We start from the raw sequence: 144179 nt of genomic DNA, 5'->3' as shown, positions 1-144179 counted from the left end.
AGGCCTTCCAATGAATATTCAGGACTAATATCCTTTAGGATGGACTGGTTGGATCTCCTTGCAGTCCAAGGGAGTCTCAAGAATCTTCTCCAATTACACAGTTCAAAAGCATCAATTCTTTGGCACTCAGCTTTCTTCACAGTCCAACTCTTACATCCATACATGACCACTGGAAAAACCATAGCTTTGACTAGACAGACCTTTGTCTTCAGTGTAATATCTCTGCTTTCTAATGTGCTGTCTAGGTTGGTCAGAACTTTTCTTCCAAGGGGTAAGTGTCTTTTAATTTCTTAGCTGCGGTCACTATCTTTGGATATTTTAGAGCCCCCCAAAATAAAGTCTGTCACTGTTACCACTGTTTCCCCATCTATTTGCCATGAAGTGATGGGACCAGATGCCATGATCTTCGTTTTCTGAATGTTGAGATTTAAGCCAACTTTTTCACTCTCCTCTTTCACTTTCCTCAAGAAGCTTTTTAGTTCTTCTTCACTTTCTGCCATAAGGGTGGTGTCATCTGCATATCTGAGGTTATTGGTATTTCTCCTGGCAATCTTGATTCCAGCTTGTGTTTCTTCTAGCCCAGTGAAGAAGGCTGAGTGCTGAAGACTTGATGCTTTTGAACTGTGGTGTTGGAGAAGACTCTTGAGAGTCCCTTGGATTGCAAGGAGATCCAACCAGTCCATTCTAAAGGAGATCAGCCGTGGGATTTCTTTGGAAGGAATGATGCTAAAGCTGAAACTCCAGTACTTTGGCCACCTCATGCGAAGAGTTGACTCATTGGAAAAGACTCTGATGCTGGGAGGGATTGGGGGCAGGAGGAAAAGGGACGACAGAGGATGAGATGGCTGGATGGCATCATCGACTAGATGGACGTGAGTTTGAGTGAACTCCGTGAGTTGGTGATTGACAGGGAGGCCTGGCATGCTGCGATTCATGGGGTCGCAAAGAGTCGGACACGACTGAGTGACTGAACTGAACTGAACTCTGCATACAAGTTAAATAAGCATGGTGACAACATATAGCCTTGATGTACTTCTTTTCCTATTTGGAACCAGTCTGTTGTTCCATGTCCAGTTCTAACTGTTGCTTTCTGACCTGCATACAGATTTCTCAAGAGGCAGATCAGATGGTCTGGTATTCCCATCTCTTTCAGAATTTTTCACAGTTTATTGTGAGTCAAAGGCTTTGGCATAGTCAACAAAGCAGAAATAGATGTTTTTCTGGAATTCTCTTGGTTTTTCAATGATCCAGCGAATGTTGGCAATTTGATCTCTGGTTCCTCTGCCTTTTCTAAAACGAGCTTGAAAATCTGGAAGTTCAGGGTTCACATACTGTTGAAGCCTGGCTTGGAGAATATTGAGCATTACTTTGCTAGTGTATGAGATGAGTGCAATTGTGCAGTAGTTCGAACATTCTTTGGCATTGCCTTTCTTTGGGATTGGAATGAAAACTGACCTTTTCCAGTCCTGTGGCCATTGCTGAGTTTCCCAAACTTGCTGGCATATTGAGTGCAATACTTTTACAGCATCATCTTTCAGGATTTGAAATAGCTCAACTGGAATTCCATTACCTCCACCAGCTTTGTTCATAGTGATACTTCCTAAGGCCCACTTGACTTCACATTCCAGGATATCTGGCTCTAGGTGAGTGATCATACCATTATGATTATCTGGGTCATGAAGATCTTTTTCGTATAGTTCTTCTGTGTATTCTTGCCACCTCTTCTTAATATCTTCTACTTCTGTTAAGTCCGTACCATTTCTTTTCTTTATTGAGCCCATCTTTGCATGAAATGGTCCCTTGGTATCTCTATCTTGAAGAGATCTCGTCTTCCTCATTCTATCGTTTGCCTCTATTTCTTTGCCCTGATCACTGAGGAAGGCTTTCTTGTTTTTCCTTGTCATTCTTTGAAACTCTGCATTCAAATGGATGTATCTTTCCTTTTCTCCATTGCTTTTTACTTCTCTTCTTTTCACAGCTATTTGTAAGTCCTCCTCAGTCAGCCATTTTGCTTTTTTGCATTTCTTTTTCTTAGGGATGATCTTGATTCCTGTCTCCTGTACAATGTCACGAACATCCGTCCATATTTCTTCAGGCACTCTATCAGATCTAATCCTTTGAATCTATTTCTCACTTCCACTGTATAGTCGTAAGGGATTTGATTTAGGTCATACCTGAATGGCCCAGTGGTTTTCCCTACTTTCTTCAATTTAAGCCTGAACTGGCGATAATAATCAGCTATACCCCAATCCCATCACTTCATGGGAAATAGATGGGGAAACAGTGGAAACAGTGTCAGACTTTATTTTTTGGGACTCCAAAATCACTGCAGATGGTGACTGCAGCCATGAAATTAAAAGACACTTACTCCTTGGAAGGAAAGTTATGACCAATCTAGATAGCATATTCAAAAGCAGAGACATTACTTTGCCAACAAAGGTCCGTCTAGTCAAGGCTATGGTGTTTCCAGTGGTCATGTATGGATGTGAGAGTTGGACTGTGAAGAAGGCTGAGCGCTGAAGAATTGATGCTTTTGAACTGTGTTATTGGAGAAGACTCTTGAGAGTCCCTTGGACTGCAAAAAGATCCAACCAGTCCATTCTGAAGGAGATCAGCCCTGGGATTTCTTTGGAAGGAATGATGCTAAAGCTGAAACTCCAGTACATTGGAAAAGATTCTGATGCTGGGAGGGATTAGGAGCAGGAGGAGAAGGGGACGACAGAGGATGAGATGGCTGGATGGCATCACTGACTCAATGGACATGAGTCTGAGTGAACTCTGGGAGTTGGTGATTGACAGGGAGGCCTGGCATACTGCAATTCATGGGGTCACAAAGAGTCGGACACGACTGAGCAACTGAACTGAACTGAACTGTTTAATTTTTAAAATTCTGCAATCTGCAATTTGGGAGCCCTCTAATACATTACATTTATTTGTTGTTTTCAAAATTCTCTTAGTCCTTTTTGTAAAGGCATTTGTACATTTTCAATTAGATTGTAATTTCTTGAAGGGAGGTACTCATTTAACTTTTGTGTAACAGCTTCACAATTCAATTGAACCAACATAATTGAAAGCCTCAAAACATACTGTACACTAATATCCAGTATATACTGACCATCTTGACATCTATGTAACTAAAGAAAAATGAAAGTAATGATAACTAAAAAGAAGCATTTAAATGAAATATCCAGTTATAATAGGTCTCCAACTTGTTATTTATGAGACCCGTTACCATTGTTAGTACCATTCAATCAAATGAAAAAAATTGGCTATATACTATATGCCAGGCCAGGCATTTTGCTAGGTGTTTAAATTAGACATTTGATTAATATAAAATTCTTCTCCCAAAGAGTTCATGATGTACAAAGAATATGTATCTTCATGAGATAGGATTGAATTATAATTATTAAGTATTAAGGTGTTTTTGTCTCACAACATTCTCATGAAGTAGTTAAGAGTCTGCACTTCCATTGCACGGGGCATAGATTCCATCCCTTGTGGGGGAACTTAAGAACCTGTAAGCTGTGTGATATGTAAAAAAAAATTTTTGCATGGAAGATGCAATAATAATAATAATAACAAAACAGTATCATTAAAATGCCTTCACAGTATGTTTACCTGGAAAACCAATGTCTTTGAATGAGGGATTATTGAGAAGATGAAAGTCAGAGTTAGTACACTTGTTGAGTTGCTATCAATTAATTATGTATTATTCCCCCAAAATGTCACCTTACCAAGGACAACCTTTTCCCCAAGAAGATAATTCTTAGTAGAGAAGAAAAAAATGTTTCTATTTTCCTGTCATGGTAGAAGAAGAATTTGCAAAGCAAGATCAGAAGAAGAAATAAAATACATCTGTAAGTGACTTTCAGGAAACAAAATTATAATAAAATATCAAGACTGCTTGGGTATATTAATAATAAGTTCTCAAGCCATTTCCTAAGTGAAGTTATATATTATTTGTTCTTTCTCATTATGAATGCCGAGCCACTCAGCAACAATATCATCTATGAATAACAGTATCATGGTTACTATTTTCATATTAAAGCTATGTACAATGTAGTTAGTAAATACATAAAGAATTCAATGGAAATTGAAGATTCAAGAATTATATCCTTTTTTCACTTTTCTCCCCAGAGGATGGAGAATCCACAGAATTTTAAAGTTTTACTCAACGTATGCCCATATGTGTAATTATGGCCGATTTGCATTGTTGTATGGCAGAAACAACACGACATTGTAAACATTTAAAAATGTTTATTGAAATAAAAATGGGGAAAAAAAAGAATATGACATTGAAAGAAATTGACCATGTATTTTCTTGTTCTTTACATAGCTAGCACTTAGCAAATAGTTAACATGTTGTATATATTCTAGAAACGTTTAATTGATGAGTGAATAAAAAATTATAAGTATCAGTTACTCTTAATGTCACACTAGAATTTTCAAAAATCCTATCTTTTACTCTATACAAATTTATATTTGGTTAGATTATATTAATCAGTATATCTAATAATGCCTGGCAGAGGGAGGGAAAAAAACCTACTTATGAATAAAAATCAGCTTTATTCAGTGGACAGAATCCATTACACCCTGTACATCCCCTGATTTTAAGACTTCTTAATATCAAGGTACCATTAGTATTACTGCAACTCCTTTTTAAAAGTTGTTAACTTATTCACAGGGAGCAGAATGAATAAGTGAGTTCATAAGAAAAGCAAAAAACGAGAACAGTTAAACCAGATAAAAAATTCATTGAACCTAAGAAAACGAAAAATCTTCTTATCTACCCTCAGTTAAAGTGGATATCTTATTTCCCATTTTGATTCAACTGCATCTACATGTTTATTTAGGAGTATCTTCCTCTTTACATCACCAAGGATAGATTTGAAGCAAAACAATTTTAATCAAATTCACATGCAGATTATATGGGTTCTAACCAATTCCTCTTATCATAATTGACCAGAACTCTGATACTGTCATGCTTTATAGAGTTTTAGAATAATTTTCTTTGATGCACATTTCATATCATTAGAAATGATATGGCCTGTTTTAAAAATATTTTATAAAATCAATTCTCTCTCCTGTCTTACTAACTCTTGAGAGTATTGGATAGTAAAATGTTTAAAAGATATGTATTTCCATCTTTTGGGCTTCAAAATTTCCTTTATATTGGAAATTGGAAAAAAAAAATATTATTAAATTTCACATGTGTTACAAAGTAGTTATATCCCAAACCTTTTCAAAACTAATTCAAAGTATACATCATCTGCAGTTATCTTTCAAAATGCCTTATTATAAATAGTATAGTCAAAATTAACAAAAGCGGTTAAATTCAAAATACAGGGAATTTTACAGTAAAACTGCAAATGCCTATCATGTTTTAAGTTTGCACATTATCTTTAAAAATTTCAGATGTATCATACATTCATAAAGCATGTAAAAATAAGTCAATCTAGAGAATAAAAGTAACAATAGAATGAACACTGAGAAGGCCATTAACCTAAAACATAAACATCATTAGTGTTTTAGAAGCTCTTTTCTGATCCCTCCCAGGTTGAAAATCTTTCTCTCACCCATCCCAAGAACTGCTATCCTGACATCTCTGCTAAATATTCCCTTGCTTTTCCTTACAGTTTATATCACCCATCCCTAAGCAATTTCCTGTTTCTTGTTTAGTTTTGAAAACCCTGAACCTAGATGTATACAAAAAAGGCTGTATTGCCTCTGTTACATATACCTTCCAAGGAAAATAGAAACTGTACAGGGATTGTATGATATGATCTTGCTTCAGCTTCACTGAGAGTGTAAATGAGCCCTTTTTAAAGAAGTCAGTGACCAAGGCCATAAGCAAATAGGTAAAACATCTGTTGGAACAGTAAGGTAGGTTAACTTGAAAGATACAGAGACGATGCAACGTGGACAAACTTACAAAAGATCATTACTTAATAATATATTAATATGGCCAAACATAACAGAAATGTTTATGTTTGCATATATATGTATATTTATCTGAAGAATGTAAAAACATATATATATATATATATATACTATATTACATATATTGCATACATGCATTGGGGAATGACTAGATCCTGAAACTAAGCCCTCATGAATGGGAGTAATGCCCTTATAAAAGAGGTCCCAGAGGGATTCCATGCCCTTGTCCCCACAAGAGGTTACAGTGAAAAAACAGTTGTCTATGAGAAAGTGGGCCCTCACCAGACACCAAATTCGTCAGCACCATGGTCTTGGACATCCTAGCTTCCAGAATAGTGAGAAATAAATTTGTTTCTTATAAGCCACTCGGTCTGTAATATTTTATTATACCACAAATGGGCTAAGGCAATTATATAATTTATTTATTTTAGAAAATTAGAAAGAGCCTCTGAAATTGAAAAGTATGATAGTAAAAATGAAAAACACAATAGAGAAGTTGGAGAAATCTTCCAGAAAATAGAGCAAAAACATTAATAAATGTGCACTAGGAGACAAAATATAAGAAAATTAGAATACAAGTTTAGGAGATACCACATCCAAATAGTAAGCATTGTATTAATTCTAAGAGCAAGAACAGAGAAAAAGGAGAGAGTGTCATGAATTAATTCAGGAACATGACCTAAAAAGAAAGACACACAATACCTTCTGTGCATCCATAGATATAAATAGAGTCACATCAAAGTACATCATCATAAAATTCCAGAATATTTGAGACAAAAATAGTTAAAACAATCAGTTAAGTTCAGTCGCTCAGTCGTGTCTGACTCTTTGCGACCCCATGAACCACAGCAGACCAGGCCTCCCTGTCCATCACCAATTCCCAGAGTTTAACCAAACTCATGTCCATTGAGTCGGTGATGCATCTAACCATCTCATCCTCTGTTGTCCCCTTCTCCTCCTGCCCTCAATATTTCCCAATATCAGTGTCTTTTCAAATGAGTCAGCTCTTCGCATCAGGTGGCCAAGGTATTGGAGTTTCAGCTTCAACATCAGTCCTTCCAATGAACACCCAGGACTGATCTCCTTTAGGATGGACTGGTTGGATCTCCTTGCAGTCCAAGGGACTCTCAAGAGTCTTCTCCAACACCATGGTTCAAAAGCATCAATTCTTCAGTGCTCAGCTTTCTTTATAGTCCAACTCTCACATCCATACATGACCACTGGAAAAACCATAGCCTTGACTAGATGGACCTTTGTTGACAAAGTAATGTCTCTGTTTTTTAATATGCTGTCTAGGTTGGTCATAAGTTTCCTTCCAAGGAGTAAGCGTCTTTTAATTCCATGGCTGCAATCACCATCTGCAGTGATTTTGGAGCCCAGAAAAATAAAGTCTGACACTGTTTCCACTGTTATTCCATCTATCTGCCATGAAGTAATGGGACCAGATGCCATGTTCCTCGTTTTCTGAATGTTGAGCTTTAAGCCAACTTTTTCACTCTCCTCTTTCACTTTCATCAAGAGGCTCTTTAGTTCTTCTTCACTTTCTGCCATTAGGGTGGTGTCATCTGCATATCTGAGGTTATTGATATTTCTCCTGGCAATCTTGATTCCAGCTTGTGCTTCATCCAGCCCAGCGTTTCTCATGATGTACTCTGCATATAAGGTAAATAAGCAGGGTGACAATATACAGTCTTGACGTACTCCTTTTCCCATTTGGAACAAGTCTGTTGTTCCATGTCCAGTTCTAACTGTTGCTTCCTGACCTGCCTATAGGTTTCTCAAGAGGCAGGTCAGGGGGTCTGGTATTCCCATCTCTTTCAGAATTTTCCACAGTTTACTGTGATCCATACAGTCAAAGGCTCTGGTATAGTCAATAAAGCAGAAATAGATGTTTTTCTGGAACTCTCTTCTTTTTTCCATGATCCAGCGGATGTTGGCAATTTGATCTCTGGTTCCTCTGCCTTGTCTAAAACCAGCTTGAACATCTAGAAGTTCATGGTTCATGTGTTGCTGAAGCCTGGTTTGGAGAGTTTTGAGCATTACTTTGCTAGCATGTGAGATGAGTACAATTGTGTGGTAGTTTGAACATTCTTTGGCATTGCCTTTCTTTGGGATTGGACTTTTCTAGTCCTGTGGCCACTGCTGAATTTTCCAAATTTGCTGGCGATTGAGTTCAGCACTTTCACAGCATTATCTTTTAGGATTTCAAATAGCTCAACTGGAATTCCATTACCTCCACTTAGCTTTGTTTGTAGTGATACTTCCTAAAGCCTACTTGACTTCACATTCCAGGATGTCTGGCTCTAGGTGAGTGATCACACCATCATGATTACATGGGTCATGAAGATCTTTTTTGTATAGTTCTGTGTATTCTTGCCATCTCTTCTTAATATCTTCTGCTTCTATTAGGTCTATACCATTTTTTTTCTTTATTGAGCCCATCTTTGCATGAAATGTTCCCTTGGTATGTCTAATTTTCTTGAAGAGATCTCTAGTCTTTCCCATTGAATTCTTTTCCTCTATTTCTTTGCATTGATCACTGAGGAAGGCTTTCTTATCTCTCCTTGCTATTCTTTGGAACTCTGCATTCAAACGGGTATATCTTTCCTTTTTTCCTTTGCGTTTAGCTTCTCTTCTTTTCACAGCTATTTGTAAGGCCTCCTCAGACAGGTATTTTGCTTTTTTGCATTTCTATTTCTTGGGGATGGTCTTTATCCTTGTCTCCTGTACTGTATCACAAACCTTGGTCCATAGTTCATCAGGCAATCTGTCTATCACATCTAGTCCCTTAAATCTATTTCTCACTTCCACTGTATAATCATAAGGAATTTGATTTAGGTCATACCTGAAGGGTCTAGTGATTTTCCCCACTTTCTTCAATTTAAGTCTGAATTGGGCAATAAGGAGTTCATGATCTGAGTCACAGTCAGCTCCCGGTCTTATTTTTGCTGACTGTATAGAGCTTCTCCATTTTTGGCTGCAAAGAATATAATCAATCTGATTTTGGTGTTGACCATCTCGTGATGTCCATGTATAGAGTCTTCTCTTGTGTTGTTGGAAGAGGGTGTTTGCTATGACCAGGGCGTTCTCTTGGCAAATTCTATTAGCCTTTGCCCTACTTCATTCTGTATCCAAGGTCAAATTTGCCTGTTACTCCAGGTATTTCTTGACTTCCTACTTTTGCATTCCAGTCCCCTATAATGAAAAGGACATCTTTTTTGGGTGTTAGTTCTAAAAGGTCTTGTAGGTCTTCATAGAACCATTCAACTTCAGCTTCTTTGGTGTTACTGGTCTGGGCATAGACTTGGATTACTATGATATTGAATGGTTTGCCTTGGAAATGAACAGAAATCGTTCTGTCGTTTTTGAGATTGCATCCAAGTACTGCATTTTGGACTGTTGTTGACCATGATGGCTACTCCATTTCGTCTAAGGGACTCCTGCCCACAGTAGTAGATATAATGGTTGTCTGAGTTAAATTCACCCATTCCAGTCCATCTTAGTTCACTGATTCCTAGAATGTCAACATTCACTCTTGCCATCTCCTGTTTGGTCACATCCAATTTGCCCTGATTCATGGACCTAACATTTCGGGTTCCTATGCAATATTGCTCTTACAGCATCAGACCTTGCTTCTGTCACCAGTCGTATCCACAGCTGGGTATTGTTCTTGCTTTGGCTCCATCCCTTCATTCTTTCTGGAGTTATTCCTCCACCGATCTCCAGTAGCATATTGGGACCGAGCGACCTGGGGAGTTCCTCTTTCAGTGTCCTTCTTTTTGCCTTTTCATGCTCTTCATGGGGTTCTCAAGGCAAGAATACTGAAGTGGTTTGCCATTCCCTTCTCCAGTTAAAAAAAAGACCCCACACAAAAGATAGGGGCTTAGGGTTTCTTTAGATTTTTCAGTAGCAGCATTGGAAACAAATAGATACTTGAGCAATGCACTTCAAATGTCTGAAAGCAAATGATTTCCAGTTTAGAAATTTATAGCCAGCCAAACTGTCATCAGCTATGATGTAGAATAAAAATACTTTAAAACATAGAAATATTTACTTCCTTGCATCCTTTCTGAGGAAGCAATTGAGGTAAACAAGGAACACTAATACAGAAGAGAGGTGAAATGAATCTCCAGGATGTTGATGAAGGGAGATCTCAGGATGATAGCTGTGTATCTGGTCAAGAGTATAACCAGTCTAGTTTAGAGAAGGTAAAAGCATCTCTGGGAGAGACTTTGGAATTGAATTGCTGATAAGTAGTCAGAATATTAAATTAAAAAAATTAAACTCTAGGAAAAGTATAAAGTCATCCTTAAATCCTCGTTATCTTGTGTCTCAGCTCTGAATATATGAGTAGATAAATAGATAATTGATATAAGCTAAATTTCAACAAGATTAAATGGAAGGAAAAACAACAGAAAGGATGCATGTTGTAGGTGAGGCAGGAAAAAGAAGAGACCCAAGGCCTCCTCTTCAACAGAGAGAAGTCAAAAGATAATGCCCACATATGATTTAGAAATATAAAAGATAGCAAAATAATAAGCTAAAAAATTAAAAGCAGTTGTCCACAGGAAAGGGGAAATGATTATAGGTGGAAGTGGAGCACAGCAGTTTTCTAAAATTCCTTGAGAACTAATTGATTCTTCAAATTAGATAAAATCTTGGAAAAGAAAAGTTTAAGAGGAGATATCTGGGCTTCCTTGGAGGTCCAGTGGTTAAGAATCTGCCTACCAACGCAAGGCACATGGTTTTTATCCCTGATCCGGGAAGATTTCACATGCTGCAGGGCAACTAAGCTCATGTGCCACAACTGCTGAAGCCCATGCACCCTAGAGCCCATGCTCCTCCACAAAAGAAGCCACAGCAATGAGAAGCCTGTGCACCACAATGAAGGGTAGCCCCCACTCACCACAACTAGAGAAAGCCTGAGAGCAGCAACAAAGACCAGCACAGCCAAAAATAAAATTAATCAATTTTTTAAAAAGAGAGGCTATATAATTTTTAAAAAGAAAGAGAGGGTATCCTATGTGTTCTGAGGAGAGTCCAGGACTGAAAGTCTGAGGTCTGGTAGCACCAGTGGTGATTAAGAAAAGTGGAAGAATGTTCAGAAGGTCAATAGACAAGATATGGTTCTCAAGTTTAGATTCCTATTTTAACCTCAAGTTATCACATCATTTTTCTACTCATAAGCTGACTTCCATCACCATCTTCTTTAGGCAACTCTTATCATCTAACTCTTATGCACATTCCACCTTAATTAGCTTGCTAATACTACTAAGATGTTGTAATACAGCAGTTAAGGGCATAAACTTTAGAATCAGAAAGACTGATTTTAAAGTCTAACTGGATCCTTCATTTTGTTAGACGGTTTTAATTAACATCTCTGAGCTGTAGTTTTCTGTTTTTTTAAAATGAAAAATAATAATTGCCACCTCTAAGGGCTAATGAGAGGATTGAATGAAGCAATATACATAAAGGTGCTGAGTATAGTGTCTGGCATGTAATGAGTACGCAGCCATTATTAATAAACTCGAGAAGAGTATTACTGTTAGAATCAATATTTTAAATATGAAACTCAATTATTTGAAATCATCATGGGCACTTTGTACTTCTAAAAAATTGCTCAGTATCTGATTCATTGTCAGATCATAGAATCAATTCACCGGATCATTATTAACATTTTTAAAACTGTAAAACAAAGTAATAAGGAATAGACTAAAGTACTTTGTACTAAGGATTTATTTAAATGTTAAGAAGCTTTAGCCTGTGTTGATGGGAGGAAAGCACACTGTTAGAAGGTAGTTGTGTTTTTCTTCTTTAATAGTTATGGGAAAATAGGTTAAAGTTGATACAAATAATTGCATGTGTTTCTCAAAGTCTTTGCTACAATACTAAGCTACAATGAAAGTCTAAGGTCAAGTCCATGTTTACAACAAGCTAACTTCTAGTTTTCAGAACTTCCAAAGCCGAAAAAGAAACTTTTTGGAGTCCATAGCATCCTAGCTCATCTTTTATGCCTAAGAATAAAATTCTGCAGTATTAAAAACAAATTTAGTCTCTAAAACTATCTTTGATGAAATTTCGTATTTTAAAAGAATTTGGAAATTCTGTGGCAGCCTAGTGTTAAAGACTCTGTGCTTTCACTGCAAGAGGTACGAGTTCAACCACTGGTTGTGGAAATAAGATCCCACAGCCCATGCAATGCCTCCAAATATACTTTTTTTTTTTTTTAAATAAGAAAGAAAGAAAGCTATGTGCCAAAGAATTGATGTTTTTGAACTCTGGTGTTGGAGAAGACTCTTGAGAGTCCCTTGGACTGCAAGGAGATCAAACCAGTCAATCCTAAAGGAAATAATCCTAAATATTCTCTGGAAGGACTGATGTTGAAGATGAAACTCCAATACTTTGGCCACCTGATGCAAAGAACTGACTCGTTGAAAAAGACCCTGACTCTGGGAAAGACTGAAGGCAGGAGGATAAGTGGACGACAGAGGATGAGATGGTTGGATGGCATCACCTACACAATGGACATGAGTTTGAGCAAGCTCTGGGAGTTGGCAATGGACAGGGAAGCCTGGCGTGCTGCAGCCCATGGGATCAGAAAGAGTTGGATACGACTGAGCAGCTGAACTGAACTGAAATAAATAAAATGATAAGATATATTTTTACCACCCAGACCTCAATTTTTAAGTGCAATTCCCTAATAAAAGGAGCCAGGGTTCCTTGGAGAAATAGCTGATTCTACCACCACTGGAAAGCATAAAGTGAAGCTAGAACAACTGTGCAAGAAAGTACATTTTGCTCAAACATTGATGAGCCATACTAAAAGAACTCACAAGCCCACTTGAAGAGGTTGTCATTGGCTAAATCTGGGGACAAACAATGAATCAAAAAACATTTTTGAAAAATATTGTTATTCTTAGACAGGGCTATAGAAAAATATAAAATGAATGTGGAACATCATATAGTAATACATTTTGATGAAACTGTGTGCTAGTTTCTGAGCTTCTAGTCTTGTGCGAGCCACATCTTTGTTTATTCTACCTTTAATAGGTTCCCATTGTCCTTCATATAAAATTTAAAGCCCTTGGTTGTTTGCTTGGGATCTCTAGCAAAGTTCATGTCTTGCCACATCTTCCCTGTACTCTGTGCTCCAGTCATTCTGCCCTTGGGGCCTTCACACAATCTTTTTTTCTCTGACTAGTATATTGTCCCCTTTACTACTGTCTTCTTTCTACCTGATTAAATCTGGAATCAACTTTTTTGGGTTTCAGCACAGCAGTACTCCCTCAGAGAGGTGAATTGACATCACAATAAAATTGGGCCTGCATGGAGAGTTCTCTTGCCTTCTGGTCCGATATGCTTTCACAGTTTACTTATAGAATGTAAAGTGAAAGTTAAAGTCACTCGTTGTGTCCGACTCCTTGCAACCCCATGAACTGTAGCCTGCCAGGCTCCTCTGTCCATGGAATCCTCCAGGCCAGAATACTGGAGTGGGTAGCCAGTTCCCTTCTCCAGAGGATCTTCGCAACCCAGGAATCGAACCCAGGTCTCCCACACTGCAGGTGAATTCTTTACCATGTGAGCCACCAGGGAATGAATCTAACTGCAATTAAATGCAGAGAAAAAAGCAACATTCCAATCACCCTAACAAACTTTTTTCATTTGTTTAAGCTCATTTTATTCGTATCTATTTGTGCATGTTTTACATAGTTGTAATCACTGTGCAGATTGACTTTTACATCCTACTTTAGTTTTTATTCATATCTTGTTAAGCATTTTCCATGTTGTTACATAGATTAGGTATTTATTGTTATTATTTCTGTTGCATGGCCTATGTGTGCGCTTGCTCAGTCTTGTCCCACTCTGCAACCTTATGGACTGTAGCCCACCAGGCTCTGGTGTCCACGGGATTTCCCGATTAAGAATACCGGAGTGGGTTGCCATTTCCTTCTCCAAGGGATCTTCCCAGATTCAGGGATCAAACCTGTGTATCCTGCATTGCAGGTGGATTCTTTACTGCTTCAGCCACCGGGGAAGCCCTGTCCTATCGAATGCATTCATTCATATTTAGAGCCCACCCATAATATTTTGATTACTAAGCCTGCTAATGTGCAGAAGAAGAAATAAATCATTGCTGTAGGGGAATATATGTCTAGTTTATATTAGTCAGACACTTCATTTCCTATTGTATTGATATTATTATTAAATACTTGCTGCTGCTTAGTCGCTCAGTTGTGTCTGATTCTTTGTGACCCCATGGACTGTAACCCACCAGAGTCCTCTGTCCATGGGATATTTTTGGCAAGAATACCAGAAAGGGTTGCCATTTTCCTTCTCCAGGGGATCTTCCTGACCCAGGGGTTGAACCCTCGTCTCCTGTGTCTCCTGCATTGCATTGTTTAGTCTATATTAATAGGATAATATATTCTCCTGTGGTCTATAGCCTCTTTTCCCAAATAGTCCCATTGATAAATTACATTTATTCTTATTAAAATTTGTCTTAAAAACCTTACCTAGGAAATCTCATCAGCTTTCCTTAAATGCTAAATATTCACTGGAGTCTCCTGAAACTTAATTTCTACTGTAGACTTCTACTAAAATCTTCACTGAATATTTGAAGACCCCTCCAAAGCAATTATTTCTCCAACAGAACTTCTTATCTCCCTCAGGGATCTTCCCTTATGTTTTAAATTAATGGCATAATTATGTATCCAATTATCTAAGTAAGTTTATCCTGAGTTTCTGCTCATTGCTCATCAGGTCTAGCCACTAGTTTCCATTTCTTCAACATTTTAAATATCTCAGTTCTATCTCTTTTTCTCCACTTTCATTGACTTAGTTCAGGCTCTACTTATCTCTCCTCTATGCTTGCAATAGACTTAACTGGTTTCTGCCTTCTGTACTATGATTTTTAAATCTTCCTCTTTACTGATAAAAATTCTCTTTCTAAAACCCAAAGGTGATCAGGTGATGTCCCTACTTCTAAACTTGCAATGGTTTGTTGATTATCTGACACCATCACAATCATTTGTTGAGTACGTGGTATATATTAGACCTAGCACTGGGCATATACTATCAATAATTGTTTAAACCATAAAAAATAAAAATGACAGCAGTCAATACTGTTTACTATGTGCTTGGTTTTCTTGCACATGAATGAATGGATAAATGAATGAATGAATAAATGAGAGAAATAGTCTGGAGAGAGGTTGGCTTGTAAAAACTGCTTCACAGATTCTGAGAGTCACCACTAGGTTCTGCTCTCTTTACTTTGTAGTAGGCAGAATTCGGAGAAGGCAATAGCACCCCACTCCAGTACTCTTGCCTGGAAAATCCATGGACAGAGCAGCCTGGTAGGCTGCAGTCCATGGGGTCACTAAGAGTCGGGAACGACTGAGCAACTTCCCTTTCACTTTTCACTTTCATGCATTGGAGAAGGAAATGGCAACCCACTCCAGTGTTCTTGCCTGGAGAATCCCAGAGACGGGGAAGCCTGGTGGGCTGCTGTCTCTGGGGTCACACAGAGTCGGACATGACTGAAGCGACTTAGCAGCAGCAGCAGCAACTAATTGCATAGGATGTCCCATTTCTAGTTAGCCAGTCTGCAACTTCTCCACACTAACAGCCTCCATTCAAGGAATACCTGAAACCTTTCCTTTTTTCCACTACAAAGTTTTCCCCACTCCTTTGCCTGCTTTGAGTTTCTGCCAAAATGCAAGTGATAGTGGCTAACTCCTCTTTATAGCAAGTTCTGCATAAATAGCCTTTGCTAGTTTTAATTTGGTTGATCTTTATTTCCATACTACTGTTCCTCATTGGAGAAGGAAATGGCAACCCACTCCAGTATTCTTGCCTGGAGAGTCCCAGGGACGGAGGAACCTGCTGGGCTGCCATCTATGGGGTCGCACAGAGTCGGACACGACTGAGTGACTTAGCAGCAACACTGCTCCTCATAATCAAATATTTCCTTCAACATGACTCAAATATAACTCTTCCAATAGGACTACCTTCCCCTGACCCTTTCACAGTGGCCTCATCCTCATTTCTTATTTTCCTCCTAGTGTATTAGACATGACAGAGATATGCTCCTTACTCCCCAATGTCATTTCGAGGACCTTTAACTGCCACTCTCATCCCACGTTTTATCTGAGGTTCAGATAATCCATTTAGGTTATCTTATTTCCACTTGCACTTTGGTTACTGGCTTCCATAACCTATTCCTGTCTTTACTGTGTAGCCTGGGGCATATTTACATTCTCTGACCCTGAGTTGTCCAGTAAGGAAGCCAGTATTCATGTATGGCTATTAAGCACTTGAAATATAGCAACCAAATTGAGATGTGTTGCAAGTGTAAAATACACAATAAATTTAAAAGATGGCAAAAGATAAGAAGAATGTTAAATTCTCAATAATTTTTATACCATGTATTGACATTTTTTAATTTACTTTTGAAATTGGGATAAATAATATATTCTTAAAATAATTTCATTTATTTCTTTTTACTTTTTAAAAATGTGGCTACTAGAAGATTTTAAATTATATATGTGCATATTATCTTTCTATGGTCATTGGTCCTTTTTCTTGTGTATCATAAAACTGAGATCCCCACTTTCTTGCTTTTCTTCCTTCTTTGATCTCTATAACTCTGAGTCACTAAAATTCTTTTCCAGTCCTTGTTTACTATTCTTTTGTCCCTTTCACTGGCTTCTCTTCTTCATACTTTAAAGTTCCATCCATGTGCTTTGCTTGTGTTTCTTTATTCCTTCTCTTGAGATGTTTCATCCATTTAATGCTGCAGCAGCAGCAGGCAAAATTAGGAGCTTCCCAGGTGGTGCTAGCAGTAAAGAATCTGCCTGCCAATGCAGGAGATGCAACAGACATGGGTTCAATCTCTGGATTGGGAAGATCCCCTGGAGAAGGAAATGACAACCCACTTCAGTATTCTTGCCTGGGAAATCCCAAGGATAGAGGAGCCTGGCAGGCCACAGTCCATAGGGTCAAAAAAGAGTCAGACACGACTGAGCATACACACACACACACACACACACACACACACACACACACACACACACACAGGCACACAGGCAGAATTCTAAGATGGCCTTCATAATTCTTGTTCCCTGGTTGTCCATGTTTTTGTGTGGGTTGAACCAATAACTTACTGCTAACCAATAGAATATGGCAAAGGTAAAGTTTTGAAGATGCAGTTAAGGTTTTGAAGAAATTGACGTCAAAATTAATAAAAAAAAGATTATCCTGGGTGGGCCTAACCTAATCAGGTGAGCCCTTTAAAAGGGAGTCTAAAGGTCAGAGACTATAATGGTTAATTTTATCTGTCAAGTTGGCTAAGCTATTGTGCCCAGTTGTTTAATCAAACACAAGTATAGATGTGACTATGAAAGTATTTTAAAGATGCATTGCTATTGTTCAGTCTCTAAATTTTGTCCAAGTCTTTGCAACCCCAGGGACTTCCCTGGTGGCTCAGATGGTAAAGCGTCTGCCTACAATGCAGGAGACCCAGGTTCAATCCCTGGGTTGGGAATATCTCCTGGAGAAGGAAACGGCAACCCACTCCAGTATTCCTGCCTGGAAAATCCCAAGGATGGAGGAGCCTGGTAGGCTATAGTCCATGGGGTAGAAAAGAGCTGGACATGAGTGAGCAACTTCACTTTCACTTTTGCAACCCAATGGACCTGATTTATTCATTTAAAGTATGATTGACATTTAAATGCTGATAGATTTTTTTAGTAAAACAGGTTACTCTCTCAGATGTTTTTTCCAACACCAACAATTCTCCAATTCTAAGTGAGTAGAGACTGCATGTCCTGCAAATTTAACTCAATTCTGACACTACCTGGAGATAGCATCAGATCCCATAGGTTAAAGACTCAGTTCCACAAGTCTGCCCTCACTTCAGATGCCAGTCTCCAAGTCTAGGTTGTCAGCTGTGCTTCAGATCAGCCTGTAAATTGGAGATTCCAACAGCCTCTTCCTCAAGTTTTATTAATTCACTAGAGCAGCTCACAGAAACATTTACTTATGTTTACCAATTTGCGAAACCTGTATTCAGGTCAAGAAGCAACAGTTAGAACCAGACATGGAACAATGAACTGGTTCAAAATTGGGAAAGGTGTACATCAAGGCTGTATATTGTCACCCTGCTTATTTAACTTATGTGCAGAGTAAATCATGTGAGATGCCAGACTGTATGAAGCACAAACTGAAATCAAGATTGTCTGGAGAAATATTAATAACCTCAGATATGCAGATGACACCACCCTAATGGCAGAAAGTGAAGAGGAACTAAAGAGTCTCTTGATGAAGGTCAAAGAAAAGAGTGAAAAGGCTGGCTTAAAACTCAACCTTCAAAAACAAAGATCATGGCATCTGGTCCCATCACTTCATGGCAAATAGCTGGGGAAACAATGGAAACAGTGAGAGACTTTATTTTCTTGGGTTCCAAAATCACTGCAGATGGTGACTGCAGCCATGAAATTAAAAGACACTTGCTCCTTGGAAGAAAAGCTATGACCAATCTAGACAGTATATTAGAAAGCAGAGACATTACTTTGTCAACAAAGGTCCGTCTAGTCAAGGCTATGGTTTTTCCAGTGGTCATGTATGGATGTGAGAGTTGGACCATAAAGAAGGCTGAGCACTGAAGAATGGATGCTTTTGAACTGTGGTGTTGGAGAAGACTCTTGAGAGTCCCTTGGACTGCAAGGAGATCAAACCAGTCAATCCTAAAGGAACTCAATCCTTAATATTCATTGGAAGGACTGATGCTAAAGCCAAAGCCCCGATACTTTGGCCACCTGATGCAAAAAGCTGACTCATCAGAAAAGACCCCGATTCTGGGTAAGACTGAAGGCAGGAGGAAAAGGGGATGACAAAGGACGAGATGGTTGGATGGCATCACAAACTCACCGGGAGATGGTGAAGGACAGGGAGGGAAGCCTGGCGTGCTGCATTCCATGATGTTACAAAGAGTCAGACATGACTGAGTGACTGAACTACAACCAGTTTCTTATGAAGTATATTACAGATGAATAGCCACATGAAGAGGTAAAAAGTTCTTAGGGAACTAAGATGCTCCACTCTTCCAGCAGGTGGGATGTGTTCACCAACCAGGATAATCATCAAATGCCCTTGTTCAAGAGTTTTTAAACAGCTTTAATTTCCAGCCTCCCTCTCTGTCCTTTCTCCTTCCCAGAGTTTGAGCTGGGGCTGAAAACCCTAACCTTATGTTATTGTTCCTTGGTCTTTCTGGAAACCAGCCCTATCCTGAGGCTATCTAGGAGCGCCAGGTAAAAATCACCTCATTAGCATATTAGTTCAGTTCACTTCAGTCCCTCAGTCCCGTCGGACTCTTTTCGACCCCAAGAATCGCAGCACGCCAGGCCTCCCTGTCCATCACCAACTCCTGGAGTTCACTCAAACTCACATCCATTGAGTCGGTGATGCCATCCAGCCATCTCATCCTCTGTCGTCCCCTCTTCCTCCTGCCCCCAATCCCTCCCAGTATCAAAATCTTTTCCAATGAGTCAACTCATCGCATGAGGTGGCCAAAGTACTGGAGTTTCAGCTTTAGCATCATTTCTTCCAAAGAAATCCCAGGGCTGATCTCCTTCAGAATGGACTGGTTGGATCTCCTTGCAGTCCAAGGGACTCTCAAGAGTCTTCTCCAACACCACAGTTCAAAAGCATCAATTCTTCAGCGCTCAGCTTTCTTCACAGTCCAACTCTCACATCCATACACGACCACTGGAAAAACCATAGCCTTGACTAGACGGACCTTTGTTGGCAAAGTAATGTCTCTGCTTTTCAATATGCTATCTAGGTTGGTGTTGGTGATGGACAGAGAGGCATGGCGTGCTGCGATTCATGGGGTCGCAGGAGTCAGACACAACTGAGCAACTGAACTGAACTGATATTGGTCATAACTTTCCTTGCGAGGAGTAAGCGTCTTTTAATTTCATGGCTTCAGTCACCATCTGCAGTGATTTTGGAGCCTGGAAAAATAAAGCCTGACACTGTTTCCACTGTTTCCCCATCTATTTGCCATGAAGTGATGGGACCAGATGCCATGATCTAAGTTTTCTGAATGTTGAGCTTTAAGCCAACTTTGTCACTCTCCTCTTTCACTTTCATCAAGAGGCTTTTTAGTTCCCCTTCACTTTCTGCCATAAGGGTGGTGTCATCTGCATATCTGAGGTTATTGATATTTCTCCTGGCAATCTTGATTCCAGCTTGTGCTTCTTCCAGCCCAGCGTTTCTCATGATGTACTCTGCATAGAAGTTAAATAAGCAGGGTGACAATATACAGGCTTGACGTACTCCTTTTCCTATTTGGAACCAGTCTGTTGTTCCATGTCCAGTTCTAACTGTTGCTTCCTGACCTGCATATAGGTTTCTCAAGAGGCACGTCAGGTGGTCTGGTATTTCCATCTCTTTCAGAATTTTCCACAGTTTATTGTGATCCACAGAGTCAAAGGCTTTGGCATAGTCAATAAAGCAGAAGTAGATGTTTTTCTGGAACTCTCTTGCTTTTTCCATGATCCAGTGGATGTTGGCAATTTGATCTCTGGTTCCTCTGCCTTTTCTAAAACCAGCTTGACCATCTGGAAGTTCACAGTTCACATATTGCTGAAGCCTGGCTTGGAGAATTTTGAGCATTTATTTACTAGCATGTGAGATGAGTGCAATTGTGGGGTAGTTTGAGCATTCTTTGCCATTGTTTTTCTTTGGGATTTAAATGAAAACTGACCACAGTCCTGTGGCCACTGCTGTGTTTTCCAAATTTGCTGGCATATTGAATGCAGCCCTTTCACAGCATCATCTTTCAGGATTTGAAATAGCTCACCTGGAATTCCATCATCCACTAGCTTTGTTCGTAGTGATGCTTTCTAAGGCCCACTTGACTTCACATTCCAGGATGTCTGGCTCTAGGTGAGAGATCACACCATTGTGACTATCTTTGTCATGAAGATCTTTTTTGGACAGTTCTTCTGTGTATTCTTGCCACTTCTTCTTAATATCTTCTGCTTCTGTTAGGTCCACACCATTTCTGCCCTTTTTTGAGCCCATCTTTGCATGAAATGTTCCCTTGGTATCTCTAATTTTCTTGAAGAGATCTCTAGTTTTCCCATTCTGTTGTTTTCCTCTATTTCTTTGCATTGATTGCTGAGGAAGGCTTTCTTATCTCTTCTTGCTATTCTTTGGAACTCTGCATTCAGATGCTTATATCTTTCCTTTTCTCCTTTGCTTTTCACTTCTCTTCTTTTCATTTGTAAGGCCTCCCCAGACAGCCATTTTGCTTTTTTGAATTTTTTTTCCATGGGGATGATCTTTACCCCTGTCTCCTGTACAATGTCACGAACCTCATTCCATAGTTCATCAGGCACTCTATCAGATCTAGTCCCTTCAATCTATTTCTCACTTCCACTGTATAATCATAAGGGATTTAATTTAGGTCATACTTGAAAGGTCTAGTGGTTTTCCCTACTTTTTTTCAAATTTAAGTCTGAATTAAATTGAAATTAAGTCTCCTCATCACCGCCCCCCTGAACTAAATCTCACCACCGCCTCTCCTGACCTTGAATTCCACGTTCAAGGTCAGGAGGGGCAGCAGTGAGGAGATACCCCTCATCCAAGGTGAGCAGTGGCTGCACTTTGCTGGAGCAGCCGTGAAGAGATACCCCACGTCCAAGTTAAGAGAAACCCAAGTAAGACAGTAGGTGTTGCAAGAGGGCATCAGAGGGCAGACACACTGAAACCATAATCACAGAAAACTAGTCAATCTAACCACACTAGGACCACAGCCTCGTCTAACTCAATGAAACTAAGCCATGCCCGGGGGCCACCCAAGACGGGCGGGTCATGGTGGAGAATCTGACAGAATGTGGTCCACTGGAGAAGGGAATGGAAAACCACTTAAGTATTCTTGCCTTGAGAACCCCATGAACAGTATGAAAAGGCAAAATGATAGGATACTGAAAGAGGAACTCCCCAGGTCAGTAGGTGCCCAATATGCTACTGGAGATCAGTGGAGAAATAACTCCAGAAAGAATGAAGGGATGGAGCCAAAGCAAAAACAATACCCAGTTGTGGATGTGACTGGAGACAGAAGCAAGATCCGATGCTGTAAGAAGCAATATTGCATAGGAACCTGGAAAGTCAGGTCCATGAATTAGGGCAAATTGGAAGTGGTCAAACAGGAGATGGCAAGAGTGAACGTCGACATTCTAGGAATCAGCGAACTAAATGGACTGGAATGGGTGAATTTAACTCCGATGACCATTATATCTACTACTGCGGGCAGGAATCCCTTAGAAGAAATGAGGTAGCCATCATGGTCAACAAAAGAGTCCAAAATGCAGTACTTGGATGCAATCTCAAAAAGGACAGAATGATCTCTGTTCGTTTCCAAGGCAAACCATTCAATATCACGGTAATCCAAGTCTATGCCCCAACCCGTAACGCTGAAGAAACTGAAGTTGAACGGTTCTATAAAGACCTACAAGACCTTTTAGAACTAACACCCAAAAAAGATGTCCTTTTCATTATAGGGGACTGGAATGCAAAAGTAGGAAATCAAGAAACACCTGGAGTAACAGGCAAATTTGGCCTTGGAATATGGAATGAAGCAGGGCAAAGGCTAATAGGGTTTTGCCAAGAGAACACAGTGGTCATAGCAAACACCCTCTTCCAACAACACAAGAGAAGACTCTGCACATGGACATCACCAGATGGTCAACACCGAAACCAGACTGATTATATTCTTTGCAGCCAAAGATGGAGAAGCTCTATACAGTCAGCAAAAACAAGACCAGGAGCTGACTGTGGTTCAGATAATGAGCTCCTTATTGCCAAATTCATTAGCATATACTCTGGTGTTAAGTCTTCTTTTGAATAACCAAAGACATTTTCCCACCCCTCAAGCTGGAAGTCTTGACAGTAGTTGATGTGGTAGTCTTGAGTCAGAGGGCAGTCTGGATACAAATTCCTTCCTTTTGGGGAACCCTCAGTCTTTTAAGGCTTCAGTGATGGAGAAGATCTACGCACAGGAGGGAAGGTGTGGTAGAATACATAATCTGACGGGAGAAAAAATGCTGCTTTAAAACTCTAAATCTGTGGTAATTTGTTTTTTATGAAGCAAGAGAAAAATAATACAAATTTGAAATACCTTACCATACCCAAGTAAGGATCTTGGTGATTGATATTTTGATCATTTTTTTGTGGGGGAGGATGTTACTTTATTTTAAAAATAACAATTTAAAAAAATTACAAAAGGTAGTATATGCACATAAAAGTAAAACATAAGAAACCAATTCTCCCCTCTCCCACAAACACACTATTCTGCAGCTTATTTCTCTTAACAATATATGTAAAAGAGCTTTTCATCTTTGCAAATATAGACGTACTCTTTTCCTCAAAACTTTCCAAGCATTCTTGGTTCATAGCATTCTCAGTAACTCAGTGCTCACTACACTGCCTAAATAAATACCTAATGATTCTGTTATTAAGTAGTAAGATGTCAAAACTTAGGAAGCATTTACGTCATAACAATTCAATACATAGGTGGAAAATAAAGTGTAAACTAATAGAAAAAATACTTTAACCTCACTCTTGAATAATCCAATTTCTTGCTAATGGGATATGCATCCACAGTGGTCACTACACACCTCTCCTGGAATCACAGTGGACATCACCACCCTCATTTCCTGTTCTATATTTATTTTTGCTTTATTGTTACAGGAATTGCTAAAAACTCATGTTTGAAAGATATAGAATCACCAAATGGAATGTAGCATAACTTAATATTGAAATTAAACTACCTTGGGATAGCAGTGTGCACAAAGTCCAACAGGTGTTAAACATTACTATGCTTATCCAAAAATGTAACGTATATTCAGGCACTTCTGTGAATTCACTGTCATGTCCTGGTGTCTGTTGTTGGCACAATTTGGGAACTGTAACTCTATCCCATTCCTTTTAACGGGCACATATTAATCAATTTTATGGATAAAGTTGTTTTAATTACTACTCTTTAATTCCAAAGAAAGGCAATGCCAAAGAATGCTCAAACTACCCCACAATTGCACTCATCTCAGAGGCTAGTAAAGTAATGCTCAAAATTCTACAAGCCAGGCTTCAGCAATACATGAATCGTGAACTTCCTGATGTTCAAGCTGGTTTTAGAAAAGGCAGAGGAACCAGAGATCAGATTGCCAACATCCACTGGATCATGGAAAAAGCAAGAGAGTTCCAGAAAAACATCTATTTCTGCTTTATTGACTATGCCAAAGCCTTTGACTGTGTGGATCACAATAAACTGTGGAAAATTCTGAAAGAGATAGGAATTCCAGACCACCTGACGTGCCTCTTGAGAAACCTATATGCAGGTCAGGAAGCAACAGTTAGAACTGGACATGGAACAACAGACTGGTTCCAAATAGGAAAAGGAGTACGTCAAGCCTGTATGTTGTCACCCTGCTTATTTAACTTCTATGCAGAGTACATCATGAGAAACACTGGGCTGGATGAAGCACAAGCTGGAATCAAGATTGCCAGGAGAAATATCAATAACCTCAGATATGCAGATGACACCACCCTTATGGCAGAAAGTGAAGGGGAACTAAAAAGCCTCTTGATGAAAGTGAAAGTGGAGAGTGACAAAGTTGGCTTAAAGCTCAACATTCAGAAAACTTAGATCATGGCATCTGGTCCCATCACTTCATGGCAAATAGATGGGGAAACAGTGGAAACAGTGTCAGACTTTATTTTTCTGGGCTCCAAAATCACTGTAGATGGTGACTGCAGCCATGAAATTAAAAGACGCTTACTCCTTGGAAGGAAAGTTATGACCAACCTAGACAGCATATTGAAAAGCAGAGACATTACTTTGTCAACAAAGGTCCATCTAGTCAAGGCTATGGTTTTTCCTGTGGTCGTGTATGGATGAGAGAGTTGGACTATAAAGAAAGCTGAGCGCCCAAGAATTGATGCTTTTGAACTGTGGTGTTGGAGAAGACTCTTGAGAGTCCCTTGGACTGCAAGGAGATCCAACCAGTCCATCCTAAAGTAAATCAGTCCTGAATATTCATTGGAAGGACTGATGCTGAAGCTGAAACTCCAATCCTTTGGCCACCTGATGTGAAGAGCTGACTCATTTGAAAAGACCCTGATCCTGGGACAGAATGAGGGCAGGAGGAGAAGGGGATGACAGAGCGTGAGATGGTTGGATGGCATCACGGGCTCAATGGACATGGGTTTGGGTGGACTCCAGTAGTTGGTGATGGGCAGGGAGGCCTGGTGTGCTGTGATTGATGGGGTTGCAAAAAGTTGGACACAACTGAGCGACTGAACTGAACTGATACATGTTTGTATATGTTCTGTGCTATGCTTTGCCACTCAGTTGTGTCTGACTCTGTAACACCATGGACCTGAGCCTGCCAGGCTCCTCTGTCCATGGGGAGTCTCCAGGCAAGAATACTGGAGTGGGTTGCCATGTTCTCCTCCAGGGGATCTTCCCAACCCAGGGATCGAACCCAAGTCTCCTATATAAATATACACACATATATATACATATATATACATATATATATATATATATATATATATATATATATAGTGGTAAAGAACCCATCTGCCAATGCAGGAGACATGATTTTGGACAGAGGAGCCTCCTGGGGTACAGTACATGGGGTCGCAAAAGAGTTGAACACGACTTATGGACTAAACAGAGCCACTGGGGAAGACCAAAGGATGCCATGCAGGGCCAAAAGTGGTAATTAACCAAGTTTTATGAGTAACCTGAGGTCCATTAAAAATGATGGAGAACTTTTATTCATCTTCAGTGTTTTTAACATTATATTTTATTTTTACCGTGGTTAATTTAAACCTTTCATTAGTGATAAAGAGCTAGGTCATAACTCCTTGAAAGGGGAGTAAATAGGATGAGAGAATATAGTATCAATGTCCTCATTGTGAGATATGACACTTGGTGGTTGATCATTGTATTGTATCAGTTTTTTTATTGTGTAACAAATTACCCTACAACTGAGCAACTGAAAACAGCAGTAAATGTTTGTTATGCATCACATTTTCTATGGGGCAGGAATCTAGAGAGAATTAATGGGCAGTTTTGGTTTAGGGTCTTTTGTGAGGTTGCAGTCAAGATGTCAGGTAGGATTGCAGATATGTGAACGCTTGGGCTAGAGAATCTGCCTCCATGAGTTACTCAGAGGACTAGAAAGTTCATGCTGGTCGTTGGCAGGGAGACCACGGTTTCTTTATACATGGACCTCTCCTCAGGACTGTGAGTCCCTACTGTCATGCTGTGAGTGTCCTTACAGCATGACAGCTGAGTTCCCCAAGAGCAATCAATACAAGAGAAAGGGAGGCAGAAAGCTCAATGTACGTATAATTAAGAGTCAGAGGTCATACACTGTCAGCCTGTCAACTATTTTATTGGGTACAGAGGCCAGGCGTGACTTAATATGGGAGGAGACTGCAAGGCTACAAGTACTAGGAACCAGGAATCCTTGGGTGCCATCTTGGAGGCTGGCTACCATATGTACCATCTTTAAAACATGGAAAAATTAAGTGAAGGAAGGACAGGCATAGTAGATAAAGTATAAATATGGGATTGACATGAAGCAAGTAAGCTGATAATCTTTGTGTATAATGTTGTGATCTGCTGCAAAAAAGACGTAACATCTTAGTTTTATGAAAAATAAGCCTATAGATAGACCTTAGTAATATTCTAGGATATTGTTTTCAGGGTTTTTTTAAATTTTACACATTGACTTTATTATTATTAGTGACTTAATTAGGGGATCAGTAAACAAAGGTACGCATGAATGGAAAGATGCAAAGTTTGAACCAATGCATATCTGAGATGTGTGTGAATAAATGATTTGGTTAAATCCTGTACCTCTGAGGTCAGAGACCTAGTTAATGCCTATACAACAGAAGTTAATGCTCAGGATTTTGTTCTCAGGCTATTAATATTCATATGTCTGGATGGTATTACTATAAGTGAATTAATGAATGAGTAAGTATATCTATATGGAAGACAAGGAAAGGCATACATGGTCCAATTATGAGTGTTTAATATATTTTTGCTATTAATACATTTCTAAAGTGCTCAGTTCCAATGTAAATCTATTTGGATAAATAGCATACAGAGATAAGTACCTGGAAATCAATGTTCTGCCTTATTTGAGGAGTGCTGACTGCTTATTGAAAAGAAGAAGATATGATCTAATTGGTTATGTCTGGGAGTAATGACAGAGAAGGCAATGGCACCCCACTCCAGTACTCTTGCCTTGAAAATCCCATGGACGGAGGAGCCTGGTAGGCTGCAGTCCAGGGGATTGCGAAGAGTCGGACACGACTGAGCGACTTCACTTCACTATGGACTAAACAACACAACAGTGCATTTGTTGTTGTTCAGTCGCTAAGTTGTGTCTGACTTTTTGCAACCTCATGGACTGCAGCACGCCAGGCTTCCCTGTCCTGCACTAGCTCTTGGAGTTTGCTCAAATTCACGTCTATTGAGCCAATGATGCCATCCAACTATATCATCCTGTATCTCTCCCTTTTCCTCCTGCCCTCAATCTTTTCCAGCATTGGGGTCCTTTCCCAATGAGTTAGCTCTTTGCATCAGGTGGCCATATAGTGGAACTTCACCTTCAGTCCTTCCAAAGAATATTAAGAGTTGATTTCCTTTAGGATTGCCTGGTTTGATCTCCTTGCAGTCCAAGGGATTTTCAAGGGTCTTCTCCAGCACCATCACCATATATATACACATACACACATGAGCACATTCATTAGGAGAAGGCAATGGCACCCCACTCCAGTACTCTTGCCTGGGAAGTCCCATGGACAGAGGAGCCCGGTAGGCTGTAGTCCATGGGGTTGCTAGGAGTCAGACACGACTGAGTGACTTCACTTTCACTTTTCACTTTCATGCATTGGAGAAGGAAATGGCAACCCACTCCAGTGTTCTTGCCTGGAGAATCCCAGGGACGGGGGAGCTTGGTGGGCTGCCCTCTATGGGGTCATACAGAGTCAGACATGACTGAATCGACTTAGCAGCAGCAGCATGCTTGCTGTTTTCAGAGAAGGCAATGGCAACCCACTCCAGTACTCTTGCCTGGAAAGTCCCGTTGATGGAGGAGCCCGGTGGGCTTCAGTCCATGGGGTCGCTGAGTTGGGCATGACTGAGTGACTTCACTTTCACTTTTCACTTTCATGCATTGGAGAGGGAAATGGCAACCTACTCCGGTGTTCTTGCCTGGAGAATCCCAGGGACGGTGGACCCTGGTGGGCTGCCGTCTATGGGGTCACACAGAGTCGGACACGACTGATGTGACTCAGCAGCAGCAGCATGCTTGCTGTTTTATGACTTTTCCTTTGTAAAAAATTTTTAAAAATTTTACTTATTTCCCGGTTTTATTTAGATGTAATTCTTTTCCTTTTAATAATGATTGTCTTTTCAAAATGATGAATATAGATCTATATCAAAATTTTAAAGCTTGTGTACTATTCCACTATGAACATAACATGCCGACAACAAACAAGAGTTATGATATGAGTTTTGGAAATGGAAAGAGGTGTGACTTAAATTCCAGTTCTGCTAATTCAGATCTTATGTGATCTTAGATATATGACTGGTTGCTATAAATCTCTGTTGTTTAATGAAAGTCATAGTTCTATCTATTAATAGCAGGAGTTAGTGGAGATGGGTTGGGGGTGTCCAAACTCAAAATGTTTTTAGCATCCAAGGCCTGAAGAGGAACAATCTTTATTCTTCAAAATTAAAATAACTTGACTTTAGTCCAGATGGAACTTTTATAGCCCTACCCAAAGTGACTGACATTCAGGAACAAATGTGAAGGCCAAGGAAAGAAGAAGGAAGAAAAAAGGAAGAAAGTAGATTAGTGGTTGCTTAGGGTTTTGGGGATTGGGGTTGAAGGAAGAAACAGAACAGGCTCTGTCTGAAAGCAGGACTCCATCTTGGGCCAGACTGTGGACTTTGAGCTATATGCCCAGTACCTATGGAAATGACATACCAACTGGAAAACCAGGCCCCCACAGGGAAGAGCCCCAGGGCTCTCCATGCCTAAAAGAATACCCTAATTATATGTGTAACCAAATAGAATCATACATTCTATTATGCTCACTGGGGTATGACCACAAGCCTATTGATAATTGTCCACTCTTAACTAACTACCTAGGCTTAAGGCATATGAATCATGGGTTAACTTTGATTGTATCTTTCTTTTTCCTTTGTTCAGACTAGTTTCAGGGAACCTCATACATTTAGGGTATATAAGGCTTTCACAAAGACTGGTCGGGGTCCTTGGCTTAGAGGAGACTCTGGCTTGGGCCTGCAGGTGTAATAAACCGCACTCCACTATCTGCATTGTCCAAGTGAGTTTGTTTATCGGAACACGTGGCTACAACAGGGTGCAATGGGGAATGTCAACAGATACGAGGGTTTTGGGGGGGGATGGTGAAAATGTTCTAAAATTGATTGTGGTTGATGATTACACAATTATGTAAATGTACTAAAAACTGAATTGTACATTTAATTGTACACCTTAAATGGATGAATTTTATGGTATGTGATTTATACTTCAATAAAGCTGTGGGGGGGAAAGGAAACTAGGATATTTTAATTCTGAAGGATCATAGCAAAATGATTATAAAAAGTGTCATACACACATGAAGCCCTTAATAAATGGTGGCTGTTACTCATTGATGTATTAGTGTGCTTGTGTTTTCCTCACAATGATGAACATTTTAAAAAGAACATTCCATCCATAGCAATATGGAGCACTTAGAAATGTCCATAAATTTGGAATTTTATGTGCATTTTAAAGGACTCCCTTGCTCACAAAGGCCAGGGCTAGGCCCGTGGGCTTTTCCTTAAGAGGGTAGTGTGCCAGCAAAGCATCCTTTTCTAGGGTTTTCCTGTCAAAACGGTAATACAACACACAGAAAAGAATACTTCCAGTACTATTTCCAAAGGCCTTGCTTTCGGAAAAAGTTTCAGTATTGTTAAATATTCAAAGTATCTCCATTATAACACTTAACGGTATTGCTGTAGGTTCTGGTAGAAAGTACAGTGAAGTCGCTCAGTCGTGTCCGACTCTTTGCGACCCCATGGACTGTAGCCTACCAGGCTTCTCTGTCCATGGGATTTTCTGGTAGAAAAGCCATACGAATTGGTTCTGCTTTGATCCTGTGTGTGGAAGTTCCCACGCACTGCAGTAGGGGAAAAACGTGCTCTACAGCTCTATTGTTTTCATGATTACTTCTAACAATGGTATTACCTCCCGGGTTATGAATACATCTAAGTTGAACTGGAAATACTTAGTTTAACTTTTTAAACAGCAGAATTCATGATGGACAAGAGAAGCCTGGCGTGCTGCAGTCCACGGGGTCGTAAAGAGTCGGATTGAATGAACTGAAAGTGGTTAACAGGTGGGGAGAGGGCTGGACTGAACTGTGTGAGGAGGTGTGTAACTGAGGAATTGGGAGTCAGGAGGAAGCCACCAATATAAAAAAAAATTTTTTTTTTTTTAAGAAAGCGAGGCTACAGAATTTACAGCACATAGTATGTACACTTTTAGGTTCCCTCTTTCCCCTAAAGTTTGTGCTAGTGTGCAACTGAAGCCACCAGAGTCGCTTTTCACCAGATAAGGAAGCTACTCCAGGGCTTCCAGCACCTCAAGGAAGTTTCAGGGCAAGGCGCCCAGCCTGGCGGAACGCAGATGCGTGGGGCAAGCTGTGCGGGGCAGTTCACTCCCGGGCAGCAGGAGGCCCCGACTGGCTGGGGCGGGCAAGCACCCGGCACTTAGGGGCGGAGACGTAGGGCGGGTCACCAAAGGTCGGGCGATTGTGTCGGGAGGCGAACGGGGCGTTGGCGACGGCGGGCGGAGCTGGGGGGTAGTGATGTAAGGAACGGAGGGATCCCACTGGGAGAGCCGGGGCGGCACGGTGAGACCCTAGGGGTGTGGGGCGGGGATCCCAGTCCCGCCCTGTTTTCCCCGCCCCTCCCCCCGCCTCCTTCACGCCCCTCCCCCCTCCTCCCCTCTGGTTGGAAAGTTTCTAGAATCTCTTCCCAGCGGCCTTTGCGGTTCCAACATGGCGGAGCTGACGGTGGAGGTTCGCGGCTCCAACGGGGCTTTCTACAAGGTACCGAGCCTTTTGCTGCTTTGTTGGCTTTTCTGGGGGCTCGGGTCGGTTTGGGGGAGGGTTGGTGGTTCAACATAGTGGGGTTTGGGGTCGAAAAAGGCGGCCAGGACAAAGCGTGAGGCCACTGGGTTCATCGCTTCTCCCCCCTCCACCCGCGGTTTAACGGTCTCGGGGGCCCGGGCTCCGTTATGTTTTGAAACAACACGTCGGACATCTCTTGCGTATTCCTACTTATGAACCTTTTTCTTGGATGCTAGTGTGGCCGTTCGCGGGCCGGTGAGGAGAAGCCGAGTGGCCGCAGGGAGCTTCCTGGGAGCAGGCCCGAGCGCCGAGAGGTGGGGGGAGTCGTGAAAAGGAGGTGGTGGGATTGTGTGGTCACAGCCACTCCCCCGCCCCTCGGACTGGGCCGAGCGAGAGCGCCTCGGCCCGCGGCGACGACCCCTCCCCACCCCCTTGGGGGGTGCCTTGCGGAATCTTAGGAATTCACCTTTGTACTAGGGTTTTGGGCTAATAAACTTAAGTGTCTGAATAGAGAGCGAGTGCAGGATTGAAGACGAGGATCGAAGAGAAAACTAGAAAACCTTGAAATGTGGCGGGTAGAAATATTTTATTTTTTTTGCCTGGGAATTTGGGCGGCGCCTTAGCCCCTCTATTACGGAAGAAAAGGCGAGAGTTCTAGGCTTTAAGATTTAAAATGTGAGAGGGATTACGAAGACACAGGTGGGGAGGTAACTAGTTTGTCTTTCAGTTATCCAGTGTTTTTGGAGGGTGTTGATTCACTCCCTCCCTCCCCCCCACCCCAACACACACACACACGTTTTTTGTTTTTCTTCGGGAAGAAGGAGGTGCATTATTGTGGGATCGAGTCTGGAAAACGGAAGAGGAATTCGAGAGTAGAGAAATTTATTAGGGGCTTCCAGTGTAGGGGTCACATAGTTGAAAATGAAATCCTTACAAGTTTAGTCTTGCCATTATAACAGTCCCTTCTCCCGATTCTCCCTTTCTCCCAAAGTAATGCCGCGATGTTACAAGATCAATACAAAATTCTTCCCAGCTGTTGTCTGTCAGTCAATCTCACTAAGCCAGCATCTCAAATGTTTGAGAGTCCTGGCTATTTTTATGAAGGGCCTTCTCCTAATACAGGAGTAGTATTGTGAGTACGCAGAATGTATTCTGAGTTTAGTTTCAGCGTACCTCGTATCTTGCACGGAATTTTCTCTTACTTGGTGGTCGTAATTCCTATTTTTAGTGTTTTCCGTTTCTAGTTTTCTAATTAGCTGTGTGAAATTGGTTTAGCTGTCACGTGGTTATAGCATAGTGGAGAATCACTCACTGTTGGCGTCTAAAGGATCTCTTTAAGCTTTTTACAAGTTTAAATCTCCTTAGGTGGTTAACATAAAGTGAAAACAGTGACTAGTGGAAAGGAGTCCTAATTGGTGAGTAGTTCCATTATCAGTCTAGGTTTACAACTTTTTGTCATACAAAAGCCCTGAGTAAAATTTGAGTAGGTACTTCATTAGCCTGTTGTAATGGTTGCCTTCTTTGAAAGACTGCGGATAACAGTTGTGGCACACTGCAGAAAGGGTGGGCTTATCATACTTTACTGTCAAGGGTAGATGAGGTTCATCAGTTTTGCATTATTCTCACCATTTGGGTGTTGAATTTCTGTGTAGTGGAGATACGCATTTTTTCCTGGCATATCGAAACACAGGAAAGATTGTTTTGCTTTAACAAATTATTTTCAGCATGTCGATAATAGATGATACAACACCATTTCTTTTTATGCAAGTATATTTTATGTTCATCTGCTAAACGTTTACATTTTAAAAAAATTTAAAAGGTTCAATAATGTCGACAGTTTGCAAGTTTTAGTAAAGATTGTTTACCATCTTACGTTGGTTTTGCATAGTTTTAGTTTTTTATTTTTATTTTTTTGCTTTGGTCTTTGTTTTGGAACTCTAGTTTATCGATGATACCTATCCATACTCTACAAAATCTGCTTGATTCTTAAACTTTTTGAGTCCATTACACCTATTTTGCTAACAAAGTGTAGTAAGGTGGTTTCTTTGGCAGAGGTTGGGAAGGACCCTAGCCACATTTGAATCTACTGAGGTAGCAGTTGAATGTTTTCAATTTTATGTCCTGCAATAATCCACTTGTACTTTGTGGAAGCTATGGTCCTCAGAACTCTGGAAGAGTAAGGATGATTAAGTGGAAGGAGCCCTACATTTGAAGTTAAACAAATAGGAATTTTAGGTCTCTACATACTTCAGCTTATTTAAGGTTATCTAGCAATGCACTGTTGACCAAATATCCCTGGTCCTATATTGTTTTGTGTAAAGTAAGACGTTTGAAGTAGTTCAGTAGTTTGTAATGTTTTTATCCCATGAAACTGTCCACTTGGAAAAAACTGTCTCACCGCATAAGCACTTTATTGTAGCTTCATAAATTTTTTTAGATTAATTTGCTTATAGTAAAATGCATGTTTTTAAAAACATCTTCTTTGACGATATGTAAGCTTTGATAAATGCTAACAGTTGTGTGAAGTGAAGTCACCCAGTCGTGTCCGACTCTTTGCGACCCCGTGGACTGTAGCCTGCCAGGCTCCTTTGTCCATGGGATTCCCCAGGCAAGAATACTGGAGTGGGTTACCATTTCCTTTTCCAGGGGATCTTCCCGACCCAGGGTTTGAACCCGGGTATCCCGCATTGGAGGCAGATGCTTTAACCTTTGAGCCACAAGGGAAGCCCAGCTGTGTAATCACTGCTGCTAAGTCACTTAAGTCGTGTCCGACTCTGTGTGACCCCATAGACAGGAGCCCACCAGGCTTCCCCGTCCCTGGGATTCTCCAGGCAAGAACACTGTGTAACGTGTAACACTGTGTAGTGTGTAATCACTACCAGTAGGTTAAAGGGATAGAATAATTCCATCATCCCCTAAATTTCTATGTTGTCCCTTTGTAGTCATCCTCTCTCCTCACCCCTGGAACCTAGGGTGGTTTCTGTCCCCATAGCTTTCCCTTTTCCATAATGTCCTAAACATAGAATCATACAGAATGCTGTTTTGAGTTTGGGTTCTTTAGTTTAACGTGGAAGTAATTTTTTCAAATTTAAAAAGTAATACATGGTCAGTGAGGGATTTTAGAAACTATCAGAAAAAGCTAGAATAATAGTTAACATTTTGGTGTATTTTTTTTCTTTCAGCGGTGGTTTTCAATATACTGGTGGTTCTGATTTTCCTGTCATTTTCCCCCTTTGCCCTGCCCTCCCACCACACACTTGACTGTGAATGTGAATTACCATTGAAGAGTTTCAAAGTCATGGGGTTAGTGGCCAGTATCATCATGGTTGAGGCAGTGCTCTGTAGACATTGATTAAAGGTTTTTACTGGAACTGAAACTTCATTTCAGAAATTAGTTGGAACCGGTGAAAAGCTGAAGATGGAATCTAAAATAGGATAGTTTTTTTTCCTCCCCTAAATATTTACACAAATACTTTCTTTTGCATCCAGCTCTTTTTACTTAAAAACAGTAGATCTATGGTTGTCAAAGAGATAACTTAACTCTTGTTTGAAGCTAGGTAACTATAGGGATTGAAAAAATAGGAAATATGGTAATTAATCACTTGATAGGGGTTGTAATTTTATATACAAAACTTTTTTATAGCCTTTTTTTATCTGGAGCGCAGCGTCATAGGGTTTATACTACTGTGCCATTTAAGATGCTTTTATTATTATTTATTTTTTTTAAAGCTTTCAGATAGAATTTACATTCTCTGATAGTATTGATAGTATATTTACGGAATTGTGTAACCATTACCACAGTTTTATTTTAGAACATTTTCGTTACCCCCTCAAAAAGCCTTGTACCCATTTGGAGTCATTAAAATGCTTTTTAACTGATGTATATGATTTTAAGCTTTGTAATAGCACTGCAGCTTGCATAGCCGTGGGCAGAATATAATTTTAAATAGAAGTTGAAAGTAAGTCACTCAATTTCTTGCACTTGGAGAGGAAAGTTTCCATGGTATTCCATGGAAAGGTGTGGTCTCTAAGATGGCTGAAGGAATTTTCAGTTCATCTCTTTAGAAGATAGAATTACTTTTAAAGCTCTGTAATTTCTGCTTTTGACTATGTAATTGATCAACTACAAAACATTTTAAAGTACCATGATATTTCCAAAATTTGCTTTTTGCTTTAGCTTAATATTGAAATTTGAGAGTAATTAAATGATACACCGGATTTATTATTGCTAACGATGATGGCCAATAGACTTATAGTAAAAGAGTTGTATTTTGAAAATGTGCTTACTTTTCAAAGTTGGTATAGAAGATTGTTGATTTCTTTGTGGAGATTAGTAATTGAGAAGATGGTTGCTGTACTATAATATGGACACTATTAGGTTAAAACATAGTTTAAGATATTTTGAAGCTATTTTTAGTTGTAAATGTTTTAAAATGAAGTTTTTTAAAAAGAACTAGGATTTAATTAAGTGAAAAGACCACTTAATTTTTTAAAATTAATTTTCCCATGAAGTTTTGTTTTTGTATTACAAGAACAATGTGTAATTAATGAAAAATCTGAAAACACAAAAGCAAAAAAGTAAGCCTTGATCTTCCCTATCTAGAGACAATGTCAAGACCTTGGCTTTACTTACAGAAAACATATTTTTCCATATTTTTTTCTATACATCATCAGATATTTGTGGGTATTGTGCAAGTAAAATAATAATTTACTATTGTTTATTACTATTGTCCATTAACCTTGGACTGCAAGGAGGTCCAACCAGTCCATTCTAAAGGAGATCAGTCCTGGGTGTTCTTTGGAAGGACTGATGCTAAAGCTGAAACTCCAGTACTTTGGCCACCTCATGCGAAGAGTTGACTCATTGGAAAAGACTCTGATGCTGGGAGGGATTGGGGGCAGGAGGAGAAGGGGACGACAGAGGATGAGATGCCTAGATGGCATCACCTACTCGATGGACATGAGTTTGGGTGAACTCTGGGAGTTGGTGAAGGACAGGGAGGCCTGGCGTGCTCGGATTCATGGGGTCGCAAAGAGTTGGACACAACTGAGCGACTGAACTGAACTAAGTGGTAGTAGTAGTGTTAGTTGCTCAGTCGTGTCCAACTCTGTGACCCCATGAACTAGTCCACCAGGCTTCTCTGTCTCCAGGGGTTTCCCAGGCAGGAATACTGTAATGGGTAGCCATTCCCTTCTCCCAAGGATCTTCCCTACCCAGGGATTGAACGCTGGTCTCCTGCATTGCAGAGTCTTTTACAGTCTGAGCCATTAGGGAAGCACCGTTGTTTTTTGTTGTTGTTGTTCAGTCTGCTTAATCGTGTCCAATCTTTGTGACCCCGTGGACTGCAGCCTTCCCTGTCCTTCATTATTTCAAGGAGTTTGCTCAAACTCGCATCCATTGAGTCTGCACTGCCATCCAACCATCTCGTCCTCTGTCATCCTTTTTTCCTGCCTTCCATCTTTTCCCATCAGGGTCTTTTTACAGTGAGTTGGCTCTTCGAATCAGGTGGCCAGAGTATTGGAGCTTTAGCTTCAGCATCAGTCCTTCCCATGAATATTCAGTGTTGATTTCTTTTAGGATTAACTGGTTTGATCTCTTTGCTGTCCAAGGGACTCTCAAGAGTCTTCTGCACTCGGCCTTTTTTATTTCCCAGCTCTCACATCTGTACACGACTACAGGAAAAACCATAGCTTTCACTATACGAACAAAGTAATGTTTGTTACTTACTGTGTATTCTTTGAGGCTTATACGTTTTGACTGGATAATAATTCAGGAACTGAGTTCTCTACCACAATGTTAAGGATGTAGCAAACTTGCTTTTTTGTAGTTGAACTGCAGTATACTTTCTATGATTGACCCCTAAATCTTGTACTGGCTAGTTGTGAAGCCTTAGATTTTTCATCTGCAGTATGAGGCACTTGGATTTTTTTTTGACAGTTCATCAAGTGGTGGAATCTACTAGGTCTTTAGTTCACTGAGGTTCTATCTAGCTCTAACAATAGCAGCAATTTATTGAGCACTTGTGGCTCAGACAGTAAAGAATTTGCCTGCAATGCTGGAGACCCAGGTTCAATCCCTGGGTTGGGAAAAGCCCCTGGAGGAGGGCATGGCGACACACTCCAGTATTCTTGCCTAGAGAATTTCATGGATAGAAGAGCCTGGCAGGCTACAGTTCATGGGGTTGTAAAAAGTCTGACAAGACTGAGTTTTTTTCAGACTGTTATACTGTGCAGGTACTTTACCTGAAATTATCTTATTTACTCCTCTCAATCACAGTGAAAGAGATGTTGTTACCGCAGTTAAGGAAACTGAGGCTAAGTGAATATATCCATAAAATGAATAGGCTGATTCAAGATTCAGATTGATGTTTCTGACTCCCAGAGAGCCTGATCTCTTTAGCCCTTATACGATTTTTAAGTATGAATATATGGCTTACCAAATTATTGTTAAATTATAAATTATTCTGGTGAATACAGTGGGAGTCAAGAGGACTGCATTGGGAGGATTCTTGGAGAAATGATTTGAACTATGTCTTACTATTACAAAAATCTGCCCTTTCCAATTTGGTAAGCACTATCCATGGGGCTGAAATGTAGTCTGAATTGACATGTGCTTTAATTGGAAAAGTCATACTAATATGAAAAAAAGGAATGCAAGACTCCCATATGTGTGCGTGCTGAGTTGTTTCAGTCTTGTCTGACACTGCGATCCCATGGACTGCAGCCTGCCAGGCTCTTCTGTCCATGGGATTCTCCAGGCAAGAGTGCTGGAGTGGGTTGTCATGTCCTTCTCCAGGGGATTATCCTGACCCAAGGATCGAACCTGCATCTCTTTTCTCTCCTGCATTGGCAGGCAGATTCTTTACCGCTTGCACCACCTGGAACTCCATTGTTTTAAAATACTGATTACATTTGAAATAAACATTTTACTTAAATATACTTAGAGGTTTAAAAACTAGATGATGGCTCAGATTATAATTTGTGCTGGATAGTTATGATTTATACATCCTCAGTTGTTAGCTTTATATTATTGGTTATGTTAGGTATTTGGGGAAATGTTTGAAACGCATGTATATATATATAATGAAACTTCCTGTTCAAATTTTGTTAAGATGTGGCACCTCTTGGTAATATTTGCATGGTAGTTATCAAAGGCTTGAAAAAAATTCTTTGGCAAATGTTTAGCTAATAGTAGTAAGTTCTGTTGTGATGTTTGTACGCAGTTTTCTTGAACCAAATCTTCATAAAGAAGAACTTGAACAAAACAAAATTAAGCAATGCAAAGCATTACTTTTGTTAATCTGAACATATATTTATATGTACAATAGTCTCTTCAGTTTATTTTTCCTGACATTAAAGAGGCTGAGAAGCCATGAAAAATGGAACCAAAATTAAATCTAAGTTAAATATCAGTTGTTATAACTTGTCTTCCATATTCTGGCCTCAGCATTTTTTGCTTAGGTTTTTTGGGAGCGTGAATAGAGGTCTCCCCCACTGATAACTGATATTTATAGTTATTGTTGACAAAGCTACATGGCATTTCCCTGTCAGTATTTCTTCAGAATCAGGAATTTCATCTTTCAGGTTCTTGTCTTTGTGCCTTTCTTATTCTGTTAATTAATAGTAGTAAAACTTCTTGACTTCTTGGCAGTCCAGTGGTTAAGACAACGCTCTCCCAGTGCAAGGGGCAGGGGTTTGATCCCTGGACCAGAAACTAAGATTCCCATAGGCTGCACAGTGCTGCCCTCCACCTCCCCCAGAATAAAACTTCTTTCTTGATTCATTGCTTTTTGCTTTAATAGTTTTTCAGGTTATTTTCAAGCCATGTTTTCTAGTGACTTGATATATATATATATAAATAGTATGTTAGTAGACTGTCAGTAAATATTTGTTGAATGAACAAATGAATCAGTTGTTCTTGGTTTTTGGACACTCTGACTTTTTAATCTTTATATAAACACAATGAAAAGAAAGTGAAGTCGCTCAGTCGTGTCCAACTCTTTGCGACCCCATGGACTGTAGCCTACCAGGCTTCTCTGTCCATGGGATTTTTCAGGCAAGAATACTGGAGTGGGTTGCCATTTTCTTCTCCAGGAGATCTTCCCAACCCAGGGATTGAACCTGGGTCTCCCGCATTGTAGCCAAACGCTTTACTGTCTGAGCCACCAGGAAAGTCCATAAACAACATATATACAAAACTAACTTCATTATTTCTGAGTTTTGTTTCAAACTGAACTTAAAAAAATTTTTTTAATGCATTGATTCAAGTTAAGATACTGTCTCAGAACTTATGAAGTGAAGTTTTAGTTGCTCAGTTGTGTCAAAGTCTTTGCAACCCCATGGACTGGGGCTCACCAGGCTCTTCTGTCTGTGGGACTCTCCAGGCAAGAATGCTGGAGTGGGTTGCCATTTCCTTCTCCAGGAGATCTTCCCAACCAAGGGATCGAACCCTGGTCTCTTGCATTGCAGGCAGACTTTACTGTGTGAGCCAACAGGGAAAATATAGGACTAAAGTGAACTTCAACTCTTGGCAAAAACTAAGTCATTATAGTTTAGTGTGGCCATTTGAAACCTGCAAGTCTTTCCATTTCAGAAACTGTTGGATATTATAAACCTGTGTAATTAATAAGCCTAGAACATTACTAGTATGTGAGTATTAGTAGATATTTATGTATTTTTATGAAATCCTCACATTTTCATTGCCATTTTTCATTCAGAACAGTTAACAGTTAAGCAGTTCTAATGGATGCTGAAGGCTTGCTTTGAGTAACTTTTTTCCTTAATAGAACCTGATGCATAATGATGCAATAATTTCTGTAATGCATCATGTAATTAGTAAATCTGTGGACTTTATTTATATAGCATGTGTCCATTGATTTGTAATAATTTTCAGATGTAGATGTTGTTCATGTTCAGTAGCAAAGTTGTGTCTAACTCTTTGCAAACCCATGTACTATAGTATGCCAGGCTTTGTCCTCTGCTGTCTCCTGGAGTTTGCTCAGATTTATGTTCATTTAGTTGGCAATGCTGTCTACCATCTCATCATCTGCTGCCCCCTTCTCATGTTACCTTCAGTCTTTCCCAGCATCATTGTCTTTTCCAGTGAGCTGACTGTTGCGGCAGGTGGCCAAAGTCCTGGAGGTTCAGCTTCAACATCAGTCCTTGCAGTGAATATTCAGGGTTGATTTCTTCTAGGATTGACTGGTTTGATCTCCTTGAAGTCCAGAGGACTCTCAAGAGTCTTCTCCAGCACCAATTTGAAAGCATCAGTTGAAAGCATCAATTCTTCTGTGCTCAGCCTTCTTTGTGGTCCAAGTCACACATCCGTACATGACTACTGGAAAAACCATAGTTTTAACAGTACTGACCATTATTGGCAAAGTGATGTCTCTGCTTTTTAATATACTATTTCTCAAAACTTGTAGATCCTTTAAATAAAAGTATATTGTTTGAAGTTAAGAAAATTTTTGATTGCAATTGCACACTTGAATGTGCTTGTTACTGGGATCAAATTACAACTCAGATCTTTTAGGTGTTGTATGTAAAAATTAAACAAGTTTATTACCTAGAATGTGGATTTGAGGTCTCTTGAGATGGAAAAATTAAAAAGATGTGGAGAGTGGTTATGTATATATATGTGCTGTCTGGAAAAAGTGCTGACTGACAGTATTAAAGCTATATTTCAACTCTTTAAAAAGATTTATACATGCATATGCAAATGTATAGTTTTATTGAGCATATACAGACTTGTTTTATTATAATTAAATCCCTGCCACTCCCCCCTGCCCCCACCGCTCCGCTCCCACCCCTGCCCTGCATATTTGGATTCCCTTCACTCTGTCCATCCGCAATCCATCATTTAGGTAGCCTGTTCATAGCCAAGTAGACATCATGCCAGATTTGCCTGGAGAATCCCAGGGACAGGGGAGCCTGGTGGGCTTCCGTCTATGGGGTCCCACAGAGTCAGACAGGACTGAAGCGACTTAGCAGCAGCAGCAGAATGTAATAGATACAAATTCAGATACAATTGTAGCTGTTTCTCAGTACTGCTGGATAAAAATAAGATAATCTAACATCTTGGCCATTTTCTCTGGGAATGTAATTTATTTTTTAATGGTTACATGTTTCACATAATTACCATGAAATCCAGCCATCCCTAGTTAATAAACACTTTGTTTCAAACATACATGCCATTCCATGTATGTTTTCTTGGATAGGTTTCAAAGAGTAATAAGATAGCTTGATGGAAGGGAAATTTATCAGTTAACTCTTGTTAACAGATTACATTCCAAAAGGCTTTTTTTTTTTTTTTTTTTAGTATTTTCTCAGTCAGTGAATCCCAGCCTCGCTACATTCTTGCCAGAAATAGACTTTATTATAGTCCTTCATTTTTGCCAGTTTACTGGGTGTAAAGGATTATTTGATTGCAACTTGGATTTGCAAATCCGTACTTGTGAATTTTAATGTTTGCTGGCCATTTGGATTTGCTTTTCCATATATTGCTTGTTTTTCTCCCTTTTACTTCTGGGATATCCTTTTTCACTTATTGAGATTTCCTAGGACTCATTGTCCCCAAGAAAAAGAAATGCAAAAAAGTAAAATGACTGTCTGAGAAGGCCTTACAAATAGCTGTGAAAGAAAAGAGAAGCGAAAAGCAAGGGAGAAAAGGAAAGAAATACCCATTTGAATGCAGAGTTCCAAAGAATAGCAAGGAGAGACAAAGCCTTCCTCAGTGATGAGTGCAAAGAAATAGAGGAAAAAAATACAATGGGAAAGACTAGAGAGCTCTTCAAGAAAATTAGAGATACGAAGGAAACATTTCATGCAAAGATGGGCTTAGTAAAGGACCGAAATGGTATGGACCTAACAGAGGCAGAAGATATTAAGAAGAGGTGGCAAGAATACATAGACGAACTGTACAAAAAAGATCTTCACGACGCAGATAATCTAGATGGTGTGATCACTCACCTGTAGCCAGACATCCTGGAATGTGAAGTCAAGTGGGCCTTAGAAAGCATCACTACGAACAAAGCTAGTGGAGATGATGGAATTCCAGTTGAGCTATTTCAAATCCTAAAAGATGATGCTGTGAAAGTGCTGCACTCAATATGCCAGCAAATTTGGAAAACTCAGCAGTGGCCACAGGACTGGAAAAGGTCAGTTTTCATTCCAATCCCAAAGAAAGGCAATGCCAAAGAATGCTCGAAATACCGCACAATTGCACTCATCTCACATGCTAGCAAAGTAATGCTCAAAATTCTCCAAGCCAGGCTTCAGCAGTATGTGAACCATGAACTTCCAGATGGTCAAGCTGGTTTTAGAAAAGGCAGAGGAACCAGAGATCAAATTGCCAACATCCGCTGAATCATGGAAAAAGCAAGAGAGTTCCATAAAAACATCTATTTCTGCTTTATCGACTATGCCAAAGCCTTTGACTGTGTGGATCACAATAAACTGTGGAAAATTCTGAAAGAGATCGGAATACCAGACCACCTGACCTGCCTCTTGAGAAATCTGTATGCAGGTCAGGAAGCAACAGTTAGAACTGGACATGGAACAACAGACTGGTTCCAAATAGGAAAAGGAGTACGTCAAGGCTGTATATTGTCACCCTGCTTATTTAACTTCTATGCAGAGTACATCATGAGAAACGCTGGGCTGGAAGAAGCACAAGCTGGAATCAAGATTGCCAGGAGAAATATCAATAACCTCAGATATGCAGATGACACTACCCTTATGGCAGAAAGTGAAGGGGAACTAAAGAGCCTCTTGATGAAAGTGAAAGAGGAGAGTGACAAAGTTGGCTTAAAGCTCAACATTCAGAAAACTTAGATCATGGCATCTGGTCCCATCACTTCATGGGAAATAGATGGGGAAACAGTGGCAGACTGTATTTTTTTGGGCTCCAAAATCACTGCAGATGGTGACTGCAGCCATGAAATTACAAGATGCTTACTCCTTGGAAGGAAAGTTATGACCAACCTAGACAGCATATTCAAAAGCAGAGACATTACTTTGCCAACAAAGGTCTGTCTAGTCAAGGCTATGGTTTTTCCAGTAGTCATGTGTGGATGTGAGAGTTGGACTATAAAGAAAGCTGAGAGCCAGAGACTTGATGCTTTTGAACTGTGGTGTTGGAGAAGACTCTTGCCAGTCCCTTGGACTGCAAGGAGATCCCACTAGTCCATCCTAAAGGAAATCAGTCCTGAATATTCATTGGAAGGACTGATGTTGAAGCTGAAACTCCAATACTTTGGACACCTGATGCGAAGAGCTGACTCATTCCAGACCCTGATGCTGGGAAAGGTTGAAGGCAGAAGGAGAAGGGGACAACAGAGGATGAGATGGTTGGATGGCATCACCGACTCAATGGACATGAGTTTGAGTAACTGGTGATGCACAGGGAGGCCTGGTGTGCTGCAGTTCATGGGGTCGCAAACAGTCAGATACAACTGAGCTACTGAACTGAACTAAGGACTCATTGTAAGAGTAACCCTTCTTCGTCTGTAATCTGTTAACTTTATGGTATCCCTGTCCATAGAAAAGTTCTATTCTTTATGTACCGAACTATTTCCCTGTTAAGACTTCCATGTGTCCAGCCTGGTTAAGACAGCCAGTGTCCAGGTTATACATATAATTCCTTAGATTTGCTTGTAGTGTTTTATTCATTTATTTCATGTTTACTACATTAAAACTCATTTTGACTATTCATAGGCAGTTGTGCTAGCACCATGTGTTACATAATCTCTGTTTTAAAAAGATTTTTTTCTATTTTTGCACATACGGAAATTAGGTACTGTCTGGGATTGGGAGGAGAGGAACATGTCCAGCATTTCGGAGAGATGGGTCCCGTTCAGTGTTGATAGAACCTTCTGAAAATTGTTCCCAGAAGTCTCTAGGGTGCTCTGGGAATACCGTAAAAAGTCCGTAAAGGAGGATATTGTGACTTGCTTCTGGGCAGATAAAGCCAGTTAGGAGTCTTATTTTCCTTACCTTACTGCTTTGGTCCCTCTCTGGTTTTACCTACCACATAATAAGTAATGGATCTGAGACCAATCTTAACAGTAAAACCAGTAATACTACACATTTAAGTTTTTTTTTCTTTTCTCTAATAAGGAGTTCTCTCTGTATCTGTTACCAATATACACAGTCCAGAAACATAAAGGTGTTCATTGTAAATTCTTTATAAATTACTTGAATTAAGAATTCTAGAAAGAATATCTGGTATTTTGTTGGGGAGGAGTAGTTTTAAGTACTTCTGGCATGTCTTTGAGTGCCTGGAAATGACCTTAATTGAAGTTTCAGCTCCTTCAGTTTGCAGATTGAATGAGACCCTTATGTGTAAAATTGTTTAGGTAAATATCACCACCTAGGTTTGGGAGTCCCTAAGTCAATTTCCTCAACCTAATAGAGTTTCTCATCTGAATTATAAAACAGAGAAACGCTGTTTTTTTTCAGTTTTTCCAAGGATTGTGCATAGCTAGTATTTTTCTATATGCCTTGGTGAGGAGTTAGTTCATTACACACAATGAATACCTTAGTGATTGAACTATATTATATTCTCTTAGAACCCTGATTAAGAAATAGTTTGCTGTATTCACTTTTTTTTTTCTTTTAATTCTGTAAAATGGATCATACAAGTGTAAAGTGCAAAAATAGGACAGCAGATGATTCTAACTATTGATATGTTTTTAGGTACAAAAGTAAGCCATGGGTGAAGATGTGTGTATAGTTGAAATTTGGGTCTTAGAGTCCAGAGAATGGGTTTTTTTTCTGTAAGTAGATTTGGGAAATCAGTGGAAGAGTTATACGATTTCTTTAGAATGGCATCAGTTGTAAGAGGCACTAAGAACAAATGTTGCCAATTGATCTATGAGTAGTCATAGTTTTATCTTTTAGAACTCTTGTATAGTTACTGAAAGATTATCTTTGAACACTTGGATTCATAAAAAGGAAAGTACAAGCAAAATAAATTGGCTGTGACATCTTTATGTTCAGATGATCGTGTTTCTTCTTACAATATTTTCCTCAGAGCCACGGAGAGCATTGATGTTGCAAGCATATGTTAAAAGAGCTCTCCTCTATTATCTCCAGGATTTTCTTCCAAGAATTTTCACTCACTCTGCAAGTTTTGATGCTGGTGCTTTCTTGATTTTTATCAGAAGGTGTCAACATAACAACCTTCTGGTAAGAAACCTAAATCCTTCCTAAAATGGTACTTCATTGGTTTGCAGATTGAATTATCAAGGGGTTGCAGTCAAGTGCCACAGAAAATTGCAAGCAAACCAAGTTTGAGCATGCTTAACAGTGACATTTATATCCTGGCAGCCATTCAGCTGTTTGCTATTTTAAGATGCCATCAATTCTATGAAGCATCCTGATTTTAGGGACTCAGAATGTTAGAATTGATGAGCTGGGAAGGTAGACTGGGGCCAGAGAATCACTAAACTGATAATTGATCAAAGACTAACAAGTGATCATCCATTTTGTCAGTTTTTTAAAAACAAAAACCTGAGGTCAAATTTTGCATAAATTATGCTATTAACCTTTTCCTTTCTCAGGGGTTATATTTTTATAATTACATTTATCTGCAGCAGTGAACTTTAACTGTGGAGGTTTGGAAAATGGAGAGTTTACCCAGTCAGAGGAAAGGCCCTATATGATCTAACAAACTGAAGCCTGTCCACCTTAATATATTGATAATTTATTTTAGTTTATTTTTAAAATATTTTATTGAAGTATAGATGATTTACCATGTGTTGTGTTTCTGTTGTACAGCTAAGTGTAAGTGATTTGGTTTGCATATATATTTTTTTCATATTCTTTCCCTTTATGATTTATTACAGGATATAGAATATAGTTCACTGTGTTATACTATAAGACCTTGTTGTTTTTCTGTCCTGTATATAATAGTGTGCATAGCTAATGTCAAATTCCTGATCCATTCCTCCTCCACTCTACTCCCCCTTGGAAACCACAGGTCTGTTCTTTGTCAATTTATGTTCAGAAATACAACATTTATTTATTTAGAAATGGAATATTTTATCACAAATTTGCTTCAGTAATTGAGCCATCAGTTGTAATGTCCTAGTTCAGTTCAGTCCCTCAGTCGTGTCCGACTTTTTGTGACCCCATGAACTGCAGCACGCCAGGCCTCCCTGTCCATCACCGACTCCCGGAGTCCGCAGAAACCCATATCCATTGAGTTGATGATGCCATCCAACCATCTTATCCTCTGTCGTCCCCTTCTCCTCCTGCCCCCAATCCCTCCCAGTATCAGAGTCTTTTCCAATGAGTCAACTCTTCACATGAGGTGGCCAAAGTACTGGAGTTTCAGCTTTAGCATCAGTCCTTCCAAAGAATACCCAGGCCAGATCTCCTTTAGAATGGACTGGTTGGATCTCCTTGCAGTCCAAGGGACTCTCAAGAGTCTTCTCCAATAACACAGTTCAAGAGCATCAATTCTTTGGCACTCAGCCTTCTTCACAGTCCAACTCTCACATCCATACATGACAACTGGAAAAACCATAGCCTTGACTAGATGGACCTTTGTTGGCAAAGTAATGTCTCTGCTTTTGAATATGCCATGTAGGTTGCTCATAACTTTCCTTCCAAGGAGTAAGCATCTTGTAATTTCATGGCTGCAGTCACCATCTGCAGTGATTTTGGAGCCCAAAAAAATACAGTCTGCCACTGTTTCCCCATCTATTTCCCATGAAGTGATGGGACCAGATGCCATGATCTTCGTTTTCTGAATGTTGAGCTTTAAGCCAACTTTGTCACTCTCCTCTTTCACTTTCATCAAGAGGCTCTTTAGTTCCCCTTCACTTTCTGCCATAAGGGTGGTGTCATCTGCATATCTGAGGTTATTGATATTTCTCCTGGCATTCTTGATTCCAGCTTGTGCTTCTTCCAGCCCAGTGTTCCTCATGATGTACTCTGCATAGAAGTTAAATAAGGAGGGTGACAATATACAGCCTTGACGTACTCGTTTTCCTATTTGGGACCAGTCTGTTGTTCCATGTCCAGTTCTAACTGTTGCTTCTTGACCTGCATACAGATTTCTCAAGAGGCAGGTCAGGTGGTCTGGTATTCCGATCTCTTTCAGAATTTTCCACAGTTTATTGTGATCCACACAGTCAAAGGCTTTGGCATAGTCAATAAAGCAGAAATTGATGTTTTTCTGGAACTCGCTTGCTTTTTCCATGATCCAGCAGATGTTGGCAATTTGATCTCTGGTTCCTCTGCCTTTTCTAAAACCAGGTTGACCATCTGGAAGTTCACGGTTCATGTAGTGCTGAAGCCTGGCTTGGAGAATTTTGAGCATTACTTTACTAGTGTGTGAGATGAGTGTAATTGTGTGGTATTTCGAGCATTCTTTGGCATTGCCTTTCTTTGGGATTGGAATGAAAACTGACCTTTTCCAGTCCTGTGGCCACTGCTGAGTTTTCCAAATTTGCTGGCATATTGAGTGCAGTACTTTTACAGCATCATCTTTCAGGATTTGGAATAGCTCAACTGGAATTCCATCACCTCCACTAGCTTTGTCATAGTGATGCTTTCTAAGGCCCACTTGACTTCACATTCCAGGATGTCTGGCTCTAGGTGAGTGATCACACCATCGTGATTATCTGGGTCGTGAAGATCTTTTTTGTACAGTTCTTCTGTGTATTCTTGCCATCTCTTCTTAATATCTTCTGCTTCTGTTAGGTCCATACCATTTCTGTCCTTTATCGAGCCCATCTTTGCATGAAATGTTGCCTTGGTATCTGATTTTCTTGAAGAGATATCTTGTCTTTCCCATTCTGTTGTTTTCCTCTATTTCTTTGCATTGATCGCTGAGGAAGGCTTTCTTATCTCTTCTTGCTATTCTTTGGAATTCTGCATTCAGATGCTTATATCTTTCCTTTTCTCCTTTGCTTTTCGCTTCTCTTCTTTTCACAGCTATTTGTAAGGCCTCCTCAGACACTTGGGATTATAGTCATTAAAAACATAGATTTCTATGGTGGTCTTCTCTGATGGTCCAGTGGCTTAAGACTCTGCACTTGGGGTTCTCTCCCTGGTCAGGGAACCAGATTCCACATGCCACAGCTAAAGATTCCAAATGCTATAGTGAAGATCTTGTGTGCTGCCTCAAAGAACTGACCCTGCCAAATAAATATTAAGGAAAAAATAAAGTTTCCATTTATGAAGATTATTCTGTTTCTTGATGGCCTTTTTTGCTCAGTATTTGATCATCAGTAAATGCTTCTAACAAGAATTTTGAAGTTTAAGAGTTAACAGCTTTAGGGTGTAAGTCTCGGATTTTGGGGTATGGGCTTCCACTTATATCTTGTTTTAAGGATTCAAGCTGTAAGACTTCTGTTAGTAGTTTGCTGAGTATTAAGATTTTTTAAATTTATTGATCGATTGACTTATTTTAGGGGGAGGCTGTGCTGAGTCTTCATTGCAGCGTCAGGGCTTCTGATTGTGGTGGTGACTTCTCTTGTGGACTCTGGGACACTTGGGCTTCACTAGTTTCGGCTCCCTGGCTTTAGAGCACAAGCTCAGTAGTTGTGGCACACGGGCTTAATTGCTCCATGGCATCTGGGATCTTCCTGGACCAGGGATCGAACCAGTGTCTCCTGTATTGGCAGGTGGATTCTTTACCACAGAGCCACCAGGGAAGACCCTAAATGCTTTTTTAAGTTTCTGTTTCCCTCCTTATAAGTCATTTTTGTGTTGTAAAGAATTGCAGTAATAGGAGGTCATTACAGCATATTTGAGAAACCTAAGTAGCATGTGAATTTGAAATGACACCTTGCAGGCCAAGAAATTTTTTTAGACTAGTATGATGTGTTGCTAATGAATTTAGTGGGAATGTTTTCAAAGGGATTTACGGATCTCTGTAGATTTCTAAGCCATCACTCAAGCAGAGCCTCTGATAAATTAATCAGTATTTCAGACAAGGTAGCTAAATTAGATTTTGATGTTTTGTTCTGGGACTTTAAATAGGTTTTTTAGGAAAGGTGCCTTATTTCTTCAAAATGGTATTGTTATCAGACTTGACTTTTTGGAGTTTAAAAATATGAATTAGTAAAAGTGTTCTGTCATTTAATTTATAAGGATTTAATGGAAAGTGTTCCAGACAGAAGATGAGATTTTTTAAATACTTATTTTTAAAAATAAATATTTTGTGGAGTCTTTAGTTTCAGCATATGGGATCTAGTTTCCTGACCAGGGATTAAATTCGGGCCCCCTCCATTGGGAGAGCAGAGTCTTAGCCCCTGGACCACCAGGAAGTCTGAAGATGAAATTTGAGGTTCAGCGTTTATAATCTTCTAGGGAGTAAAACTTGGGGGCTGTATATATGTGTGTGGTTTCAGCTTCCCTTTCTCTACAGTGAGAATGAGGCATCTGGAAGGTCTTTAAAAGAAATTGTGGGATGTGGAAGGTCTGCTTATTTTCATAGTGGCTTTCCCATAGCCAGGGTCCGTAATGCATCTGTTCTGATTTTTGACTATATAACCTCAACCTTTCAATTCCTGAAATTCATTCATACCGTGTTCATTGTTGCTTAAACTATAGGATTTTCCCCCCTATGATTCAGTTCAGTCGCTCAGTAGTGTCTGTTTGCGACCCCATGGTCCATAGCACACCAGGCTTCCCTGTCCATCACCAACTCCCGGAGCTTGCTCAAACTCATGTCTATTGAGTCAGTGATGCCATCCAACCATCTCATCCTCTGTTGTCCCCTTCTCCTCCCGCCTGCAATCTTTCCCAGCATCAGGGTCTTTTCCAATGAGTCAGTTCTTCGCATCAGGTGGCCAAAGTATTGGAGTTTCAGCTTCAGCATCAGCCTTTCCAGTGAATATTCAGGACTGATCTCTTTTAGGATGGACTGGTTGGATCTCCTTGCAGTCCAAAGGACTGGCAAGAGTCTTCTCCAACACCACAGTTCAAAAGCATCTATTCCTCGGCGCTCAGCTTTCTTTCTTTATGGTTCAGCTCTCTCATCCATACGTGACTACTGGAAAAACCATAGCTTTGACTAGATGGACCTTTGTTGGCAAGCTCTGCCTTTTAAGATACTGTCTAGGTTGGTCATAGCTTTTCTTCCAAGGAGCAAGTGTCTTTTAATTTCATGGCTGTAGCCACCATATGTAGTTATTTTGGAGCCCAAGAAAATAAAAGTCTCTCATGGTTTCCATTGTTTCCCCATCTATTTGCCATGAAGTGATGAGACTGGATGCCATGATCTTTGTTTTCTAAATGTTGCGTTTTAAGCCAGGTTTTCACTCTCCTCTTCAACTTTCATCAAGAGGCTCTTTATTTCCTCTTCGCTTTCTGCTGTAAGGGTGGTGTCACCCTTATGATTACCCTCATCAAATTGAAAAACCTGTTTTTCAGCTGTAGTGTTCTGTAACTTGAAAAATGTGTGTTTCAGTTAGGCAGATATTTGGAGCCCGCACCTTGTTCTTTCTACCGGCTATTTAAGCTCCCACCTAAAAATTACCAAATACCTTGTCTTTCTTTGGTCTTTATTACTGTAGCTTTAAAATAAATTTTAGTATCTGGTACGGATAGTGTTTCCTTGTTTTTCCCTACTGTCATTTAAAAGTTGTCCTTTTGAATGCTTTCTTGTTTGTTATTAAAGTTCAACTTCTTTTTCCCTCAACAGAATTACTGTCCTTAGTGTTTCAGTGGAATTCCATTTAAGTGTACATTGACAAGTTTAAAATATCAAGATGTAAAAATGAGATGTGGTTAACATTTTCCTAAATATTCTAATTCATCAATTAAGTTTTACACATGTCAGCACATAGGTTGTGTGCAGTTTTTGTGTTGTTGAGGGTATTTCTAGGACTTTGCTGTTGTTAGCAGAGTATTTTTTTTGTCTGTTTTATTTTTCAGCTGTTTATTTTTAGCTAGAAAGGAAAATTAATTTTGGTTAACTTGGGACCTTACTGAATCTTTGAGTTGTCTTTTAAATTTTTATTTTAGGTTATTTTATTTTGAATTGCCTTTGAAAAAAACAGTTCTTCAATTAGTTCAAGTGCTCAGATAGTCCTCCTATTCCCTTCATCTCTCCCTTAGTCCTGGTTTACATATAATTTTTGGCATTCCTGAGTTTTTACTGTATAATGCTTTTTTCATCAAGTATCAAGTTGATACTTGATCAGGTATCAAGTTTTTAATTTATTTTACTGTATAATGCTTTTTTAGGGATGGCTTTCTAAAACGTTTTGATTATACTTTAAATATGTTAAAGTGCCTTGTCACTTATCTATGATTATTTTAAATTGTAATTAAGAGATTCAGCTGTAAATATATACCCGGCTCTATGAATGAACAAGTTAAGGGATCATTTTATGATGGCTTGGAATCTTCTGCGTTTGTATATACGTGAAGAGAAGAAAAGGAAACGTCAGAGTATTCTGAGAAATAGGGTTCTGGGCCAGATGCGTATGAATAGGAAGAGAGACCAAGTCCCCAAAGGTTGGACTAACAAGGAAGAGAGAAGTTATGGATACTTAGTCATAAAGTCGTGTGCAGGAAAATGTTGCCATTGTTATTTGGCATCTCCTGACTCTCATTTTGGCAGAGACCTAACCTGCCATCTCTTTGAGTATCTAGGGAACACCGTTGTTCTCGTGAATTGAGAAGTGTTTACTGTGTTCTGTATCAGTGTGTCAATTTTATAGAGATCTGGCCATTAGAAGTTCTTTATCCCAAGAATCTAGGGTATAGGGATTAGAACATGTCCTTTAATTGTTCATTACAGTCCACATACACTTTACTTGGGTATCAAGTTTTTAATTTATTTAATCTCATACCTGAAAGATAACTAGCAATAAGAGTAGGTTCCAGAGTTACCCTTTTTCCTGTAAGTGTTAAAAATGTGTGCACTCAAAACTGATGCTGATGTTTGTGGTGTATGTAAAGTAGGAGTGGGGAGAGGTATAAGCACTGATTTTTAGATAGGAAAAGATTTTTATTATAATAGAATTTTCCAATGATTTGGAGCTCTGGTTGAACTTACCCAATATACAAATTATATAGAAATGATAAAGATTAATGGAACATTTCAAACTCTTTTATTTTTGTTTGTTAAGTACTAGAAGGCATTAGTGAAAGTTTGGCTAATCTCCTATGGAAAGATACGTCTTACTCTCTAATATTCATGAATTTGGTAATTCTCAGCTTTTGAAAATATTCCTTACCTTACAAATTCTTTACCTTACAAATGGCAAGAGTATAATAGAGATTTGCTGGTGACCAAAATGATTGCTGAAAGTAGATGTGCAGATAAACTAGTAGAAGTAGAGACTGGCCGAGAAGTCATTTTTGTAGTGTGATTAGAAAAATCACAGCTTGAACTGAATGGCATCTCTAGCTTTGAGAGGAGAACAGTCTTTAGAATTGCACGTCAGGAGCTACTACTGCACTCTGTAAAGTATCTTTGAGTTTTAGGCTTTGCATGAAGATATATGCATTGAAATACCCCATTGCACTCAATTGATCACAGGCATTTGGAGCTGAAGAGCGATCCAGGCCAAATTACGGAATCATGCAATTGAGTAGCAAATGTGGGAGGAGGGCATTGAGAGACTAGATACATGACTTACACATTTTGTGATTGATCATCCTGCATTATTAAAGAAAGTAAAATGATTTTCAGCCTCATCTGTTACTTTCTCCTCTCTTAAGACTTTCTTTAGTTCCAAAGATTTTCCGAGGTGGTAGTAGTGCTGATGTATTTGCTTTTGGTTTCTCCACTGTCAGTTTGTTTCTTAGTCTTTAATTTGCTAATTTGCTTAAAATAATATCTGACACATAGTGTTTAAATATTTTTGGAAATTGATGAGGACATGTTTTAAATAAGTACTACAAGTTTGTGTGTGTATTTATTTAGCTAGTTGATACTGTATATTATGGAGTATAGTGTGATAAAGATATTTTAGAAAAAAATTTAAGTGCCTAGTGGTTCAGAGTATGTGAGCATTTGGCAAAGGTTGAGAATATTGCAATTCTGATTGACAGTAATACAGTGTCATTTAATATCTGTTGTGATCATGAAAGAGAGGTTAAGTAATTTGCAGGGTCAACACAACTCATAAATGATGAAGATGGAAAGCAATACCTGATCAGCCTATTCCAAGCTGAGTTGTTATCAGTATTCCATATTGTCTTTGTATCTCTAATATAGTGGTTTAGAGTTAATGTAACATTTAATTGAATATTTATTTCCTTTTAATTTTTTTTACAGGGATTTATCAAAGATGTTCATGAAGACTCCCTCACAGTTGTTTTTGAGAACAAGTAAGTTATTTTTTATTGATAGAGATCCTAATTTTGAAGATTGGTAGTACCAAACTGCTGCTTTTGGGTATTCCTCTTGCAGTCAGAAAATGAATGTGCTTTTGGGTGGGGGGTTCTTTGGTTTGATTATCTTTTTGAGTTAAAATGATTTTTGGTTTTTGATGACTTCACCTGGTTTTTTGCTCACCATTCACTTGTCACTTTTTTCCAAGACTCCTTTCATTGCCAAATCACATGTGAACATGAATCAGTTTTTGCAAAAAAAGACGGCATGAATGTAATTATAACATGCATACTTCTTAAAACCCAGAATTTTTAAATGACACTGTATAAGGCCTTCCAAATGCCCTTTTAATAAAATAAATGTATTAGGCTGCCTTAAATTGCTTGATTAGTCTTAAAGAATAATAAACAGTTTTATAGATATTGTAAAGGTTAGATAAAGTTGTGCTAAAAATGTCAAAGATGTGTGCTGAGCTTGGTTAGGAAGGATTATAAAGAAGCACTATATAATTGAAGGTCAGAAAAGAATTGGGCAGCTTTCCCTTTTAAGCTGTTTCTGGAACTGCCTGAAGAGCTATCTGCCCAACAGCTGTTTCATGTAGAAACAAGCGTTGAGATGATTCCTGTCTTTGAGCACCTGTTATATAGACAGTAAAGATGAAAAGAAAGCACTCCAATATCTTTTACTTGTCTCTTTTTTGCGCATTGTTGGCATATAGAAGCCCATTGGTTAAGTTCAGTTCAGTTGCTCAGTCATGTCCGACTCTTAGAAGTCGTAGGAATATATTATGTGCTGTTGCACCTCCCAGGCATATGAATGATTTATTAGAACCTAAAATAGGAAAGCATTTTAATTTTATCAACTTAGTTATAAAATATAGCACACAAAAAGCACAGCTAAAGCAGTAGTTTTAATACATTTGTATTTACTACAAAGATTAAAATAATTTTTTCTAAGTTTTAAGTGTATGGGTTCATTGTAGAAAAATTGTAAGAAAAATAAATCTTTTTGTAGTTTACTGTTCAGAATAATATTGACTAGTTTTCTGTATTTCTGTGAACATGTACACTAAAAAGGAATTACGCAGTTTATATTTTATAATCTTTGGAATTGTGTTCCTTTGACAGGTCATTTAGTTGTAAAAATGTTTGCAGTAAATTGATCACAGTGTAGCAGTGTAGAATGACATTATTTTAAATCTGAGTCATTACTGTGAGCTTAGCCTTTTTCATTTGCAGAATGATGTATGTGCTGTCACCTTAGGATGAATGATTAGGAAGGTAGTATGTAATTATTATCAATGACGTTAATTACCTATGAACTTCATCAAGAGCTATGCAAAATCTGTTCTAGCTCAACAGTCTGCTGAGGTGGTTTTTTTTTGGGGGGGGAGGGAAGCTAAATGATTGATTTGAAAAATTTACAGTGTTAAGCATAGACTATATAGCTTCTATATTAAGGAGTATTAGAATAGTATATATTAAAGTTCATTCATTTTCTAATCCTTCAGTTGGCAACCAGAACGCCAGGTTCCATTCAATGAAGTTAGATTACCACCACCACCTGATATAAAAAAAGAAATTAGTGAAGGAGATGAAGTAGAGGTATGTATTTATAAGTTTATTTTCTTGTGTACCTATTTTTTTTGTTTCAAATAGATATTCTTGTAGGAAAATCTGTTAGCTGATAGAGAATAAGTCTAAATTCCTTTTCTCTATTCTTCCTATTGGTAATGGCTGTGTAATGTAGCAGTACTTGAGTTTTGGAAGACGGAACTGGGATTAATGTCTCAATGCTCCTGTTTTTAGCTTTATAGCCCTGGTCAAGTTTGTTTTTTTTAACCACTAGAATAAAAATAATTTGAGAATTAAAGATGATAGTGCATTTGAGTTGTTTTCCACAGAATCTGGTAGAGAGAACTATATGATGTTGGTCATTATTTTCCTTTTTTTTTTTTTGCTAATTATTTTGTCTTCAGTATTTTCCTCAGTATTTTTGTAAAATGTTAGTATTTATCCTTTATTATAGTGATCATTAATATAGTTCATATGTAACAATGTGAAATGTTATAATAAGCATACTGCCTTTTTGAATATTATGATATTCAGAAAGATTTAAAAGGGAAAAAAGCAAAAATCACTTCCTAGAGATAAAATCCTAAATTTCATGGTTTACATATTCCCAGGCTCTTCCTTTCCTCTCTTTTAAAAAATAAAAATTGTATTTCTTTGTATCTTGTTTTTGTCACAATTAGTAGCTCCTGAATGTCTTCAGTACATATTTATTTTTGATTAATATGTCTGCTCTTATGTAACAGAAATTTTGAAATAATTGTGAAATAGAAGTATGAATTTGTTGGAGAGAGAAAATTTGATTTTTGATTTTTCAAGAAATTGATACCTCCAAGGAGCTCAAATATGCTAACTGTATTTCTCATAAACAGTTGTCTTGATAGTGTTGAAAGATTTTCAGATGTCATTTGTGCCTAGTTTATGTAGGCTAGGGTGGGAGAACTGGGGACACAGGTCAATCTTTAGTGATGAAACAGCTGTTTAAATGTTTTTATAAACACTTAACAGTACGTACTTTGTGCCACACATTGTCCTGAGTGCTTTGAATATGAGCTAATTTAGTTACTTGCCACTTTTATGTTTCATAATTTTTTAAATGGTAAATTTTCTTTTGAGTTAATTGTAGATGTTATGTTGGAAAGTCAGATTGTAGGACTTTAACCCCTAATTCACATTCTGAAATTCTGCCTAGATTTTAATTACTTGATCTAATTCTTCTGCTCCCCTGGAGTAGGAAATTTCAACCCACTCCAGTATTCTTGCCTGGAGAATCCCATGGCCAGAGGAGCTGGCAGATTACTGCCCATGGGATCGCAAAGAGCTGGACACAACTGAGCGACTAAGCATGCATTCTTCTGCTTTTGCTAAAAGCAAAGTATATTATGGGCTTCCCTCGGTGGCTTAGATGGTAAAGAACTTCCTGCAATGTGGAAGACCTGGGTTCAATCCCTGGGTCGGGAGCATCCCTAGAGAAGGAAATGGCAACCCACTCTAGTATTCTTGCCTGGAAAATCCCATGGACAAAGGAGCCTGGCGGGCTACAATCCATGGAGTTAGACACGATTGAGCGACTAACACTTTTTTCAAAGCAGGTTATAACTTCATTGTGTCAGGGTGCCACATGTATGGCCATCAGTTCTGTGAGTAGTGCTTTTCGTATTTAAAAAAATTGTTGTTCAGTTATTGGTAGTGTAAAGGCTCAGGTTAAAGGGAAAACTTGATGGAATGCTGTGGGTATTGTTGTTACAGTGTGCTTTCCTCAGTCTTGGAAGATCATGTCCAGTTGCTGGACCATTTTTATGGCTTGGGCCCCGCTACTTCCCAGCCAGTTGTATACAAAACTTTATTAAGTGATTTGGAAATTAATGATTACAGGGTGTTTTATTTCACTTTGTTTTATGGTTCAGTCTTCGGAAAATTTGTTCCTTAAAAATATGAGAATGGTAGTCTGGAATTAAGATGTAACTTTAATTTTTGAAAATTCATATAAGGAAAAAGTTTAAAATTAATCTTGCCACCTGTGGATTTATTTATTTATTTTTAGTTTTTGCCACCATGAGTTTAGGAATTTATCCTTAGGATATGAAATGTTTAAGGACTATGGTTATTAGTACTTTATATTTTGAGCCATATAACTTTACGTAAGCTCCGCCTCTTTTAAATTCAGAGTCACAGAGCTTCATATAAAAAGTGAAATGGTACAGAATTCCTTAAGGTAACAAGTGAACTTCCCTCTTATTGTAGGCATGTTGGTGTGCTTGTCTGCCTATCCCAGCTTAAATCTCATTTACCAAAGTTGAGTCTCTTCAAGATTTTTTCCTTGCATTTATAAAGAATATGTGTTTTAAGTTATAAAAATTGGGACTATACCTTATTTATAAATTTTTGTATTCAGTTAATTTATATATCATAGACATTTTCCTATCTGCACATACAGATTTAACCTTATTTTCCTCATCACCCCATGGTATTGGGTGGTACAGATGTATTATAATTAGAAAACATTGAAATTACTCAGTTTTTTTGCTTTTATTTCCCCCTCCCGCCCCCACCTCACATCCACATTTAGTGTTCTTATGTAAATCATCTTCTTATGATAGTATTAAATCTTGGTTATTGATAGTACCAAAATGTACCATTTTGTCCTCCAGAAATGATTCTTGAATGACCACTTCATAAGTTTGCTAATGCTCAAGATGTTTGCTCCTCATAGATTGACTGACTGGATTAATATTAATCTAATCTGTAAGATTTCATAAACATGGTAGAAGGAAGAAGTCTTTTATATTTTCTGAACCTTGAATGCTAGTGATACACAGTGTCTTTTAGTTTTATGACTATTAGCTGCTTGTTCTGTTTATTGTCTGTTTTTACTTCTTGATCCATGTAGTTTTTTATGTCAAATATGTTTACATTTTATGGGTAAGCTGCTATCTGTTGTATATTGTGTTTTCTCCCAGGCCGTCTGTGCTTAGTGACTTTTGCCATTAAGAACTTACTTAAGAACATTTCTTCACTTACTCAGGTCTGCCAGTTTCCCCAGTGTGGCCTCCAAGATAACCCATTTTAGTAGTTCCACAGATGTGGCCCCTTTTTTTTCCTTTTTTTAAAGAGCATTTAGGGTTTTTTTTTTAACTTTTTATTTTATATTGGAATATAACCAGTTAACACTTGTGATAGTTTCAGGTGTACAGAAGAGCAGCTCAGCCTTACATATACATGTATCCATTCTCCCCCAAACTCCCCTCCCATCCAGACTGGCACATAACATTAAGCAGAGTTCCCTATGCTATACAGTAGGTTCTTGTTGGTTATCTGTTTTAAATATACTCGTGTATGCCTGTCCATCCCAAATTCTGTAACTACCCCTTCCACCCATTTTCCTTTTCTAAGTCTACGTTTCTGTTTTATAAATAAGCTGATTTGTATCATTTCTTTTGGCCACTATTGTCTTTCTCCTAGTTGTCAGTACTATAGTAGCAGTGAAAACAGCTGACACTGGGCTTCCTTGGTGTCTCAGTGGTAAAGAATCTTCCTGCTAATGCAGGAGATACAAGTTCGATCCCTGGGTGGACAGAGCCCCTGGAAAAGGAGACAGCAACCTACTCCAGTATTCTTGCCTGGGAAGTCCTATGGACAAAGGACCCTCTGGTGGACCACAGTACACGGGGTCTCAAAAGAGTCAGACACGACTTAGTGACCAAACAACAACAGCTGACATTAACCATGAAATATATAACTAACTGACTTTTTAAACACTTATATCAGTTTCAAAGAACAGTTTCTTGAGGGCCTCTTTGAAATTCTATGAATATCTTTCCTAACCTTTCCAAGTTTCCTATAGCTTGATGGTTAGGAAGTTGGTTACCAGGTTAAGTTTTTGTCCTATATGTTATTCTGATATATCGTGCTATATTCGCAGGGTGTTGTCAGTTTTGTGCCAAATTACCAACTCTTACTTTTACAGCTCTAGGAACCATTTCTTTTTGAAGAACAGAAAGATGACTTTGATTTGGCCATCATTAATTGACTTAGAACAGAAATGATACAGGAGGGAGTTTTTCATTAGCTATTCAGGCATTTATCTAAAATCTAGCTGTATGACAGAGACCTAAAAAGACATTTCTCCAAAAGACATACCGATGGGCAACATAGAGATACTCACCTCAGCTAATTATTATTGTTGTTGTTCAGTTGCTAAGTTGTGTCTGACTCTTTGTGAACTTGTGGACTGCAGCACGCCAGGCTTCCCTGCCCTTCACTATCTTCCAGAGTTTGCTCAAACTCATGTCCATTGAGTTGGTGATGCCATCAAACCATTTCATCTTCGGTCACCCTCTTCTCTTGCCTTCAGTATTTCCCAGCATCAGGATCTTCTCCAGTGAGTTGGCTCTTTGCATCAGGTAGCCAAAGTATTAGAGCTTCAAGTTCAGCATCAGTCCTTCCAATGAATATTCAGGGTTCATTTTCTTTAGGATTGACTGGGCTTGATCTATTTGCTTTGCAAGGGACACTCAAGGGTCTTCTCCAGCACCACAGTTTGAAAGATTCAATTCTTCAGTGCTCAGCCTTTGGTCCAACTAGCATATCCGTGTATAACTACTGGAAAAACCATAGCTTTGACTATACTGACCTTTGTCTGCAAAGTGATGTCTCTGCTTTTTAATACACTGTCTAGGTTTGTCATAGATTTTTTTCAAGGAGCAAGCATCTTTTAAGTTCATGGCTGCAGTCACCATCTGCAGTGATTTTGGAGTCTAAGAAAATACAATCTGGCACTGTGTGCTTTTTCCCCATCTATTTGCCATTGAAGCGATGAGACCAGATGCCATGATCTTAGTTTTTTGAATGTTGAGTTTTAAGCCAGCTTTTTCACTCTCCTCTTTGACCTCATCAAGAGGCTCTTTATTTCCTCTTCACTTTCTGCCATTAGAATGATGTTGGTGGTTCAGTTGGTAAGTTGTGTCCGACTCTTTGTGACCCCATGGACTGCAGCACACCAGGCTTCCCTGTCCCTCACCATCTCCCAGAGTTTGCTTAAACTCATGTCCATTGAGTCAGTGATGCCATCATCTCATCCTCTGTTGTCTCCTTCTCCTGCTGCCTTCAGTCTTTCCAAGCATTAAGGGTCTTTCCCAGTGAGTCCTTCCAATGAATATTCAGAGTTGATTTCCTTTAGGATTGACTGGTTTGATTGTGTTGCTGTGCAAGGGACTCTCAATAGTCTTCTTGAAAGGTTATCGCTAAACCACGAAGGACGCCAGGATTCTTGGCCTCTGGAGGAGAAGAATTCAGTCCGGGGCCAGAGATGAGGCTTGATCTCTCTGAGCTTTTGTGTAATAAAGTTTTATTAAAGTATAAAAGAGAGAAAGCTTCTGACAGAGACATCAGAATGGGGCAGAAAAAGTACCCCCCTGATAGTCTTTAGCTGGATGTTATGTAGCTATTAGCAGTCTGCTAATTAAAGAAAGGAAATGTCTTAAAACTCAGAATGGCACCAGGCCCCTCACCCACAAGATGCATTTTGAGATAATCTTGTCATGCCAGGCCATAAAATGGTTGACATGAATCTTGAAGAAAGGCAGATCCCCATACAAATATATAGTTTTATTAACATAGATTAGGAGAACAATGTATGAGTATAACATACTGGTTTGTCATGATGGTTCTGAGCCTTTAGTTGGAACCAACTTGAAAATAGAGTCTGAGGTAAATGCATGGTACATTAACATAGTTTGAGACGAAATATTTCCATAAGAAAAATGCATTGGTTAGCTCAAGGTTTGAGAAAAGTTCAGGTGGAACCAATTGTCATTATGGCAACACAGTTTTAAGAGAAACCTCTTTTTAAATTTGTATAGAGAAGGGGAAAAAAATGTAACACTAGTTTGTTTCTTCCTGCCGCTTGCTGCTACTGCTAAGTCGCTTCAGTCGTGTCCGACTCTGTGTGACCCCATACACGGCAGCCCACCAGGCTCACCCGTCCCTGGGATTCTCCAGGCAAGAACACTGGAGTGGGTTGCCATTTCCTTCTCCAATGCATGAAAGTGGAAAGTGAAGTGAAGTCCCTCAGTCGTGTCCGACTCTTTGCGACCCCATGGACTGCAGCCCATCAGGCTCCTCCATCCATGGGATTTTCCAGGCAAGAGTACTGGAGTGGGGTGCCATCGCCTTCTCCAATAAAAAAAGTCTGACACTTGTAGCCTATTTTCTCCGTTTGGAGACCCCTGACCTTCCTGCCTGTTACCCTCTCATTCTCCAGCACCACAATTCAAAAGCATCATTTCTTAGGCACTCAGCCTTCTTAACGGTCCAACTCTCATATCCATACATGACTGCTGGAAAAGCCATAGCTTGACTAGATGGACTTTTGTCAGCAAAGTGATGTCTCTGCTTTTTAATACGCTGTGTAGGTTTGTCATAGCATTTCTTCCAAAGAGCAAGTGTCTTTTAATTTCATGGCTGCAGTTGCCATCCACAGTGATTTTGGAGCCCGAGAAAATAAAGCCTGTCCCTGTTTGCCATGGAGTGGTGGGACTGGATTCATGATTTTAGTTTTTTGAATGTTGAGTTTTAGGCCAGCTTTTCCTCTCTCCTCCTTCACCCTCATCAAGAGGCTCTTTAGTTCCTCTTTGCTTTGTGCCATTAGGGTGGTATCATCTTCGTATCTGAGCTTGTTGATATTTCTCCTGGCAATCTTGATTCTAGCTTGTGATTCATGTAGCCCGGTGTTTCACATGATTTATTCGGCATAGAATTTAAATAACCAGGGTGACAGTATATATACAGCCTTGACATACTCCTTTCCCAATTTTGAACCAGTCCATTGTTCCATGTCGACTTCTAACTGTTGCTTCTGCATACTGGTTTGTCAGGAGGCAGATAAGGTGTTCTGGTATTCCTGTCTCTTTTAAAACTTCTCCACAGTTTGTTGTGATCTGCACAGTCAAAGGGTTTAGCATAATCAGTGAAGCAGAAGTAGACGTTTTTCTGGAATTTGCTTGCTTTTTCTATGATTCAGCAGATGTTGGCAGTTTGATTTCTGGTTCCTCTGCCTTGTCTAAATCCATCTGAAAGCTCTCCAGTACATCTGGATGTTCTCATTTCATGTCATTCTGAAGCCTTGCTTGAAGGAATTGAGCAATACCTTGTTAGCATGTTAAATGAGCGCAATTGTACAATAGTTTGAACATTCTTTGACATTTCCTTTCTTTGGGATTGGAATGAAAAGTGACCTCTTCCAGTCCTGTGGCCACTGCTGAGTTTTCCAAATTTGCTGGCATATTGAGTGCATCACTTTTAACAGCATAACCTTTTAAGATTTGAAATAGCTCAGCTGGAATTCCATCACCTCCACTAACTGATCATAGTAATACTTCCTAAGGCGCATTTGACTTCACGTTCCAGGGTATTTGGCTCTAGGTGAGTTCCCACACCATCATGTGTGGCTAATTATTAGAGAAATGCAAATCACAATTACAATGAGATATTACAATGAGATATCACCTCATACTGGTCAGAATGACCATCATCAAAAGTTTACAGATAAATACTGAAGAGGGTATGGGCTTCCCAGGTGGCACTGGTTTTAACCTGCCTACCAATTCAGGAGACATAAGAGCCTTGGGTTCGATCCCTGGGTTTCGATGATTTCCTGGAGAAGGAAATGGCAACGCACTCCAGTATTCTTGCCTGGAGAATCCTACGGACAGAGGAGCCTGGCCGGTGTAGTCCATGGGATTGCAAAGAGTCTAGCATGACTGAGCACACATCAAGAAGAAATAGAGGGTATGGAGAAAAGGGGACCTTACTGCATGTTGGTGGGAATTCACATTGGTGCAGCCCCTATGGAGGCTCTTTTAAAAATTGAAAATAGAACTACCATACGATACAGCAGTCCCACTCCTGGACTTATATTTGGAGAAAACTAATTTGAGAAGATAATAGGCACTTCATTGTTCATAGCAACACTATAATAGCCATGACGTGGAAGCAGCCTAAGTGTCTATTGATAGGTGAGTAGATAAAGAAGATAATGGGATTATATATATGTGTGTGTATTTGTGTACACTTCAGTATGTATGTACATACAGTGGGGTATTAGTTATAAAAAGGAATGAAATAATGCTATTTGCAGCAACATAGATGAACTTAGACGTTATAGTACTTAGTGAAGTAAGCCAAAGACAAATATTTTATATCACTTAAAAAAATTCTTTTAATTTTTTGGCTGTGCTGCACAGCATGTGGGATCTTAGTTTCCCAACCAGGGATTGAACCCATGCCATCTGAATTGGAAGTGCAGAGTCTTAAACTAGACCACCAGGGAATTCCACATTTGATATCACTTGTATGTGGAATCTAAAATATGCCATAAATGAACTTATTTATGAAACAGACTCACAGACATACAAAACTTAGGGTTACCAATTGGGAAGGAGGACAGGATAAATTAGGAATTTGGGATTAACATATACACACTGCTGCTGCTGCTGCTGAGTCGCTTCAGTCGTGTCCAACTCTGTGCGACCCCGTAGATGGCAGCCCACCAGGCTCCCCCGTCCCTAGGATTCTCCAGGCAAGAACACTGGAGTGGGTTGCCATTTCTTTCTCCAATGCATGAAAGTGAAAAGTGAAAGTGAAGTTGCTCAGTCGTGTCCGACTCTTAGTGACCCCATGGACTGCAGCCCACCAGGCCCCTCCATCCATGGAATTTTCAAGGCAAGAGTACTGGAGTGGGGTGCCATTGCCTTCTCCGATATACACACTACCATCTATAAAATAAACAACTAGGACTTACTGTATAGTATAGGAAACTATATTCAGTATTTTGTAATAACCTATGATGACAAAGAATCTGAAAAAAGAAGTGTGTGTGTATATATATATACACAAAACTGAATCACTGCTGTACATCTGACGCACAGTATTGTAAATCAGCTATACTTTTGTTTTAAAAAAATTCAGCCATCTGAACTTTCCATTCTTATTGGTCAAGTCACAATTTCACCTGGCTTACTCTAAAATTTTACCACTTTACAAACGTGTTTGGTTCCTTGAGATTTGCCTTTTCAGCCAGCCTGTGAGATTTACATGATATTATAAAACATAAGTTAGCATGTCCAGGAATGGCTTCAAGAAGACACTATATGGCCTATACTAGAAAGTTGGTTTTGAAAAGTCTTAAGATTCAAAGTTTTTTTTTTAAACCTAATTAGTGGCTTTGTATCTGATTTCTTAAACAGTAATGGTGTATATTTTAAAATCTTTTTAGTTTCATAATTAATTTTTTTGATTAAGTATTTGCATAACAGATGATTTTGCTAACTAAAGATTGCTAAGAAAATTGGTAATTCCTTGGTGGTCCAGTGGTTAAGACTCTGCACTTTCACTGCTGAGGACCTGAGTTTGATTCTTGATCAGGGAGCTGAGATACCCCGTAAGCCATGTGGCGTGGCAAAAAAAAAAAACATTGCCAAAAAATAATTCTCAGCTGATAAAGTTGGAGATGATGGGAAAATGAGGAGTTCCTTAGGTTCTCTTAAACTGGATATATGGCATAATATTCTGGCATATTGAAAAGCCAGTAGAAAAAATGTTTTCCCAGTGAGTTCACGTGTGAGATGCTTTGTTTTTATTATCTTATTTAGCAAGTTAATGACACATAAACATGTTACGGAGAAGGCGATGGCACCCCACTCCAGTACTCTTGTCTGGAAAATCCCATGGATGGAGGAGTCTTGTGGGCTGCAGTCCATGGGGTCGCTAAGAGTCGGACATGACTGAGTGACTTCACTTTCACTTTTCACTTTCATGCATTGGAGAAGGAAATGGCAACCCACTCCAGTGTTCTTGCCTGGAGAATCCCAGGGACGGGGGAGCCTGGTGGGCTGCCGTCTATGGGGTCACAGAGAGTCAGACATGATTGAAGCTACTTAGCAGCAGCAGCAAACATGTTACATAGGAAGCCTGACATTTCAAGCTAGTCTGTAATTTTATAAGACAAGTTTTTCCTCTTGAGTTTAACATATTTGATATTTTAAAACTTTTTTTTCTTTTGGAATTGTGAAATCTGGTTGAAATACAGATTAACAGGTTTTTATTCTTGTGACATATACATTTTCTTCCATCTTTTATGGCAGATAGACATTATGGTTCTACATCTTTATAATTTAGTTATAATCTTATGATAAGTCCCTTGAAAGATTTGGTAAAAGGAATAAGAATAATTTGATAGGATACTCCCTTACCTTACCATGTGGCATGTGGAGTCTTAGATCCCTAACCAGGGATCCAGCCTACACTGCTGTAGTGTAAACACTGAGTCATACGTAAGCCACTGGATTTCCAGGGAAGTCCCTTTACTGTACAATTTTTTTACTGTAATTTTTAAGTTAATATTTTACTTATATAAAAAAGTACAATATACATGTATAATTTACATTTTGCCTTTCTAAAAGTTTTAAAATGTATTTCTCTTTTTTGTTTTTGTCTATGTTGGGTCATCATTGCAGCACGTAGACTTTCTCTAGTTGAAGTAAGCAAGGGCTACTTTCTAGTTGCAGTGTTCGAGCTTCTCATTGTAGTGGTTTCTCTTGTTGAGGTGCACCGGCTCTAGGGCAGGCAGGCTTCTGTAGTTGCACTCTGAGGGCTGTGGAGTGCAGGACTCAGTTGTTTTGGCACACAGGCTCCCAAGGCATGTGGAATCTTCCAGGACTAGGAATCAAACCTGTCCACTTGATTGGCAGGTGGATTCTTAACCACTGGACCACCAGGAGAAGTCCTACATTTTACTTTTAAAAATGTGTCAGTTTGGTTCTTGGAACCACTTTGAAAATTATAGCTGTGTGTAGTTAGAATCAGTCTTTCTCATAATACCAAGTCAGCATTGTTAGTCCTTGTGGTTGGAAATGCTCATATGTTAAAGGATGAATGAATATATTCTTTATTACTTACATCTTTTTCTTTGGGGGAAATGATTTGTTAAAGTATCAGCCACGAATGCTAATGAGATAATACTGTTTGTTGTGTAAGTAAATAAGCACCTTAGTGTTTTCTAGATGTTAAGCTTGCTTTCCTAATGTATATTTTCTATTCATAGATTGTAATGAGATGAAATAGATGTGAACAGTAGTGAACAAATGTTTTTCATGTAGTTGTAAAATAGGTCATTATGATTAAGTATTCAAATTAATGCTTGACATCATTTAGAACTTGATAAAAACTGGTAAAAAATTCTCTATTTAGGTTTTCACATTATTTCTATTTGGTTATAACTTTGAAAGGCCTTGTTGAACATTATTAACGTGAATGAAAAGTTGATCACATTAGGATCCGGAATGGAATGCTATTTAAGTCATAATTTGGTTATGTGCTAGAATTTGGAGGCCAATAAGGGTTGACTTGGAGAGAAGGCAATGGCACCCCACTCCAGTACTGTTGCCCAGAAATCCCATGGACAGAGGAGCCTGGTAGGCTGCAGTCCATAGGGTTGCTAAGAGTCAGACACAACTGAACGACTTCACTTTCACTTTTCACTTTCCTGCATTGGAGAAGGAAATGGCAACCCACTCCAGTGTTCTTGCCTGGAGAATCCCATGGACGGAGAAGCCTGGTAGGCTGCAGTCCATGGTGTCGAACAGAGTCGGACACGACTGAAGTGACTTAGCAGCGGCAGCAAGGGTTGACTTCAATTAATCTGGTAGAAAGAGTACTGAACTGTATAGTATAGACTTTTGGAATTTTATTATTCCATAATATTATAACCTTCTTCACTGTGGTTACTATTGTGTTTTTAGATGTCTCATGGGCACCCCTTAGTCTAATGCTTTCTAACACTCTTTCTTAGATTTGAAGAAACTTAAAATATTAGAGAAATGAGGGCCATTGCCTTAGAGTGTGGAATGCTTCTTTGAGATAGTTTGGAGATTTAAGTGAATTGAAATCTGAAGTAAGAGAATTTCTATGAGGTGCTCTTACTCCAACAACATAGTCATAAATAAATCCAGTAATCAGCATTTTGGGCATGGTACACTGCTGCTAAATCGCTTCAGTCGTGTCCGGCTCTGTGTGACCCCACAGACAGCAGCCCATCAGGCTCCCCATCCCTGGGATTCTCCAGGCAAGAACACTGGAGTGGGTTGCCATTTCCTTCTCCAATGCATGAAAGTGAAAAGTGAAAGTGAATTTGCTCAGTCGTGTCTGACTCTTAGCGACCCCAAGGACTGCAGCCTACCAGGCTCCTCCGTCCATGGAATTTTCCAGGCAAAAGTACTGAAGTGGGGTGCCATTGTACACTAGGACACGTTTTTAATGCTGAGGTTTTAAAATGAGTTTTTATTGTGTTGAGTACAGTGTTCATTTTGTGAAGGATGTGCTTTGACTCACAGTACTAAAATGGAGGCAAATTCATAGCACCTTGATTCAGACCCCAGGAACTTAGTTTCATTTGGCTTTATGAGAGTGGCTTTGTCTTTCAGGGATACAGTTGTTATTGAGGTTTACAGAGATGAATAAAATGTAATGAGAAAGCTGCAAGGCAGTCCACAATGATTTATTCTCTTTTTTTTGTAGGTAAAATTACATAGGAAGTCATTCTAGACAGTTATTCTTTGGTGAAAATAGAAATAGAACAGATGTTTTTAAGACCCATTTTTCAGCATTCAAGCTTGAGGCAGCCATCCACTATAGACCAACGAGAGAGAAAAAACATTAGTCTGTTTAGCTGAACTGCCTTTCTAAGGTAGTAGTTGGAAAGGGCACTTGTTGTTCTCAAGGTTTTCTTTTTGTTTTTTTAATTTTCATACTAGGGGAAATAGTCATAATTTACCATTTGGGTCTAATGGACCATTTAAAAAATTTTTTTGTGTTTTAAAGTCATTTTACATATAAATTTACAGAAGTAAGAATAAAAGGGTAGTGAAGATCACCATTATTAGGTATTTTAATAAGCATTTAAACATAGGGTTTAAGACAGTGGGTCTTCCCTGGTGGCTGTAGTGGTAAAGAACCAGCCTGCCAATGCAGGAGAAGAGACTTGGGTTCGATCCCTGGGCCAGGAAAATCCTCTGAAGGAGGGCATGGCAACCCACTCCAGTAACATTGCCTGGAGAATCCCTTGGACAGAGGAGCCTGGCAGGCTACAGTCCATAGGGTCACAGAGTCAGATGTGACTGAAGTGTCTTAGCACACACATACCTAAAATGAGCAAAGTTTTCTGTGTATTATTTACTGCTTATCAGCTATCATGTATAAACCCAGAACATACACATCTTGTAATAAGTACTGATACCAAATTTAAAGTCTGTCTCTGTAAGTTCTAGTTTATCTTCTGTTTCATCTTACCCTGGAATTATCAGAATGCATCAATGCTTTTAGGTTAGAATGCAGTTGACACTTAAACAACATGGGTTTGATCTGCATGAGTCTGTTTAAACTCAGATTCTACAGATACTCCCCCCACCCCCCACACACACCCTACACACATCCACTCTACCCCTGCCCACCCTGCCTCCAGCATCTTGTGTGATCTTAGTTCCCTGACCAGAGATTGAACTCCCTGGGTCCTTGACACTGAAAGTGTAAAGTCCTAACTCCTGGACCATCAGGGAATTCCACTCAGATTGTTTTCATATTTTCATAGAAAATACGGTAGTACTACATGATCAGTGGTTGGTTGAGTTTGCAGATGTGGAACTGTATATAGAGGGCTGGCTATGTTAACACTTGATTTTCAACCCCATAGAGGATGAATGAGCCCCTAACCCTTTTGTTGTTCAAGGGTCAGTTGTATTTTGGAATTTTTAATGGCTTCTAATTTTATTGACTAGAGCACGGGGGTCCCCAACCTCTGGGATTTAATGCCTGGTAATCTGAGGTGGAGTTGATGTAATAATAATTAAGTGCACAATAAATGTAATGCACTTGAATCATCCAAAACCTTTCCCCTTATCCCCAGTCTGTGGAAAATTGTCTTCCACGAGACCCATCCCTGGTCCCCAAAGGTTGGGGATCACTGGACTTGAGTATTGTCATTTTTAAAAATTACTTACTTATTTTTTGGTTGTGCTCGGTCTTCATTGCTGCTTGGGCTTTTCTCTAGTTGTCGTGAGCAGGGGGCTACTCTCTAGTTGTGGTGCATGGGCTTCTCATTGCAGTGGCTTCTCTCGTGGAGCACAGGCTCCAGGCACACAGGCCTCAGCAGTTGCAGCAGGTTCGCTCAGTAGTTGAAACACACAGGCTTAGTTGCTCCATGGCGTGTGGGGGATCTTCCCAGACCAGGGGTCAAACCCTTGTCTCCTGCATTGGCAGGCAGATTCTTTACTGCTGAGCCACCAGGGAAGCCCTAGTATTGTCATCTTTGTGCTATAATTACACCAGTTCATATAACCAATTGGATTGACTAATCCATTGCATTTTGTGCATTTCTTTATCATCATTTCCTTTCTAGTCAGGATAGCAAAGTATTGAATATTTAGGATATAGGAAAAATAAGGTTCCTGGACTCTAGCTTAGATTTATGTAAGGGTTCACTGGATACATATAATAACTGCGGTGAGTTTTATTCCATTCTGAAAAAAGGTGAAGTGTCTTATTTTTTTGGAAGATCTGTAAGAAGGGACTTCCCAGGTGGCGCTAGTGGTAAAAAATCTGCCTGCAATGCAGGAGACCTAGATTCAATCCCTGGGTTGGGAAGATCCCCTGGAGAAGGAAATTTTCTTGCCTTCTTGAGAATTCCGTGAGAGGAGCCTGGCAGGCTACAGACCACGAAGTCATAGAGTTGGAGACGACTCAACTAACACTTTGACTTTCATTTTTTCCCCTGAATACATACAGTAACTGCAATGAGTTATTCTTTTCTAAAGAAAGGTGAAGTTTCTTATCTTTTTGGAAGATCTGTAAGAAAGGATAGTCATGAAACAGATATATAAGAAATGCAAAAGCTAAAATTGAGTTCACTGAAGCTTTGTGGTAAATACGCTTTTTTCCTCTCATAGCTTTTCTCTAAACATGGTATACATTAAAGTTGAACATGAAATTTTGGCTTATTTATTTTTAGTTCCAGTAATTCCACCACTTCCAAGGTTACTTTCATATCATCTTGATACAGGCTTCAGACTTTTCCAAAACTGTTTGCCTATCAGTAATTGTTTGCATTATTTCACAAATGGCTGTTAACATGTATTGATGGGTAAATATCTCCACCTACCTGTGTAGGGGCAGCCTTACTTTAATCAATATTTTGTAGGTGTTTCTTGGTCATCTTTTCCCAGCCTTCCCTTCTGCACGTCGTTTTCCATGTATTTAAAATATATCACGCTGCTGTGTCATAAGAAACAGCTCTAATCCTCAATGGAAACTTTTCTAATCTGTTATATTTTGAAACACTTGATAATTGTAGAGTATATAAGATAGCAGGGGTTTTTTTGTTTTGTTTTGTTTTTGAATAAGTGGTTTTGTAAGATAACTTACTCTGCTGCTGCTGCCAAGTCACTTCAGTCATGTCCGACTCTGTGCGACCCCATAGACGGCAGCCCACCAGGCTCTCCTGTCCCTGGGATTCTCCAGGCAAGAACACTGGAGTGGGTTGCTATTTCATTCTCCAATGCATGAAAGTGAAAAGTGAAAGTGAAATCGCTCAGTCGTGTCCCACTCTTCGCTACCCCATGAACTGCAGCCTACCAGGCTCCTATGTCCATGGGATTTTCCTGGCAAGAATACTGGAGTGGGATGCCATTCGTAATATTTTTGTTGTTAGCTAGACCTTGGTTGGAGAAGGAAATGGCAACCCACACCAGTGTTCTTGCCTGGAGAATCCCAGGGACGGGGGAGCCTGGTGGGCTGCTGTCTATGGGGTCGTGCAGAGACGTACACGACTGAAGCGACTTAGCAGCAGCGGACCTTGGTGGCTCAGATGGTAAAGAATCTGCAATGTGGGAGAGCTGGGTTGGGAAGATCCCCTGGAGGAGGGCTTGGCAACCCACTGTGGTATTCTTGGCTGGAGAATCCCCATGAAGGGAGGAGCCTGATGGGCTACAGTTCATGGGATCACAAAGAGTCAGACACAACTGAATGACTAATTATAGACTTTTAGTACATCTAAGTTCCTTAGCAAGGGATTTAAATGTGATACCTTGAAGGAATTTAAAAATAGGGTTTCAGTTCAGTTTAGTTACTCAGTCGTGTCCGACTCTTTGTGACCCCATGAACCGCAGCATGCCAGGCCTCCCTGTCCATCACCAACTCCCAGAGTCCACCCAAACCTATGTCCATTGTGTCGGTGATGCCATCCCACCATCTCATCCTCTCTCATCCCCTTCTCCTCCCACCTTCAATCTTTCCCAGCATCAGGGTCTTTTCAAATGAGTCAGCTCTCTGCATCAGGTGGCCAAAGTATTGGAGTTTCAGCTTCACCATCAGTCCTTCCATTGAACACTCAGGACTGATCTCCTTTAGGATGGCCTGGTTGGATCCCCTTGCAGTCCAAGGGACTCTCAAAAGTCTTCTCCAGCACCACAGTTCAGAAGCATCAATTCTTGGCCACTCAGCTTTCTTTATAGTTCAATTCTCACATCCATACATGACTACTGAAAAAACCATAGTCTTGACTAGATGGACCTTTGGTGGCAAAGTAATGTCTCTGTCTAGGTTGGTCATAACTTTCCTTCCAAGGAGTAAGCGTCTTGTAATTTCATGGCTGCAATCAACATCTGCAGTGATTTTGGAGCCCAGAAAAATAAACTCTCTCACTGTTTCCACTGTTAGCCCATCTATTTGCCATGAAGTGATGGAACCGGATGCCATGATCTCAGTTTTCTGAATGTTGAGTTTAAGCCAACTTTTTCACTCTCCACTTTCACTTTCATCAAGAGGCTTTTTAGTTCTTCTTCACTTTGTGCCTTAAGGGTGGTGTCATCTGCATATCTGAGGTTATTGATATTTGTCCCGGCAGTCCTGATTCCAGCTTGTACTTCCTCCAGCCCAGGGTTTCTCATGAGGTACTCTGCATAGAAGTTAAAAATCAGGTTGACAGTATACAGCCTGTACTTTCTAAAAACAATTCTTAATTTCAGCATTTTATCAACACTGATATCAGATTTAAAATACGTCTTATTAAAGTTCTAGCTTATCCTCACTTCTGATACGTAAAGCATCAGAATGCCATGCTCAAAGATGAACCACGTTGACATAAGCTTAAAGACGTGTGCTTTACACTATGTGAAACTGTCTGTGAGAAACATTTCTTTATAATAATACTTATATATGTTTATTAGTTCAGTTCAGTCGCTCAGTCGTGTCCGACTCTTTGCAACCCCATGAATCGCAGCACACCAGGCCTCCCTGTCCATCACCAACTCCGGAGTTCACTCAGACTCACGTCCATCGAGTCAGTGATGCCATCCAGCCAATCTCATCCTCTGTCGTCCCCTTCTCCTCTTGCCCCCAGTCCCTCCCAGCATCAGAGTCTTTTCCAATGAGTCAACTCTTCACATGAGGTGGCCAAAGTACTGGAGTTTCAGCTTTAGCATCATTCCTTTCAAAGAAATCCCAGGGCTGATCTCCTTCAGAATGATCTCCTTGCAGTCCAAGGGACTCTCAAGAGTCTTCTCCAACACCACAGTTCAAAAGCATCAATTCTTTGGCACTCAGCCTTCTTCACAGTCCAACTCTCACATCCATACATGACCACAAGAAAAACCACAGCCTTGACTAGATGAACCTAGAGATCAAATTGCCAACATCTGCTGGATCATGGAAAAAGCAAGAGAGTTCCAGAAAAACATCTATTTCTGCTTTATTGACTGTGCCAAAGCCTTTGACTGTGTGGATCACAATAAACTGTGGAAAACTCTGAAAGAGATGGAAAAACCAGACCACCTGACCTGCCTCTTGAGAAATCTGTATGCAGGTCAGGAAGCAACAGTTAGAACTGGACATGGAACAACAGACTGGTTCCAAATAGGAAAAGGAGTACGTCAAGGCTGTATATTGTCACCCTCCTTATTTAACTTCTATGCATAATACATCGTGAGAAACGTTGGGCAGGAGGAAGCACAAGCTGGAATCAAGATTGCCAGGAGAAATATCAATAACCTCAGATATGCAGATGATACTATCCTTATGGCAGAAAGTGAAGAAGAACTAAAGAGCCTCTTGATGAAAGTGAAAGAAGAGAGTGACAAAGTTGGCTTAAAACTCAACATTCAGAAAACGAAGATCATGGCATCCGGTCCCACCACTTCATGGGAAATAGATAGGGAAACAGTGGAAACAGTGTCAGACTTTATTTTGGGGGGCTCCAAAATCACTGCAGATGGTGACTGCAGCCATGAAATTACAAGACGCTTACTCCTTGGAAGGAAAGTTATGACCAACCTAGATAGCATATTCAAAAGCAGAGACATTTATGTTTATTAGACACTCATAAATTTGGGGCTTCCCTGGTGGGTCAGATGGTAAAATATCTGTCTGCGATACAGGAGACCTGGGTATAATCCTTGGGTTTAGAAGATCAGCTGGAAAAGAGAATGGCTACCCACTCCAGTATTTTTGCCTGGAGAATTTGTGGACAGAGGAGCCTGTCGGACTACAGTTCATGGTGTCACAAAGAGTTGGACAAAACTGAGTGACTGACACTTTCACTAGACTAGACTTTGAAATTGAATTTGAAGTTCAATTTTCAGGGCACCAAATTGCCCACACAGGTTCAATTCTATTTTTCAGTAGTAAAATTGAAGCATATACCTTTTTATTCAGTCACCAAGTTGTGTGACCCCATGGGTTGCAGCATGCCAGTCTTCCCTGTCCCTCACCATCTCCCAGAGTTTGCTTAAAACTCATGTCCACTGAATCAGTGATGCCAGCCAGTCATCTCATTCTCTGTTGCTGCCTTCTCCTTCTGCCTTCAATTTTTCCCAGTATCAGGGTCTTTTCCATTAAGTTGGCTCTTTGCATCAGGTGGCCAAAATATTGGGACTTGAGCATCAGTCTTTCCAATGAGTATTCAGGTCTGGTTTCCTTTAAAATTGACTAGTTTGATCTCTTTGCTGTCCACGGGACTCTCAAGAACATCTTCTCCAACACCACAGTTCGAAAGTATCAGTTCTTCAGTGCTCAGCCTTTGGTCCAGCTCTCACATTCATAGATGACGACTGTAAAAACCATGGCCTTGACTAAACAGATCTTTGTCAGCAAAGTGATGTCTCTGCTTTTTTAATATGCTGTCTAGATTTGTCATAGCTTTCCTGTTGCTGCTGCTAATTCGCTTCAGTCATGTCCGACTCTGTGCAACCCCATAGACGGCAGCCCACCAGGCTGCGCCATCCCTGGGATTCTCCAGGCAAGAAAGAACACTGGAGTGGGTCGCCATTTCCTTCTCCAATGCATGAAAGTGAAAAGGGAAAGTGAAGTCACTCAGTCGTGTCCCAACTCTTCGGGACCCCATGGACTGCAGCCTACCAGGGTCCCGTGTCCATGGGATTTTCCAGGCAGGAGTAGGTTGCCACCAGGCTCCGCCATCCCTGGGATGCTCCAGGCAAGAAAGAACACTGGATTGGGTTGCCATTGCCTTCTCCCATAGCTTTCCTACCGAGACGCAATTGTCTTGTAATTTCATGGTTGCAGTCACCATCTGCAGTGATTTTAGAGCTCAAGAAGAGGAAATCTGTCACTGCTTCCACCTTTTCCCTTCTATTTGCCATGAAGCGATGGGACTGGATGCCTTGACTTAGCTTCTTTAATATTGAATTTTAAGCTGCCTTTTTCACTCTACTCTTTAACCCTCATCAAGAGGCTCTTTAGTTCCTCTTTGCTTTCTCCCACTAAATTGATATCATCTGCATATCTGAGGTTGTTGTTATTTCTCCTGGCAATCTTGATTTCAGCTTGTAACTCATCCAGCCCAGCATTTTGCATGATGTGCTCTACATATAAGTTAAACAAACAGGGTGACAATAAACAGCCTTGTTGTACTCCTTTCCCAATTTTGAACCAGTCAGTTCCATAGAAGGTTCTACCTGTTGCTTCTTGACCTACATACAGGTTTCTCAGGAGACAGATAAGATTGTGTGGTATTCCCATCTCTTTAAGCGTTTTCCACAATTTGTTATGATCCACACAGTCAAAGGCTTTAGCATAGTCAATGAAACAGAGGTAGATGTTTTTCTGGAATTCTCTTGCTGCTTCTGTGATCCAGTGAATATTGGCAATTTGATCTCTGATTCCTCTGCCTTATGCATATATAGTTCTTATTACATTACACTTATGTAGCAGTTTCATCTTTTTCACAGTAACATTTTTTGATTCTTGAATTTAACACAATTTTGCACTTATAAAAAGTCATTATTTACAGTGTTAATCTTTTGGGATAAATGAATAAGGGCACTTTTTTTTAATTTTCCTGTCAGGTATATTCAAGAGCAAATGATCAAGAACCATGTGGATGGTGGTTGGCTAAAGTTCGAATGATGAAAGGAGAAGTAAGTTATGTTAAAACTTGCTTTGTGATTAATTTTCAAGGAAATATGTTGACTCCTGGTTTCTGTAACTGTTACTCCAACTCTTAGTTTTGTTGTTAAAAAGCCTGTTTCAGAAATAATCATGTATTTCAAAAATTCATCAGATCATTAATTTCTGTTTGTGTTCTGGATTTGCGAACACCAAAGCTGCTCTCCAGAGGTATCTGCAGAGGTATTTTGCAAGCATGTGAGGACCACCAGAGTTCTTGCTTGTAAGAACCTCTAATCTAGTTTAGGCAAATCAGGTTGATGTAACTAAGCTGTGCTTAGTACTTGTGCCACAAGGGGGAGGGTCTACTGCTTAATCCAAGCAAAGTAATTAGAACTTCATTTAAAGCTCATTATTTTTGTTCGGATGGGATTTTTAAAGTGTTTTGTTGTCTTTTAGTTTTATGTCATTGAATATGCTGCTTGTGATGCCACTTACAATGAAATAGTCACATTTGAACGACTTCGGCCTGTCAATCAAAATAAAACTGTCAAAAAAAATACCTTCTTTAAATGCACAGTGGATGTTCCTGAGGATTTGAGAGAGGCGTGAGTAATTTTGTTTACTGTTGAACTGCTTTGTGAATTAAGGGGATTTTTCAGTGCTACAAAAATCTTTTTTTACCCCAAACACCCGATTAAAACTTTGATAGAAAATGTTTTTAACAGACAAAAGTTTTCAGTGGGTGGTGTCAGTATGAAATACAAGACTTTTCATTATAATTGCCCTCTAAATTTAACCTGTTGTTTAGGTCTTACACGTGAATTACTCTCTCCTTAGGTGTGCTAATGAAAATGCACATAAAGATTTTAAGAAAGCCGTAGGAGCATGCAGAATTTTTTACCATCCAGAAACAACACAGCTAATGATACTGGTAAGATAACTCCATATTTTAAGGTATAGCATGAATATTGTGAATCTGCCTACAATGCAGGAGACCCAGCATTGGGTGGGGAAGATCCACTGGTGAAGGGAATGGCAACCGACTCCAGTATTCTTGCCTGGAGAAACCCACTCCAGTATTCTTGCCTGGAGAATTCCACGGACAGAGGCTCCTGGCAGGCTGCAGTCTATGGGGTTTGCAAAGAGTCAGACAGGACTGAGTGACTAACACTTTTCACTTTATTAAACTGTACATTGTACATATTTTATAATTAAATATTTCAAAGATAAAAGATAACTTGTTTTATGGTGACTTTATTAGAATACAATGTGGAATAAAAAAAATTTTGCAGTTACAAATTTGTTAATTTGTAAATCTTTCCTGGAGAAAGGAGGAAAAATCTGAATACAGCATTCTTTACATCATAAAATTCTTAACATATGGGATCTGGGATTCTATATCCCTCCTCCCCCCATTATAATTTGAAGAGCAGATCTAAGTAATATGGAAATTAAGAAAGCAAGTAAGATTACTTGTGGGAAGCAGTGCATGTTAGGTGAGGAGAATACAGTAGATGAAAATCAAGGGAGGCTTTATTTGGAAGGTTGTGTTTGTATTAAAAAAAGGGTTTAAGTTTTTGAATGAGTAACTTATTTGTTTATAGTCTGCCAGTGAAGCAACTGTGAAGAGAGTAAATATTTTGAGTGACATGCATTTGCGAAGTATTCGTACAAAATTGATGCTTATGTCCCGAAATGAAGAGGCCACTAAGCATTTAGAAGTAAGTGGGTTCACATGTAAAAGATTTTTTGTGCTTCTCATTTAGTTTCCTGAGTATATTATTCAAGTTCTATGGCTGAAACTATATGACTGTTAGGTAAGGCAACTTGGGAACTGTTTTGTGGCTAATAACTGAAATTATTGTGTCCTTAGAGTTACTTTTCTCTATTACTTTTATCAGACATAGCCTTTTAGCTGCTAAATACCTGAATGGTGCCAAAGAGCTTAAAAACTCGCTAGGGATTTCCAGCAGAACTTTATTGCTAGTTCTTTACTGTTTTTTTTATTGTCCTGTGAGCTATCAGTCAATGCACTTTCTCAGTAACTAGTTCATTAGTATAACAACTCTTGGGTAAGAAGAGAGAAGGTCACATGGGTTGTAGTTTTAAAAAAGAGCCTGTCATTGCTTCTCTCTGTTCTGTCCTGAGGTACTCCTGTTTTCTTCTACTTTTCACTGCCACATTAGGTGATTTGTTGCCCCTACTCCCTCCCATACATACATGTGCTCCCACACACAGTCTTAGGGAAATTGAGGTTTGTTTACCTTTATAACAAGTACATGAGTGCCCTTAACTAATTTCAAACTTCCAAACAAGTGATACGTGAATAAGTTTTGAGATAGGAATCATTTGAGTTGGAGAGCTCCCTGTGTGAGTAGTTCTGGAAAATTGTTTTAGAATTACTGTTTTCTGTGACCATGATTAAATAGAATGATCAGACTTCCCCCTTTCATTACATGACCAAGTGAACTACCTTTTTTCTTTTTTCCCTTTTCTTTTTTCTTTTTTTAAATTGTAGTAGAATAAACATAACATTTACCATCCTGACCATTTCTAAGTGTGCATTTCATAGTATTGAGCAATATATTCACACTGTTGATCAATCAATCTTCAGAATATTTTCATCTTTGAATCTGTGTGTCCATTTAAACGACTTCCTATTTCCCTTTCCCCCAGCTCCAGGCCATCACCATTCTACTTTGTTTTTACAAATTTGACTACTTTAGATAACCTTTTTGTAAGTGGAATCATATGGTATTTATCTTTTTGTGACTGGCTTATTTCACTAAGCATAATGTTCTCAATGTTTGTCCATGTTGTAGCATGTATCAGAATTTCCTTTTTAGGGCTGAATAATTCTGATTGTATGCATATATCACATTTTGTTTATCCATTCATCATTCAGTGGACCTTTGGGTTGCTTCCTCCTCTTGACTATTGTAAATAATGCTATGAACATGGGTGTATAAAATTTTTTTTTATCTTTTATAATACTAATTTGCCTCTTTTACTAGTGCACAAAGCAACTTGCAGCAGCTTTTCATGAGGAATTTGTTGTGAGAGAAGATTTGATGGGCCTGGCGATAGGAACACATGGTAGTAACATACAGCAAGCTAGAAAGGTTCCTGGAGTTACAGCTATTGAGCTAGATGAAGATACTGGAACATTTAGAATCTACGGAGAGGTATGCTGCTTGTCCCCCACCTTGGGTAATTTTACTATAGCATATTAACAGTTGTCTGGAATTTTAGTTTCTGGGTGGAATAGTTTAAAATTGCAAGTCTAGTATCATTACATGTAGGTTGATTAAAGATACTGTATTAGTATATATATTATAATATGCTAATATATATAATTACAGGGCCTTGAAAGATTATTGGATATTTAATGTGTACTGTTTTCCAAAGTTCCTTAATCAACTGCTTCTGAATTTCTCAGCTTTATGTGCGTTACAAATAATTTATTCAAGTATCTTTTGAGTGTTTATTATGTCAGGTACTGGCAGCTGTAAATAGTATATAATACCTTTTGTAGACCTTGAATTTTAAATATTTTGTCACTGGTTAATTGTGACAGTTGTGTGGGCATGAACATAATCTGAAAAATAAAACAAGCTTTCCTTCATTAAGACCATCCTTCACATTAGAGTAAAATAGATGAGTTTTTGGGTGTGATAATTTTAAGTCTCGACTTTTCATTTAAGTCATATAGTGAATGTGACTGGAGGTCTGATTTTTACTTTTGAAACCTTTAGAAGTAGGCAATATACCAAAGTGATTAAGATGAAAGGCTTTAAGAGCCATATTACTGGAATTGGAATTTTGTCTCTACCACTTTGAGAAGACTTGGAGAAAGTTAGGCAGTTCCCCTGCATAGTTTTCCACATTGTAAAATGAAAATAACAGTGCTTACCATAACAGTTTATGAAGATTGAATATGGAGTTTAAATTTTTGCTATGTATGATGTATTGAGCACACAACATACTTGCTTTATGGTTATTAAAGGACAAACATTAAAAGTGGAAGTTAATTGTTACTGAGAACTATAAATTCCTTTTACAGAACACAACCTGACCTTCCCCCCCGTCTTCTAGTTTTTTTAAATTTTAACTGTTAGAGCTTAGGAATTTTAATGATCATATTAGTAGGTAATTTTTAAAATGCATCCCTACAAAAACAGCCTTTTAAATCGTTTCTTACATTGAGAAGGAGAAAACAATGCAGACAGCACATACAGTATAAACAGTTCTTTTTTTTTTTAAATTCACCTGGAGAAACCAGCATAGAAGTGTGGGCCAGATGTATTTAGGATGGGGTTAAAATTTCGCTAACATAAGTAAGTTAAACTCTCTCAGTTTTCTCAGGAGCTTAATGTTTAGACAGTTTTAGATGTCTTAGGGACTGTAAAGATGTCTAACATTTTGATTGTAAAAGCCTTTTTGCCCTAGCTCTTTAATGATTTATGAATACTTGACTTGAAATAGCACTTTGGTCGTCTGAGCAGAATCTTGTACTGGAGCTTGACAGTTCAGTTTCTTTTTTTTTTCTTGTATTTTTGTTGTGGATTGTGGGTTTCTTCAAGATTGAATTTCATGTTTGTTCCCCCACCCTACTCCGCAGAGTGCTGATGCTGTAAAAAAGGCTAGAGGTTTCTTGGAATTTGTGGAGGATTTTATTCAGGTTCCTAGGAATCTTGTTGGTAAGTACTTCTACTAAATGTTAAGTTAAATGTTATTTAATTACATATGATGACTTAATTAAAAATTAGCCTTTCCTGATAACATTTACCTTCTAAATTATGTGGATTTTTTTTTTTTTAATAACAGTTTGGCATTACAGTTTTTCTTAAGCTTTTTCATCCCCTTCGCTTCTTTCTTAATATTTTCATTTGCTTGGTGTCTTTTTATCTTTCATACATCCATCAAAATTGTAGTACTTTTTTGAGAAGGTATTTGTGGTAATTGTTTTCTTTTGTTTGGTGCAGAAGAGAAAGTTTGAGTGGACTAACAATAGGGTAATAAACTTCTACACAGTAGGGTTTGAGAAGTGATAGTTGTTGCAAAAACCTCGAATAAGGATAAGAAGTCATAAGAAGTCGTGGGCAGAAGAGAAGGATGGTGATGATATTAGGGGAGGTTTCACTATTAAGTTTTTGACACTTTTGATGAAAACTGCTGTGCCTGTGGGTTCTAAGTTAAGTGACAACAGGTTTTGCTTTTGAAGCTGCAGTTAATGAGCATTATAACTTAAGAGATCAGTTGTTTAATAGCTTTGTTAATAATATTCTCTATATCTGTGTGATCTATCCTTTAAGATGCAGTCTGAAACAGAGAAATCTTGGTCACATGTTAAATTATACTTAGTGATTCTATATTTAATATAAGCATCAACACAAAGTAATGACATTTTCTAGGGGGATGATTTTTTTATGACTTTTGGTCATGTGTTGAGTCTCCTTAGTTTTTTGACTATAATGAAATTGAGCCCCTTGGGCTCCATTTATATATAAGTACACCTTGTCTACCTTTAGGAAAAGATTCTATATACATTTTACTTGTCAGAGTCTGAAACATTAATAGGTGAAAATTAAAAAACAACAGCACACTTGTGCTATTAAAAATGTTTGTTTTGGCCAATAACAAGTAGTGTATTTGCGATAATAGCGTACACTACAAGAATTTGGACAGTCTGTTGGTATTCAACTAGAGAAAAAGCTTTTCACTTCTGCCTAAACATTTGGATGTCTATGATATACTACTAATTTAGCTCCACTTGTTAACATGTATTGTTAGCAGTCACTGTGTACTGAGTGGCTGGAGATGATGAGTTAAGAGGTTAAAATTAAATATAAGTCTTATGAATTTTATATAATTTAAATAAATGGTAAGATACAAAATGTTACCAAATACTCATTTCTGTCAAGGGAAATCCTTTGGCAAGAACGATGCTTTTGAAAATGATCCCCTTGATTGTTTATATAATGCTCCCATTATTGACAGCTATCAGTACTAACATTTTGGTTGCTGCTTTCACAGAACATAATTTAACTTAGATTTCTTCACTTGTAAAAATCATTTGGAGGTGAGTGTGTCCAAGGGAGTCATGGTTCTTTCCAATCCAACAATTCTGTAGAAGATAGCATTGGTCTTACAGAGTTTGTGGTAGTGTTAACCTTAAATAAAAATTTCTCATATTTGAGAAATAGGAAATTGGATATATTTATAGTTCTCAGATTCTTCTCTTTGTTTATCTGTTCAGTGATGTGAGAATCTAACATGTCTCTTGTTTTCCTCTACCCTGGCTTGTTTGGCTTTATTTGGGTTATTTGTTTACTATTTAGAAAATAAATATTAGCAGCAACTGTTATACATTGGTTAAATACTCAGAAGTAGTATAAAGACCTGAGTTGAGTGCTGTCTATTTATAGTAGCACTACATCTTTCTCTAAAATGTTTTCTGGGTGAAGCAGTCTTTTGAAAAATAGTACATTCTTAGTCAAAGTGAAAGAGAAAAAGAGGACTGAGAAGTAAAAGGAAATGAGGACTACTTGGTGGGTAAGTTTCAGAGAGAATTCTCACATATATTCAGGTTCCAAGAGTTCTAGACTTGTTGACCATTCCCACCCCTCCCAAATCAAAAGTATTATGTGAACATTGATTTGAAAATGAATTGAAACTTCAGCTCCTGGAAGCCTTCCTTAATCACTTCTCTACTCTGTCCCTTCAGCATTTATGCTCAGTGCTCAAATTATACCACAGGTCTGCTTCAGTTTGTCAATATGCTTTGGAATTTAAACTGTGGAAATGATCAGTTAAAATATTGACGGTCTCTGGTGGGACTAAATAAAACTTGCAGGTAGGTCCTTGCCACAGACCCCAGAAGGGTGATGGATATTCACTCACCACTGGTATAGTTCACAAGAAGTAAGGGGCAGAGATTTTGGGGAGGGGGTATGATGTAACAATCTGATTTTTGTTTTTTTCGAAAAGATATTTGCTTATTTTTAGCAGGGTCAAGGATGGAGTTGCTGCTTGAGCTTCACTGTGTTAACATGAAGGTTGCTTTTATATGCTGCTGCTAGGGCTGCTCTGAGAAGACATGCAACATGTGAATTCCCTGTCCTACTCTATTTTGTTTTTTCTCTTGTTCAGTCGCTGCTGCTTTAAATTTAGAGTTATTGGGCAAGGAGGTTTGAAAATCCTATAATAGCGTCTGTTGTATTGACTGGCTTACTGTTGCCATTATTCCCTTGTTTGTCGCCCTCCCCCCCTTATTTATTCTTTATTGGAAGCTGTTCTGTCAAGCATACAGTAGGAGGAACTTACATTATAACCTGTTTCAGCCAAAATTAATTTATTGTGCAAATAGATTGCTGGTATAGTGTAACATTTTAACTGAGGATTTGAACTTAATAACAAGTAAGATGTTACTGTTAACTTAGTATACATCTATTTATAGTAATGGTTACTGGAACATTTACTTCTGTTACCAAGTAACACTACCCAGTATTGCTTTGTTATTTTATGGGTGTATATTAGCTTTATAAAAAGTGAGTTCCCTAGGTGAAGAGCATCTTCATATCCTCCTTTTAGTTTCTCTAATTGTCAGATACTCTGTTATTTGACAGACTTAACAAGTTAAGTGTGGAGAAGGTAAATAATTTGAATTCTTTGTCATTTCACAGTATTTCATATCTAGGAAGAAGACAGCAACCCATATATATTTTGTATGTAGTTGTATAGTTCTAAAGTACTTTAAACACTTATAGGTGTAAAATGTAATACTTGTTAAAGGTAAATATTTTATTTCAGTGAAGAGAATATTCATTTAAAAAGAATCTTCAAGTCACAGTTGTCTTTTAAGTAGGACCTTGAAAATAAAAGCCAGGTTGATGACATTGTTAGTTGTTTTAATAATAATATATGTAATATGTCATAAATGTAAACAAATTGATGTAATTAATGCCAAAATAAAAGTTTTCTTTTTGCCTTTATTTCTATAATTCAAGCTTTTGGAATAAATGGGTTGGACTTGATATTTTAAAAATATAAAAATGGTATAGAACATATTAAAAAATAGTTGGACTTTGAAAATATCTTACATGTGAGTAGAGTTATTGATCTCAGTTAATAGTAGCAACCTTAGCCATACTGAAGAGAAGGAGGTTTCATACCAAAGATATGTTTCTCAATTGTCGTTAGGGTGAGTTAATTGAGAATAAAAAGATGCAGTTTTGCTTGGTTTTTATAATTTGATAGCAAGTCATAAATTATTTGGGCTGATGTTGAAATGATAGCAGTGTTGGTTTTTAATTTATTATTATATATGTTTTCTCTTATTAAAGGAAAAGTAATTGGGAAAAATGGCAAAGTTATTCAAGAAATAGTAGACAAATCTGGTGTGGTTCGGGTGAGAATTGAAGGAGACAATGAAAATAAACTACCTAGAGAAGATGTAAGTATTTAAAACATAATTTGCCTGTGTCCACCCCCCCCCCCAATTCTTTTATATTTTGAAAATTGTTTTAAGAAAGTTACATCCAGTGAACTACTCTGCCTCTGCAGTAAAATTTTTTTTTTAAAGGTCTGTTTCTCAGTGCTTCAGTAAAAAGGCCAATTTTTGATTTAAAAAAGACTCTAGTTTGATAATCTTATCAGTTCTTTTTTTTTTCTTTTTTCTTTTTTTTGTACTTAGAGTATAAAGAATTTGGTACTCTAAACAAAACAGTTGGCTGTAAAGGAATTCTTAATAAAGGTTTTTTGACTTTTTTTTTTTGTAAGCTCTGACCATTTCTTAAATGAAATCCTTAAGCTTTAACATTGCTGGTCATTCTGGTGCCTTTGGAGAAGGAAGTGGCAACCCCCTTCAGTATTCTTGCTTAGAGACTCCCATGGACAGAGGAGCCTGGTGGGCTGCTGTCCATAGGGTCACACAGAGTCGGACACAACTGAAGTGACTTAGCATGCGTGCATGCATTGGAGAAGGAACTGGGAACCCACTCCAGTAGTCTTGCCTGGAGAATCCCAGGGACAGAGGATCCGGGTGGGCTGCTGTCTATGGGGTCATACAGAGTCGGACACAACTGAAGTGGCTTAGCAGCAGCAGCTGATGCCAACTTTCTGAAATTTGTTTTCAGTCTTTTTGCTACATGTTAATGTCTTGTCCACTGTGCCTTTTTTTTTTTTTTAAACTTCTTATCCACCACTTTAAGCATCACTAACCTTTGTGGCTGTAGTGGTCAACTCTATATAGTTATATGTCTGAATATAAGGCAACGACTTCCCCCTCTCCCACCCCCAAAATTATCTCCCAGAAAACAGTACATTCACAACTTCTTCAGTTTTGCACAGTGGGTAACTGGGGAGTTTGTTTGCTTATTGGACAAAGTAAGTTTTTTTTTTTTTTAAAGAGGCACATGGAGGAAACTGAAGACATTTGCTAAGATAAACAGCCTCACACCATATACTGGATGTTGTAAAGGTCCCAGTGAAAGACAACATTTCCTTGATTCTTTTAGAATCAAGAATGTGGTGATAAAAACGAATGAGGAAAAACAAATGACTGTTTTGCAAATGAGTACTTGTAGATTGATTACATCCTGCTGCTGCTGCTAAGTCGCTTCAGTCATGTCTGACTCTGTGGGACCCCATAGACAGCAGCCCACTAGGCTTCCCCGTCCCTGGGATTCTCCAGGCAAGAACACTGGAGTGGGTTGCCATTTCCTTCTCCAATGCATGAAAGTGAAAAGTGAAAGTGAAGTCGCTCAGTCGTGTCCGACTCCAGCGACCCCGTGGACTGTAGCCCACCAGGCTTCCCCGTTCCTGGGATTGTCCTGGAGTAGGTTGCCATTTCGTTCTCCAGTGCGTGAAAGTGAAAAGTGAAAGTGAAGTTGCTCAGTCGTGTCCGACTCTAGCGACCCCATGGACTACAGCCTACCAGGCTCCTCCGTCCATGGGATTTTCTAGGCAAAAGTACTGGAGTGGGGTGCCATTGCCTTCTCCGTGATTACATCCTACACAGCTTTAAAAATTGATGTAAACCTTAAGTAATTTTAACTTCGTATTAAGCAAACACCATACCCACCTGGAGGGTTGGTGACGACCCCATTAAAATCAAGGGTGTCATACTATTGACACCATCTCTGTTGATACATTTAACGTGTAAAATAATGGTGACCCATTTGGCATACAAGGCTTCCCTGGTGATTCAGTCGTAAAGAACCTGCCTGCCAATGCAGGATATGCAGGTTTGATTCCTGGGTTGGGAAAAGCCCCAGAGGAGGAAATGACAAACAATTCCAGTAGTTTTGCCTGGGAAATCCTAATGGACAGAGGAGCCCGGTGGACTACAGCCCATGGGGTTGCAGAACAGTTGGACGTGACTTAACAACTAAACAACAATAACAGTTTGGCTTATAAGTCCTGGATAAAATTGGTCTGAATATTAAGGTGTTTACTGAGCAAGGTCATTAAATGACTCAATTATAAATATCTTAGCTTGGTAGTAATATCTAGTCTTCCCTTAGCTTGACTTATTCCTAGCTGCTTTCCAGTATTTACCACCTTGTTGCAAGCTGATTCTTTCAGGATGTCCTTCATAAATTAGTACACTTTACTTTGTAGTTTTGGTCATTTTTACCTCCCATTTCTGTGCCAGAATTAAGAAATTTAAATGCTAAAAGACGCCAAGTAGATTATGTAAATTATCAAACAGATTGGGATTAAAAAAGAGGAAGGGGAGGGCACACTGTGCCTTTCTATAAAAGAAACCAATGCTGCTCGGTTTTAATCTGGTCGCTGTGTAGGTATGCATGTATTGTTTTGCTATATCTTTTGATATTTTAAAGAAAAGTCAAAAGCCTAAATAAACAGAACATTTTAATTTTCAAAGCATTGAACGTGAAAATAAATCTCAAAGTTGATAGAGCTTATGTGGGGTCAGTTCGACTAGTCGCGTCTGACTCTTTGCGACCCCATGGACTGCAGCATGCCAGGCTTCCCTGTCCATCCATCACCAACTCCCAGAGCTTGCTCAGACTCATGTCCACTGAGTTGGTGATGCCATCCAACCATCTCATCTTCTGTTCCTCCCCTTCTGCCTTCAGTCTTTCCCAGCATCAGCATATTTTCCGATGAGTCAGTTCTTCGCATCAGGTGGCCAAAGTATTGGAGTTCTACATTCAGCATCAGTCCTTTCAATGAATATTCAGGTCTGATTTCCTTCAGGATGGACTGATTGGATCTCCTTGCAGTCTAAGGGACTGTCAAGAGTCTTCTCCAACACCACATTTTAAAAGCATCAATTCTTCAGTGCCAGTTTTCTTTATAGTCCAACCCTCAGATCCATACATGACTACTGGAAAAACCATAGCTTTGACAAGACGGACCTTTATTGACAAAGTAATGTCTCTGCTTTTTAATATGCTGTCTAGGTTGGTCATAGCTTTTCTTCCAAGGAGCAAGCATCTTTTAATTTCATGGCTGCAGTCACCATCTGCATTGATTTTGCAGCCCAAGAAATAAAATCTCTTGCTGTTAAAATCGTTTCCCCATCTATTTGCCATGAAGTGATGGGACCAGATGCCATGATCTTAGTTTTTTGAATATTGAGTTTTAAGCCAGCTTTTTCACTCTCGTCTTTCACTTTCATCAGGAGGCTCTTCACTTTCTGAAAGTTCCTCTTCACTTTCTGCCGTAAGAGTGGTGTTATCTGCATATATGAGGTTATTGATATTTCTCCTGGCAATCTTGATTCCAGCTTATACTTCATCCAGCCCGGCATTTCACACGATGTATTCTGCATATAAGTTAAATAAGCAGGGTGACAGTACACAGCCTTGACGTATTCCTTTACCAATTTTGAACCAGTCCATTGTTCCATGTCTGGTTCTAACTTGCTTTTTGACCTGCATACAGATTTATCAGGAGGCAGGTCAGGTGGCCTGGTATTCCCATCTCTTGAAGAATTTTCCACAGTTTATTGTGATCCACACAGTCAAAGGCTTTAGAGTAGTCAGTGAAGCAGTAGATGTTTTTCTGGAATTCTCTTGCTTTTTTTAGTGACCCAATAGATGTTGGCAATTTGATCTCTGGTTCTTCTGCCTTTTTCTAAATCCAGTTTGAACATCTATTTGGTAGTTCTTGGTTTCACGTACTGTTTAAGCCTTGCTTGGAGGATTTCGAGCATTACTTTGCTAATGTGTTCAGTTCAGTTCAGTCGCTCAGTCGTGTCCGACTCTTTGCGACCCCATGAATCGCAGCACACCAGGCCTCTCTGTCCATCACCAACTCCTGGAGTTCACCCAGACTCACGTCCATCGAGTCAGTGATGCCATCCAGCCATCTCATCCTCTGTCGTCCCCTTCTCCTCCTGCCCCCAATCCCTCCCAGCATCAGAGTCTTTTCCAATGAGTCAACTCTTCACATGAGGTGGCCAAAGTACTGGAGTTTCAGCTTTAGCATCATTCCTTCCAGAGAAATCCCACGGCTGGTCTCCTTCAGAATGGACTGGTTGGATCTCCTTGCAGTCCAAGGGACTCTCAAGAGTCTTCTCCAACACCACAGTTCAAAAGCATCAATTCTTTGGCGCTCAGCCTTCTTCACAGTCCAGCTCACATCCATACATGACCACAGGAAAAACCATAGCCTTGACTAGACAAACCTTTGTTGGCAAAGTAATGTCTCTGCTTTTGAATGTGCTATCTATCTAGGTTGGTCATAACTTTCCTTCCAAGGAGTAAGCGTCTTGTAATTTCATGGCTGCAGTCACCATCTGCAGTGATTTTGGAGCCCAGAAAAATAAAGTCAGACACTGTTTCCCCATCTATTTCCCATGAAGTCATGGGACCGGATGCCATGATGTTTGTTTTCTCTGAATGTTGAGCTTTAAGCCAACTTTTTCACTCTCCACTTTCACTTTCATCAAGAGGCTTTTGAGTTCCTCTTCACTTTCTGCCATAAGGGTGGTGTCATCTGCATATCTGAGGTTATTGATATTTCTCCTGGCAATCTTGATTCCAGCTTGTGCTTCTTGCAGCCCAGCGTTTCTCATGATGTACTCTGCATAGAAGTTAAATAAGCAGGGTGACAATATACAGCCTTGACGTACTCCTTTTCCTATTTGGAACCAGTCTGTTGTTCCATGTCCAGTTCTAACTGTTGCTTCCTGACCTGTATATAGGTTTCTCAAGAGGCTGGTCAGGTGGTCTGGTATTCCCATCTTTTTCAGAATTTTCCACAGTTTATTGTGATCCATGCAGTCAAAGGCTTTGGCATAGTCAATAAAGCAGAAATAGATGTTTTTCTGGAACTCTCTTGCTTTTTCAATTATCCAGCGCATGTTGGCAATTTGATCTCTGGTTCCTCTGCCTTTTCTATTGTGCGATAGTTTGAACATTCTTTGGCATTGCCTTTCTTTGGGATAGAAATGAGAACTGACATTTGCCAGTCCTGTGGCCACTGCTGAGTTTTCCAAATTTTGCTGGCATATTTAACAGCATCATCTTTTAGGATTTGAAATAGCTCAGCTGGAATTCCATCACCTCCACAAATACTTTACAGTGAAATTATTACAGGAGCGTTTGATATCTTTTCTGAGATTGTGATTCTTTTTACCTTTTTCTTTAACATAGATTATGGCAGTTAACAAGTGGATATTATTTGGAATTAAGTAACTGGATACGAAATGTGTTGGGTTAATTGCTGATTTTATGACTTTGAGCACATTTTTTTCTCAACTGTAGAATTGGGATATTTCTTTAAAATGACTGTAAGTAATATAGTCCCAGAATTACATTATGCATTAAAACTTTCTAGCTCTTTTTTTTCTCCTCCTATCTTTTGTTCACTTTGCATCCTGTGTTTTCTGCATATGAATTCTTGAAGATAGCTCAAGGCTTTCTCACTTCCTAAGCTTAAGGTAGAGTCCCTTGTTCATACCTTCCTAGTTGGAATTACTTCTTCTAGAGTCACTGCAGCTTTCAGCTCCATGATAGCTGTACTCTGTACTGTAGCTTTAGCACCTGCCCTAGTGCCTTTCTTCTTTTTAATTTCCCATACTAAAATTCACTAATTAAATTTTTTAAAAATTATTTTGAAAATAAGTCACATAGTGGTTTCCTATATAGAATAAAAAGTTAAGCCACACTTATTTCTGTATTTAGAACCCAAAGTTCTTAAGCCAGGTTATTTAAATAACTGTTAGGAATGATTCTATAAAATCAAGAAAGTGAAGGACATTGAAAGTGATTGGGTGAGTTTCCTTAGACTGTTCATTTTCTTTAGCTAGTAGGAAGCTGAAAGTTTATTTCTTTAAAGAAAAAAAAAAACATATCATTTAGGTATCTTACTTCCCTTCCTTCTCACTTTTTAAAACCACCTTTTGAAATTCAACTAAGTAAAACAGGTCAGGGTTAATCCTTTCATTTGGTTTAATAACTTAAGGTGACTATTTGCCCATATCAGTAATTTCTTTATTTTACACTGTGAAAGTTTGTACATGATACTTCTGTTAATGGTCACGAAGTACTTCCAACCTACAGATGTTGAAAGTTTTGCTATATGAGCATATATTACAGGGATAACCTGCCCAATGTGTTTTATTATGTTTTTAAGGCAAGCACTACTAAAAATACATCTAATCTGTAAATTCATTCCAGTTTGATGGAAAATTTCTTTGAAAGTTGGTTTATTTATTTAAAAGATTTGCTTGAATTAGAGGACATAAATACTAAATACTGGGATGTTGTGTTTTCTTACAGGGAATGGTTCCATTTGTATTTGTTGGCACTAAAGAAAGCATTGGAAATGTGCAAGTGCTTTTAGAGTATCATATTGCTTATCTAAAGGTTTGTATAGTGTTCATATTTATATCATGTTCCTTCTCACATTAAACTTTAATTTTATATTAGTATTGTAAATTTTTAAATCTTAATTTTTGTTAATTCAGCTTCATATTTCCCTTTTTTTTCCTTTCTGTGTGAGAATATTAAAAGGTCCTTTGCCATTGTAAAATGATTGGCCTCATGTACATTTTTCTCTTTCCCACTGAACGTTTATATTTCTTTCCTTCTGTTTAAGACATGGCCACTCTTAACATTTGTTGCAAATAGGAGAGAGAACCGGGAATGATGTGGACTTTCTTGGTTACTAATGCTCATCTATAAACGTTCCCTTGAAGGAGATGAGTCCATGTCTTTTTTATATTGTATACCTGTAGCACTTAGCAGAGTTGACACCTGATGGTTACTGGTACTCTCTGAATCACATGAACTACCTCCATATATATCATTTGATAACTCTTAACCATTGTTGTTTAGTCTATCTGGGTTAATAAAGAGAAAAGGTTTTGGAAAAGAAATGCCCTATAAATTATTATAAGTTGGAATTGTCATTTTTTATTCTTTTTATTCCTGCTGTGTTTTTGTTGTTTATGGTACTTGAACTGCTGTCTCTAGTTATGTTTTCCTTTTAGTCACTCAGATCGTTGTTATGTTAATATTTTCAAAGCACCCTTGATTAAGTCCTTCCTTTCTTTGAAAAACTTGTCTTTGCAGTACTCTGCTGCTTTTTAGCCAAGAGCTTTCTCCATAGACACCTTACTTTCACATTCTGTAATGACCTCAATCTCTGAATGACCAAGTCTACCAGTTCAGCTAGGCCACAACTCAGTTGTCACTATTTTGATAGGGAAGTAGTTTATTAGTAATACCTGTCATAGGTGGTACTTTACCTCATTTAGCAGAGTTTGATACTCCTTAAAGACTAGGTCTGATAATTAGCTATTATTTCAGCAGTTGTCTGTTAACCATCCCCTAGGTTATTTTAATGCTCATCTGTAAACATTCCCCTGAAGGAGAAGAGTCCTTGTCTTTTTTATATGTATACCTGTAGTACTTAGTATGGTTGGCACATGATGCTAAGGCATTTAGTAAATGCTTGTTGAATTGACCTTGTAAATTATGTTCACTAGGAATACAGTCTACATTGCCAAATAACTGCCCAAGATCACAGCTGCGTTCAGTGGTAGGACCAGACTATAGCTCAACTCTAGGCTTTAAGAAGAAAAAAGAAATACATGTAAGATTTATCCTTTTTCATTTTCATTATAGGAAGTAGAACAGCTAAGAATGGAACGACTACAGATTGATGAACAACTTCGACAGATTGGTATGGGTTTCAGACCTTCTTCCACCAGAGGGCCTGAAAAAGAGAAAGGATATGCCACTGATGAAAGTACCGTCTCTTCTGTACAAGGTTCTAGGTCTTATAGTGGAAGAGGCAGAGGTCGTCGGGGCCCTAATTACACCTCCGGTTATGGTAAAAAAATTTTTTCTTTTTGGTAGTAGTTGTAGTTTAGGTGCTCCAGTACATTTTGGTTATTGTTGTTCAGTTCATCACTTTATCTTGGTTTTGAGGGTAGGAGACAGTTCTAAGGTACGCGTTTTAATAGTAGTGACTGTATTTTATATTAATGACTGTACAAGATTTGTAGTGTTCAAGTAGCTATGTAATGAAATGAAACATGTTTTTGTTAAATTTATAGCTCATAATCATGTTTATTCTAAATATTTAAATATATATACAACTGGTTTTCTCAGATAGTTACCTTGTACAATTATATACATTTTCCAGTAAAAACCTGGTGGTGGTAATACTACTAGGATTTACCTTTTGCTTACCCTTTAGGAAAAGGAAAAGTAAAAAATACACTAGTCACTGTGCTGTGTTTATATGTAGCAAATCTGTACTAGTTTTTAAAATATACTATATTGGTTCACTTAGTAGTTTTGAATATTAATATCTCACATCTGCAGTTATTTTGTGAAATACAGGATTTCAATAATATGAGGGCTTTAAAAGTTAGAACTTAATTAACATAAATGAACATTATTTTTCTAAAATACATTTCACTTTGAAGATCGGACTTAACCCATGTAGGAAGGGGCCAGTGGATGGTGATGGTCAACAATTTTCTAATCCTAAATTTCTTACTTCTTCTTCAGCTTTGGAGTTGTTCCATTTTTCTGCATTTGGACTTGGATCTTAGCAGTGACCTGATTTTTGCGTTCCCTTCTCTCTCCTCTTCTCTCTTCTCTACTCCCCTATGCTCATCCAAACTGCTTTGGGAAAATATTTCATAAGCCTTTTCCAGAATAGAAGGCATTTAGGGAAAACAGAAATACATGAAAGCTTATAGTGTACAGATTCCACATCCATATTTCATGTTTGAAGGATCATCTAACGATGTCAGAGTCAGTTTGGTACTATATTTCATTTGTTGTAGAGTTGAATGGTAATTTTCCCTTCCTGCTTTTTCATTATTTTAAAGTTAACCTTGTATTGAAACCTGAAAAGAAAAATTCCAGTTAATGTGTTTGGTATGTGAAGGATTGAGAATTGCGGTCCTCAAAACATTTAATACAAAATAGTAATTAAATAGAGATTAAGTACATACTGAATGATTTTAGATGTACACATTACTAGTGCAAATAATCAGATTTGTTTTTTTGGTTGATGAATTCATCCAAGAATTTTATAAGCCTCTGGGAAGTCAGCTTATTGATGAGAGCTCCCTCTTTGGCAAAATGCTTTTGTTGACAGTAGATAATAAATTTAAATGAGAAGGTAGAGGAATAACATTTGGATTAAAGAACGCTATGCAAATTGTTCAGTAGATGGCACTCTTACCTCTGAGTCTTTTTGAACTAGTAACATTGTATTTTCTGAAATAGCTGTTGAACTTAAATGGGCTCCAGAGAAATAAAAATTATTTGAATTTGGTTATAGATGTTCTTGTCTACTTAATGGCAGAAGATTTTTTAGGTGGTGCATATATATATAATCTATATAAGAAACATTTTCTGAATTTAACATCTCTGAACTTACAATGTGTTTTATAATGGATGCTGTCTTAGAACTGTAATTGGCAGGATTTTCTTAAGTGGCACAAAAAATATTGTGACTTACAATGGATGGCATGGCAGATTTGATAAAATGTGGTACTTTAGCTGTTAATGTTAAGTTCAGCATACATGTTCATTTAAAAGAATGTGAACCATTTTCATAAGGTGATTTTAGAAGTTTTAGGGAAATCTGATTTAATATTCTGTTGAAAACAATTTTCATTTGTTGGAGCCATTACGAATTGGATTGGTTTTATGGATCATTATTTCTTGTAGCCCCCTCCCTAATTTCTGGATTCAAGAATTTATATTTTACAAAATTGAGATTGGAATGATTGTGATGACTTCAACAGATTATTAGTTTTCTGTTGATTATACAGCAAATTAAAAATTCAAAGCCTTTAACAGTACTGTTGTCTTATGGTTCTATAGGTCAGAAATCTGACATGAATGTCACTGGGCTGAAATCTGTGTTGGCATGTCTATATTCCCTTTTGGAGGCTCTAGGAAAAAATCTGTTCCCTTGATACTTCCAGCCTCGGCTTAGGTCCTCCTTCCTCCATCTTAAAAAGCCAATAATTACAGGTAGATGGGCTTTCCTGGTGGCTCAGTGGTGAAGAATTCTCCTGCCAGGTCAGGAGACATGGGTTCAATCCTTTGGTCAGGAACATCCCCTGGAGAAGGAAGTGCCAACTCACTCCATTGTTCTTGCCTAAGAAATCCCATGGACAGAGGAGCCTGGTGGGCTACAGTCCATGGGGTCACAAAAGAACCGGACTTGACTTAACAACTAAACAACAACAGATTACAAAGAGTCCTTATTCAGCCACCTCTCTGGTTCTCCATAGTTGAGAATGGTTCTCTTTTTTTAATATTCATGTGATTAAATTGGCCTTACCTGAATAGTCTAGAATAATCCCCAAACCTGTTTCCTTAACCTTAATTGCATTTGCAAAGTTCCTTTTGCCATCTCAGAAATGTTTAGTATGAAGAAAATGGAGAACTTAGCAGTTCATTAGCCTTTTTTTTTTTTTTGACATTAATAGTTGTGTTTATCTCCTGAAACCTATTTATGATTTTAGATACCTTCTATAAGTATCTTGAATGCTAGATTTAAATTAAAACTATGAAAATTTTTTTGCTCATGATATTGAGTTAAATACTACACTGTATTTTTAAAGATAATTTGATAGGAACTTTTGTTAAAACCTTTTAAAATGAGATACTCATCTAACCTCAAAATTTGGTAATGTTTTCAGGCAGGGTATGTAGGTTTGTAAATAAATTCAACAGAAGTTTTTATAATTCCCAAGGCTTTTTTGTTTGTTTTGTTTTAAACTACTCATGAAATGGTACATTACCCTTATTCCTCCAAACCATGACATCAGTTAACAAAATTCTTTCTTATCCTTTAGAAGAATAAGTGTTTTGATTCATTTTCTAATATGAGACTCATCTTAACAAAGATGCAAATGTCGGCACTAGAAACTTGCTACATTTTTCTTAAATTAATCCATTCATTACTAGCTACATCTATATGGTATATGGAAAAAAAAGACAGAAGAGTCCTCTTTAAAGGAGAAAGGAAGTTGGTAGGCTTTGTTCAACTTTACATTTTAGTCCTTGAAGAGCTCTTGTATTTTGCTTTTATCATTAAATGACTATGGAGTTAAATATAGGGTATTTTTAGTTTATCTTGAAATTGTTCATATTTGAGAGTTTAGCATAAGAACTTCATAATCATGTGGTAAATTAATTTATCAGGAGAAAATTGATATGTGCATTCCTAGGCTTCCGTGGGCATTTAGAGGTATAAGAGAGCTCCCCTTTACTGTAAAGCAATGTGGAAGTAAATCCACATTGGAAGAAGAAAACAACACATGACAATACTTTATTAATTTTACATTAATTTTAAGGAAATGAGGGGAGATGTCTGTTTTCCGTTAAATTGGTCTGAAGCTACAGACATTGAACTGGGCTTTTAATTTTATGGAGATAGATTTGCACATATAGTTTCCCACATTATCAGAAAGTAGTTTTCCTGGAAGACCTTTTGTAAGCTGAAATGGCATAAAGTGAAGAAGCAATTACTTTAGGACACATCTTGCTAATAGATGCAGGAAATAAAATAAAGCATAGATGCTCACCAATATGGTTCAAAGCTATGTCGGCTTGATGCTGAGATGCTGAGTTTAGTTCTTGAAGCAGGAGCTGGGAGATGCTGCTCTCACTGCTTGCTCTGCTTGCTGCCTCTTTTAATTGCAGTGGCTTGCTGCAAAGCGAATACTGAAGGCTATTTTCTCTTCGTGCCCTTTTTTCCCTTAAAACTGAAAATCCTCTTTGGATTTCTTTTGGTTTGTGAAAACAGATACTAGTGTAAGTCTTTTGTAAAAGCCAAGTGGTGTAAAATGAACTTCTGAAAAGCATAGGATATCTCTACGATGAAAGGATAAAAAAGTGCCATCCCAGAACTAACAGAGAAGTGGAAATGAGTATGTTAGTGATTGGGTCATATAAATCTGACACATAAATTGTGATATTATATGATATTGTAGGCTTTTATAGAATCTTTGTGGTGTTTACATTTTTCAAAAGTATTAAATTCAGTCATTGGGATGTTAGAAATAGTCTGTAGTTAACTTTCAAAGTTATGCTGAATTTTTGTCTCACTGGTCATGGCTTCATCTCTTATTGTCATGTTGAAGTTTTCTTTACCCACAGCAACCTAAAATTTGTTCAGTGATTTGAAACATTGTGTTGTTCTAACTTAAGACATTATTTTGCAAAAGAGATAAATTTTATGTACAGTCACTAAAAATGCACTCCCAGTTTATGAGATAATCAATTGTAAGAAATATCCTGATTTCAGAGCTGTTAAATGTGGGGAAAAAAATGCTCCTTAGAATCAAGTGATATAATAGAATATACAATTGTTACTTATTTTTCTAAATATCATTAAATTGGCTTTTAAATACTTGGATAGTGTTTTTTTTTTTTTTTTTTTTATTATACTAGCAATTTGTTAAAGACATAAAAGTGGGAAAAATTTTTTAAACATATTTTCTGTATTAAATGCATTTTCATATATCAGTGTTATTTAAACAATGATTTGCAAGAAATTCTTTGAAAAATTTCACTCCTTTTTTAAAATAGAAATATAGTATGCTTATGTTCTCTTCTTTCCCAAGGTACAAACTCTGAGCTGTCTAACCCATCCGAAACTGAATCTGAACGTAAAGATGAGCTGAGTGATTGGTCTCTGGCGGGAGAAGATGATCGAGAGAGTCGGCATCAGCGTGACAGCAGGAGACGCCCAGGAGGAAGAGGCAGAAGTGTTTCAGGGGGTCGAGGTCGTGGTGGACCACGTGGTGGCAAATCTTCCATCAGTTCTGGTAGTCTTTTATATACTCTGTCAGAATCTTTTCTTTGTAAACAGTATAATTTCATAAAAGTTAATTCATTTCCCAGGATCCCCACCCCCCGTTTTTGGAAGTTTCTCTTTTTGCTTAACTGTCTCAGGAAAACAGTAGAATATATATATATATATGCATGCACACACACACACACGCAACTACAACATAAGGAAAGGCACTATAGAGTGTCTATTAGTGAAAGTTTAGCCAGAATATTCAGATCAGAGTAATTTTAGTTGGAGCTGATTTCTCTGCTTCATTGGTCAGATGTTCAGACTTTGGACACTTAGGTAATTAGAATTTTGTTCCCCCTCTAGAATTTTTTGGGTTATATATTTGTTTCCCAGAGAGACCCAGATAATTCTAATGTATAGAGAGATCTAAATACCTTTTGTATACAACTGAAAAGCATTTGTTGCTACTCCACCACTTTGGAACAGGAAAAAACTGTGAAATCACCTTTTTAAAAAATGTTTTATTGTTTGAGGAATTCACCTGTAAAGAGTGTCTAGAAGACTGAGATTTGAGATACTATAAGAAACCTTTTACTCATTGAAAATTTAAATGCTATAACTTAAGTGGTGGTGTAGGAGTTGACAGAATGTTCTTGCTTAGCATAATGAGTTGGGGAAAGATTGTCAAGGATTAGATTATATCAGGGATATAACCATAACAGTTATTGCATGGCATTTGTAGGAAAACCACTCTTAATTTTTTTTAAAAAAGTGAATCAAATCACATTTTTTAAAGAACTTTTAAAAAAGTACTCTTTAGTTCTAGTGATAATCTTTAAGTCCTAAGTTCATTTTATAGACTTTTAGGGAAATAGTTTTTATATTTTAGAACATTGCTCACTGTTACCAAGGTTTAACATTACAGTTTGCTGAATTTCAAAGTAAATGTACTTTACCTAGTGTTTATGATTAATGGATAAACTTAGTGTCTTTTGCAAAGATGCTAGCTTGCTAGCTGTTACCAAAGGAAACTTAGGAAAAATCGTGATTAGGTGAATTTCTTCTATAATTTGATTGCTGGAAGCAATAATGCACATAGGTAAGATGGGTATTTTTTTCCCCTATAATTTATGTCTTACAAACCTTTCCTTTCCCACTCTTACCCTACCATATCCCACCTGTACTCTTTCTTTCTGGAGATGGGAGTACTAGTCAGCATTCATTCCCACATTTTCCTATAACCAGTTAGAATTTCAAACTTTTTAGTTTGCCTTTTTTTGTATAGACTTTTGCTTGCTTCAGTTTGTAATAATAAATTTCTATTATAGAGTGCAGATGTTGAGTATTATTTGGAAATATATTAGCTGAATATTTGTTTTCATTTTTATTTCTTTAGCCTCTGTACAGAATTAGCTAGGTATGTGAATGTAAAAAGTAACATGTATACTAGTTCCTAATATGTTTTTAAGACAAGTCAAAGAGAAATGGTAGAAAGCCAAGGTGTTCACTCATTTTCTGTTATAATTTTTCATCACCATTTAAAGTTTTTTCATATTTGTTATTTTTCAGGTAAAATAGTGATACAGAAAACATTTTGTCTGAAGACAGAGGATGTATTTTTATTGGGGGAAAATTGAAGTTTATTATTAATTGATATAGTTCAATGTAGGTCAAAACATTCCTAATAACTGCAGCTCTCTTAAACAAATATTTCTTGCCTCTGACATGCATTTAGTGCTCAAAGATCCAGACAGCAATCCATACAGCTTACTTGATAATACAGAATCAGATCAGACTGCAGACACTGATGCCAGCGAATCTCATCACAGTACTAACCGTCGTAGGCGGTCTCGTAGACGAAGGACTGATGAAGATGCTGTTCTGATGGATGGGATGACTGAATCCGATACAGCTTCAGTTAATGAAAATGGGCTAGGTATGTAAGCATTTAGGGAAAAGATTTATATTACTGTATACTATTGTTAATATATGATGCCTTTAAAAAAATATGCAATTCACAAATTGAATTTTTCCTAGTGTTCAAGTAGGTAGATGGCTTTGTGTCTGTCTTAAATGTCTAGTTTTCAGATTTGTATAGCCAAACTGTTTGAAACTGGGAGGGTTTATTAAAGTGCCCTTTGATGCCATTAAAACAATACAGATATTCAAACTGCAGGGCACTTAATACTCTCAATCTTCTAAGCCAGAATTGGGCTTTCGTCTTGCCTCTTTAAGTATTATAAATGACACTAATGAAAGTGTGTATACTTTGTAGGCATTGATTTCCAAAGTGCTAAAATGTCATTAACTTTGGTAAAAACTAAACTCTGTTGGAGAGGAAAATTTTATTCCTGAATGATAAATTAAGTCTTAGAGTTTGTTTATCAAGAGTCAAAAACCCTCTTAATTTCTGGATGATAATTCCATCTGTTGATCTAGTAGGAATGTTTAAAACTACAAAAGTGTTTTTCCTGTGAATAGCATGTATTGTTTTATCTTTCCTGTTTAATTAAAAAGTTCTTTCCCCTTAAATCTTTGAAGGCAAGAAATTTTTTTTTTTTTTGCTTTGTTTTTTGCATTGTTTTTGTCAGAATAGTTTCATGGTGAACTTTGCAATTACAGATGATAGTGAAAAAAAACCCCAGCGACGCAATCGTAGCCGCAGGCGTCGTTTCAGGGGTCAGGCAGAAGATAGACAGCCAGGTAACTTGAGTGGACCTGTTGACACCACCAGGTCATAAGCATGAAAAAAAAAATGTCATGTGTCTGCTTTCTAAATATATTATACTTACATGTACACATGTGTGTATATACATTCAAGATGTGCATTGCATAAATTGTTTTCTCAACTAATAAGACTACTATTAAGAAAATGCATTCTTCCTTCACACCGTAATGTAACCTGTCTAATTGAACTAATGTTGTGTCTCAATTTTTTTACATGAAAATACTGTTGAAAAGACCATTATTTTGTCCACTTGGCAGATTCTGCACATTTGAGTTGGGACCTGCCATCCCAGGGACTATGTTGTAGCTTGTGATTTTGGATGATTGGCAAAACTGGACAGCTTTTGCATGGTGCCTGCTACTGTATCTGGATTCAGCACCTCATTTTTGTGGGGGTTCTAGTACCCACAGTTTAAAAAGTATAAATGAGAAAAATACTTGAAAGTGTCTTTTTCCTATTAAGAGGAATGCATGTTATGTTTTTGTTTATTGTAGTGTGATGCCTTTTCCCTTACACCTACTAACTATTCAAATTAATAGTACTTACTTAGTTTTAGAATGTTAATTTAAGTAGATACAGTTTTTAGTAACTTAAAAGAAACGTGTTTGCTGTGTCTATACTATCTTGAACATAATTCCATTTCTTGTGTACAGAGAATCACATGTATATTCACAGTGGAGAAATTGTGTGCACCAGAAATAAATCCCTTTTGTTAAACTAATCAATTTTGCATTCTTTCCAAAGCAAATTCTTGTGTTTTCCCCCAAATAAAGAATATAAATTCTAGTATCTTTATTTAGTATTTTAAATTTAGTGGTTATTGAGACATGTGAGAAAACTGATTAAGGGGATTAGTTCCCATTCTTAGGGGAAAAAAAAAGTTCATGTTTTAGCGATAGTTGTAAATTTAAAAGAAATTAAATACTGTCACAATAGGTTTTGAGGAAATGTTTCTTATTTTTATCTTCTTTTCTCTCTCTTTAGTGTTAGAAATATCTTTGGGATGAAGAGATTGTATTTAGTTTGTGTTTTTGAAGCTGGCATAGCAGTGAATACCAGTTTCTGGCCATACTTTATAAATAAAGAAATTTAAGTTACTAGTATGGGCTTGAGATAGGATAAATTAAAACATAATTTAGTAACTAGGTAGATGGTGGTTCATTACTAAGTCAAAGGATATAAAGAGAATAACATGAAAGGCTTTGATAAAGAAGAGGAAGGGATTTCTGCATGGTATTAATCAGAACTTGAGTAATTGGAGTTTTAAATAATTTGACAGTGATTTGTGTTCTCTACTGCATTTATTCCTGTTTTTACTCTGTTCTTTGGAAGTACTGATTTCCTCTTTAGAACTCATTGCCTTTCTCAGCCTGCCCCAACACACACACATACCCACACACCCAGAAAATAGGATAGGTGGAACAAACATGTCATTTTCTCCTTTGGCTCTGGCAGCAGTTCTAGGGTATCTAAAAGTTAATGTCAGCTTTCTTGGAAATAAATAGTTATTTAATTTGTTCTTACTTACTTAAAATTTCTTGTTGCCTTTAGTATTAAGCAGTGAGTATTTACTATACTTAGCAAAGTGCAACAGTGTACTGGTATACAACTGATTAATTTTGGATCCCTTAGAGGAAATTTTGGAGACCAAATTATGCCACACAAATTGCTTCAATTTTTTTTCCTATATAAGTGCTTATCTGTTTTGAACTTTTAAGTGGCTTGCATTATGAGGCATATAAACAGACTATTATCTGGCTATAAACAGGTTTTTCTCTGAATCAACTAAGGTTATTTTTAATTTACCTCTGTTTGGTGGAGGATGGGCACTGGTTTTTACCTTTCCAGCTAAGTGCCTATTAATTGATAAACTGTATCAAAGTTCTGTGTCTGCATAGTGGGTGAACATTCTAAGAATTACCATAAGTTCAGATTTAGCAGTGTGTGCGCCTGTGCATCAAGGTTTCCAGGTAGCTGAGTTCTTCCTGGTGTCACTGAAGCCTGAACCATGGAAACAGTATGAATTCATTATGGTGCTCTCCAAACTACAATACTTTCTAGGATGCTTGTGCTTCCATATATGTAGACATAATAAAGAAGTGGGTTTGATCCCTCTCCCCAATTTCGGAAACTGTTAAATTTATTCATAGATTCATTTACAGTGAATTTAAATAATGATTTATAAAACTCCAAAATGAGCATATTGAGTTTCTTATAGAGGGAAACAGTCTAAGACATGAAACATCTTTTAGTGGTGTTTCTAAAGATGTTTATTAGTTCTGAATTAAGTTGTTTCCTTGAGATTTAAAAAGATTCATATAATAATTCTAGAAACTCGTGAATCTTATAAAGGTGTTAGCATTTTAATGTATAACTAAGAGAAATGTAAATACAGTCCAGTCTTATATTAAAATGATTTATATAATTTGAACTTGATGGATTAGTTCTCCAGTGTATGTAGTGACTTATATTAAGTTTATCGAAGTTTTAATTCTTACATAATTTACTTGCTCCCATAATTTATACCATATTTTACATAATCAGGGATTTTTCTTCATCAGTTTCTGAGAGAAAACAAATTCTTTGAAAGGAAGAGACTGATTATTTTGATATTTCTTCAAATCAGTGAATTCTAAGTTGCAAGTCCTTGAAGAGAAAGTTCTGAGGTTTAAAATGAGGCCAGTCCCAGCAGACCAGAGGTAGTTTGTTGCCATTGGGTTGCTGGTAGGGTGTTAGTTTTGGTTAGTCCTTTCCCTTCTTTTCCCCAATCCCTACCACCATGGCAAATAGGCCAGTCCCTTAAAAGATTGGCAAAATGTGAAAAGGGGATAGTTACTGATTAGTGGTGGACATTTTCCACCATGATCATTGTCCACATTTTAAGATGGTGGACAAATCTTTAGTTTGCTTGAATTTTTTTATATTACTCAGAACAGTTTCTAGTGTGAAATACTAAAAAGGAACCATAAAACACACTTGGAAATCTTACTATGCTTTAAAAAAAAAAAAGAACTATTAAATATTACATGTTTGATGAAAATTTCATATTGACGCATGCTACACCATGATCTGCACCCAATTTACCCTTTCTCTCCCCCTCCTCCCCCCACTGATAAGTGCAAACACTATCTGGGCTTAGAATGTGGCATTTCCTATTCTTAGTTGTGGAATTTTATATCAAACTTATCCCACAACTATAGACTAACCAGAAGCAAATGGCTGGATTCTTGTGAAAGAGGACTTTAATCTAGGCGTCCTCTATATCCAGCTTGAAATATTCTATAGTCAGCACCAAACCACAGGCATATTTTTCAAATTTCATTTTTGGTTGGAGGTGGTACCCATCTTAAGAAAATTTTGAAATTGGGTAACCCACCATTAGTCTATTTTAAAAGTAAAATTACTCTTTATCCATAAATAAACTTTAGAAATATTTTTTCAACACCTGTAATTTTTTTCTCATCTTCAACAGTCACAGTTGCAGATTATATTTCTAGAGCTGAGTCTCAGAGCAGACAAAGAAACCTCCCAAGGGAAACTTTGGCTAAAAACAAGAAAGAAATGGTAAGGAGAATTTAACCTGTAGGTTTTGGCTTTTTTGGTTTTGTTTTTGTTATGGTTTAGTTTTATTTTTTACTTCTTAACTTGTATGATCAATTGTTTCCCCAACTAGACCAGTAATATTTTAGTTAAAGACTACTCTTGATTTTGTTTTTGGCCCCAGGTAACTGAAGATATGCATGCTTGAGCCTGAAATATTTTTCAGTTAGAACTAGAAATAGCATTTGTAAAAGATATTGGGCATAGAGAATGTTAACCTTAATTTGGGGAGCAACAGGCTGAATAGACCCTCTTCAAGTGGTGGATAAAGACCTTTGTTTTAATTCTTTGAAATATTTTAAGGGATTTGATACGTAAATTTGAGTTTCCAAAAAAGGTGAGTAAATAGGTGGTTGTTTGCCTTACTTAGGGTATTAACTGTTTATGTCTTTTTATATGGTGAGTTTTCCAGTGGTTAAAATGAAATTAGGTGCAAGTTTTCAATAAACAGGTACAGATTCTTCCTGTGGCTTATGTACTGCTAGCTACTAGAGATAAAGAGTTGAAAGACCCAGAGAGGTGGAATACATTGGGGTTTGGTTTTTTTTTTTCTTTTTTAATTTTAAGAATGTTTTAATTCAGATCATTGTGGTATGTGAAACTAAAATTATTTATTAGCTAATTGATGTTTATGTAGTTATTTTCCTCCTCAGTTATAGATTTTATTTATAAAGAAGTTGAAAAAGTTGTCTCCCTTTGGCAGGCAAAAGATGTGATTGAAGAGCATGGTCCTTCAGAAAAGGCAATAAATGGCCCAACTAGTGCTTCTGGCGATGAAATTTCTAAGCTACAGCGTACTCCAGGAGAAGAAAAGATTAATACCTTAAAAGAAGAAAATACTCAAGACGCAGCAGTCCTGAATGGTGTTTCATAAACTGAAGAAGTTCCTAGTTTACAGTTCTTTTACATTACATTTTACAATAGTGCTTGTACAAGCTTGCCAAAGATAGAATATGGATCGCCAGTCTTTCCATCGCACTTTCAGTTCCTCCATTTGGAATTCAGAAAGGGGAGGGATCCTGAAGAAATCATATGTTATAAACATACTTTGACACCTACTGTGTTATATATCATCAGATGTGCCTTGAGAATAGTATATGTAACATTAAAAAAAGTTGCTGGCTATAGGAAATGTTATTTTGTTTTCAAAATATGGCAGAGATTGGGGGGGAGGTGGGTGGGGTGGGATCCCTAACCTAATATTCTTTATGAAAGCATTAGCTGCTTTTGTTACATTTTTAATAATATGCAACCACTTCTTCACCTGAGGAAAACTAGAATGAAATGCAGTCTAAGATATTTTGCACTGAATTGTAATTTCTTCATTAGTTTTAGTCTGGAAACTGGTCTGTTTTAATGTGTTTTTAAAATGCTGTATTGTAGAGGAAAATCTGCAGACCACTGGAATACATTTGTTAAACACTCATCTGCAGGGACACTGGGTGTTATTGGCAGTGACTGTTCTACATTGAGGCTTTGTTTGGTTTATTTATTAAAGTGTACAGTATTTAAAAAATCAAACATAGCTTTAGTTAAAACACTAAGCTGAATTAGTCATGTCCATTCAGACATAACCTGAACTACTGAAAAGATCAATTTCCAGAAGGTTTATTCTGTATAAACTACATGTTAGTCTTCAGTAGAGTATCTTTTCTTTTTTCTCCCTTTTTTCTTTTTTTTTTTTCTCTTTTTTTTTTTTCTTTTTGGTTTTGATTGTTTGATGTGCAATATGTTTTTGTATGCAGGTAGTAAATAAACTTTTGATCTTCCATTTGCTGATTTTTAACTTTCTACTTTTTAAACCAACTGTTGAAAAGTAGTTGGACCTACCTAAAGGCCTAGAGTAGTATTCTGATTGCTTTTTAAGATGCATTTATACTTGTTCATAAATAGTATTAAAATATTAGTTGGTCATTTTGTAATGAGTCCTCTGAAGTCTTAGTACTTAAAAATTTAGTATGTTAGAATAGAATGGTTTAGGGAATTGGTCTCAGAGATTTGATATTAGGAAAGTCTTTGTAACAAAATTCTAGTCATAGGCAACTTTTGGAAGGCATTGGGGTAAAATCCAGAGTTTTACTTTTGCCTTTGATTCTTTGTTATTTTTATAAAGTATAATGAACAGTTTTTAAGGAATGTCACTGATTTTTGGCTTTCAAGGAAATAATTTTAAAGGTTCTCATATTAATGATTGGATTTTTTGTAAATATTTTGTCCAGATGGCTTAATGTTAGGACTATACAAACTTTTACACAAAGTAAAAGTTTGCAAGCTGATAATAATTGTGGATTTGTGGGAGGGTTTTGCTCCACAATATTATATAAAGACTACTGAGCAAGAAGAGGGAGCCCTTTTGTTCACTTGGGATCTGAGAAGTATTTTTATGTGCATAACTTATGTTAATTTGTTATGTGCATAAAAAAAAACTTCAGTGATTTTACAACTGAAGGATAATTCAGGGTGTAGCTAAAAATATTTGCTAGGTCAGTGTATATAAACCTTAGCCCTCAAATTTATTACTGGTGAGGTTAAGCTGTGAAAATATCAAATGCTTTTTCCTAAAACCCTAATAATGGAAAATTTTAAAGTAAGGTGTAGTGTGAACAGTGCAGTGTTTGGACTTGAAAAACAAGTAACATTTTTGGCTTTATTATTCTTCTCTTTAATAGAAGAGAATAAAATTATAAATTAACTATAAGGTATGGGAATTTTCAGTAATCTCCAAATTGGTAAATATGGCAAAAAGAAAATGATATTTCATTTTCTTCCAGGTAGTAGAATATATTCATGAAAATCCTCCTTGTTCTGGAAACACAAAATCATCTTAAAAGTGGGGTTAGCCCAAGGAGTTTTTTTAGAACTGACAACCATATTCTAGGATATAAATATTAAGATTTCATTTTTTACAAATGACTAATCCCAGTATCCTTTAAGAATACATACTACAGCATCATGATAGGCTTTTTTTTTTTTAAATAGCATATGCTCAGATTTAGAAGTGAAAAGCCCAGTCCCCAAAGGTAACTATTCTTTATAGAGGTAGCCTTCCAAACTTTGAGAGAGATGCATCTTTTTTGGCTATTAGTTACCTGAAATGTTGCTATGGGAGAACTTGCCAGCTGCCATGACCCCCTCCCATCCCCCCACCAATTCTAAAGGTTCTCTGCAGGTTAAATACTGTTCTAGCATATATATACAAAATTGTATATGATATTTGAACTAAAACACAAAATCAAAAGGAGAGATTACATGGGGGGTAAAAATGATCATTTCATGAAACTTGGGATGCCTTAGGCCTAAAACTGTTTTGCAAAATGGTATTGGAGTTTCTGTTGACAGGTCAGTCATCGTTGGTAAAATTATAGTAGGGATACATAAAACTCTTAAGTAGTTACTGTATTTTGATGTGAAGATGAGAGAAAGAATATTATAGTGAGTTCAAACCACTGAGACACTGCTTAGGACAAGGCTGAGGGAGATTGCTTAAGTAAATACTCTTTAAAAAGCAAGTATAGATATATACAGGTAAGCAAAAAAATTAAACAGGAAAACACTAAGCTGGTGTTTTACTCTTTTTTTCTGGTCAGCCATTTTTTTGTGGCTAAGACCCATCACCTTGGAAGTATTTTTGTAGCTGCTGTTTGCTATAAGTTTGGTGTTTAACCTGAGAATGGTCTGCAAAGTTGGTATGTTAATTTAATATTGCTATAAACAGATTGACTTTTGAGGTTGAAACCAACTAGTCAGTATTCTTATAGGCTGTGCCTACAGTGACATTAATTAACTAAAGACAGGTGGATGGAAAACTAGTTATATAATGCAGTAAGTCCTACGTCAAATGATTGTTACTGGAAATGAGCAAAGGAAAATTACTTATGTTTTCTAAGTTTCCAGGAACTTTGATTTGAACTGGATCTATGCGTTTAAGCAATATTCCAGAAGGTAGCAAGTAGAGTGTTCATTGTAAAGTCTCATTCAGTCTTCCTATCTTTGCTATTTACAGTTTGGATCCCTTGTACCCTTTATAAGGATATCTGATATACTGAATTTTCTGACCCCTTAAGTTTTAGTTTCTTATTAAGGATGCTTGAATGTGTAATAGTCATTATAACCCATGATTAACCTATGATAACATTTGGGTTTAATTTCAGAGGACTGTTGGAATAAAGCAATAACTGCAGTCTGCTATAGTAAAACTTTTTGCAAGTGGTGGTAATTTGAAACTGTATTCAGCTGCTAGTTGAAAATGTCGGTTATGCTGAAACATAGGAAATTGCCAAGAGCTGACTTCTGACCCACAAAAGCAACAGTTTCTTATGGTTCAGCCTAATAATAATACATTTTAAGGTATAATCATTTACTCTGGACATCCAAGCAGTGAATCTTTTCTGAGTCTAATCATCCAGAAAACCCCTAATTACTGGATGAGGGAGGTGCATACTCTATAAGGGAGATACAGTTTTATAAAAAATGGTTTATCAGTGGATCACTTTAGATTCAGATTCATCTGTATCTTCTATATTAATGTTTCAGGTACTGAAGTACAGAATTGGGAGTGACTATCTTAGTTGTACTACCCTTTTCTATATTCTGTTTTATCCAACTAGATCCTATAAGGGCCTTTCTAATATAACTTGGTTCTAGTCATATGTCAGATACTGTGTGACACTTAACTATAGTCCTATGTACTCTAAAAGAGTATGCTGAATTAAAATGTGTTTGTTTTTATATATGTATCTATCCCAGGCATTTCCAGCTATGTTGTATGCAATCTAAAAATAAAGGGCAAAATTATTTTTTACTAATATTCTTAATGTCAAAGCTCCACTGTTAAGTATACTAGTTAGCAGTTTCTCAAGTTTGTGTTTTAATGAGTGGTATTTTGTGGGGGGTGGAGAGTGAAATTACAGGGGTATTTTCTGGATGTTTTGGTATTTTGTACCTTATTTTACTTGGATTGTCAAATGTAGCTACTCATTTTCTAGGTTAGAGACAATTCTCGTTATAAAAATTATTGCATAGTTTTTCTAGATGAACTAATTTATGCTTCACTGTTGCCTGGAGCTCGTATGGCAACGTCTTTGAGCTTCATTTTTCACCTCGCTGTTTGCAGGCTGTAAAGAAAGTCACGTAAACACTTCACTTGAAATTCCATTAACTAAAACACCACTAAGGCCACAGCAAGTGTTAACTTGTTCAAGATCATATCTTAATACTGGACTATGTGACCTTGTCATCGGGCCGGGAATATTAGGTGGAGAGAAGCTCTTCCTATATCCTGTTGCTAAGGCAACAGCTGACTCAGCAGATACACAGCACTGAACAACAGTGCCAACAACAAATAGCAGAGCTTAAGGTTAAGTTTCCCGGTACTGAAGGTTCTCTCAGCCCAGGATCCTTTAACTAAAAATATATTCTAGCATTTTAATTTTAACCTCAGATGTATAGATTTTTTTTTCTATCATATTATGTCCTTTGAAGTTTTGGAGCCAGTTGCTTAATTTTCTTTGGAATTAACGTGTTTGGGGGGAATCATTTATGCTGAGTAAAATATGACTGCAAGACACACTTCTGAAGTGCAAAAAAACTGTTAACAGGTTGTTACCAATAGAAAGATGCCTTATAAATTCTCATTGAAACAGTTAAACTCAGTATTTTAGCCTAAAATGTTTAAACTTATCTCTTAAATGAAGGCATTCTGTCTGGATTAATTTAAATGACTTCTGATACAAGGTCTTTAAAGTAGGACATAAAATTTCTAGTGTGCTGAATGTTATAAAGCTTTATAATGTGTAATAGTCCAACATGTTTAGGTTTTTACCCTTGTGTTAAGATGGTAGTTTCTTCCACTTCTCATTTTACATCTAGTTGCCTTTTACCCTTCTTGTTGTAATTTAGAGCAGAAGAAATGAAGAACTGCAGAGAAAAATATAAAACCAAACATCACAGTATATAGATACGGACTTGTGTTCCATCTATTTTCCCACAGGTTATCAATTATTTCTTGAATGGTTTTGGTCTGCATGACTTGTATTAAATGCTTCCATAGGGGTTCCCATCATTTGTAAAATACTTGAAAGCAAGAGAATTTGTTTAAAACTCTTATGGGTTGGAATAGATTTAACTTCAGGACCACCCATTATAGCCTACTTTCATCACCAGCAAGGCAGGTTTATAAAGCTTATGAAGCAGTTAGGACTCATTGTAATACAACCCAGAGGCCCAGTGAAGGCAAAAGGGAAGGGGCTCAGTAGGAAAACAACCTCTGGTATGCTAGTTCTAAATATTATGGCTGTAAATAGGCATCTTTTAAGGACTAATACATAGAGAACTAAATTATAAGTAAACGTAGTAAGCTGGAGAACATATTCTGGGCTTATAGTTTGAGTAGCTGTGCAACTCAGCAGAGTTTCTCATTTTCCCTTCCACAAAATGTGGAGAAATCGTCACAATTTGTCATCCCCCCCAGCCGCCAACACATAAGGAAGCAGAGCTCTAGGCATATAGATTCCTTGCTCAAAGTTGCCTGTATTGATAGCAGAAGTTTTGACTTGAAACCTGTATCTCCTATTCCCTAGTCCTATATTCAACCATAATCTTCTCCCTTTTAAGTGTCTACATCTGAAAGGAGCAACCGATAAAAGGCCCCAAGGTTTAAGTGTAATGACAAGTACCAGACCACCAAGGAAAACATCCCTGGGTTGTTATATTTGTGAAAGGTACAGTGTAGAGGTTAACAGTGTAGATCTTTGGGTTTGCAAAAGATCAGCTTTCTTGACCCAGCATGTTGCTTTGGGCAAGTTTCTTAACCTCGCTGAACTTGTAAAATGTACGTTAATAGTAACTACTGTGGAGATAGAGGGGAAATGCTTAGCACAGTGCTAGCACATCATAGTCAATAAATAGTAACGATACACAGTATTTTGTAAAAATTATCATGACCTAGAGCCCTCAAATTCATGACTTTTTTACCCAAGAAAAATGGTAAGTCTAACAGCTTTAAATGAATAGATGCTTAAAAGTTAAGCCTAGAGAAAAAGAAAAACTGATCATTGTCAAAGAAAAATGTGCTCTTTTGTGCTCCTTAGTAGATTTTAAAGTGGATTCCATTGTCTTAATACCTCTCTTAAAACAGGTATGCTATTTTTTGCATTAAACACTCAAGTATACCTACCATATGAATTTTTCCTTTTTAAACTTAATGCGTGATTGCCTTTGGGCGTATTTTCTGTATCTGAAAAATTTGCTTTTTAGTTGATACTAAACTCTTGTTCATAAACAATTTTTGATTAGTCCGGAAGATTGAAATAAAAGGCTAGTAATCTCATTATTAGCAGATTTCTTATTTTCAAGTTCATACCTCCAAAATCACCTGTGATTTCCCAGTAGGCTGTGAAAAATGAGTCACCTGGTATCTACAAAGTAGTGCTCTGCCTACTGTGTTTTAACAAATGTTTAACTTGATGATGTAAATAACCAATTTATAAATAGTCTCTTTAAGGGGCTACCTAAATAAAATGCACATACTTCATTAAAAACAAAACATGTACTCTCAAATCTTTATCATGCTGTTACGGTTTTTAATGTATGAAATCTGAAACAATTCAGATTTATCACTGACAAAGAGGTAAATAACATACCTTGTATCAGTTTCTTAGGTTAAAGTTGTGGCTAAACTCACTTTAAAATTCAGGGCTCTAAGTGAGTTAGGGAGTCCTCTGTACCTTGAACAGCCTTCCCTCCCAGTGAGATGAGTCCCTACTAAAACAACCTGTGCTGCTGCTGCTGCTGCTGCTAAGTCGCTTCAGTAAGTGTCCGACGCTGTGCGACCCCATAGACGGCAGCCCACCAGGCTCCCCCGTCCCTGGCATTCTCCAGGCAAGAACACTGGAGTGGGTTGCTATTTCCTTCTCCAATAACCTGTGCTAATACCATCGTATTTATCACATTTTAATTATCAGTCTTCCATTAGATTGGGGATTCCTTTAGGGCAGAGACTATTCACTTTGTCTTGAAATAGGTACCAAATTATTTGTCAAATGAGTAGTGAACAACACTTAAATGGTATGTCTTTAGCCATAATCTACAAGTAATCTATAATCTGATTTAAAATCCTCAAGTATAAACAGATTTATACCAACGCTTTGACTTAGCTTGTGCTAAATAACTTCTAAAATTTGTAGGTTTGAGGCATTTTATTATAAAAAGCTGGAACACATAAGAGAATAAGAACTTAAGTCATCATACATTTACTTCATTTTTTAGCTTGACCTTCTAGCAAATCTTTAGCTTCATTGATTTTGGCTGCTATATAAGGAGATCCTCCTATAGGAAGAAAGAAAAAAGGAATAGTTATAATACTGGATTTTTCAATTTCTGCCTGGTGAAAAGCTATTACCTTGTTTCAAGAACTCTAAGATGAAATGAGCAGAAATGGAAGTTTTGATTTTTTTAAAAAACAGCTATGGCATTGGAACCAGATGACTAAAAACACAGTTAATATATTTGATCAGTGGGAAATGATGAGGGAGATTTATACACACATACAATGGCACCTTTTGAAAAAGCTTAAATGAGATTTTTAAAAATTCTCATGTGACTTTGAAATAGTTTGTAAGTTACCTTTTTCATAAGTGAACACTGATTTATTGTGTTGTTATAAAATCATGAAATTGTCAGAGACTTCTGAGCTTTGTTGGAAGACCTCACTGTAGTTCTTTTTCCAGTTATCAACAATCCCTTCATGGTATCACCTACAGCTGCTTTCCCACTAAACTGGAGCTGTGATTTGAGTAAGTCTCAAAAAAGTGTGGCCCCAAACCATCAAGCAATCAGTAAGCTTAGTTAAGAGGCAAAATATATGGGTTCCATCCTAGACCCTAAGCAATCAGAAGCTCTCTGGTGTGCCCTTAGTCACTCAGTCGTGTCTGACTCCGTGATCCCATGGATTGTAGCCCTCCAGGCCCCTCTGTCCATGGGGATTTTCCAGGCAAGTATACAGTTAATACCAGCTAAGTTTTGTAGAAGATGTTATGAAGTCAAATACAAATATTTACCACCCCAATTGAAGCCAAAACTTAATGAGAGACCTCTCACATGAAAGTAAAAGGACTTAAACACTGAGTAATGGATTTTGTGGTCTATATTTTGGTATTCCATTTGATCTTTCAACAGAGCCTAGGCTGCTTAGAAGTGTATCAGAAACTAATAAATATATCCTATAGTTCTCTAGGTAACCACTAGTTTAAGAAGTCTAAATGGATGGGGGCAGGGGGGGAGGGGTTGTTAGTTTCATTAACTGAAATTCAACATTTTCCCTAAGAATGTAGACACCCCTCACGCCCCACCCCAAAAAGTAATTAGCAGTGTTTAAGACACATCACAACTGCTGGTCTGAAAACATGGTTAATGCTTATCACTACTTCCAAATGACAGTAGTTACTAAATCTGCTTATTAGTCTATAAGTAAATTTTCTACTCAGTATTTATTCTTTTAAGATACCAAAACAGCAAGTAGACCCAGCTTGGGAGACTGCTCACAAACAAATCGAAGCATTTTCCTTACAACAACCAAGATTTAGCTATAAAATTATCCCATTAATAACAATTAGTCACCCCAACAAAATGTTTTAACAACTCTAATGATACTTACCCTTGTCTGGGTGATTTAAAAGCATAATTCGTCGATGAGCATCTCTTATTTTGGCTTTATTGGCAGTAGGGCTAATTTAAAAAAGTAAAAGGTATTGTTTACTTTAGACTAGTTCTGGGTCACATTAAACTATAAAGGTAAGTTGAAAACTGTGCAACTGGATTAAGTCAATAAAACAGTATGAAAAGCTACTTAGGAGCCTCTTCTTTATCACAAGGAAGATGACTATTCTGAATCACAGAACTAAACAGAGCTTAGAAAAATAAGATATTCTCAAAAATTGAGTTGAACTTGAAACTTATTTATGACAACAATCCTGTTATTGGAAAGCATGTTTAAGTATCTGGAAATGAAAGAATTTTCACCACAAAATTTGTCACTCAGTTATAGAGAACAACATTGAGTACTGATGATCTGTTGAAAAACCTACCTCCAGTGAGTTAAAAAGTACTTCTGTGTCAGTGGGCCTTCTCTTTAGACTTTTGTAGGGAATGTTAAGGTTTAAAAAATGTATATAATAGATGGAAGTCCCTGGCAGTCCAGTGTTTAAGACCCTGCTTCCACTGCAGGGGGCATGGGTTTGATCCCTAGTTGAGAAACTTAAGATCCCACATACCACACAGTGTGGCCAAAAATAATAACTCCTAATAAAAGATCTTTCTTACATTTGCTTACAGCTCTAAATTTGAAAGAAAAATATTAAAAATGTAATAAATTATTTTACCTTACACCTAGTATTAATGCTGCTTCCCGTTTTGTCATTTTGGGTTCAAACCCACCTCTGTAATAGCCACCACTGAAGGCCTGAAAGAGGAAATGCATTTGTAGGAAAAGATTATCAAACTGAAAGTTGCTTAAAAATGTGTGTAAATGTTCACAGAACCAGCAGAAAACTTTTAAGAGTAATTTCTATGGTATTTTAGCTTATAAGCAGCAACAGGTGTTTTAATGAACATCCATTTCCAACCTCCCACCTCGCCAGACAACCTAAAAGGTCAAAGAAGACAAAATAACAGTGCCGCAAACCCAGTTCTTCTGGGAGTGAAGGGAAGATTATTCCAAGCTCAGTTCAGTTCAGTTGCTCAGTCGTGTCCGACTCTGCGACCCCATGAATTAAATTAATTGCAGCACGCCAGGCCTCCCTGTCCATCACCAACTCCCGGAATTCACCCAAACTCATGTCCATCGAGTCGGTGATGCCATCCAGCCATCTCATCCTCTGTCATCCCCTTCTCCTGCCCCCAATCCCTCCCAGCATCAGGGTCTTTTCAAATGAGTCAACTCTTCACATGGGGTGGCCGAAGTATTGGAGTTTCAGCCATTCCAATGAACACCCAGGACTGATCTTTAGGATGGACTGGTTGGATCTCCTTGCAGTCCAAGGGACTCTCAAAAGAGTCTTCTCCAACACCACAGTTCAAAAGCATCAATTCTTTGGTGCTCAGCTTCCTTCACGGTCCAACTCTCACATCCATACATGACCACAGGAAAAACCATAGCCTTGACTAGACACACCTTTGTTGGCAAAGTAATGTCTCTGGCTTTTTAAATGCTGTCTAGGTTGGTCATAACTTTGGTTCCAAGGAGTAAGCCTCTTTTAATTTCATGGCTGCAATCACCATCTGCAGTGATTTTGGAGCCCCCAAAAATAAAGTCTGACACTGTCTCCACTGTTTCCCCATCTATTTGCTATGAAGTGACAAGACCAGATGCCATGATCTTAGTTTTGTGAATGTTGAGCTTTAAGCCAACTTTTTCACTCTCCACTTTCACTTTCATCAAGAGGCTTTTGAGTTCCTCTTCACTTTCTGCCATAAGGGGGGTGTCATCTGCATATCTGAGGTTATTGATATTTCTCCTGGCAATCTTGATTCCAGCTTGTGCTTCCAGCCCAGCATTTCTCATGATGTACTCTGCATATAAGCTAAATAAGCAGGGTGACAATATACAGCCTTGAGGTACTCCTTTTCCTATTTGGAACCAGTCTGTTGTTCCATTTACAGTTCTAACTGTTGCTTCCTGACCTGCATATAGGTATTCCAAGCTAGCCATGTTCAAATAAAAACCTGATCTCAGACTGACTAAATGTTTTCGAATAAGTGCTTTATAGGATCTGGAGATCTTTTGAGCAAGTTGTTCAAGGATATTTTGAGGTTCAAGGCAGCTACTAAAACAAGACTTTAAGACAGTACTAAGAAAATCAGGCTACTGGGTCCATTGACCTCAATGCACCAGAAATTATATTGGTAAAGCCTACCCATTATGTAACTCAATCACAACAATAAAAGGCAATTCTCTACAGACTGTCAAAATCATATTCACTCTGAATTTTGACCACAGAGGGTATTATCACATTGAGTCATACCCCAGAGCCCAATTAACTGCTGTGTTATCCAAGTAAGCTGTTATGGAGTGCTACGTCCACACAGTAACCATGGGTCACTTCAGATTCCTAGATCCTTCTGTGTTTGTGATCAGAGCAGATGATGCTGAAGGTAATCATATATGAACAATAAAGTGACATTACCTTTCATGATACTAGAACTGTTAACATCTCTTCCCCAAATTCATCATCTATAACATCTGATTCTTTAGCCCCATTACAAAGCTCAGAACTTCTAAACCTCTCCTGTAGGAAGCAAGAGAGGGGGTCTAAAGCAATCACTTAGAATGCCATGGATGTCTGGCTCTAGGCTTCATACACAGCAAAGAATTAGCAAAAGTGCTAAATAAGTCTTACAGTTTTTGGTAGACTTTGAAAAACTTGTTTTACTTGAGGCTCCATATGCTTCATGGCTTGCAAAGCATAACGACCTAAAAACAAAAGCAAAAAAATAATTAAAAAGTCCTCAACGTCTCCTACTTCAGTTCTATCCCCAAACCATAAACAAACCTGCAAATCCTGCAGCAGCAATGGTCAGTCCAACTGCTACCACTGTACTGGCCTGGTAAAGGGAAGCAGAATAAGTATTTATTTCTCTCATTCTCACCCTTATCCTATCATGCCCATTCTCTGATTTCAACTCACTACAAGTTTTATTTCAACGGGACAAACAACTGTGAGGATGAAAATACTCTGCCCAAGGATCCTGCAAATTTTACATCCAATGCATTGTAAAGGTATGCGGCTTTCACTACGGGAGGAAAAAAAAGCAAGTCGATTTGCTTATTTACTTTTACAACAATGGATGATTTCCTGCCCCTTGAAAACTTATGCTTCTCCACAGGGAAAGTTAAGTCACATTTAAATTCAATCAAGAGGAATGGAAATAAAGTTTCTGCCAGAGAAAGAACTTTACAGAGGGTTCCCGTAAATTCTGATTCAACGTTAAACGTGAGCTTAACAAAGAGATTAGCTTTTCATAGCGCCTTCGGCCAAATATGTATAGGAATCGAGAAGTATGTCAGTCAGCAAGAGAAAAGGGGTAAGACAGTGCAATGTAGATAAACGACTGCGAGGAGATGGAGGGGAACAGCAGGTATAATCAAATGCGTTTCCATTTATCTCCGAGCCCTAGGGACGGCAGGCACAAAGGCCCGAGAGCGGTGAGCCAACAGCTTTGTGTCCTAGAGAGGGTGACTCCCCCAGGCGCTACACCCCCAGCTCAGAGTCGCATTAGGGAGACAACGGCTCCTCTCCTCCCAGACCTTGAGCAGAGGTTGAGAACTGGGCCTGAGATCGCCCAAGAGGCCGGAAGGCCGAACTCACCATGGCACCTGCTCGGTTCCCCTGCTTCCACCAGGAGCGCGGTTCATCCCAGCCTACCAAGTTTATGCCTTAATCACAAAGTGATTCAGCCACTACCAGCACTTACAAACCACCTAGGCAAGGGCGCCCCAGGAAATACGGCAGTGGCGGCCGTAAACTAGGTCGGAAAACTGTCGTAAAAGTGGGCCAGCGGACGGGAAGGAAAAGGTCGCTCATGCAGTGGGCGGTGGAGAACGCGACTTTGGATTGGTTGGTGGGTGGGCGGGTCACCTCCTTATTGGGTTCAAAGGTGGGGCTTCTCGGCGTTTTGTCCTTCAAGTCTGGCCCCGTTTTGTTCTTTGCCCCTGGGCCTAGAGTATTTGGGAATTCCTAAGGGAAGGGTTTTGGTATAGAAGAGCATGAGCAAATACTGTGTAGCTTCACTCTGAACGTTTTTCTTTCTTTACATCTTAGCACCTCCACTTGGCATTTATTTTGTAACTGTCAAAAGTAATGAATATCCGTATTCCTGCCATTATGATTCCACCATAAAGCCAAATAAATGTGGCGATACAGTATAGCAAAAAGATGTTCTAGAAAATCAAAGGAGCAAGCCATATTGTTTTGGGGGTTGTTCTGTGACATTTTTTTTTTTTTTTAATTTTATTTAAATACGTGACTTGACGGGAACTTGTGTGAATGTTTGGGGTTTGGTTTTGTGGACTGGAATTACCACTTAAGGACAGTTAATATTCTGATCATGGGATCTCAGGATCACCTCAACTGAAAAATGCTATTTAAGATTACTCCCTTTTTCAAAATAAAAAGTAATGTTTGGTTTTGCCTTACAGGGTATCATATATCTATACATAAAAGGAGAAGAGAAAAACAATGGAGACAATAATGAAAATTTTGCAGTGTGTTGTTTGTATAATGAAAATAAATTTGGAATTAATTCTCACTTAGAACTTAGAAAGTATCAGAAGTCTGTTTACATTGCAATAAAATTCTGCTTTGATGAGCTCTTTGGTTATTAGACAAATATGTGAATTTGTTGGCTTTGTTTTCCTCCTCTGTAAAAAGATTCTGTATTTGGATCCCCAAGGCAACCCTAAACTGTAATGAAATTTATTGTTAACAAACTATCCAAAACTGAGATCCTAGTGTTAAGTGTACATCTTCCTTTTTTGCCTTTTTAAAGTCTAGTTCTTAACCCAACAACTACAAAAGATAAGTAAGACATAAGACCTTGGGATCAAATTGGCCTGAAAAAAGTTTAAAGTTCCTATGTTTAAAACTTCCTGTTAACATATGGTTTTGGTATATACAAGCTATGATATGTAGCTTGCTTGAGGAACACAAGCCTAGACTTAGGAAACCAGGGGTGGACAACATAGGGAGACACTTGAAGTGCAGATAGCTGTTTTTGGATGCAAATCAAACTAGAGGCACAATCTGTCTTTGTCACTTACTATTTATGTGTATTTGGGCTAGTTATTCCTGATTCTTCATTTTTCTCATTTGTAAAACAAGAGTATGATGGCTATCTTGCCAAATTTCTGTAAGGATAGAGATGTATATTGTGTATTCTATACATACTTATTGCTCAGTGTGTAGCTATTATTATTACTAAAGAAGGTCAGAGGGAAGTCAGAGTGCAAAGTTCTTCCCAATTCTCATGACACTTCACTCATGAGTGCAAGCACACTAAGGGCATGGGAATAACCCTTAAAAGCAATTTTTTAAAAAGTCTACTGACTGATAAATAAATGAGTAATCACTGTTTGTTTCTTCTAGCCTGTGGTATCTGCTAGTATACCTTGACTTGTGACTGCATAACTTCAAGAAAGGTCTGTATCTTGAAATCCCTTTCTATTCTGTCTTTATGTTGCCTTTCTCCTCTCTGAATCTTCACAGCCTCCCCTTTAAAGTATACATATAATTGCATGTAGGCCCCACCTGTATAAATTCAGGATAATATCCCCATTTTAAGATCCTTAAGTTAATCATAGCTGCAAAGATTTTGTCATATAAGGTAATATTCACAGGTTCCAGGTTTTAGGACTTGGTATCTTTGGGGGTTATTATTTAGGCTACCATAGAGAATAAGAGAAGACAGTAGAGGGGGCTTGGAATTACCAGATAGTGAGAAAAGTCTCAAGCACATCTACTCAATTTCTCCTCTCAAATTTGTTGACCAAGTAAGTCACTTTTGGGGGAGGAATAAGTGAGAGATTAGAGGGAGTATCTAGAAGTAGTCTTGAATTGTGACTTTCAAACACTTTTTGACCATAACTCTTATTAATAGTAAGAAATATATTTTAGCTTGTGACTCTAGGAAACAAATACATACTTGAATGTGCATGTGCACACACACACATTGAATTTAATGTGAATTTAAATTGAACTTAATGGAAATTGATGTTTTTGAGATAGTACTTGCATTTGCTTCCTGAGATGTATGCTTGTCTTTCCTATTCAAAAAAAAAAAAGTCCAGAAAACCCATTAAGTTTGCAGTCCACTAATTGGTCATAATCTGAAGTTTGGGAAACATCCCTCCATGAAAATCCACCTTTGGAAATTAATGCCAGGCATATAAAATTTCTTCTTTCCCAAAAACCATGTGCCAGACATTGTGCTAAATGCTTCGTGTTGATTATTTCACTTCATAACAGTAATATTTATTTCTGTTTTGCAGATGAGGATATTTTGCCAAATACATTTGTTCCCCACCCCCCAAGACCTCTCTCTATTGTTTTCTGTTCTGCTCTGTTTCCCAGAGAAGCATAGGAGGCTAGGAGGCTGAAGTTAATGAACTACATCAATGGACTCCCTTGTCTTCTAGCTTGGGGTTTAGTTATGTCTGATCAGCAGATCAGAAAGCAGGAGGAGAGTGAGTTCATGGTCTTCATTTCTCCCTCTTCCTTTCTGGTGGTTGCCAAAGGCTGGCTGAGTTTGTCCACTGAAGAGTACAGTTCCTGTTGTGTGTGTCTTTAGGTAATTACTCCCACTCCTTCTTCTTTCAGGTATGGCTAAGGGTAATAATGATTCCATTGGCCCCCAAAGCCATGCTGGACACTAAGCACTTGATCATTATTTGCTAATTTCCCTTAATCCTGTCTGTATCCTGGTTAACAGTCCCTAATTAAAATTTCTTTAGTTACTCCATTGGGGGATGCCATCTCTTTCCAGCATGAATGGTGACTGTTATAAGAGATTGCTACAGTCAAGCAGGAAATGATAGTAGCAGTGGAAGTGGAAGAAAGTGGCTGGACTCCTGCTGATATTTTGAAGGAAGAACTGATAGGATTTTCTGATGAATGAGATGTAGTATGTGAGAGAAATAAAGGATTCAAGAATGATTCCCAAGCAGTAGGCTTGGGTTGTTGGAAGGCTGAAGTTGCCACTTAATGGGACTGGAGACACTTCAGGAAGAGCAAGTAGGGGGTGGGAGATTTTGTTGTGTTAAGTTTTAAATATCAACTAGATATCCAAAAAGTTTTAGGTAGGCATTTGGATATGCAAGTCCTGTGTCAGGAGAGAGATCTGAGAGTCATCAGTCCATAGATGATCTTTAAGACCATGAAACAAATGAAATCATCCATTGGATGAGTGGAGAGAAAAGAAGAGGTATAAGCGCTGTTTTGATATCTTTCATATTTGAAATTTTGGGAGATGAGGAAAAGCCAGAAAATTAGACTGAAAATGGTTAACCAGAAACAGGTGAGTGTGGTGTCCTGGAAGCCTAGTGAAGACATTATTCATTGGAGGAACTGTATAAAATGCTGCTGCTGCTGCTAAATCACTTCAGTCGTGTCCAACTCTGTGCGACCCCATAGACGGCAGCCCACCAGGCTCCCCCATCTCTGGGATTCTCCAGGCAGGAACACTGGAGTGAGTTGCCATTTCCTTCTCCATTGCATGAAAGTGAAAAGTGAAAGTGAAGCCACTCAGTCGTGTCCAACTCTTAGCGACCCCATGGACTGCAGCCTATGAAGCTCCTCCCATGCAATTTTCCAGGCAAGAGTACTGGGGTGGGTTGCCATTGCAATGCTGCTAATAGCCACAATAAAAAACAACTGAGAATTGACTACTAGACATCATTGGTGATACTTATGAGAAGAGTTTCTGCAACATGATGGGGACAAAAGTCTGACTGAGAAAGAGTGGAGATATGGATCATAAGACATCTCTTCCAAGGATTTTTGCTGAAAAGGGAATTAGAGAAATATGACAGTACTCAGAGAGAGAAGCATGCTTCTCTGCTTTTGTTTTTTTTTTCAGATGGAAGAAATAAAAGCATGTTTACCTGCTATAGAAATGATCTTACAGAGGGAAAAAATTGGACCAAATTCATTGAATCATCTAATTTAAGAATGAGAAGAAAATATAGAGATCATTTTCCCCACAACAGCTTTGTTTTATAAATGAAGAAACTGAGCTTCAAAATGGTAGACTAACTTTTCCAAAGCCCTGATAGTGTCCAGTAATTGCATACCCTTATTGTCCGCTTTCCAGATGTATATAATGTTTGGGGTCATAAGAGGGTCATAGAATTGCCTTTTCCTGTATTTCCTTACCACCCTTTAGGAGTTTACTCACATCTGGGTCAATGGAGTCCAAGTTCCTGACTAGCAGCCATTTAACCCATGATTCTCTTGTAGATGGGCTTCCCTCGTGGCTCAGCTGGTAAAGAATCCGCCTGCAATGTGGGAGACCTGGATTCGAACCCTGGGTTGAGCAGATCCCCTGGAGAAGGGAAAGGCTACCCACTCCTTCTGGCCTGGAGAATTCCATGGATGGTATAGTCCATAGGGTCACAAAGAGTAGGACGCGACTGAGAGCCTCACTTTCACTTTCTCTTGTAGACAGCTGCTCATACATTGCTGTATGTAAAACTAAATAGCACTCAGTAAATATTTAGTTCCTTTCCCTTCTCCTTCATTCTATCCCTTTTTATCCTCTTCCTATTTATCTCCAGTGATCCTACCATGATCTGACAATATACCACTGGGAATTCCTCCTGTTTTCCCCTGTTTGGAAGTCAATATTCTTAGTATAATTATCATACTGAGCTGTGATCAACAGACTCCTTCATGAAGTGTTTTAAGAGTCTCTTTTGCTGTTGTAACTAGTAAAAGGAATGTTCTAATGCTGGTACAGAATGGATGGAAGAAAGGAGATAGTTTAGAGTAAGTGAGATGGAGGACAGGTCTGGGTAGGAATGTGAGGGCCTAGGGCAGTGGGAAGTGGAGGGGATGCTGGAAAATCAGAAGGCTGAAGTCCAGTCACCCTTTCCTCCCGTTGGATTCATCTGCATCCAAGTCAGGTGATCCCACCCTCCCTTGTGCCTGTTATAAAATAATTTATAACTATTTCTCCTGTGATTTTCTTTCCTTTTTCTTTATCTTGCTTTATTTTTTCCTCACTGCTTCTGTTTTAGTCTGACTTCCTACTTTCCTTTCTAATTACATGAACCATTGTCCTAATTAATAAAGTCCAGAGAATGTAAGTGGAGGGGAGGACTGAAGAATTGCAATATGTTTGACTGGAGTAATGGCATGTATTTCTGGATAAAGACTCTGCTGTCTTCTCAGGCTGTAGGGAAGAAAATTGAGGCACTCAGGATTTCAGGGGAAAGTTGGAAATTGGGGTAAAAACTAGATAATGGAGATTTCCCAGCCAACCCTCTATTTCATTCCATTGTTGCACATCTTTTTCCATTGCCTTTCTCAGTTCTTTACTCCCTTCCCTATCCAGATTTCCACTTGTATGCAGCAGCTTTATGTGTTGAATAAAGCGAACCCTTCCTGCTGAGCTGTCAGCAAATGGAACTGACCAACAGAACAGTCTGTGTAAGCGCGTCTTGTGCTTGGGCCAGACAGACAAGTGCAATTATTTGATTGCTGGAGATTGCCACTAAATGAGGGTGAAATAGTGGGTCTGAGACTTGTTGGTGAATATTATTAATAATATAGTGTCATGCATTAATAGCATAGTGTCATGTGAAACAAAGCTACACTGGGTCTTTCTGAAATCCCATTTTAAATTACACTTTCAGGGAGCTAGCTGGTGGAGGAGATGAGAAATAATAAAGCAAGGTGTCTTTAAGCAACTAGTTGGGAGTTTCAGTGTGACCTTGGCTATAGTTCAGAGAATATGCATTGCTGTCATGAGTTCTTTGGTAGCTGGAGTGAAAAATGAGATTCCACTCTGGTTAACTGTCATAGAAGTTACATTATGGTAGTGCTCTACTATGAAAAATAATCATTTCCATCATTAAAGTTCTTGAAAAGAGGCCATTGCAAAAACTGCATAAAATTCTTCTGGCTACTGTGATGTCCTCAGTAAATGAATAGTCAGGTACCAAAGTCCACTCATCACAAACAACCCTTCCAGACTCCTCCACTTCTTCATTTATAAAACTCACAGTCCTACCAAATGGACTTGTCACCATTATTCTCCAGATATGTCCTGCAGTCCACTGCCCCTTGGACTTGAGTAAAAGTAATTCCCTCCATTCCGAGTGCCCTTCCCCCATCCCAGCTGTGTCTGTCAGTTGAAAGCCCAGACTAAATGTGCCTTCCGTGAAGTTTTCTTTGTTCATTTGTCTGCAATAGGCATCCACAAACTTTTTATGTAAAGTAACGGTAGAATTCTAGGCTTTGTCATATACAGCTTCTGTATTCTTTCCTGTTTTATTGAAATGTGAAAACTATCCTTAGCTCACTGTCCATTTAAAAATAGGCCTCAGGGTAAATCTGGTTCATGGACCATAGTTAGCCAATCTGTGGTCTAGAGTGGTCTCTGCTCTCTCTAAAGTTGTGTACAATTTCATTTGTGTTATGTATACCACTTACCATGCCTAGCCTTGTATAAAAATTGTTGGTATACAAGTATCTTCTCTATTGAACTAAAGATTCTTGAGAGTATAAATCATATCTTGTGTACTTTATCCCCTGCAACATCTATTACGGTATCTGAACACAGAGAGTACTCAAACGGTATTTATTAAATGAATGCATAAATTATTTAAATGATCTCCCAGCAAGAACATAGCTTATTTCCCAACAACTCTTCCAAGCCCTTAATTTTCTGATAGGTAGGTCTTCTACCTCTACTCAGATCCTGAACCATTAATATGGCCATGAGCACCATAAGTGGAACTGGTAATTAGACACAGAATATTGTTTTCATTTATTAAACATTGTAGCTGGGAGAAATATCAATAACCTTAGATACACAGATGACACCACACTTATGGCAGAAAGCAAAGAAAAACTAAAGAGCCTCTTGATGAAAGTGAAAAAGAAGAGTGAAAAAGTTGGCTTAAAACTCAACATTCAGAAAACTAAAATCATGGCATCCAGTCCCATCATTTCATGGCAAATAGATGGGGAAACAATGGAAACAGTGAGAGACTTTATTTTCTTGGGCTCCAAAATCAATATAGATGGTCTCTGCAGCCATGAAATTAAAAGACGCTTGCTCCTTGGAAGAAAAGCTATGACCAACCTAGACAGCATTTTAAAAAGCAGAGACATTTCGTTACCAACAAAGGTCCATCTAGTTAAAGCCATGGTTTTTCCAGTAGTCATGTATGGATGTAAGAGTTGGACTATAAAGAAAGCTGAGCACTGAAGAATTGATGCTTTTGAACTGTGGTGTTGGAGAAGACTCTTGAGAGTCCCTTGGACTGGGAGGATCCAACCAGTCCATCCTAAAGGAAATCAGTCCTGAATATTCATTGGAAGGACTGATGCTGAAGCTGAAACTCCAATACTTTGGCCACCTGATGCAAAGAACTGACTCATTGGAAAAGACCCTGATGCTAGGAAAGATTGAAAGGGGAGGAGAAGGAGGCAACAGAGGATGAGATGGTTGGATAGCATCACCGACTCAATGGACATGAGTGTGAGTAAACTCCAGGAGCTGGTGATGGACAGGGAAGCCTGGCATGCTGCAGTCCATGGGGTTGTAAAGAGTAGGATACAACTTAGTGACTGAACTGAACTGAATCACTCAGCACTTTTTACATGCAAATCTCTGGGAAAACATCAGTGGATAAGATAGCTCCTGTGGCACTTTGCAGTCTAGGCTGAGAAGCATGATCTTAATACTAGCTCTTCTCCTGATATATCTCAATTTTACTTTCCTGGTTTTTCAGATCTTTTACTTAATAATAATATTATTTTGCTACTTGGTTTGCCAGGGTGCAAGGAACAATAAAATTATAATAGCAGAAGCTGACATTGATTGTTTACCTTAGATAGTTATAGGTATCCATTTTAATATGTACAACCACTTAAGGAAATTAATAAAGCAACTAACTGCAGTTATTTATTTTGTTGTTAATCTGGATAAACTGGTGATCACAGTTGTCAATTAACCAGATAAAAGGACACAAGTCAGTCAACTAGAGGCAATATCTTGATCACAAGCTAAAGTAAGCAACATCATTTAGACTAGGCATATAATGCTGAATAATTGTTTTCTTACAGGTGCTCAGTCACTCAGTCATGTCCAACTCTTTGTGACCCCATGGATTGTAGCCCTCCATATTCCTCTATCCATGGACTTCTCCAGGCAAGAATACTGGAGGGGGGGTTGCCATGCTCTTCTCCAGGGGATCTTCCTGATCCAGGGATCAAACCTGGGTCTCCTGCATTGCAGGCAGATTCTTTGCTATCTGAGCTACCAGGGAAGCTGCCAATAATTGGTCATGGTTTAAAAAAATAACTGACTTAGTAAATAAAGGTAATGGCACCCCACTCCAGTACTTTGCCTGGAAAATCCCATGGATGGAGGAGCCTGGTAGGCTGCAGTCCATGGGGTCGCTAAGAGGTGGACATGACTGAGCGACTTCCCTTTCACTTTTCACTTCCATGCATTGAAGAAGGAAATGGCAACCCACTCCAGTGTTCTTGCCTGGAGAATCCCAGGGACGGGGGAGCCTGGTGGCTGCCGTCTGTGGGATCACACAGAGTCAGACACGACTGAAGTGACTTAGCAGCAGCAGATTTGACTTAAGTTTTGTTTGTATCTTAAGCCTTATCTTTTACAATGTAATCAAAATATTGTTGGATCATGTTGAGTTTCATTCTGAGCATGAATTTGCTTTGGACTGAATGACAGCAAAGCAAAAAATTAAAAATATGTAAGAAAAACAACTGAATGACAGCAAAGCAAAAAATTAAAAATATGTAAGAAAAACAACTTACAAAAAATATGAAAGAAATTAAGATATTTTATGGCAATCTCTAAAGAAAATATCAACAAGCAGAGTAAGTTTTTAATAGAAGAAATTCCTTACAGCCCTCTTTCTTTATTGTATCTTTCTGTCTGCCTCACGTCAAGTCCATTGCCAGACAAAACTCTTTACTCTCCAATTCTCCCCCAGTACTGTTTGCCCAGCTCTTTATCCTCTTTCCTTCACTCCTCAATCAATTCGATCCTCTTGTCCAGTTACTCTCTGCCCATTCAAGGTTTTCCCATTCTTTTATATTCTCTCCCTTTCTGCAGTGTACACTGTGGTAGGTCAGATGCTTAGATAGCTGCCAAGATTCCCAAGCACTAGTGTACACCCTCTGTATGATTTTGTCCCCTCAAGTATGGGCTGGACCTGTGAATATGGTGGGAATATGGCCCTCTCGGTTGATTACATCAAAGTGGCAAAGGTGATGTGATAGTTCACATCTGTTGTTACACTACTTTATGTAAGACACCATTGTAGCAGACTGGAGTAAGAGTCTCCTGCTTGCTTTGAGGAAGTAAGCTGTCATATTTTAAAAAGCCTTGTGGCTAGGACCTAAAGGTGGTCTCTAGGAGCTGACAGCAGAGAGCTGATAGCTTTGGTTCTATGACTGCAAGAACTGAATTCTCCCAACTTCAGTGAGATTGGAGGAGACCCTGAACCCTCAGATGAGATTGCAGCCCTGCCTGACACCTTGATTTCAGTCTTGCAAGACCCTGGGACTAGAATTTAGATACAATATACCTAGACTTCTGACCTAGTGAGATAACACATGTTGCAATAATCCAATACATTTGTGTTAACTTATTATATTAATACAACAATAGAAAACAAATACTTTAATTTGATTTATGTGATAAAGTCTAAAAATATCATGGGAAAGGGAAATTAGTGTATTTATATATTTATGCTTCATGCATTTATATTTTTATCTTTGTTACATTATTCTTCAATGATTCTAATCCCTTTCCCCCACTATATATCCATGAACAATACACCTGAAGAATGTGATATCTCTCCATCAGAATAGTGGCTCCTATACCTATAAATCTCCAAGGGTGGGGTTAAAGCTTGTGTAGTTTGTCAAAGTCCCCTGGTGGCAGGGAAAATGGTTTGAGTTGAGAACTCCTGCACTATATAATAGTTTCAGTTCAATTCAGGTCAGTCGCTCAGTCGTGTCTGACTCTGCGACCCCATGAATCGCAGCACGCCAGGCCTCCCTATCCATCACCAACTCCCGGAGTTCACTCAGATTCACGTCCATCGAGTCAGTGATGCCATCCAGCCATCTCATCCTCTGTCGTCCCCATCTCCTCCTGCCCCCAATCCCTCCCGCATCAGAGTCTTTTCCAATGAGTCAACTCTTCGCATGAGGTGGCCAAAGTACTGGAGTTTCAGCTTTAGCATCATTCCTTCCAAAGAATACCCAGGGCTGATCTCCTTCAGAATGGACTGGTTGGATCTCCTTGCAGTCCAAGGGACTCTCAAGAGTCTTCTCCAACACCACAGTTCAAAAGCATCAATCCTTCAGCGCTCAGCTTTCTTCACAGTCCAACTCTCACATCCATACATGACCACTGGAAAAACCATAGCCTTGACTAGATGGACCTTTGTTGGCAAAGTAATGTCTCTGCTTTTCAATATGCTATCTAGGTTGGTCATAACTTTCCTTCCAAGGAGTAAGCATCTTTTAATTTTATGGCTGCAGTCACCATCTGCAGTGATTTTGGAGCCCCCAAAAATAAAGTCTGCCACTGTTTCCACTGTTTCCCCATCTATTTCCCATGAAGTGATGGGACCGGATGCCATGATCTTCATTTTCTGAATGTTGAGCTGTAAGTCAACTTTTTCACTCTCCACTTTCACTTTCATCAAGAGGCTTTTTAGTTCCTCTTCACTTTCTGCCATAAGGGTGGTGTCATCTGCATATCTGAGGTTGTTGATATTTCTCCCAGCAATCTTGATTCCAGCTTGTGCTTCTTCCAGCCCAGATTTCTGCTCATATTTTTTGCTATTTCCTTTCTTTTATTTGAGTTTATTTTTCTCTTCATATTCTAACTTTGTATGATGTTTGCTTAAATTATTAATTTTCAGCCTTTCCTCTTTTGTAATGCATGCATTTCCTCTTAATGCATGCATTTAAGACTATAAATTCCCCTCTAAACAATGCTTTAGCTATATCCCACAAATTTTTATATGTAGAATTTTTATTATCATTCAGTTCCAAATTTTCCTGATTTCTATTGAGATTTTGTCTTTGATCCATTGGTTGTACAGAAGTGAATTTATTCATTTTTAAACGTATGGAGTCTTAAGTTACTTTAAAAAATTGAATTCTTGCTTAATTGCAGTGTGTCAGAAAGTATTCTATATTATTGATCTGTTTGAAATTTCATGAGACTTGCTTTATGGCCCAGGATATTGTCACTTTTAATAAGTATTTCATGTGTATTTGAAAGAGATATCTACTCTGCCATTGCTCAATATATAATCATTAATTTGAACAAGATTAATGTTCAAATCATATATCTTATTGATTATTTGTCTGTTCTATCACATTCTAAAAGAGGTAGAAAAAAATATTCTACTGTTAACTGTGGATTTCACCATTTCAGCTTTTTTTTTTTTTTTGCCTTATGTGTTTAGAGACTATGTAGTATGCAAAGAAATTCAGAATTATTATATCTTCCTGTTGAATTGATCTTTTATCCTTATGAAATATATTTTATTTCCAGCAATAATTCTTGCTTTAAAGTTTTATTTTCTAATCTTAGTATGTATACCTATACCAATTTTCTTTCAGTTACCCTTTGCATGCTGGAATGTGGTTTACAGTAAAGTAATTGCAGTAGTTAGATATGGGCTTAGTCTCAATACCACAATGCATTCACCAAATGAATCAGGATGAACTTGGCCTTGAATGATTTCTGTAGACTTTATTTTCTTTCTCTCCTCAGGTCCCCTTTCAGAAAGTGGGAGTTCACTTCCTGTAGAACAGGAATTCTGCTTCCCTTCTGTTCTCCGTCATTGCGACTAGGAGTCGCAATCCTCCTAGTAGGCTCCTAGCTTGCTCTAGATCTTCACCCTCTCCACAGTGAAGACCTATCAGATGCACAAACCTCTCCTGGTGCACAGTTAATGTATTTTTATGGTGAATTATCTCCTTTTCCCCCTGGTGTAAGTATGGGGCAGGATGAAAGAGAGAAAGGAAAGTAAGTGAACCCTGTTCCACCCTCCTGGTGAAGATGAGGTGGGACAAAGGTAGGCAGAGAATCCAGGCCTGTCTACATACATGAATGGTGAAGATATATACTCTCTATGTGGAGATAAAAGTAGTCAAGAAATGGCCATGTATTAGATAAGGCTTTTAAATGTTTCTAATGCTGTTTTAAGATTTTCAGAGCTAGGTGTAGTCACTGAAGGGGAAGGTATAGAGATATGGAGAGTTGAAATAGAGAATTTGACTCAAATAAAAGTGGCAAGTCAGTATTTTCGGTGAAAGGTGAAGAATATAATGAAAAATGAGGAAATGGGAAAACAATTCCATTTAGGTTCCTGGAGAATATAAAAATAAGAGCAAAGACAAAATTTCAGAAGTTTGCAGCTCCTCGACCCTTTAAGTGTTTAATGATGCCCATGCATTGCATACCTGCTTTCTTTAAAGATAAGACACATCTGCTCAGGAATGCCCTTCCACCCTGGCATCCAGGACTCTGCCTTAAGTCCAGTGCTTTGGAGTGCTCTAATCTGGCCCTTCTCTGGCTGTGCCTCTCCTGATTGGTGATGAGTTTGTGGGACCCAGGAGATATGCTTGCTTGGAGACTGTATTTCCCTTTCTAGATCACACACTGGGAACACTCAAACTGAGGTCTCTAAAGAAGCAGAAAAATGGGCAATGGTGGAAGAGAAGCTGGAAGTGGGTGGGTGCATCCTGCACAGCTGGGAGCCTCCATTTGCACTTTTGCCCCAGGCCCCACAACAGGTAGGGTTGGGCCTATACTTTGCTGATGTTCCAGAACATTGTCCTTTCCTTCTGCATTCCCTGGCTCCTGCGTTAGATCTATGTTTCATCAAGCAGACTGTGATCTGTTTTTAACCATACGAGTATCCTTAATCAGGAGTTCTCAGCAGGCAAAGGGCCTGTGAACTTGAATGAAAGAAAACTTACATTGTAATTTTCACTAACTTCTTATTGAAATTTATCATTTCCTTCAATTGTGAATGTAGGCAGTGAAACACCACACCATTATATTAGTAGTACCTGTAACTTTGTCATCAGTAGAAATCAGATATTTTTCTAGCACACTCAATTTATAATAAATCTTAAAATATCGTTTATACTTACCATACTTAAAGTTGGGGCTTCCCTCGTATCTCAGTCAGTAAAGAATCTACCTGCAATGCAGGAGACCCAGGTTCAATTCCTGGGTTGGGAAGATCCCTTGAAGAAGGAAATGGCAATCCACTCCAGTATTCTTGCCTGGGAAATCCCATGGACAGAGGAGCCTGGCAGGCTACAGTCCATGGGGTTGCAAGAGTTGGACACGACTGAGGGACTAAACCACCACATACTTAAAAGTAGAATATTTTGAAATGACTCTTCTTGTTTAATGGGTTAATAAAGCATACTTATTATTACATACTACAAATTTTAAAATTTTTCAATGGCTTTATTTCATTTATTACATTTATTTCATTTATTACATTCAATGTAATTTGTTTCATTTGTAATTCTATGTATTTTATTTTACATATTTAAAAACTTTATTCTGAGGAGTTCATATGATTCAACAGGTCTATGGTACAAGCAGGGTTAAGAACTTCTGAGGCATTGAAATTTAAATCTCTTTCTTTCTTTCTTTCCCCCATCTCTGCTCACTTCAGAACATCCCTACTAGCTACAGGCCCATAGAATTAAAACATCACCTTGTCATTGGCCAGTGTTTGGTCAGGACAGCTCTCCTGGGACTTTGACTTCCTTGCTAAGTTTCCATAGGCTCTATTGTCTAGCACTGGGCTTTGTTTCGTGTAGCCCTCACTTTAGGTTGAGTTCATTTCCTTAGTATGTCATTTAGTCATATATCTGTCACTGGAAGACACTGTTCTTTAGGAGCTACTCTGGCTTCCAACCCTGCTTAATTCCATAGCTTCCTGGTTTACCTAGGTTAGTCTTCTTTTATCTAAGATTTTCTACTGTCCACTCTGCCAGAAGGACACATCTATGACTCGGTGGTTTAATAAGAACTGTGTCCATTCCTGCCTACCTACCATGAGTTTTGAACTTTGAATTCTCGTCTGAACACACGGTTATTTTACCTCCTCCTTATTTTGACTTTGTGGTGATAATCTTTTGATAACTAGTCTCTCTGGTCTAAACAGAGCCTCAGTGCTATCAGCTCCTTGTCTTCTCTGTCTTGTTATCTTTCCCCTCAGTTTTCACATTTAATTGGTCATTACATTTTGCTATCTGTAGGTTTGAATTAATGCCTTAGTTTAGGTCCTCATCAACATTTGGCTGGATTATCACGGTAGCTTCCCAATTAGTTGCCAAGGCCAATCTGTGTGTTTGTGTGTATTGAAACAAATCACAGTTCTCTGAGCTACTGTTTGAATGATACACACTCAACACAGCAGTGGAAAGAATATTGGGATTGCAGTTAGGAAACATGGATTCTAGTTTAAAAAGTAGGTAACCTATGGAAATGATGGGCTTCCTGGTGCCTCAGACAGTAAAGAATCTGCCTGCAATGTATGGAAATGATCTGGTGCAGTAAGATGGGGTTTTCTTGAAGGAAATAGATTTTTTCCACTTGAACTGGAGAAAGGACAATTTTTGTTTATTTTCCTTTTCTTCTTTAATTAGGACTGAAGGAGTATTGAACAGAGTCAGAGATATAGGATTACATAGAGATTCCACTGATGTGAGTGGAATGGTTTTTGTTTCACAAGTGGTTCTTGAAGGAGCCAGGCATTGATTCAAAGTCAGATGGTACCTTCAGACCTCTAAGAGCTAAGCCACATTCCGTGTTGAACTTCCTATCTTTGGGCCTTCCATAAAGTCTTTTTTTTTTAAATTAACTAATTTATTCCAACCAGTTCATTCTGAAGATCAGCCCTGGGATTTCTTTGGAAGGAATGATGCTAAAGCTGAAACTCCAGTACTTTGGCCACCTCATGCGAAGAGTTGACTCATTGGAAAAGACTCTGATGCTGGGAGGGATTGGGGGCAGGAGGAGAAGGGGACGACAGGATGAGATGGCTGGATGGCATCACTGACTCGATGGACGTGAGTCTGAGTGAACTCCGGGAGTTGGTGATGGACAGGGAGGCCTGGCGTGCTGCGATTCCTGGGGTCGCAAAGAGTCGGACACGACTGAACTGAACTAATTTATTATTATTTTTCACTTGGCTGCGTTGGATTGTTGTTGCATTGTGCTGGCTCTTTAGCTGTGGTACGTGGGCTCAGTAGTTGCAGTGTACAGACTTAGTTGCTCTGTGGCATGTGCAATCTTAGTTCCCCAGCCAGGACCCCTGCAGTGGGAGCCTGAAGTCTCAACCACTGGACCGTCAGGGAAGTCCCTATCTCAGGGAAGTCACTATCTCAGAAAAGTCCCTATTGGCACTGTCTTGTTTCAGAACATATTCATTATCCCCAAAGAAAACCAGCACTAGTTGATCACTCACTTTCCATTCCTCCCTGCCCTCATCCCTGGAAATCACTAATCTGCATTCTTTCTCCATGGATATTTCACATAAATATATGAATAATACAATCATGCGGCCTTTTATGTTTGGCTTCTTTCACTTAACATTATGTTTTTAAAATTAATTCATGTTGAGCATGTATGAGTATTTCATTCTGTTTTTATGTCTGAATAATATTTTACTATATCAATATGCCACGTTTTGTTTGTCCTTTCATCAGCTGGTAGCTATTAGAGTTGTTTCTACTTTTAGGTACTATGAATAGAGATGCTAGAGACATTCATATACAAGAATTTGTTTGAATAATTGTTTTCAATTTTAGGGATATATATATATATATATATATATATATATATATATATTACCTAGGGGGCTTCCTTGGTGGTTCAGACAGTAGAGAATCTACCTGTATTACCGGAGACCTGGGTTTGATCCCTGGGTGGGGAAGATCCCCTGGAGAAGGGAATGGCAACCCACTCCAGTGTTCTTGCCTGGAAAATTCTGTGGACAGAGGAGCCTGGCAGGCCACAGTCCCATGTGGCCCTAGTGCTAATGCCGGAGATGTAAGAGACATGGGTTTGATCCTTGGGTCAGGAATATCTCCTGGAGGAAGGCACGACAACCCACTCCAGTATTCTTACCTGGAGAATCCCATGGACAGAGGAGCACATCTAGGATATATGATATAGTATATGGTACCTATAAAGACAGGCCTCGGATGCTTGGCAAAAGAATCCAGGTTATTGTTTACTGGCTGAACTGTTCTTGGAGAGGAACTACTATGGGGATGGGTTGACATGGGTAGTCTGTAAGTCTTCAGAGTACTTCAGCAAGAAACCAGAAAATTCTGGTTCGTTTGGGACCTTAAGTAAATTTAACTGATTAGAATATCCATGAGGAGTCCACAGATTCCAGTGTACTTTGAATCCCATGACTGGTATGAACTTTCTTTTTCAACCTGTTTGCTAAAACATTTTAAGCAAGCTAAAATTTCTAAGTGAATTACCATCTGCTATTTGGAAATCATAATTAGTTTTGAGATTTACATTTAAATATAAATTGTATACTATCACATTGATTGGTCTAAGATGAGGAGAAGAGAATTATTCTTATAGTTTGGTCTTATTATTCACACCAATACTTCATCTATTATATGGAATCCCAACTGTATCTTAAAAACCCTGATTGGTATATAGAGGCTTCAACTGCTTATTATTCTCAGCTCCTCATTTTTGCAGCATCTCTCATTCATTTAGAATACGATTTTAATTTCCATGGTCACTGAGGCTTTTCTGTGTTCTCTTAAAGGAAAACTGCCAAGGTTGATAGGTTCAAATTTGACTTTTCTTACTAAGTGCATTTATACACTGCCAAGATCTTCCTGCTTCCTTACATGCTATTCATTTTAATGGTCGATGCACTGCCAGTTGACTCAAGGACCAAGTAATTACACTAATGTCAGCCCTCAAATCTGATTGTATAAATCCAGAACAGTATGCTGCTTTTCACTGTACTTAAAGAATGTAACAAGAACAGTGCCCAGGAATCAATTTAAGAACAATAGGCTGTTGAGTTAAAGCATCATTATCATTAAGAGGTATTTTTACAATGCTTGGCATTTTTTCAGTAGATGCAATGATTAGATCTAGGTTCTCAGCCCACTCTTACCGTAGCTTATTATGTGACCTCGGGCAAGTCATCCTAATACCTCTGGAGGGGTTGGATTCGATATTTTTCCAGGTTATTTCAGATTCTTAACTTTTTGATTAATATAATTATTCTGCTGAATACTTTTCAAGTTAATCCCACTTTTATGAATTAAAAAGGAACCACAGTGGTATTTGAAACTCAGGGTTATACAGTAGGTCTTACAAAACTGATTTGAATTCCCAGTTCTTGATTTGTTCTATTTTATTGGCTTTAAAACTCGAATAATACAAAGATAATTTTTAGAGGAAAAGATATTTTAGACTCCTGATGTTAACAAATTGTTTATTGGGAACTATGTGAATATTTAAGAATATGAAATCAGGCATATATCTCATGCTTAAGTTTCTACAAAATTGAAGGAAATCAATAAACATAAAAAACCTAGAATTTGAACTCAATAAGCTGGAAGATGTTGTTTTGCTGAAACCAAATCATCTATTGAATATTACATTTGATTTTGTTTGTTATGGGATAGGTGTCTTTGAATTTGGCTCACCTAATTAATAATTCCATGTCATGACTCAACTGTTTAGCCAGTTTCCTTTATTTATTTGCACAGTAAATGGGGATATTATTTGGCCTCGACTAAGTACAAGCAACAGTTAGAACTAGACATGGAACAACAGACTGGTTCCAAATCGTGAAAAGAGTACATCAAGGCTGTATATTGTCACCCTGCTTATTTAACTTATATGCAGAGTACATCATGAGAAACGCTAGTCTGGATGAAGCAAAAGCTGGAATCAAGATTGCCAGGAGAAATATCAATAGCCTCAGATACGTAAATGACACCACCCTCATGGCAGAAATCGAAGAAGAGCTAAAGAGCCTCTTGATAAAAGTGAAGGAGGAGAGTGAAAAATTTGGCTTAAAACTCAACATTCAGAAAACTAAGATCATGGCATCCAGTCCCATCATTTCATGGTAAATAGATGGGGAAACAATGGAAACAGTGAGAGACTTTATTTTTGGGGGCTCCAAAATCACTGCAGACAGTGATTACAGCCATGAAATTAAAAGACGCTTGCTCCTTGGAAGAAAAGCTATGACCAACCTAGACAGCGTTTTAAAAAGCAGAGACGTTTCTTTACCAACAAAGGTCCGTCTAGTCAAAGCTATGGTTTTTCCAGTAGTCATGTATGGATGTGAGAGTTGGACTATAAAGAAAGCTGAGCACCGAAGAATTGATGCTTTTCAACTATGGTGTTGGAGAAGACTCTTGAGAGTCCCTTGGACTGCAAGGATCCAACCAGTCAATCCTAAAGGAAATCAGTTCTAAATGTTCATTGGAAGGACTGATGCTGAAGCTGAAACTCCAATACTTTGGCCACCTGATGCAAAGAGCTGACTCATTGGAAAAGACCCTGATGCTGGGAAAGATTGAAGGCAGGAGGAGAAGGAGACAACAGAGGATGAGATGGTTGGATGACATCACTGATGCCATGGACATGAGTTTGAGTAGGCTGCGGGAGTTGGTGATGGACAGGGAGGCCTGGCATGCTGTAGTCCATGGGTCACAAGTGTCAGACACGACCGAGTGACTGAACTGAACTGAAGCACAAGCATATCATTTACTTACTTAACCTACCTTTCCCGTTTCTTTTTAGCTTTTAATAATTAAAGCTGTACAACTTAGTGCCAGTGTAAATATAACACAAGCATTAGCACAGAAGTTATGTGGCAGAAATTAATTATTTATTTATTCATTAGTAATTCATATACCAGATACTTTTATGTGCCAGGCCCTGTTCTCTGCACTGGGAATACTGCAATGAATAAAAATGAAAAAGGCTCTGTCCTTGCAGAGCTCATATCCTGCTAGGAATCATCAGGATGAATTAGAATATTAATTTTATGTTATAATAAAAATATTGCCATAAGGAACTTGTTGATCCTTACAAAGATCAACACATTTTTAAGAGATCTTTGGTTCCAAATTTGAGAAAGCTTGCTCTGTTTAGTTTCCTTCTTTTACATATAAACTTCCTAACTTTTGCAATACATTTAAAAATAGGATGGTTTATCTAGTTCCCTGGTGGCTCAGAAGGCAAAGAATCTGCCTGCAATGTAGGAGACCCAGGTTTGATTCTTGGGTGGGGAAGATCTCCTGGAGAAGGGAATGGCAACCCACTCCAGTATTCTTTCTTGGAGAATCCCATGGACAGAGAAGCCTGGCGGGATACAGTCCATGGGGTCACAAAGAGTCGGACATGACTGATTGACTAACACTTTCACTTATCTAGTTCACAACTTTTAGTAGAATTTTAATTTACAAGAAGTTGCAACCTGGGCCATGTCACCTGACCAGCTAAATTAAGGCATCATGGCAAAATGGGAAGAGCGTCTGTTCAGGGATCTGAAACTGGTACCCTGTTCCTTTTGTGACCAAGAGGAGAGCATTTAGCCTCTCTCAACCCCAGTTTTCTCATCTTCAGAACTGCGAGGATGCCCTAATCATTTAATCTTATCTTTTTTTGTGAACTACATAACTCTTTGAGAGCTAGATGAATACTATGAAACCTATTTATACTAAATGGCTTTTACACACAAAATTTTGCTTATGAGTTGAGAGGATTTATGAACTCCCTCTACTCAGAAATAACCACTATTAATATTTTGTTGTAATTGTTTTCCATTCTTTTAGTTAGTACTTGTTCTGTCTTAATATATTGTGGCAATTTTTCCATGTAAAAATATTCTTCTTCAACATAGATTTAATGTATGTATCGCAATATATTTAAGCAATGTCTTATCACTAGAAGTCATGGCAAATCCCAGTCCATTGCATAGTATCAATTCTTCCTGTTAGTGACAATTGCACCTCACATTTCTATTGTAAACTCCTACTACCCAATTGTTAGCCATATGGTTTACATGAGATTGCTCTAGCAAAGCCATATAATCAGGATCAGGGTGGATATGTAACCAAGTTAGAACTAACATAATGCAAGAACACATTTGTTAGGACTTCTAGGAAAACAGATTTTCATGCTCTGGATTTGGTGGTGTTCAAATGATGACCATTAAGTGGACCAGTTAGAAGGTGGAGCTGACTCTCAGAATAAGCAGACTCAAAAGATTCATTCTGGTGACACTGTTGGAACCTGAAGACAGCCTTAAAGCCTGCTTCTCTCTCTCTCTGTTTTAGTTACAAGAGCCAGTGCATTTTCTTTTTGTTTAAATCCTTATAAGTTGAGTTCTTGGTCAGTTGCAACCTAAAGAACTCTAAATACAGGCATTTAAGTTATTTTCAAAATTTTGTCTGTTATAAATGATGTCACAGTGAGTATCTTCACATTGTTAATTCTTTCGAGTATTCTTTAGTATTAATTCCTAGAATTCTTTTTGAAACTTTTAATTTTGTATTGAGATACAGCCAATTATCAAGCAGTGTTGCGATAGTTTCAGGTGAACAGTGAAGGAACTCAGCCATACACACACACACACACACATATGTATACATCCATTGTCCCCCAAACTCCCCTCCCATTCAGGCAGCCACATAACATTGAGCAGAGTTCCATGTGCTATACAGTGGGTCCTTGTTGGTTATCCATTTTAAATATAACAGCATGTACATGTCCATCCCAAACTCTTTAACTGTCCCTTCCCCCTACCCTCCCCCACCTACCCTGGCAACCATAAATGTGTTCTCTGTGAGTCTCTTTCTGCTTTGTAAGTAAGTTGATTTATATAATTTCTTTTTAGATTCCACATATAAGGGATGTCATATGATATTTCTCCTTCTCTGACTTACTTCACTCAGTATGAAAATCTCTACGTCCATCCATGTTGCTGCAAATGGCATTATTTCATTCTTTTTAATGACTGAGTAATATTCCATAGTATATATGTATCACATCTTCTTTATTCATTTCTCTGTTGAAGGACATTTAGGTTACTTCCATGTCTTGGCTATTGTAAACATTGCTACACTGAACATTGGGTGCATGTACCTTTTTAGATCTTTTTTTTTTTTTCTTCTGGATATATGCTCAGAAGTGGAATTGCAGGGTCATATGATTTGATAGCTCTATTTTTAGTTTTTTAAGGAATCTCCACACTGTTGTCCATAGTGACCATACCAATCTACATTCCCACCAACAGTGCAGGAGGGTTCGCTTCTCGCTACACCCTCTCCAGTATTTATTGTTTGTGGATTTTTTGATGATAGTCATTCTGGCTGGTGTGAGGTGATATCTCATTGTAGTTTTTTTTTTTTTTAAATAATAATGTCTTTTATTGTTATAAAAATAATATTCATTCATGTAGCAAATAGAGAAAAATGTAAGAAGGGAGAAATTTATGTCATGAGTAAGCCACTATTTTTTTCTTTTTATTTTTTTATTGAAGGATAGTTGCTTTACAGAATTTTACTGTTTTCTGTCAAACCTCAACATGAATCAGCCATAGGTATACATATATCACCTCCCTTTTGAACCTCCCTCCAATCTTCTACCCATCCCACCCTTTTAGGTTGATACAGAACCCCTGTTTGAGTTTCCTGAGCCATACAACAAATTCCTATTGGCTATCTATTTTACATGTGGTAATGTAAGTTTCCATGTTACTCTTTCCATACATCTCACCCTCTCCTCCCCTCTCCCCATGTCCATAAATCTATTCTCTATGTCTGTTTCTCCATTGCTGCCCTGTAAATAAATTCTTCAGTACCATTTTTCTAGATTACGTATATGTGTGTTAGAATATGATATTTATCTTTCTCTTTCTAACCCACTTCACTCTGTATAATAGGTTCTAGGTTCATCCACCATGTCAGAACTGACTCAAATACATTCCTTTTTATGGCTGAGTAGTATTCCATTGTATATATGTACCACAACTTCTTTATCCATTCATCTGTCGATGGACATCTGGGTTGCTTCCATGTTCTTGGAGAAGGAAATGGCAACCCACTACAGTATTCTTGCCTGGAGAATCCCATGGATGGAGGAGCCTGGTAAGCTACAGTCCACAGGGTTACAAAGAGTCGGACACGACTGAGCGACTTCACTTCCATGTTCTAGCTATTATAAATAGTGCTGTAATGAACAATGGGATACATATGTCTATTTCAGTTTTGGTTTTCTCAAGAGTGTATGCCTAGGAGTGGGATTGTGGGGTCATATGGTGGTTTTATTCCTAGTTTTTTAAGGAATCTCCATACTGTCTTCCATAGTGACTATATTGATTTACATTCCCACCAACAGTGCAAGAGTGTTCCCTTTTCTCCACACCCTCTCCAGCACTTATTGTTTGTGGATTTTTTGATGAAGTTCATTCTGACTGGTGTAAGGTGATATCTTATTGTGGTTTTGATTTGCATTTCTCTAATAATGAGCAATGTTGAGCATCTTTTCAGTGTTTTTTAGCCTTCTGTATATCTTCTTTGGAGAAATGTCTGTTTAGGTCTTTTTCCCACTTTTTGATTGGGTTATTTGTTTTTCTAGCATTGAGTTGTATGAGCTGCTTGAATATTTTGGAAATTAATCCTTTATCAGTTGTTTCATTTGCTATTATTTTATCCCATTTTGAGGGCTGTTTTTTCACCTTGCTTATAGTTTCTTTTGCTGTGCAAAAGATTTTAAGTGTATCAGGTTCCACTTTTTACTTTTGTTTTTATTTCTGTTACTCTAGGAGATGGGTGATAGAGGATCTTGCTTTGATTTATGTCATTGAGTTTTCTGCCTATGTTTTCCTCTAAGAGTTTTATAGTTTCTGGTCTTACATTTAGGTTTTTAGCACATTTTGAGTTTATCTTTGTGTATGGTGTTAGGAACTGTTTTAATTTCCTTCTTTTACATGTAGCTGTCCAGTTTTCCCAGCACCATTTATTGAAGAGGCTGTCTTTGCCCCATTGTGTATCTTGCCTCCTTTGTCAAAAATAAGGTACCCATAGGTGCATGGGTTTATTTCTGGGATTTCTATCTTGTTCCATTGGTCTATGTTTCTATTTTTGTGCCAGTACCATACTGTTCTGATGACTGTAGCTTTGCAGTGTAATCTTAAGTCAGGGAGTCTGATTCCTCCTGCTCCATTTTTCTTTCTCAAGATTGCATTAGCTATTCAGAGTTTTTTGTGTCTCCATGCAAATGTTGAGTTTTTTCATTCTAATTCTGTGAAAATACCATTGGTAATTTGATAGAATTCTTGAGCATAATTTTCTGTTTTCTACATCATATATGGCATAACTAATTAAGTTACAAATGGATGTAGAGTGAATGGTTTATTAACATTAGTAATATAATATTTTCCCTTTCCAACCCAAATTTAATTTATGATTATGCATTGCCCTTTAGTTGTTATGCTTCTGTTGTCTCCTTTAATTTGTAGTAGTTCCTTGATCTTTCTTTTTCTTTCGTGCCATAGATGCTTTTGGAAAATATCTGCCAGTTGTTTTCCAGAATATCTCTCAGTTGGGTCTGCCTATTTCTTTATGAGTAAGTCCAGGCTAGAAATTTTTAATAGGAAAATTATATAAGTGATGTTATGTCCTTCTCAGTGCATTATATTAGAGGTTAGGTGATGACAGTTGTCCTATTACTGGTGATATTAACCATTTTCCCTTGGAAATTAGTAATATGTGGGAATATCTTCTGACACTGTGTGAGTGTCCTTTGCTTCTTGAAATATTACCCAATAGTTATAACATCTTTTTCTGGTTTTTGCTTGAGTTATTTCCTTGATGGTTGTAAAATTAAATTTTCTAGCTATCATTCTTTTTATGTGTATCAATTGGTATTCTGCAGTTAGAATGAGCTTTTCCTTCTTTCTTATTTATTCATTCACTCATGTGTTCATTTATGTTGACTATCAGTATATACTCTTGCATTCTTGTTTTCTTAAATGAATTATAAATCTTTGTTATTATCAGTCTTTATTAAAATAAACTTTTAATTTTAGAATAATTTAGGCATATAGAAAAATTGTGAAGGTAGTATAGAGTGAGTTCCTATATACTCCTTACTCACTTTCCTCTGATGTTAGCATCTTACACTAATAAAGCACTAACTTTGAAATATTGCTATTAATTATAGACTTTATTTGCCTTTCACAAATTTTTCTAGAATCCAACCCAGGCTGCCACAGTTCATTTAGACAATATAGTTCCTTTGCTTCTTCTGATATGGAGTGGATTCTCAGTCTTTCCTTGTTTTGAACACCTTGATAATTTTGCAAATTACTTGTCAGGTGTTTTGTAGATAGTCCTTCACTTTGGGTTTGTGTTATATTTTCTCATTATAGACTGCAGCTATGGGTTTAGGGGAAGGATACCACAGAGGTAAGATGCTTTTCTCATTGCACTGTATTTAGGTAGTACTTGATGTTAACCTGACTCATCACTGATGACATTAACTTTGATCATTTGTTTAAGGTAGTGTTTGTCAGATTTCTATTTTTCCCTTTCCTTTCTCTATTCTTTAGAAGCTAAACACTCTTCTTTGGAAAGAAGACCACTCTCAAGTGGATTTAAATTAAGCTCCACTTCTTGAAGGAGGGAATATCCACATACATCAGTTGAGATATTGTTTCTTATGTAAGATATTGTTTCTTACGTAAGGAATATTTGTCCCATTCAATTTGTTCACATTCATTTATTTATTAAATCATTGGTTATGTTGGTATTGACTCACTCATATTTATTTGATAGTTTGGGTTATAATCCAATACTATATTATTATGTTTTGCTCAAATTGTTCCAGTCTTAGCCGTTTGTGGTTCTCTCAGGTTGGCTTCTGAGTCTTTTTCATATGTTCCTCCCCAGCCCAGAATTTCCTACTTCCTAGCATCACAAAATGCTCCAGGCTGATGTTGTATTTTCCTTCTCCAGCCCTCAAATCAGTTCTTTCTCTAAATGTTATTTTTAATTCTCAGTTTTTCTAAGATTTGGCTAGTGAGAACCTTTTAGACCTGGCTCTTGGTTACTTTAACATCTCATCGATTTTTGAGCAATTTAAACTTTGTTGCACAATAAGATGTTCCAGTTTCATCTTACTATATTTTTTCTTCTCCTGCTATGGAATCTGCCATTTCTTCAGAGAGTCTTGATTCATTTAATTGGGGAATATTTAAATAGGGACTTCCCTAGTGGTCCCGTGGTTAGGAATCCACCTGCTAATTCAGGGAACAGCTTAAATCCCTGGTCCAGGAAGATTCCACATGCTACAGGGCAACTAAACCCATGCACCACAACTACTGGGCCCATGCTCTAGAGCCCTTCAGCTGCAACTTTTGAGTTCATGTGGCACAACTACTGAAGCCCACACATCCTGGAGCCTGTGCTCTGCAGTGGTAGAACCACTGCAATGAGAAGCCCACAGGCTAGAGAGTAGCCCCCTTCTCACTGTGACTAGAGAAAGCCTGCACACAGCAACAAACTCCCAGCATAGCCAAAAATAAGTAAATAAATAAGATTTAAAACCTCAACTAAATAGAGTTCAAGATTTGTTTGTAGTTCCTTTTGTAGCTTCAGCTTGAGGGTTTATAGTCAAAATGTTGTTGTATTAGTCAGGTTCTTTAGAAAAATGGAACCAATAGGAGATATTTAGTATGTGTACAGAAAAATGAGGAAATGGCTCATGCAGTTACGAAAGTTAAGAAATTCCACTACCTTAATTGCTGTCTGCAAACTGGAGACCCAGGAAAGCCAATGATGTAATTCATTCAAGTCTGAGGGATCAAGAACCAGGGGAGCTAATGGTTTAAATCCCAGACCAGGGACCAGGGAAGATGAGATGAGATGTACTGACAAGAAAAAAGGGATTAATACTTCCTTCCTCTGCCTTTTGTTCTTTTAAGGCCCTCAAGGGATTGAATGATGTCCACCTGCATTACTGAGTCCACTGATTCAAGTGCTAATCTCATTCAGAAACAGTCTCATAGACACACTCAGAAGTAAGTAATAATTGTCAAGTTGACAGTGTCATGGTCAGTCAAGTTGACCTGAAAAATTATCACAATCACTATCACAACTGTTTTCTAAAGGAGAGGTCAGCAAACATTTTCTATGAAGGGCCAGATAATTATTTTAAGCATTGTGGACCCCATTGTCTCTGCCCTACTACTCAACTCTGCCATTGTAGCAGGAAATCTGCCATAGACAATATGTAACAAAAACCTTGAAGGAGTTCCCATAAAACTGTACATGCAAAAGACAGGTGGTTATCTGGATTTGGTCAGGGAGCATAGGTACTTGGATTCTAAGTTACCTAGAATTTTTTTTAAATATATTTTTTTCCCTTTAAACTGAGGACATATAGTCCCAGTTCCTTGCATTCTTTTTTTTTTTTTTGTCATATTATTTATTTCCAATGGAGTTATATTCTTAATTCTCTTTGCAATCAGTTTTAGAGCTTACTTTCCTAATTCTTGTAGATCTAATTTCATTAAGGTTTAGTAAACTTTTTGATATTCTTTCTTCAGAATTTGGTTTTTACACTGGACAAGTTGCTTAATTTATGAGGAATAACTTTGTATTTTCTAATTTAAAAAATTACAGGAGTAGACAAAGAAATTAAATAAGAAAGTTGCCCTCATACTGTGCTAGGTGCTTTACATGCAGTATCTTAGTTAGTGCTCATCATAGCATACCACATTTCATTGAGTATAAGATCCCATACTTTATAAGACATACTTTTTCTCATTTCAGAGATGTTAAAATGTTAGAACTGATAAAACCCAACAATAGATACCATTCCTTTTATTATTTTAAGAGTGCATAAATTGAATCAGAAGGGTTATTTGCCCAAGAGTACATAGCTAGTAGGTGGCAGATTGAGGGAATACATCATCTTTTCCCCCTGGATGTTGTGTATTCCTCCCTTCTCTTTCCCTTCTCTCCTTTTCCCTTCCTTTTCAAAAATTAAAAAAAAAAAAATTTCCTTAGGCTTACCACCTTGTCCAAATTTGACTTATCTGATTTCCTCTACTTATTGAGCTGCCTTCTTACTGTCATCTCAGGTTTTTTGAAACCCACCTTCTCAGGAATCTTTGCCTCAAATACTAGGAATGAGTTGGGGATTTCCCATATCAAGGTCTGTTTGGGATGTGCCACTTATGTGCTTTATTTATTTT

General features: G+C 38.2%; 2 protein-coding genes and 1 non-coding gene across 8 annotated transcripts; 2 read left to right on the top strand and 1 right to left on the bottom strand.

The window, feature by feature from the left end:
• Window positions 1–17410: 17410 nt before the first annotated feature.
• Window positions 17411–17482, top strand: TRNAC-ACA (transfer RNA cysteine (anticodon ACA)). The gene has a single exon. It is a non-coding gene; the product is annotated as a tRNA-Cys (tRNA).
• A 13517-nt stretch (window positions 17483–30999) lies between these two features.
• On the top strand, window positions 31000–104867 carry FXR1 (FMR1 autosomal homolog 1). 6 transcript variants are annotated; one of them, XM_019959222.2, is made up of 18 exons: window positions 31000–31152; window positions 53423–53475; window positions 54990–55083; window positions 75456–75527; window positions 75955–76103; window positions 76336–76429; window positions 77103–77219; window positions 78513–78683; window positions 80120–80198; window positions 83844–83953; window positions 90258–90344; window positions 91608–91665; window positions 91753–91815; window positions 96590–96793; window positions 98504–98704; window positions 99391–99471; window positions 102969–103060; window positions 103800–104867. In XM_019959222.2, the coding sequence occupies exons 1-18, from the start codon at window positions 31102–31104 to the stop codon at window positions 103968–103970; spliced, it is 1947 nt and encodes a 648-aa protein (XP_019814781.1). In that variant the 5' UTR covers window positions 31000–31101; the 3' UTR covers window positions 103971–104867. The 6 variants fall into 6 exon arrangements, with proteins under 6 accessions (XP_019814781.1, XP_019814791.1, XP_019814770.1 ...); XM_019959232.2 differs by lacking the exon at window positions 99391–99471; XM_019959211.2 differs by having other exon boundaries at window positions 91608–91815.
• Window positions 104868–111272: 6405 nt separating this feature from the next.
• DNAJC19 (DnaJ heat shock protein family (Hsp40) member C19) lies at window positions 111273–116631 on the bottom strand. The gene is made up of 6 exons (XM_019959210.2): window positions 116458–116631; window positions 115642–115693; window positions 115489–115562; window positions 113473–113552; window positions 112749–112819; window positions 111273–111421 (listed from the first exon to the last, which is right to left on the bottom strand). The coding sequence occupies exons 1-6, from the start codon at window positions 116458–116460 to the stop codon at window positions 111351–111353; spliced, it is 351 nt and encodes a 116-aa protein (XP_019814769.1). The 5' UTR covers window positions 116461–116631; the 3' UTR covers window positions 111273–111350.
• Between the last annotated feature and the right edge of the window lie 27548 nt (window positions 116632–144179).

This window comes from Bos indicus, chromosome 1 (assembly GCF_029378745.1).
Source record: "Bos indicus isolate NIAB-ARS_2022 breed Sahiwal x Tharparkar chromosome 1, NIAB-ARS_B.indTharparkar_mat_pri_1.0, whole genome shotgun sequence".
Taxonomy (NCBI): Eukaryota; Metazoa; Chordata; class Mammalia; order Artiodactyla; family Bovidae; genus Bos; species Bos indicus.
This window is presented reverse-complemented; position numbering and strand designations above follow the sequence as displayed.

Coding starts and splice junctions, on each gene's coding strand:
- DNAJC19 (XM_019959210.2), bottom strand. Junction 115,563..115,641: donor TGCTGCTGCAGGATTTGCAG/GTTTGTTTATGG, acceptor TTTTGTTTTTAG/GTCGTTATGCTTTGCAAGCC. Junction 111,422..112,748: donor TTTAAATCACCCAGACAAGG/GTAAGTATCATT, acceptor TTCTTCCTATAG/GAGGATCTCCTTATATAGCA.
- FXR1 (XM_019959211.2), top strand. CDS start 31,102: ATGGCGGAGCTGACGGTGGAGGTTCGCGGCTCCAACGGGGCTTTCTAC. Junction 78,684..80,119: donor CATTTAGAATCTACGGAGAG/GTATGCTGCTTG, acceptor CCTACTCCGCAG/AGTGCTGATGCTGTAAAAAA. Junction 103,061..103,799: donor CTAAAAACAAGAAAGAAATG/GTAAGGAGAATT, acceptor TCCCTTTGGCAG/GCAAAAGATGTGATTGAAGA.